The following is a 102,464-nucleotide window of genomic DNA, read 5'->3' on the forward strand; positions in this document are numbered from 1 at the left end:
TTTATTTAATAATGAAATAAAAAATGGAATAATTCAAATATATTGGTGTATGGTGTGTTATACACAGTTGTGGTGTACAAACCTGCAAAACGCAATCCATGATGGGCATGAAAGAAAAAAAATAGTTGCTACAAAATGTAGGTTGTGTTTTATAAAGAGGGACGACAAAATATTGAAACGTGTCTCCTGTCACCCTGCATGCAGACCAGACCTGTAGATTGACTGCATTGAGAGATATCAAACGTGACTTGCGTTTGGCAGGTTCGTGTAGCAAAGCGTAATCTGTGTTTGGCAGGGAGATAGCTTGTATGTAGGACACGCGTATGTGAAGGAGTGGTAAGAGGTCTTTATAACGTATTTTGCGTTGTGCTTGGAAGACAACTTCAACTCGTTTTTGCATTTTGCTTCCAAGAAAAAAGAAGATTAGGAAGAAGGTTGAGCGAGTGAGGTAAAAAAATACAACACAAAACATAGTTCGTAATTTTACATTACCACAAGAACATATTATTTAATATTTGGATCATTCTCAATAGATAAATATTTTTTAAAATTTTAATTATGAATAAATTTATTTATTTATGTTGTTATTAAAATTATTAGTAGATTTTTGGTATATAAGTTAACTATTATTATTATTATTATTATTATTATTATTAATTAATTAATTAATTAATTAATTAATTAATTAATTAATTAATTAATAGAATGTGATTATTCTTAATCACGAGTTACTGTTGTTAATATTTTTTATAATTATTAATTATTAATATATTCATAAACATGAGTTATTATTCTTAACATATCATTATTAATATTAGCATATTATAAATAATATATAATTAATATATTTACTACTACCATTATTATTATTATTATTATTATTATTATTATTATTATTATTATTATTATTATTATTATTATTATTATATAAGTAAGATATTGTTGTTCTGAATAATATATTAATAATAATAATAATATGTCGTTATTATGTTATGATTATTATGATTTTTAATATATTATTAATTATTATTATTATCGTTACTGTTAATATTATTAATTGTTATTATTGATGCTAATTAGAATTATTATTATTAATATATTATTATGATGAATAGCTGAATAATTGCACGACTGTTACTATTATTATTATTATTATTATTATTATTATTATTATTATTAGGACAATTTACATAAATAAAATGATTGGAAAAAACTGTTACACAAATATAACATTCTGAAAAATCAAACGCAAATACAACGTAATTGTATATAATCCGCGATACCCTAACGCGGAAACTAAATACACGTAATCCGCTTCATCCTGTCGCGGATTACGTTGAGAAGTTAAATACTTATAAACCGCTATATTTATGATCATATGGGCCCGAAGCCTATTCCGCTATACCCTCTAGTGAATTACGAAGAGAGTGGAAGCTTGGGAACATATTCATGAATACTAGTCTAATAGTAACAACCCGTGATGCAAAATGTACGAAGTTATACAAATATACTCGTCATAAGCCAAAAGTCGTAGAAATATAATAGCCACTAATCATTAACACTAACACAGAATAAATTACTACATAAGTCATACAAATGTAATAGTCACAAATGATTAACACTTAAAAGAAATAAAAATGTCATAAGTCATACAAATAGGTCGGAACTAACACTAACACTAACAAACCAAAGGCACTAACACTAACACCCAAAAACGTAAATCGCTACATGAGAAAATAAAATTAAAAAACTAGAAGCACAAACACTACAAGTTCTACGAACTACCAGCAATGATGGAGTCTCTCTGGAGGCAAGATCTACGCGTGTGCCCAGGCTGTCTATAGAGCCCGCATCGCTTTGGTCGGTTAGGGTCGGCCTCATCCATGTTGTTCCGGATCCTGGTAGGAGAGCAATGTGGAATAGGCTACAGGATGTAGCGAAATATGCTTCGGACCCATATGATCATAAACCGCTACAGGGTGTAGCGGATTACGTGTATTTAGTTTTCGCGTTAGGATGTCGCAGATTACATACAATTGCATTTGTTGCATTTGCGTCTGGTTTTTCAGAATATTATATTTGCGTAACAGTTTCTTCCAATTATTCTATTTATGTAAATTGCCCTTATTATTATTGTTACTGTCATTAGGGTTATTAATTATTATTATTATTATGATTCTTGTTACGGTTATTATTATTAATTATTATTATTATAAATATATTATTCATTTTTATTATGTATTATTAATATTATTATTATATTATTATTAATTCTATAGTATTAGTTTAATACTATTAATATAATAGTATTATTATATTTTTTTATAGGGTATCAAAAATTTGTTGTCCAGAAAACTTTATCCACCAAAAAGTTATAACGAGCTAGCTGCAGCGGGCTTAGCATCAACTAAGTTCCACCACGTTTTGTGAATAAGCAAAATGAGAGGATATTCTACACTAGTGAGTGCTTTGTTGGAGCGATAGAGGCCAAAAACTCACACTTTTCACCTTCCAGTCGGCGAAGTGACAGTGACAGTAGAAAACGTCACATATCCTCGGCCTCCCGGTTAATGGGGAGCCCGTGACAGGCAGAACGGATAACAGTCACGAGTTCTTGGTGGAGAATTGCTTAGCTTGTTTTGGTAGGCCACCCAGTCCGAACAATCACGTATTGGAGAAGGTAAACTTTGCATGGGTTCGGCGATGCAGAGGCATTGAATTGTTAGACACACAGGAGTTGATAGAGCGGTATATTTGGGCTCACATTTTGTTTGCTTACAGTCGTATTTCCAGACAAATCGACAAATGCTGTAAACTCGAAGTTTTTACCTCTTCTTCGAGATTTTCACCGTATTCAACTCTACAATTGGAGGCAGCTAGTCTGGCACATCTATACAGCTCATTGTGTCGTGAATCGTGATATAACTGTAAAGAAATGGATGACCCCTTATTCTGCTTTTTATTTGGGCATGAAACTGTATACCATTTTTAGTATCTATTCCTCGCAATGAGCTCGCCGTTATTGGTGTTTTATTTTCGCGACGGTAATGATTATCGTCATTATTATTTTTACTATTGTTAATATTATTATTATTGTCATTGTTATTATGTTGATTATAACCATTATAAATTTATTTAGGTGGAGTCATTGGTGCCGGCTAAATAGATATATGCGAAGGTCTACAAAACTCTTTAGGTAACAACTAGATGGCATGGGAGTGAACAACATACGTTTTAACAATTTCTGTTAACAAGTTTATTATGTCTAATAATTTAACTTACTATCCTCGTGCTTATTGATGTCCAATTTATATGGCAGCCATATATGGGAGTGGTTGTTCCTAAAGACCTATCCTTACATTTGATGTTGTGCTCCACAAAGTCTCAGTTAGTGTCATTTGAGTGTATAGAGTGGCATTCAGCAGATTGAGTAAGACGCCGATTCGAACTTAAACAACATCACCTGGAGGAGCCATTCCAGATTGGTGATGCTCATTGTAGGTGGTTGACCGGCACACAGAATCTTGACGGGAGCGAAAGGAATAGAGTTTGAGTTAACATGTGGGATTCTGACTACTATAATAAATTGTAATTAGGAAACGAGATTGTCAATTTTCATCCTCTCTCGGTGTACTACGAGAGGTAACACAGCAGTACAAAAATCACATACAGTTATCAGAAAGAGTTGCAGGTACAGAAGCCGAGGTGAATGAACCACAAGTGCAATCCCCACCACCACTTGGACCTCAGTAACCAAATACCCCATATGAGCAATAGTTTCATGACCTAGGATGGGAGCAACAATTTTAGGTACTGGCTTATGGCCAATAGTTTCAAGTACCAGCTTATGACCAACAGCGTCAATTTCTAGGCTATAAGCAACAAATTCTGCTTCCAGCTTATCAGCAACAACAATACATACCAAAGCAGGAGCCTGAGATGAAAGCGGAACCGGAACCACAACCACAACCGCTAGCAGAGCCATGCACACTACAGATGGTAATTCCAATTGAAGGACATTTCAGTCTGTTGGTTGGATTTGATGACATCAGTTTGTCTCAGAATTTAGATTTTCTAAATTTTAAATTTTCACTTTAAAAGATAAAGTGTGATCTTTTATCCTTGAATGGTTTCTCTCTCATATTTTCTCTCCTGCCTTTGATTATCAATTCTTGTTGTATGGTTGATTGTATATTTAGACGTTTCTGCTTGTTCTCTTCTTTATTCTTGTAAGTTTGGCTATATTTTATTTTAACCTATACATAAATAAAAAGCACATCATGCTTAAATAGGTAAAAAAGTTACATATGATGATGCACATGATTAAATATGTATGGAAGTTACATACCTCCCTAAAATGCATAAACACATAAAAAAAGTAGGATAAGAAAGTGAAAAATACACGATCAAGATTACCCCTATTGACCTTCGGCAAAGCTTGGACTTGCGTGCTGAGGACATCGGGTACAACTATGTCCCTCCTGTCCACATATATTACATCGGCAAGGACAACGCATATCCCGCGAATCCATCTCATTCAAGTAGTGGGTTAACTTCGGTCGTCCTTTAGTCGCGCGCCTCAATGTCCAATTGGCGATCACCTTTGCTCCTTCATATCTATCCCACGTAGATGGGTCTGTGATGTGTGAGCATCTTTCCTATCTTTTCCTAGTGAATTTGCATTTAATTTGTTGAGTTTAACCAAGAATTAATTATCTTTTAGCCACTATGGATGCTACTTTGAGTCGTGTGCAATTCTGTATTTTAGGTAGCAATTGGTTGGATTTGATGGAGCTTCCGCAGAAAAAGAGAAGAAGGCTATATAGGGCAGGAATGGCTTAGAGGATGGAGAGCAAGCTTGCACAAATGGAATCAGCACAAGAATTAAAGGAGATGACCAGCGAAGAGCGACGCGTGCGCGTACCTGACATGTGCGCGTGATTTGGAGATTTGCTCAGCGACGCGTGCGCGTGACACGCGAAGAAGACCATCGATGCGTACGCGTGACATGCGCCAAGTGCAGAAAACGCTGATTATTTAATTAATTCTGATTTAAATTTTATTTTTATTTTAAAATAGTAAAAGATATTATTTTAGTTTTAGAAAATAGATTTTAAATTAATTAGGATTGATATAAAAGAAAAAAGAAACTTCTCTTTTGAGGGATTCCACTTTTCATTCCACCTCATCCCAATTTACAGTTTACCAGAATCCTAGTTTTCACTATTTTCCATGAACAACTAAACCTCCACTGTTAATGTTAGGAGCTCTGTCTATTATATGTATTGATACTATTATTTTTCTATTTTAATTCATATACTGATTTATAATTTAAGAATTGTTTTCGTTCTTTATCTTATGAATTTGGGTGGAATGGAAGTATGACCCTTGTTCTAATTGAGTTCTTGTATAACTTGGAAAAGCTCTTTACTTGAACAACAGCTTGAAAACAATTTCTCCTAAACTTCTAATTATCTAGACTTAACCGGATACGTGACATATAATCCTTTTATATTTGGGTAATTAAAATTTTTGTGGCATAATAACTAGAATTAAACTTCACCCCCTAATTGGAATTAATTGACCAAGGAATTGGCGGTTGATGAAAGTTAGAGGAGACTAGAAAGGTCTAAGTAATTAGAGTCTAGTCACATATAGTTTGCCATGAATTAAATCTTGCATGATTAAAATAGTTAGTAAGAAAAGTCAATCCGAAAAATAGATAACTCTGAAGCCTTAACTGTTTTCTCATATATTATTCACTTCAATTTACTGCTTGCTTTCTGATATTCTGAATTTATTGTTAATGCTTTTGAACCTTCAACACTATTTTCTGTTTGTCTAACTAAGTAAATCACTTAACCATTGTTGCTTAGTCCATCAATCCTCGTGGGATCGACCCTCACTCACCTGAAGTATTACTTGGTATGACCCGGTACACTTGCCGATTAGTTTGTAGATTGTAAATTCCGCACCAGTCACCCATCGGAACAAACTCGCCTCTGTAGATCTTGCAAATTTCAGACATCTTGTACAGGTCGTGTATATACTTGACAATCAAGATGCTGGTTAACGCAGCATGCAAGAACGTGGCGACATGAGAGTTGCTCAACCTGGAAATGGCCTCAATCACAATGTTGTTGCACAAGATTAACAGTATAAATAGAACCGTCTCAAATTTAACGAACCTCAGACATCTCTTTGCGCCTATCGAACCGTTGACAACTGTATTTCCTGTACGTCGAAAACTTTCTTCAACTCTTTTAGTGGCAAATTTCGAATACATGAATCCGTTGCGAACACGCTCATGAGCCTTGACACTCTTCTAAGTAAACAATTCATTAAGCCGATAGAAAGTAGACCTGAAAATGACAGTTACAAGTAGGTTGCACGTATCCTTAAGGACAGAATTTATGCACTCTACCAAATTCGTCATCATATGACCTCTTTCAAATGTCAACACTCATTTCTCAACCCCGATCTCATCGCACCATCGAGTATATGCGTCACCCAACTCTTTAAGTCTTTCGTAGTTTTTGTTGTGCTCTTACTCCGTCCTAGAATAGCCTATAAAAGAAACCATGTTATCATAAACAAATACCACAAGTTTACCTATGTTCACCACAAGTTTATGCAAGTACGGAGCCTTGAACTCCCTTAAAAAGTTGAATCCAATGTGTCTGATGTTGAACATGTGTCACACTCTTGGCGGTGCCCATGCACCGTTACTATGGGCCACTGCTGGCTCGATCAAGATATGGCGGTCAGAAATAATGGCCACGCCATCTCGGGTAACAATGTATCTTCACAAATTAATCAGGAAAAACTCCCATGCATCTGCCGTCTCACCCTCGACGAACGCAAATGTAATTGGCACAATTTTTTGGTTTCTATATTGTGCAACTGCAATTAAAAGTGCACCTTTATATTTTCTATAAAGGTGTGTCATCCACCTGCACCAATGGCTTGTAGTGTCGAAATACTGCAATATACAGATAGAAGCTCCAAAACACCGAATGGAGAACTCTTACACCGATTACCTCCTCACTCCTACGATACACAAGCAGAATTTTTATTTGAACACGAGACCTTGGCATGTACGCAGTCATTGCTTTTAACCACACTGCAGTGTCTGGTAAGAAACTTCCCAATCACCAAAAATTTTTGCGATAGCCTTTCATTTTGCCAACCAAGTCTTGCGGTAACTTACAATATAGTTGAATCTGGATTGAACTTCTACAATAATAGATTTCACCTTGACTGATGGGTCTACTTCAATCAACAGCCTAATAGCGTTTGCAATTGTGTTTGAGTCCAACTTGACATGATCTTGTCAGATCATCCCCATGGTGCACATGTGCTTGCCATTTTATCTCCTGATCTCCCAATAACCTTTCTTTCGAATCAAGTTCGCTCGGATAAGCCAATCGCATCTTGTACCATACCCCTTACATTTTGCGTAAAATGTCTGCGGCTGCGATTCATACACAAGGTAATCAACTCCCCTAGCAATAGTGTAGCTTCTGACTGTAGAGATTACCGACTCTCTAGAACCAAATTCCATTCCGACCCTAAACTCACCATCTTCTGCCACATCATTCTCTTCACCTATCAAATGCGAACCTCTGTTAGTCGGTCAAGGATAAATGACGAAATTGTAATATTAACTTTAATTAATAAACATAACATACTGGTATTCGCATACTCATGAAACTCTGGAGCATGCATGCCTGCGGGATCCAGAGTTTGCATAAAAGACGAAACACCGAAGGAGTGCTAGTTGACAGCTGCTTCATTTTACACCCCCAGATTGCTTGCCTCGTCTTGGTCATCGTTTTCATCATCGACTTCATGGCTGGCCTCAAATTCGTCTTCACTATCGTTATTTTTTTCCAAATCTATATCCCCAAGTTCATCGATATTCACTTCCTCGCCAACCTCATCCACCCCCAAATGTTGTTCAAACTCAACGTACAACTCTATCATCGGCACTTGAAATCTAGTTTGTTGATGAATACGGAACATCTGTTGCATGCATGCGTCGTCAATAATGGACATTATTTGAAACTGTATTCGCCTACCAAAAATTTGTACATGATTACTGTATAAAATATTGCTCACCCTCTTTGAAATGTAACTTTGTATATTTTTCACAAAGGCTATTTCACAACTCTACAAAACTGATGGTGTATGGAATAGCAAAAGAAAACAGACATTGACAAATAAATATCACTCCTTCGCTTGTGTTTGATATGATCTCACCGTTATAATACACTCGTAAATTTATAATACATTCCATAACCTCAACCTCACATCACCCAAAATTTGTTGACACTGCTAATTGTGAAAAAAAAAAGCACAAATACGATTGAGTTATGAATAATAATGGCTTTTATAAACAAGGCTCTCATATTAAAATATTTTATTTAAACAAAATACATCTTATACTTTATCAAAATGTATGCAGGTTTCATTTTAAAAATTTCCGAAAATACAAAACACAATCTGCATTTTACATTATTCGAAACAAAAAAAAAAGCCAAAATGCAAAATGCAGCAAGTTTTATTTCAAAATTTTTTTGTTGTGTTTTATATTTTTCAAAAAAAAAAGGGTAAAAAAGCAAAATGCAACATATAATTTACTCTGACATCATAGCAATGTAAATACTGTATAAACATCTATTTTATTATGTACCATTAATTTCTTTTTCATATGTAAAAAATTCAGCTAATTTTATACAAATATATATAAGTTTTTTAAAAAAGTATTTTTTATTTTAATATTAAAAAACAATATTTTATAATATTATTGAAATTTGATGTATTTAACTAAAGTCTAGAGGACACAAATCAAATCAACAAATTTATACTAATTTCATTTTTAAATTTGTGTACTTGAAATTTTAAAAATTTTATAATATACAAATTTGACCTTTTAGATTTGTATACTTCACCTAAATCAAATACTCAAATTTCATTCGCCTCTTCTCCTCTAAATAAATTTAACCATCTAATTTGTTTAATAACAATTTAAAAAAAATTAACTCTATATTTAAAAAAAAAACTAATCTTCTAATAAAAATATAGTACACACTACTTCTATCCATATAAAAAAAACCAAAAATTTCCACCAATTAAATTAAATTACCTAAAGTTTACATATGTACAAACTTAAGTAATCTCTAAAATGTAGTTTTTATCCATCTAAAGCCACACCAAAAATCACGCTAACGCAACATCACAGCAGCAGCATCCAACATGGAATTGCCCTATTTCGTTGGCACACTTGGCAGCACCAACGGTGTGGTGTGGCCGACATTTGGCAAATTTGGTTTGCTGTATACCAAACGTGGTTTTGGCCGCATACTAACAACTAACCAACAGCCAAACACCGCCTTTCCCAATTCGTGAAATCTACACAATATTACCCAAGCTCGACCCATCGAGGGTCCTGATCATCCGATCCGTCCCCATCCAACGGCTCAGATTTCACATCTGACCCGCGTTCAGGTTCCTGTGATGACTGTGTTTGCCTTTGTGTTTGCGTTTGATTGTGATCTTCTCTTTCAATTTCAGCCTCGCTTTCGGTTCTAGAACGTTTCATCCCAATGGAAACCCCAAACAACTTGGGAACCTCCGCTTCGGCGGTGTCAACAGCACATGGAACCCCCTTCTCAGGCAAAAGCTCCAACGCCACTTTCCCTTCAACTACCGCGGCGGCGACGCCACTTGCAGAGGAGTCTAGTAATTGCGCTGAAGAACGAGAAGCATAGTTTGACATCAACGCCAGTATTTTATTACACAAACCTCTCAATTGACTCAACTCGTTTTTCATTTGACCATTCTCTTTCCTAAGCCTCTCGTTCTCTTCTAATAGCTCGGGTCCACTGGTGCAACTGGTAGTGCGGTGCACTGTATTTTTACTATTATTGTTGTGTTGCGCAGCAGCAGGAGGAGCAATCGGAGATGAGTTCGAGGATAGTACCTGTTCGTCGCCGGAATTCGTCGGCGTAGGCGACACCACTCTCCCCGGTGCTGCCATGGCAACCGTCACCACGTTATTGTCACCAGCTGCCGGCGATATTTTACGCCTCTGTATGTCGCGAAGCAAACCTTTCTCCCCTCGCCGGAAACATTCATTAGCGAATTCCCAGCGGTCAGGTACGACCTTGCGAAATCCCTGCACAAGTAAAGGTAATATAAGATAAGAAAAGCTGTTTGGCTGTGAAGAAAATCCATGAAGAAGGAAAGAAATAATGATTACGTAGGTGTTGAGCTGGCGAACGAAGCTGGAGAAGTTGTTGTGCTTGAAATACTTGGGAAGCAAATCTCGAGCGAATTCAGCTGGTCGCCAAACAATAAAGGTGGTGCCATCTTCGTTCCATGAAATTAGGTCATCAGCAGACGGATCGTCCACCAGCTGGTACGTCTTCGTCAGAAACGGCGTCGGAATGGATCTCTGTGACTCCGTCGCCCCTGATTCGCCCGTCTGCTCCACCGGCAATGGCGTCATATGCTCTTTGGTTTCAGATCTGCAAACTTAACCTCTAGCTACCTGCTCGCCATTTATGCTCCTCCGAGTTTCGTAAAAACGACGAAGTTAATTGCTCTAACTGTTTGAATTTGATGTTTCGCCGCTGCAACAAATTGAATGACATAAGCTTAGCTAAGCACGGTTCCTATTTTTTTTTTTAATTATTATTATTGCTATTATTATTATTATTCTAGAAGCATATACTAAAAAGAAAATAATACCACTGGTTATGTTGTATTATATTGATTGAGGATGAAGATTAGTTACCTTGGTTTATATGAATTAGGGTCGGAGTCTGTTGAAGCAGATAATCACCAGTTAGGCCGTTGAGAAAGAGGAGGGAGGGAGTTAGGTTATTTGTGGTTTCCAGAAGTTTCGAAGGTGTTAGTGTGATAGAGGATAGAGAAAAGGAGCCTTGGCCTGGTGGCTTCGAGAGAGAAAAAAAAGGAAAAGGTAAAATGAAAAGGGCAATATTTCTGGGGCCCACTCTCATGATATGGGGATAAGGCAGGGGGGCAAATATGGAAAACAAAAGAAGCATAGCCAAGAAGGTGCTAGAAGAAATGTCTTTGTAATGGGACTTGCGACGTGGCGGACCTACGATCGTGCCACTGCTTCCATCCGATGTTGCCTTTGGACCGTTGATTTGATTGTTGCTTGTTCTAAAGGATCGTCTATGCAATGCTAGCTAAATTACACTATTCTTTAAATTTCTTTATTTGTTGCTTATTCTATTTAACTTCATTCTTCCATATTCAAACATGATGTGAATGAGAGCTCGAACATTTAATTTACGTGTGAATTTCTTTTTCTTTTAATTTATTTTATTGGGAATTTGGTCGCTTTGATTATCATTCTATCTGCATATGAGAAATTTAATATCTGAATGGTGTAGATGCTTGAACATTTACTATGATGTTCTTGATGATTATTCTCTAGGGAAATGTTTTGTTGATTTTCTTTTCTGGGTGTTATTGCATGCTATTGCATGCTATGTTGACTGTAAGGTATGACAAAAAAAAAAAAAAAGATTTTTGTATTTTGGTATCGCGTGTCTTAAAGAACACATGTTATAAAATTATAAGTTAAAAATTTTTTTATTAAAAATATCAAAAATTAAAATTTTTAAAATATTTATTTTATATTTATTAAAAAAATTAAAATCTTTTACTATTAATAATTTTATTATATAATTTTAAGATATATGTTAACTAAATTCTAAAATCAATTTTAATTAAGGGTACTAAATAATTAAATATAAAGTGGTCACAAATATTGCCCTCCTAACTATCTAAAGTGAGACACAAATCATTCAAAACTAATCCGCATTTATTAACACTTTGTTTGTATGTTGAAAAGAAAATGAAAGGAAAAAAATAAATGAAACAAAAATAAGAGAAAAGAAAATAAAAAAAAATTGAACTATTTGTGTGTTATTTGAATGAATAGAAAATAGATAGAAAGAAAATAAAAAAAAATTCTTTTGTTTAAAAGGAAAGAAAAGTAAAAAAAAAAGAAAATTATAATAGTATAAAATTATATTAATACCCTTATTATAAAATAAAGTATAAATATTTTTATTTATTCATGTTTTATTACATTTTATAAATATTATAAAATATTATAATTTTATATATTTAATTTAAATTATTTATCTAATACATATAATGTTTAAATATGAATTTTTATTATAATAATATATTAAAACTAAATTTATATTAATAATTGTTAATAATAATATAACTAAGAATAGTATTAGAAATATAAAAATATAGCTTTTTTTTATTTTCTTGCTTGTGATGGAAAGAAAATTTTTTGAATGGAACTCACACAAAAAAAAATTTTTCTTCTTATTTTTTTTTGATAACCAAACAAAAAAAATATATCATTTTTCATTTATTTTTTTTTTATCCATTTTCTTTTCACTCATTTTCTATCAAACTAAACATAGTGTAAATTGTAAAAGAGAAATGTTATTGATCTTTTAAAATATTATTTTTTTAAACAATTTTTAAATTTAATCATTTAATTATAATAATTTTTTAATTATTAATTTTTTTATCTTTTAAAAAATTATATCTATTAAGATTTAGTTTAATTTTTATATCCTTTAATTTTTCAATTTTTTACACTATTAAGTTCTTGTTAGTTATTTTATTTTGGAACGTTAAAAACATATTTTAAAAAATTATTTTAAACTAATTAAACACAGACCACTATCTTTTTATATGCACCTCACTAATATAGAATTCTCATTTAATTTATTTATTTTTTTATTAAGTATTGTTAGGTTTACTGACACTAAAAATTAGTTTGGATTGATTTTTTTTAAGTGAAAAAAGTTTTTTTTAAATAAAATATTTTTATTCAATTTAAAACCTATTTGAATACGCCTTCTAAAAAAATATTTTTATTAAAAAAGGTAAATTATTTACTTTTTTTTAAGTTAAATATACCTTGCTTTAAAAAAAAGACATTTTTACTATTTAATTTGAAAACTCTTTTTAAAATGCATCCCTATCCAAATGTTTAATATTTTTTGTTGTTAAAATTGTTTTTTTAAATAAAAAAATAAGAAATTTTTTTAAAAGCCAGTTCAAACTGACCATAATTCTAATATATAGTCAACAAAGCTTGAAAGGTAAAGACAAAAAACTAAAATAAAATAAAGAAAAAACAGATAATTAATTCTATCACTGTGACATTCATTTTTCAATGATGTTTATTTTAAAAGTAAATAGTTATTTGTAGTTTGTTAGTGGTGTCTTTTTGAAGAAATGATTTGATTTATAATATAATTTTTTAATTATATTCAAGACACATCTAAAATAATAAATAATAAATAAAATATATTAAAACACATCCAAAAATACATATAATATAATTTTTTTTTTGGTAAAAATAAGTAAACACATTTAAAATAATAAATAACAAACTAAATATTTTGTAAACACATCTAAAATTATCAAAAATTATAAAGAGAAAAATGTAAAAATGGCGGTTATTATTTAGCTATGATAACTTTAAAATTATTCTTACAAAAAATGGAGTTTTCTTCCTCAAATACAAACAAGAATATATATTAAAAAGATAGAATCTTTTATTAGAAGAGCACGAAACGGAAAGAGAGCGCGGCGTGACAAAGGAGCACAGCTCGAAGTAGGAGCGTGGGACGGGTGAAGAGCGCAGGAGGAAGGAGCGGCGCAGAGGAGGAGCGCGGGCTGCGCGGCAACAAAGAAGTAATGTGAGGTGCTGCGGACCTAGAATTTACAAATGGGTAAAAGGTTTAATAGAGTAAAATTTGTGTTTTGAGATATTTAAGAGATGTTTTGAAATGTGAGTAAATCCCCAAAGTGGCCCCTAAGATTGACGCCATGCACCAAAATTGTCCCTGAGATTCCAATTGCACCAATTATGTCCCTGAAATTGAAAAAATTGCACCATAGTGGTTCCTGACCCGTTTTCTGTTAACAACGCGATGACGTGGGCATTTGGTGACACGTGTCACCTCATGGTTTGGCCACGTGTAACGGTATGATGATGTGTCGGTCAATGGCACGTGGCATGCTGACATGGATATGTATGCCACGTGTCACAATGCTATTTAGTCACGTGTCAGATTATGCCATGTGTCGCAATGCTATTTGTCCACATGTCATCCACTATATCATCGTTACATGTGCATCAAATTGGTCCCTTATTTTGCATCAAATGACTCATTTTAGTCCCTGAAATTGAATGTCGTGCATCAAATTAGTCCATTCATCAGTTTTTTCTCTTTTTTTTATAAATTTAAAATTTTTAATATTTTTTTATACACTAATTTTAATTATATTTTTTATTATACATATTTTATAATAAATTTTTTAATTAATAATGTTAACTTGTATCATTAGTGTACATGTTAACTAAAACCAAAACTTTATTATTGCCTCTTGTGTTTATTTGTATCTGTTTTAATACTGTTCAAGTCATGGTTATAATAAGTACTTATATTAATTAATAGTGTAATATATGAAAAAGTCGCCTAACAAGTTATAGATAAAATGAATTATTATAATCGACAGTATAAATCTATCTTATTAATTTAGTGAGAAGTTAATTATATGAGAAATCGGACATGCTTAAAATAGATGGGAATAATGAATTTATATTAGTTAATAACTGCCTTATCAAGTACTCCTAAAATATTTATTAAAGTGTTAAATATTAAAAAAATTGTATTAAGGAATATTATTAGGCAACTACTCCCATGAAGATGTCAAAAAATATCTTCTCATGATGATCCTTATTTAAAAAGTGTAATTTATTTATTTAGCAATACTTTAAATAAAGGTAAGACTTTTACTTCAAATAAAATCAAACCCTACAATCTATCATCCAATGGTCAAAATGATGTATCTTCACATGATGATAATCATTAAATCTCATTAGAGTAGCTACTATATTATTATACTCTTAACTTACACTTTTTATTAAATCAATATCAATATGTCACATAATTCTTTTAATAAAATATTGTAGAAAAAAATTGTATAATTAAAACTAATATTTTAAAAATATTTTATAAAAACACTTGTATTTAAATAACTTGTGAAAAGATAAAATTAAAGTTAGTGTATTCAAATATATAATGAGAATTTTAAATTTATAAAAAAATAATAAAAACTTATGAGGGGACTAATTTAGTGCACGACATTCAATTTCAGGGACTAAAATGAATCATTAGATGTAAAGTAAGGGACCAATTTGATGCACATGTAACGATGACATAGTGGATGACACGTGGACAAATAGCATTGCGACACGTGGCATAATCTGATACGTGACAAATAGCATTTTGACACGTGGCATACACATCCACGTCAGCATGTCACGTGTCGTTGACTGACACATCATCATACCGTTACACGTGACCAAACTATAAGGTGACATGTGTCACCAAAAGTCCACGTCATCAAGCCACGTCAGCGCGCCGTTAACGAAAAATGGGTGGACTACTATGATGCAATTTTTCCAATCTCAGAGACGTAATTGGTGCAATTGGAATCTCAGGGACGATTTTGGTGCGCGACATCAATCTCGGAGACCACTATAAAGATTTAGTCTTTGAAATGTCTTAAGATATTAAAAATTTAAAATTGAATTGTTAAATTTTAGTTTTACTTAAACTGTTTTTTAAATTTGTATTTTAAATTAAAAAATATTAAATTTATTTAAATATATTTGTTTTAAATTTAATTATTTTAAATTAGTATAATAAAAAACTGTGTAAAGGATAAATTTAAAGGATACATTGTATTGCTATTAAAATCAAGGTTCTCAAACCGATTGATTATGCATTTCAATTGATAAGCCAAAAACCGTCAATTTAAAAATCACTACTAAATTACTAAATCAGTTTAGAATCGGTTGCTCAAATCGAACCTAAAATCGGTTGGCTTCAAAAGTCTTTTTCTTTTTTTTTGTATGACTCGTGGTAGAGCGGTGAGACGGTGACGTCAATTATTTAACGTTAATTTTATAATAATATTACATTGAAATTAAATAAAATTTTTTAAAATTTAAATAGAACATTTTAAATATTAAAAATTAAAATAAAATTAAACGATGACTTTATAATAATATTATATTAAAATTAAATAAAATTTTTTTAAATTTAAATAGAACACTTTAAATATTAAAAACTAAAATAAAATTAAATCTAAATATAAAAAAATTAATTTAATACTTTATCCTAATATATATTATATTTTATATATTTATTTATAATTTTATAAATTATTCTAATTAAACTACAACTAAATCAATTAAATTTTTAAATTAGTGAATTAATAATTAGAGTGGTACAATAACCGATTCAATCTTTAAAACGTCGATAAAATCAACATTATTAGTCAGTAATTTGGTGCTCACATTTTTTTAATTAAAATCTGAAAGGAAAAGAAAAAAGAGGAATTTGCCAATAATAAGTAAATCTAAATCAATTTTGAAAAATTCAAAAATAAAAGGTTTCCGGGCGTGTTTCTAGTGCATTTGAGGTATTGGAAATTTAATTACGTTTATATTCAATTAAAATTTAGAAAAACATTAAGTGAATAAATTATTTTAATAACCATATTTTACTAAATTTTTCTTCTTCTTCTTATGCCTTTTTTTTTTTATCAATTATAACCTTTTATTATCAATTTTTAAATTATTAAACTAATCTCATTAAACTTAATTACCAAAATAACTTAATCATACAACATCTTAAAATATAGGCTGAGTTTCTTGATGAATACCTTGCATCTTTATTAGACAAATATTTAAAAAATGAAAAAAAAAAAACTACTTTAATGAAGATGTTTAATCTATGACGCACGAATATAGATACAGATACATAACACAATAATAAAACATGCAAATATATAAATTTAAAATTTTAAAAAAATTCGAAAATACGACGTATATATAAAATATAAAGTATTTTTAGATATATTATAATGATATTTTGATATTTTATTAATATTAAAATATAAATTAGTTTTTTAATTATTTTTATGTCTATTTTTGATTATATAAAATATTTAAAATATTTATTTTAATAATTAATAATATATATTATTTTTAAATTTATTTCAAGAATATATATTTAAAATAAGACTCGTTGACACATGATAGTATTTAGGTGCATTTAATTTTTTTTCTATTAAATCACCATTAAACACAAAAAAAAAACATATATATCAAATGAGTGTCAGTAAATATTATGTTTAAAATGTGTCTGATATACATATAACTGATAAAAAAGTATCCATATTTAATAGTTTGTTATTTTGTAATACATAAAATCTAAGGTCCTTGCCTATAAGTAGGGGTGGCAACATATACCTTACTCGCGGATATCTAACCTGACCGTACCCGGCCGAGTAGGGTTGTCAACCCGATCCACAATGCGTAGGTAGGGTGCGGGTAGAGTTTTCGTGCGGGTCGGGTAGGGCACGGGTTGTGTCTCAACCCTATCCGACCAACCCGCACCCTATATAGGTATATGTTATATACTTATATAAAAATATGTTTTAAGTGGATGTTGAACTAAAGACCTCTAACTAAATGTAAAAGATTCTTAATCATTAAAAGAAGACCATTAATTGATAATTTAATATATTTTTTTTACATAAAAGTTAGTTTTATTTTAAATTATCATCAAGTTATATAATAATATTACATTTTTTTTTATAATCCAAAAATAGAATTGAATACCCACAGATTAAGAATGAGTAGGATTAAGGTTAAGATATTCTCAACTTGTAGATAGAATAAAATTGAGTTTATATAAAAATTTCAACCCACTAATAAAATTAGAATTAATTCCAAATCCTACCCTATCCATTGTCGTCTTTACCTGTAAGGCCGGAAGCTAACCTAGGAGGCTAGGACCTTGAATTGGCCACAAACATTTTGAAATATCAATCACTCTTCAACTGCGCATCATTGGTTGACCAAAATACACTTGTACCAATTATACTATTGTTATGCATCCAGTAAATTAAATTAAACTGTTATTATCTAACAAATATAATTATATTGTGTTTGTTCAGAAGGATATAATACCATTGTCCATCAACTAAACGAGATAATCTCGTCTTTCAATGGATTGTGCCTTTTGTTTCTTCCATTATTTTCTTTCAAAAAACGTTTCGTTTTGCTTTTTTTAGAGTTCTGTTAAGGAGTCAATAAAATATTTGTACAATGTATATAATAAACTATTTATTTGATTCAATATAAGTTAAAAAATAAACATCACCTATATTATTAAAATAATCATTCAGATACTAAGGATAATAAACATCTCATGTCATAAAATCACTCATCTCAAAATATGAGTTAAATAATGAACATCACACACACTATCAGAATAACCAATTATCGAACTGACTTTTCGGATCTAGAGCTTTAATACTATGTCATAAAACCATTCATCCTAAAAATTAACACTAATGATTATATCTCTAATACTACCTTAAACCTCTATTGTACATATTATACAACTATTTTATTAACTTCCTATACTTCCTCTTTTTAAGTCCTCTTTTTTTTATCATTATTTAAGGGGAAGGCGGCGGAAAAACGTAGCCGGTGATGAGATAGAGAAACAAGAAAATGGCTAAAATGGGACAAGCATAATGGATCATAGCGCGTGTTCTCTCTTTCATATAAGGTGAAGCCCAACAAGAAAAGCTGCGAAGTAAAGCACAAAAGTTTAGGCCCGGATATTGGCAATTCAAGCACGTGCAAGTTTCCTTTGACCAAAGAAAAGGAAGGTAAAAACTAAAACGAAAGGAAGGTTCAACTCTCTATGAACCAAAAAGGGTAACTCGCTTTCGGTAAACCTTGGGAAAGGTTACATTTACATGGCAACATTACAACTTCCAAGCATATTCCATCATTCCATGTATCCTTCTAGAGATTTAGCTATGGCTTTAGTGTTTGGTGTAGTAATAATGGATGGAATAAACTCCCGGCTCAATTTTAAATTTTGTAAAGTAATAACACGTTCGTCTTCAGGAGTTTGGGCACACTCAGCCTTGGTGGGAGTTCGTTTCCTAATAATAGATGGAATATTCTCATAGGTCATCGCTAAGCTTCTTAGTACACGTTCTGGACTTTGTTCAAACATTGTGGGAGTATCTCTGCTGTCATTATTGTCCCCACATCCTATGTCGTTACTCATGTCATCTGCATTATGGCACGTACTGTTGATTTTGTTGTTGCTTCCATTTCCAACTTGGTCTCTCTTAGCATCTGAGGAAGAAACTTTCTGTCGTTTGGGAGATTTACTGGACTTTTGAAGAACCAAGTGTGTTGGGAAGTTGTCAACCCTGTGCTTCGAATCCATTTCATTGAAACTATGGCTATCTACTTTAACTGAAACATGAGCTGGCACTATTGGAGATGTGCGAAAACTGGAAGTAGCAACATTTAGGTCAAAACCAAGATGTGAAGATGCATCCCCTTTCTTTTTCATTGAGCGGTTCCAATGATTTTTAATGGCGTTGTCAGACCTGATTCACCCAAGGACAAAAACAGTGAGAATCCAGGTCTTAAATATTAAGGCATGTTTTGAAAATTGAAGCATGTAATGTCAGAATCCAGGTCAAAAGCTTGCATAATTGTGTCAGGTAAGTAATACCTTCCAGGAAGATACCTTGCAATCATTGCCCACTTACTACCATATATTTGGTGATAGTGAGCAAGTGCCAATTCCTCTTCCTCCGTCCATGCATCTTTCTTTATAGCTGGATCAAGATTATTGTGCCACCTGAAATTAAAGTTGATAACTTGTTAGTTCATCTAATGCATCATATTTTACAGTAACATGCATGCATACAAGGATCTGCCAAATAATTTTTTGCCAATACAAAAAGCTAAGTTATGTAACACATGTATACAACATAATGCAACCAACTCAAAATATCCCCTTAATGAGTCATCTAGAGTTAGACACAAATCACAGAAATCTTACAATTAGGCAGAAGTAAAGTATTACATAAATTAAGAAAAGAGCACAAATCCACAATATGAATAAAAATGGACAAATTATACAACAAATAAGGTCTAATATCGGCTACCTCTCTCGGCATTGCTTCCCAATTCGACCCGGTAAGAATTTTGCAAGTTCGGCCCATCTCTTCAAACCATACTTTCTTACTAGCTCAGTGAGGCGATCATCCTCCTAACAAGTTGAATGTACAAGAAGACCGCAATAACGATCAACATCTCCACTAACAGAAATGAGTACAATTCAAAATTACACCAACAGTAGTAAGTAGTAACATAGAAGTGCACCTCCTTTGTCCAATAACCCTTCACAAGATCAGGATCCAAAACTTTTTGCCAGCGATGTAAGCATTGGACTTCAGTTCGCCCTGGAAGATACGCAGCTGCAAAAGACCAATTTTAAATATTTAACTACCTATGCATTTTAATTTCAAACTGGAGGAGCATATTCCTTTAATATTAAAATCACTTTGACATACCTATTTTCTTCCAATTCCTAGCTTCATGCTTCTTGACTATCTGAATCAAAAGGTTGTCCTGTTTGTCAGAAACAGGCAAATCGTTAAGTATCGGAAGAATACCGAAGAAGAATTGCAGAGACATAGAGTACTTCAAAAATGAGAATAATATAAGGAGTTAAATGAGTCAAGTACCTCTTCCTCTGACCAGCGTCTAGCTTCAGCCTTGCTACTCCTTTTTTTTTTGGGGAAAAAAAAGTAAGCAATTATTTATTTATTGTTATATTGAGATGAACATAGAGGCATAGAGCAAAGTAGCTTACCCTGAAACAGGGGTGGATTTCAGAAGAGTGGCATCACAGTTGCAATTTGAAGAAGAAAGGCATAAATGGACTCCATCTCCTTCAGATGAATCAAATTCAAAACTCAACTCCTCGAGCTCCGTCTCAACCTCCAACATCATATCACACTTTTTTTTGTAAATCACATCCAATCTTCACACACAAACGATTAATACTGAGACAAGTGATAGTCACTAGTGAGAGCAGTGGAATATGAAACGAAACAACTGGGTTGAGTGGTTTTAACTGCCACTCATTTCACTGTTAAGTACGCACAAGCAGCTTGCCTTGGAAGCCAAAGAGTGACACTGAAGACTGAACGGAAGCTTCTTTTCTTTTATTTCTTTAAAAATTTATTATTATTGGAAAATTGGAACGGCTTGCCCCGCACTCTTTGTGGTTTTTTTTCCCCCTAAAGTCAGAGGCTTTCTTCGCAAACCTATTCTGGATATATTATGCTATTTGGGCCTCAGTGTCATTGAGATAATATAAGCCCATTACCATAACCCATCCTCCTTATTATGGGCCTCCATCATATGACCCAAAATATATCTTCCCCGCAAAGTTATGAACTTATGGTGAACACAGTAAATATTCGACGGAAAATAAAACGGAGAGTTTAATTAAATTTTTAATATAATATATGCTAATATTTTAATTATTATAAAATGTTTTTCTATGAATAGTAGCCGAAATTTCTAAATTACACTCAAGGAGAAACTATCGAGGGTGTGCTTAGTAAATGCGTTGGAAAAGATAAAAGTATATTTAAATTTTTTTTATCGTTATTTTTTTGTTTTTGGTAACTTTTTTTTTTTAACGCTAAACGTAGAAGTGATCTTAAAAATAAGTTCGTTCACTTAAAGCAAAAAATTATAATTTCTGTGTTTATGTTTTTTTTTGTTGTGACTAACGTGTATTTACGTTTACTAGTTCCATAAGAATTCAGATTTGTTTCAAATTATTTCGAATATTTTAATTTTTTTATCATTTTTAATACTTTTTTATATTTTTATTTTTATTTTTATTAAATTTTTTATTATAATTTTGTTATAATATGAATTATTAATCTTATTAAAAAGGATAAAATAAATAAAAAACTGATCAAACATATAACAATAGAGTTATAAGTAATAAAATTTTACGATTCAAAATAATACTAAATAAAAAAAACTAAAAATAGTAAAAAATTTATAAAATATTTTTTGTTTGATATTGTAAAATTTATTATTGTAATTTTTGTGCATTATGTATTATTCTAATTTTTTATAATATGTATTATTGTTTCGATTAAAAATGATAAATTAAATAAAAAAATAACCATAAATAATAATAAAAACATAACTAATAAAAAGTTAGTACCCAAAATCGTAATAAAAATAAATTTATTAAAAATACTTAAAAAGAGTACTAAAAATATATTATTTATATATTATTTTAATTTAATAAATAAATATTAATTTTTATTATAAAAGTACTTAAACAGTTGTCAATTTTTATATGTTGTTTTTAATTTAATAAATAAATATTAATTTATATTATAATAATAAAAAATTATAACATACTAAGATAGAGTACTATAAAAAAATATTATATAAAAAATATGTTAAGAGAAGCATAAAAAAATTAAATATATTTAAAAAAATAACATTATAATTTAATATTATATTTTTTAGTAATTAACTAATTGTGTATCTAAAAATGATTTTAATTAATATTATTTAAATAATATTTATTTTATCAAATCAATTTAATATAAAATTGTCAAATATAAATTATGTTGATACAAACTCACTTCTAATTAAAAGTAATTCTATAAAATCACTTTCTTTCAGATTTCAATTGATAAACGCCAATCTAAACACATACTAAATAATCAGAATCCAACATTTCCCGAAACTAGAAGGATCTTCAAAAACCAACCATTCAAGATAGATGAATTACAAGGTTTATAATAAAAATTCAAGACTTTCGCTGTGCACAATTGACTTTAAACAAATGAAATGAGTTATATTCAACATTTGTTTTTCTTCAACTCTTCCTAAGATTAAAAATATGACTTCTGAGTTGTGACTTTGGGTTTTCATTTTTAATTCTTTTTTCTTTTTTCACCGTCTTTCCATAAATTAATTTAATGAAAATGAAAACGACATTGCCTCGCGTCATACCAGACCCTGTCCAACAATTACGTGCTTCGTATGAATTCAACTTTGTTGCGACCTGGTCCAACGTTGAAAAACACAGCAATATTTATCTTTGATATAATTCCTTTAATAGAAATACTATTAGTTCAAATTTGTTTTCTAATTAATTCATGATATAACAGAATATATCCAAAAATTTCATCCCTAAGATTTGATCTCAGCTCCTGTTAGTTGTTGCATCTCTTATTTTAGTATTTTACTGAATGTTAATACGAGGGGTCCGAAACTACTTTCTTATGCAACTTATATACGCGTTTTCTATTGACTCTAATGTTAGTTTATTACGTTAATAAGTTGATCATGCATAGATATAGCAAGTTATCAAAATAATTACATAGATATAGGTTGCTTAAATTGACGCGTTACCATGTGGTCATCGCTCCTAATTCATGTAAGCCTAATGTACATGTCAATGAAAACTCAATAACATATCCGTTTTCTTTTTTAATTTGTTTGCACAATGCAAAATAATATTTATCAATGTCACCTTCTGAGACGGTATAATTGAAATTAATTAACAAAAAAAATACAATAAGAGACATTTTTCAAAATCAAAGGAGAGATGAGAAAAAAAAAAAAAAAAACTCTAATAGTAAGGATTAACTAACCGATTTTCTAACAATAAGACCTAATATAAGCTATAGTTATTTAGATTATTTAAACTTTATGTTCTGAATTCATGCTTAGCATCCTATCTAACAAAAGGTGAACTCGAACGGGGATTAAAGATTAGTTAGCCTCAGGCTAATGAATGCTAAAGAATTTGTACTCTTATTCAGCCAAAGACAAAGTAATCAGTTTTTCCAAAATCACGGCACAAAGCACGTTTTCCATTAATTAACGTGACTGTTTTTGCCAAGTTACCTACAATAGTTATTTTGATCATATAGATTTTCCAAACAGTTGACTTGTCTTCATATCAATGTGTATATCATATATCTACCAAGAATGACATCACCAGAGATCATTGTTTTTTTAAAAAGTCCAACCGTCGGAAGGTTCCTTCTTCAATATAACAAAGCTGAATAATCTCCCATCCACTTCATTTTTATATATATCCAACCCTCAAACAAATCCTTCAATTTTCACCAAACTCAAAAAAAAATGGCACTTGCGAAAAACCTCTCCATTTTCTTTGTGATCGCCCTAACCTGCTTGGCTGCAGCTCAAGCAGCAACACTCAACATCACAAACAGTTGCAATTACACAATTTGGGCAGCTGCGGTGCCCGGCGGAGGCCAAAGACTCGACCCCAATCAAACGTGGACTCTCAACGTGACAAGCGGCACGTCGGGGGCACGTCTTTGGGGCCGAACCAACTGCACCTTCGACAGCGCAGGTAATGGGACGTGTTTAACTGGTGACTGTAAAGGCGTCCTGGAGTGCGATTCATTCGGCACCGCACCCAACACGCTTGTGGAGTACGCGCTTAACCAATATAACAATCTGGACTTCTACGACGTCTCGGTGGTTGACGGTTTCAATATTCCTCTTTCATTCACTCCATTAACAAACAACTGCACGCGATCCGTGAACTGCACTGCGGACATCAACGATGAGTGCCCGTCTCAACTGAAGGCTCCAGGTGGTTGTAACAACCCTTGCACGGTTTTCAAGACCAGCGAGTATTGTTGCATGAACACCACGTGTGGGCCTACTGATTATTCCAAATTCTTCAAGACGAGGTGCCCTGATGTGTTTAGCTACCCTAAGGATGATGTAACCAGTACTTTCACTTGCCCTGGAGGAACCGATTATAGTCTTGTATTTTGTCCTTAGAATTCTTCTTCTTTTTCTTGTGATCTTTTATTTTATTTTATTCTATTGTTTTTATTCTACCATGATTTCTATGTCTAGGTTGCTATATATACCTGCAGCCAAATAACAGGGTTCTTGATTGTAATAAGGTTTATGAGCACATGTGTAGTATGTGCCCTCTTCTTTTTTCCTGAAATAAGCGAGAGATCTCACGCAAATTCTATAGATATCGCTGCTTGTTTATCCATACATGTATACTAAAAAGTAAAAACTCATTATTAAATTGTTTGTTTTTTAAAAATACTATTACACTAAAATTATTCATTAAAATCAATTATTAATATATTTGTGTATAAATTTATATGTGATTTAATTTATTTTTAATATATATTTATATTTTAACATGTATTTTATATATACTGTAACTAATTTTTACGACAGATTTTAGTATACACTTTTTATGTTTAATTAGACCGAGTTTTTTTTGTTAAGATTGATTACGGATCGAAATCTTGGATGCATGTATTCTTGTATTTTTAGGGTTGTCAATCTTCATGACTTTCTTAGCAAAAGAATAAAAAATGTAGGCATGTTTTTCTTATATATTTTTAACTTGATTATTAATTATTAATAATTTGATTATTTAACTGATAATTTTATTTCAAAAATATTAGTTATGTACCAAAATATATATATATATATAATTTATTTTATTTTTAATATAAATTTTATATTTTAATATTATTTTATATTAATAACTTATTTTAATATACATCTAATATAATTATTTTATTTATATTGATAATTTTTTTTGGTGACTATTTATATTGATATTTAATACTATCATTAGAACTTTCTTTTAGGTCATTGTTTATTTAAGCATTAAATTTAGGATTTGGGAAAATAAAAAAGAAACCTTCTGGCCTGTAGGTTGATGTTTGAACTTCAGACATATAGCCTCAGAGACAAATCTTTCGTTCTTATATGTTCTCATCCTCTTATCATCAACTAGAAGTACTCACAGTAAGAAAATAGCTGGACATGGTTAGATTTATTAGCTGATTTATAGAAAAAATTTATTAATAATCTATTTTCAGTTAGATTTAATAATAGAATAAATTTAACGGTATAAATATTAATTACTTATTGACAAATTTTTTTATATGCTACTAATTATCAACATATAGTTTTTTGCGATAATTATTTATCGTCAAATTTATTTTTTAGTAAATCTAATGTAGGAGTATATATTTTTATATTTGTGTTGTTAATTAAAGTAGTTTAATTTATCATATATTATTATATTATGTTATGAGTTAGTTTTATATTATCTAAGTGATGAAGGTTCTCCTTTTTTTTGCTAGTATAAATATGCATATGTACCTTTTTTGTTTACGAAATTGAGTTGATTGAGTTATATATCAAGGGTTTGTTTGGGTGAGTTTTTTTAAAAAAAATAATTTTAGTTATGTTTTTTTAAAAGATCTTATAAAAAAGTAAAAGTAATTTTATGTTTGGATATTTCATGCAAAAAGATCTTTTTATCTATCAATTATGTTTGGGTATAACAATATAAAAATATTTTTTTGTTTATTTATTATATAAAAAACAATTTTTAAAAAAAAAATCATTTAAAAAAAGATGTAAATTGCATCTTCTAAATAAGATGTTTTTTTATTTTTCTAGTGCTTTTAGTTTTACTACTAGAAATTTGTCAAACATGCTAAAAAATAAAAAAGATTTTTTTTTTATTAAAAAATATTTTTTTTATCAAGATAATGACACTCAAACAATCATTAAAGGTTTGTTTGGGTGAGCTTTTAAAAAAAGATTTTTTTTAGTTATCTTTTTTTAAAAGATCTTATGGAAAAGTAAAAATAATTTTATGTTTGGGTATCTCTTGAAAAAAGATCTTTTTATCTATTAATTATGTTTGAGTATAACAATATAAAAATACTTTTTTATTTATTTATTACATGAAAAACATATTTTTTTTAAGAAAAAAGATCTTTAAAAAAAAATGTAAATTACAGCTTTTCAAAAAAGATATTTTTTTTATTTTTCTAGTGTTTTTATTTTTACTACTAGAAATTTGTCAAATACACTAAAAAATAAAAAAAAAAAAGATTTTTTTCATTGAAAAAATATCTTTTTTTTTATCAAAATAATAGCGTCCAAACAAATACTAAATAAACTGTGTTTATTTTTATCTAGGCTCTTTGAGAGTAAGAAATACATTTTTGGCTTAGCCAACCAAGATAGCTTCTTGGTTTTTTTTACCATAATGAGGTTGTTAACTTTGCAAAGATTGATGACCCAAACAACATCTTGGGATCATTTTGGTATTTGCATTTGGTGCCTTTTGGTGATTATCATTAGTAGGGCCTTCCTATATCATTATTATCATTGGTGCATTCCCATTATCATTGTGCATCATCATCATAAAACATCAACATTATTATATAGTAGTAAAAAAACGTATAACTATTCAAGAGATTGAAATGGAGAAATTACGCCGTCAAATTAAGAAATTGCAAGAGCAACTTACAAAATATGAAGATGTTCAAAATGATAAATAAATGTATTGATGCATTAACTGTTGATTTTGTGTTGCTAGAATTTGTACTTGTTATTTAGATTATCGACTTTGTTCTTATACTGTTGTCATGTAGGACATTATGTTAATTATTTAACTTTGTCCTCATGATAAAACTACATTAAAACTAAATAAAACTTTTTTAGATTTAAATAAGACACTTTAAATTTGTAGGACTAAAACAAAATTATGCCCAAATACAAAAAAAATTTCGATGATACTGACAGAAAAAAAAGGCATGCTATGAAGACTATACGTGTCCTATTTAAAGAATGACGCGTGGTTTTTTTTTATCGTCCGTTACGTTTTCAGTAGGGATGGCAAAGCGGGTCGACCGCCCGTCCCGCATAGGCCCGCCCCGCCAACTAAAATAGGTTTAAAATGTTAGCCCGCGTCGCTTTATGGCAGATTGACGGGTCAGCGGGCTAGTCCGCTTGACTTTTTTTTTAAATAAAATTTATTAAAATTAACTAAAAAATAATAAAAAATAAATACAAATAAAAAATAGTCAAATTATAATATAATTTTTTTGACTTTTTTTTAATTTTTAACTTCAATAAAATTGTTCAAAATAATATTTGTCAATAAAACTATCTTTATTTTAAAAAATAAGTCACATAATTCGAACAAATATACGAAATTGTAAAATAAAATAAATAAAGTTAATAACTAAAAGAAGAATAAAAATAAAAACAAAAAAAAGTGTTTGAAAATTCTATAATTATTAATTTTATAATCAGGGACGGATCCAGAAATGTTATTATGGGGGGCCAATAACACATATAATATTAAAATTATGTAAAAAATTATATAATATAATATGTATTATAAAAATATACCGATAGAGAATATATTTTAAAGTAAAAAAAATGTATCTATTTTTTATTAACGAAGTAGTCAATTCTTCGTATCATAAAATTCATTGATAATAGAATTTATGTTAAATTTTTCAATAATTTTCTTTTCAATATAATTAAAAACAATTAGCAAGAAATTCATCTTTTATTTTATTTCTGAGTTATTTTTCACAATATTCATAGTTGAAAAAGATCTTTTAGTTGTAGCAATTGAAACAGAGAAAATTAATACCAAATGAATAAAAAAAGACGGTCACAAGAAGAAAAAAAAATTCACTTTATGAGATTTGAAAATTTTTATTTAATTAAAAAATATTAGTAATAATATCTTTTTCATATTTTTTTAATATTATTACTTATTTTTTAGATGTTAGAAATCATTAATATTTAAATTGGACTGGACTATTATTTGTACTACACTAAATACTAAATAATTTTTTTAATTAAATTATACATAATAACATATTACTATTAATTATTTTAAAAAAAGCTGGGGTCGAGGCCTCCACTCGCCCCCCTTATGTCCGTCCCTGTTTATAATAGTAATAACTCTTTTATTTAATAAAAAAATAAAATAAAATCTTCGACCCGGCCCGTTCCACCAAAACCCGCCAATTTGGCAGTGTGAATTTAGCATATTTTTTTTAAAAATTTGGTGGGCTTCAAATCCTAGCCCAACCCACCCTTTTTAACGAGTTTAGCGGGTTGACCCGACAGGTTCAAACCGTTTTATCACCCATAATTTTCAATTTTCAGAATTGATTTTTTATTTTTCGTTTTTCCACATGAGGTTAATTAATTTAATTATTTATACTGAATTAAACATTTAAACCTTTGGACTTTTTTTTTGTGTATTATTAATTTATTATATGTTTGTGTAAGTTTTTGGTTTAGATTTTATATTTTCTTTTATATAGCCTTCTATCTAACTAAATTGGAATCACAAATTTTATTTATTTTTAATATTTTAACTTATCACAACAATATTTGTTTAGCTTTATTCCAAGAAAATAAAACGTATTACACCAACAATAGATCTATATGTTGTATTAATATTAATATAATTGTAATGGTAAAATAAATAATATAAAACACATTTATTGTTATCGTAATATATTTGGTTTCTTTAAATTATTTAATCATTAATATTAAAAATTAGTGTAAAGTCACGGAATAAAATTTACATTATATGTTTAAGTACACTACTTTGATATAAATACATTGCATCAAATTATAATTTTTAAAACAATAGTTTAATATAAAATATTTATTTTACTCATACTGAAATATCGAAACAAAAATTTGTTAAAAATTATTAGAGAAAATTATTGCTTATCTTAAAAGAAAAATTGTTTATGAAAAGAAGAAAACAAAATATTATTTTTTATAATTATCATTTATGACTAATAGAAGAAAACAATATATGTTTTTTTATGATTGTATTGATAGTTTAAAAACATGAATATTGGAACGAATAAGAATGGATTAATAATCGTAGTTATAGTTGGGATAATCTCCAAAATTTTGTTAGCTTGTAAAAATTAAAAGGTATAAAAATAATATAATATATTTACCAAGTGAATAAAAATTTTAAATAAAAATTATAATTTGATATCCAATTAACCACGAAGAAAACTTAGTAGTATTTTGTGCATGGATGAAAAAAATGAGAAAAAACTATTAAAAAGGGAAAGTTTTTCAATAATGCTGGTGTAATACATTTTATTTTCTTGGAATAAAAAGCTAAATAAATGTTGTTATGATAAATTAAAATATTAAAAATAAATAAAATTTGTGAATACAATTACTAAAAATTTTAATTAAATAAAAATCTACAAAAAATAGTCCAAACTCCAAAGTCTAAACCAAAATCTTATACAAAAGTATAATAAATTAATAATACATTAAAAAAAAGACCCAATTCTTCTGACGTTCAATGCAAATAGTCAAGTTAATTAGCTTTACAATTATCCTCGTTTTTTTTTTTGTGACTACAATTATCTTCGTTTAATTTTACATAGGTGATAGGTCCTCACAAAAAAAAAAAAAAAAAACCCTCATATATGAGAAGGAGAACAGAAACAGAAAATTAATTAAAAAATTGTGACAGAAACAATAAAAGAAGAACGCGTCATTTTTTAAACAAATTTTCTAATACAAAAAATCAAATTAATACTTTACCATCATTATTATTATTAGATAACCGAAATATATCACCTGGCAGCTTTATTTTTTTCGCTCAAATTTTCCCTTTAAAATATGTGCGATGTTGCTTATATTCTTACACTATCTATATACTCTCTTCTTTGTTTTACGGCCTTCTCTTTTTCTTGATGTAATTATAATTCACATGTACTAGATGTTTCTAAAAAAAATAAAAATAAATAAAATAAAATAGTTTAAATAAATTTATAAAATTATAAAAAATATGTATTAAATTTATCAAAAAATATATAAAAAAAGATTTTGTAATAGTATTCAATTAATTATTAATAAAATATTAAACTATTTCACATAATAATAAATTAAATAAGTCAATAATTAAACAAGTCAATAAAATTTTTATAAAAAATAATAACTAGATAGTTTATCATTTGATTTTTTTTTTCTTGATCTACGAAAACTTTTGACTCCACAACAAAGTAAAGAAAATTTGAAATTTTTCTTTGCCGTAATACACAAAATCAGAACCAAACCGGGAGACATAATTTAAAAAGTTTTATGAGTAATATTATTTTAGAAAAAAATGTTAGTATACTACTTATTTTGAGGTGTTGCTTGAAATTAAGGTGGATTTGTGTTTAGACATTAGGTTCAAATGTCTTTAGGTGTGGGTTTGGGATTCTTGTCTCAAGTTAACAAGAATTTTAACAAATTTAAGTGAGATTGAATTTTTAAAAAGTATCTATATGATGAGATATTTATATATGGAAAAGTATAGGGTATCAATATATTATCTGCTAATTTATTGTCAATAATAATTAATTATTATTTTTTAAATACATGTATAAAGAAATACATCTAGAAAATACATCTATAAAGACACTTCAATTAAACACAGTCATACAAAAAGATATTTTTATTAGACATATCTATAAAGACATTTCTATTAAACACAATCATAAACAAGAGTTGACAGAAGTTGACAGAAATACTATTGATAATATAACAGGATTGTTTATATATTTATAGAGTAAAAATGTTAGACTTACCTGTAGAGTGAAGAGTTAACCCCACGTTTAGAGTAATTATCGCAGAGGGACGATAACCAAAGTAATGAGGGAAGTGTTCAACTTGCTCCCCAAGTTGGATCGAATTCGAGTTCTAGGGGACCCAAGGAAAAATAGAGAAATGAGCATTATCGAACATTATCGAACAGAGAACGCCGCCTCTACTTTTTAAAATTTAACCAACTTAGATCGAATATATTGTGCTTACATTTTCATATCACAACAACAAATTAATAATAGTTTTTACAAATAACAATTGTTTTTCGTTGTTTTTTTGTGCAGTGGTTTTAAAATATTCAAATCTCATTTTGTAATTTAGTCATACAAAAGCACATGTACTATACAATTATTGAACGTTGAAACTATTAAGGTAGATGATTTTACAATATGATAAATAATTATTTAATATATGTTATTCAAATCTCAGTCTTTATCTCAAAAGTTATACTATCTTAATATATAATTATTGAAAATCAACGGAAAAAAAAATCCATGAATTAACACTGAATAGCTTAATAGCTTTTCATGCAAAAGTCTTTGTCAGGGATCGGATATGGCCTATATGGAAAGCTAGAGATTTTTCTATATCAGTGTTGATTTTTCTATATAGGAACTAGTTTACAATATATAAAATATATCTATAAATTTCATTCAAGGTGTATACTTATTTATTTATATAATTCTCCTATTTTATTTTATATAAAAACGTCTAATCCAAAAATCTAAAATGGTAAATAGATTCAAGTTGTAGATTCAGAAATTTATACATTTATCAAGTTAAACTATTTATGACACTACATTTTTAGGTACGATTCTGCTCTAAACGTTGCATAACATGAAATATTTCTGCACCAAATTGCTGTTCATAGTAGCTCCCATTTAAGTTTAAATGTATTTTCCTTAAATTTGCCCTAAATTTACTTCTGCTAAGTTAACCTTTATTAGGTTTATTAACAACTTTCTCTAAATCCATTACAAGTATATCCATCCAATTATATATAAAAGTCTAAAGAGTTAGACTTTTGTCTGTTTATCCTAATAGCCGCCCCTTCATTTCATTATTGAATCTTAGCTAACGCCTTCATGCATTATTAAATTAGCATGATAGAATCCACTCAATAATATAGTCTATAAAACCCCTTCAAATATAGCACTCTTCTACTCACTCACTCACACACACACACTTACAATCAATTAACCCCTCACAACAAAGGCAAAATGGGTTACTCACTCAGCCTCTCACTCTGCTCCATCGTCATCTTTGCCTCTTTTCTCACCTTAGCAAATGCAGCAAACTTTGAGATCGTCAACAATTGTCCCTACACTGTCTGGGCCGCTGCTAGTCCAGGCGGAGGTGTGCGCTTGGACCGAGGCCAGACATGGAACCTTTGGGTGGCACCTGGCACTACCATGGGCCGCATTTGGGGTCGCACCGGATGCAACTTTGATGGCAATGGTCAAGGCCATTGCCAGACTGGAGATTGCACCGGTGGACTCCAATGCCAAGGCTGGGGTGTCCCACCCAACACCTTAGCAGAATTCGCATTGAACCAATATGCTAACCAAGATTTCTATGACATCTCAGTTATAGATGGATTCAACATCCCCATGGACTTCTACCCTCTAAATGGTGGGTGTCACAAGATCAGCTGCACAGCCGACATTGTCGGACAGTGTCCTAACGAGTTGCGAGTACAAGGAGGGTGTAACAACGCTTGCCCGGTGTTCCACAGCAATGAGTATTGCTGCACCGATCCGCAAGCTAGCTGTGGACCCACATATTACTCGAGATTCTTCAAAGATAGGTGCCCTGATGCTTATAGCTACCCTAAAGATGACCCAACCAGCCTTTTCACTTGCCCTGCAGGTTCTAACTACAGGGTTGTGTTCTGTCCTTTGGGGTCATCTAAATTTCCTCTTTTGATGCCTGGAACTAGGAGCATTCAGTAGAGAATGTGAGAACAGATGCTGCCGTGGCCTATTATTGGCTTAGAATAAAAGATGAAGTTTCTTTGTTGAAAACTTCATTCTGTGATGATAATAAGCTCTGAATATGTTGGTTGTGTTTGTTTTTCTTGGTGGGTAATAGAGTACCTATGTTGAGCTAATGAGCTATGCATCCCTTTTTGTGTCGAAAATTATGACCTACGGATAGCTTCCATTTTTCTTTATTTGTTTTGCAACTTTTTGCCTAACAAATATATCTCTGGCAGATTCAGTGAGGTGGACTCCGTACTTGAAAATTGAAAAATGCCTAACTATATGAATATGATGAACACAAGTTGATGCATAAATTAATTATCAGTAATCACTAATCTTTTTACATTGACACTTGACATGAAAGCTTCTTTGGATAAGTATTCTGATGGACGAAAAGTACCTTAGGAACTAGTATGAGTCTCGAAGTGTAAGTTCAAGGACAAAATTGGATAACTATTAATTTCAAAGACCACTTTGAGACTCGAGTACAACTTCAAAAACCACTTTGAAGCTTAATTCTATCAAGCAATCACAAAGAGTACATTGTCAAACAGTACCTGCTGCATAGGGACAAACTAGACCTATTTATGGGAGAGTTCCAAATTGAATGATCAACATTACACCAGAAAAAATACGTTATCTAATTTTTATAATTTACAATTTTAAATAAGAATAAGATTCATAATTAGAAAATAAATATTTTCTTAATAATGGAGGAAATCCATGAAACATGTATTTTGAAAAAAAAAACTATGTTTGAGAAATGTGAATTATTATCTTTAATATTCGAATAAATGAATTTTCGATAGTTAATATTTGAATATTTCAACTAAAAAGTAATTTTAAGATAAAAATTGTAAAAAGGTGATTGCATTTTGTTAAGAGATAATTAATACACAATTTTATGCTATTTTTTGATAGGGTCACACTCGGACCTCAACCCTTTCTTTTTCTTTTTATCTATACCAGTTTAGAAATAAAAATTTTATAAGAAACAAAATTTGTAAACTTTTTTTGCCATATCATCCAACATTTCTTGGCCGCTAAGGAAGACTTGCGTGTTGCTCAATGCTCGGTCCTAGACATAATATTGCAACTTCTATGATTTTAACCTTGGAGGCCTTATCATCGCCCCAAAAGTTGATGCTATTTTTTTTTTGGTGACTAAAAAAGTTGATGCTATAATCACCTGGATGTTATCCGCAGATTGCAGACAATAGTACAATACAATACATCATGTCTAAGTTCATTTTTCAGAAGGTATTCACAAACCTCGACCAGAAATATTAATACAAACATTGGTCTTGTTGTCTACAACAATAGAGTCAGACATTACCAATCATAATTAGCTACTTAAGCTCATGTTTTGCGAGTGTTTACCTTCTTTGAAAATTAATGTTGTACTGAGAATAATGCCTCTGCGCATCGGCTCCTGTGTGCTGCTGGCTTGATTTTTCTTCGGGGAAGATTGAAGAGTTCATCGTTGACTGTGGTGATGAGTGTTGTGTCGGGGGGAAGAACGAAGGGCTCATTGATGGCGGTTGTGCCGGCATGGGTTTATCTGCTATGTGACTTAGGGAGAGGAAGGGCTGGCTCATTGATGGCGGTTGTGCCGGCATGGGTTTATCTGCTATGTGACTTAGAGAGAGGAAGGAAGGGCTCATTGATGGCGGTTGTGTCGGCACAGATTTCTCTGCCATGTGACTTCGGGAGAGGAAGGAAGGGCTCAATGATGGTGGTTGTGTCGGCACAGATTTCTCTGCCATGTGACTTCCGGAGAGGAAGGAAGGGCTCATTGATGGTGGTTGTGGCGGCACGGATTTCTCTGCCATGTGACTTCCGGAGAGGAAGGAAGGGCTCATTGATGGTGGTTGTGGCGGCACGGATTTCTCGGCCATGTGACTTCCGGAGAGGAAGGAAGGGCTCATTGATGGTGGTTGTGGCGGAACGGATTTCTCTGCCATGTGACTTCGGGAGAGGAACGAAGGGCTCATTGATGGTGGTTGTGGCGGCACGGATTTCTCTGCCATGTGACTTTGGGAGAGGAACGAATGGCTCAATGATGGTGGTTGTGGCGGCATGGATTTCTCTGCCATGTGACTTTGGGACAGGAAGGAATGGCTCAATGATGGTTGTGGCAGCACGGATTTCTCTGCTATGTGACTTCGGGATAGGAACGAAGGGCTCATTGATGGTGGTTGTGGCGGCATGGATTTCTCTGCCATGTGACTTCGGGAGATGCTGGAAGATCCGATTTCCGGTAATGCCGAGCCACCATTTCTCTGGTCATGTCGGTTCGCATGTTCCGGGAAACATCCTTGCTCTGCCATATTTTCCTCAACTTGGATATCTCCCGTGAGTGTCTTAAATGCAAATTCTAAGCATGGGTCTGACCAAGTATCCATGAAGGAAACACAAAACTCTCTTTCAGAGTTATCACGGTTCGTAGCTTCTGTTCCAGGCTGTGCTTGTTCTGCAATAGAATTATCCTCAAGAATCTGTTCATCTTCTGTGAATGGGTCGTCAAAAAAGAGTGTGTTTATATCAATTTGCGTCATATTCCCAGCTTCAACATGTAGAGATTGTCCCCCATCAGAGTTCCTTGTTATTTTGCCTTCATCACCGCAAGACACACTACTTGCAAATGCAGGATCACTTTGATAGGATGTAGGGTTGGATCTCAACTCAGGTTGCCCTTGCCCTAAGCATTGTTCCGATGGCCGGCAAACTGGTGCATTAAGCACTTCCTTGATCTGGCAATGATTGTTGTTATCGGCAGCAGCATTACTGCTCTTCTGCACTGCATTCTCCGACAATTCCTCATTTGGTGGGTCATTGACATCAAGTGTCACAACAGGCACATTGGCAGTATCAACAGTCACCGAACCAGTGAGAGTCTTAACTGCAAATTCTACACATGGATCCGACCAGTTGTCCCCAAACTGTACAGGGAACTGTGGCTCTGATCTCTCATTAATACTTTCAGCTTCAGGCCCCCGTTGTTGTTCATTGGGAACAGGTTGTGATTTTTGCAACTCATCACCATTCGATGATTCACCACATTTGCTAGTTTTCAACATGTCAGATGCATGAACAATAAGGTTGGATGATTCTTCCCCAGCATGAAGCTTCCCGGATGCTCCATTAGTTAAAATCTCATTTGCATCTGGTTTAATCTTACCTGATTTTCTAGTGGAATATTCAGGTGCTGTTTCAGTAGGAAGTACCTCAGGATCATGGCCAGAAAGTCGCTTAGACAATCGCGTAGGCACTTTAGGCTCTTTCTTCTTCTTGGATTTACTTGAATTTACCTTGGGTTTTTTGTCACTGTTGCTTCCTGTAACATTCTTAAACACATCATTTTCAGGCAACTTATCTGTTTCAGAAATCACTATAGGTCTGTTGGCAACTGAATCCTCTGCAGGTAATGTGCCAGTGAGGGTCTTAATTGCAAACTCCAAACTTGGGTCAGACCAAGAATAATGGAATGCAAGAGATTGCTGAAGTTCTGATTTCTCATCATTCATTTCCTCATTTTTACGTTTATCCAGTTTATCTTTGGTTACAGGCAAGGTTTGGGGGTGTTTCCTCCCTCTGGTGGATGACAATCCATTCATTGATCCATGTTCTACAAGCTTCAACCCTGCCTCACCATCACATGAAAGCAAGTTTGTATTGATCCCACTTTTAGACTTTTTGCTTTTATTATATTCCGGAGCTGTTTCATAGGAGAGGGAGTTGCTCATCAGCTCAGGCTCAGATCCAGCAAGTCTTTTTGATGCTCGCCGAGGAACCGAAGGCTCTTTCTTGTTGCTGGATTTGTTCAAGTCAGGACAAATTTCTCCACTTTTAGCAATCTCACTTGCAAGCAATTTGGATTCTTTCAAAAAGTGATCGTCAGCGGCCAAACCCTGACTACCTCTTCTCAAGTTTCTTCTTGGAACTTCAAGGCACTGTTCACTGGTCAGGCTGTTAGTCAATTGGTCAGGTTCTGCTGCAGCAAGTCTCGGCGAAGACCGGTGAGCCACACTGAACCCCCTGTTTTTTGATACAGTAGGGTTACTGTGATTCTTCTTACTAGCATTTTCAACCACATTGACAACATCATTCTTATTTTGCACATCATCTGCACAATTTAAGTGGAACTCTAGAATCAGCAGGGAACTTTTTTACTCTTTTGAAGATTTTTCCCATTTTTCTGAAGATTCAATTTGAACAAAATACCAATATACCTGGATCAGACATTTTCTTTGTTTTGCGAGGGTATGCAACTCCATTCTTTAACGATTGAATTTGGCCAATAGATTCCCCTGTAGGTACAAAAGGAGCCATCATTCCAGAAGACACCTCCACATGTTGCCTTTTTTCTGAGCTGTTAGCATCTGGCAATTCTAAGCTGCTTTCATCGGATATTTCTTTGCCTGCAGTAACAAGTTTGCAGTTGGAAATTTTAGATGTAAATGGAATATACTTTTATCATTATGATTTGAATCAACTTGTGGCAAAAGTCATAAGCTGATTCTAAATATAATCATCAAAGATTTCTTACCAGCAAAAAGTTGTCGGTTAATTCCAGACTGCTTTATTTTCTGCTTTTTGACTGTAGAGGCCGGCTAATTTGAACAAAAAGAAAATTCACAGAATTACTTTCACCTTCATTTCTCACATTGAAAAATGGAACTTCAGATTTGTTAAGAGGAAACAAAATACAACATGCTAATAGGACCCTTTATAAGAGGATACTATGCAAGTAGGCAAATTCTAATGATGGAAACTTATCACTTGCTAAAACTAAGTGGGAGTCACAGTTCATGAAAGATAATCTCTCGAACTGCTTGAATTAGATAATTTAAAAACTACCAGATTCCAAGTAGACACTTTTAAGTTTTAACAGGGCAGCACAAAGATAACTGAAATAATTATGTGCATGTAATTATCTTCTGTAAGATTATCTATCTTTATCAAGGCAGAAACTGTTTTCAAAACAAATCTCAAGTCTTATAAGATGACAAAAATTTCTTCCTTCCTTTAATCTTTAAATGTCATGCAGTTTGGACAACTAGAAATTAGGCGTACTCAGAGACAGCTAGGATTGTAGAGTAGCACAAGTTGAGAAAGCAAGCCTTACAGATAATTTATCTTCATCTTGAATTTCCCGTTTAAATGGTTTAATCGCACACGAACTTATATCTCCAGACTCGAGATACCGCAGTGCATCCTTCTTGGAACGGAATACATATCCACTCTCTGGATCTATATATAACTGTCAGGATATAACCCAGTCAAAATCTATATAAGCACTAAGCATTTGAGAGAACTGTTAATTCAGTGTATTACACAATAATTAATATAATAACCAATGTCCAGTTCCATGAAGGGGAGAGTGAGGGGGAAGAAGAGAATGAGTAATTCTAGATTTGGTGGGAAAAAGCAATACTACAAAAATGTCCACCACCACTTCCATATTTAAAAAATAAGAGTTGCACTTTGCAGTGGAGCTGGGAAGCAAAGCATGAATCTCTATCAGGCATCAAATGAAAATTCATACCAAATCTTTTCTATTGGTTTTGCTGTTCTTCCTTTCTTTGACTTCTATTATCCAGCCAGGTGGTAAATCCTCAGCTGTGGACTTCTCCGCCCTGGGCTTCTCAACTGTGGACTTCTCAGCCCCAGGCTTCTCAGCTGTGGACTTCTCAGACCTGGGCTTCCCAGTTGTGGACTTCTCACCCCTGGGCTTCCCAGCCTTGGGCTTCCCAGCCGTGGGCTTCCCAGCCGTGGACTTCTCAGCCACGGAATTCTCAGTCCTGGATGTCTCAACCATGGGCTTCTCAAGTGCATCCTAAAATAAAACAATCAACACACCAAACATTGAAAAGCTACATATGGGAAAACTATTCATCTAAGATAATTTGCATCTTCTAAATTCTAACAATATTCAATAGGCTAAATAGAGGCTCACAAAGATAATGAAGTTCACAAATAAAAACTTGAAGAAGAAAAAGAAAACTAGAGATACAAACATTGTTTGGAGAATGGATGGTATTGGATTCCTCCTTTCTGGAATTGCAGTTGTTGCCCTTTATAGTTTCAAGATACCGTAACACTTCTAATTTGGAGTAGAATTTCTTTCCATGCGGATTAATGTAACACTGCAACAATAAACATGGATACAATACAGTGGGCAACTAAAACAAAACAACACCTTGATACTTCAACTGAAGAGTAGAAGAAAACAAAATGCACTGGATACAGAATTACGTGGTCACATCAAGTGGAGATTGTAGCTTTTGTCAATGAACCATTACAAGTAATTTGTGAGTGGTCTCAAATATGTCCCAAACTCAGTTCATACCAATTAAGGACAACTGATGAAAAGCCAGGCACATAGAACAAAATTACAGTTCAACCAAATGCTGAAGTTATGATTGTAATTAAGAATGAAGTGCATATTTTAAGCATATGTCTGGGTGATCGCCTGATGTTCCTGCCATGAACAATGCAAAAACTGAGCAGTTTAAATAATGAAATTATGAGTGTATAGAATCTGTGTTTCAAGGCTAGATATCTGAAGTGTGAGCAGGTTATGACTTGCAGAATCAATGATGCATCTGCGGGAATGTTAAGATGCCAACGACCAGCAATGAGACATTTAGGAATCATAAGAGGGTTAATACAGCGATAATAAAGAAATAACATGATAGAAGATGGTCAAAATGAAGTTGCCATTTTCTAATTGGCTGCAAAAAAAATATCCAAAACATAACTTAAAAAAAAAAAACTTTAACTACCACCTTATATCCCTGTCCCATAGCTGAACCACTTTTTCGAGTTTTGAAATCCACATTCCAGCCATCAGGTAGCCACTCAGGACGCTCAAATGTTTTCTCTACAATCTGAAATTGTCAAATATCAACAAATGGTAAGCGATAAGTACATGGCAAATGTGGGGAAAACAATCAGAAAAGAAGAATGGAGAAAGGAACATTGACTAACCAGTTTAGAATTGGACTTTGTGTTACTGCTGATCTGTCTATTAGTTGCTTCAGACTCTTCAAGTTGGGTTTCTCCCATTTTAATTAAGGCAGGTGATGTCTATGGGAAAATATAAGAAATTTTTTTTTTCTCCACTAAAATTTGGAACAGTTTTCAGGGCTCAAAATATCTTCCTCGTTTCCATTATTCATTATTTATAATCCTTCCTGCTTGGTTTATTGCCACAAGAAGGAAACATGAGGCATATAACAGAAGCTGAGACTTGACCTCCTCCAAGATAGTGGTTGGGCAAACCTCCAGTATAACATTACCTGAGGCAGAAAATTGCTCCTCAATTAGAGAAAAAATACACTAAAAAATAATGAATGAACATCAAAACAAAGATGCACATTAAATAGATAATACTACCTACTTATAGTGAACAATTATGATATAAAGACCTTGATAGGATGAGTTATGACTGCCCCCTACTATTTTGGCTGGAAAGTAATTCACAGATAGTACAAAGAGCAATTTTGAAACAGATGTCCCAGCAAATTAAAAAAAAAACCTTTTCTTTTCAAGGGAGACAAAAAAGGCCTGGATGACCATGATCTTAGCCTCTGCCCTTTGGTTTGGTTGGGAAAAAATTATAATGAAAGAGGAGATGAGGCATATAATAGATAATGAATCCAGCAACAAACACAACAATACAAATAAAATTTGGTTCAGCTCCAAACTTTATCTCCTATACCAATTCTACAAACAATCAAAGTACACATTTGTTTTTCATGTCAGCTCAGGGAATGTGCACTTTGTCCATATAACAGCTTCAAACAATCAAAGTACAGAGTCACAACTTCATAGATTTTCGTTTGACCGTTATTTTGGCTATTCAATTCAACTTAGGGAAACCGAAACACCATTTTGGGTCAATTAATTCATTGCAATTATTTTCCCTTACCAAAAACAGCAAAGAAATAAAGAAATTAGATTTGAAATCTAGGGTTTTGGATTACAACGTTTAAACAAAAAAATGAGCTGACCAGCTTCTCTTATTCTAATACCCAAGCTAGTTTCTGTTTTTCTTTGCCAGTTAACACATATAGTGAAGAAGAATTTCGCCATGGATGCATCAATTTCAGCGGAACAAGTGGGCTTAATAGTCAGAGTCCAGAGAGCAAAATCGAAATAAAGAGTGGTGAATATTTGACTCACCGTAGAAGAAAGTTACAGATCGGAGGAGGAAAGCTCCGATGACGGTGGTGTTGGGAGAATCGGCATTGAACTATTTGAGCTTCGGACTTTTCGGGACTGAGAAGGTTGCTGTAATTGATACCGTAATATCTGCATCGAAGATGCTTTGTATTTGTCTTTGTTTATAGTGTTTTTTTCTTACTTTATTTCTTTTCTTTTTCTTTTTCTTTTTCTTTTTTTCCTTTTATTAGCAGAATTCACGAATTACCTTGGCAGCCACGTGTCGTGTTGAAACCCACTTGCTGGTTAGCACCTTCACTCTGTGTTTGGGTTTGTGCCGGCGAAATTGCATTTGGTTCTGTGTACTTTAATTTCAACTAAGGCAACTAAAATGATACCCATTAATTATATTATATAATATATTTTAATATTATTTATAAATAGATTAGATAATATGCATTTAATGTATTTTATATTAAAAATATGTTATAAATATTTATTTAATAATTTGTATATGAAAAAAATCTATCAGACCAGCAATTTTATTAAAATTTAACCCACACTTAATCAGCAAAAAGAAAATAAACAATTCTATACTATTAGATACAATCTCACATCATTAAAAAATATTAATGATGGCTAATTAATCGCTACAAATTACAAAACTTGTTGATCCCTAGACCCTAGCACTCCTCTATGTATATAATATAATTATTTAATAAAAATATAATACAAATTAAATTATAGATTATTATTTTTTGGAATTTAAATTCATTTATTTAAAAAAACATATTTTTATATTAAAATTGTATAAATCTACATTTTTGTTATTTTTATTGTTTGTAAATAATTTAAAAAAGTTAAGAAAAATAAATTCAAATGAAAACATTAAAAATATAATATAAATGTATGAACTAATTTTATAATAATGATATATTTAAATATATTTAGTAAACAAATATATCAAATTTGAATTTAGAGTAGTTTTTAACAATTTATACGAGAAATTAAGAAATGAAGTAATAATAATAAAAATTGTATGTAATGTGATTTACAAATAGATCAAATATTACAGTATTAAGAATTTTATACAATATTATAATATTTTATTTATATATATATTTATTGTATTTAATTAATAACTTATATTTTAGTTAAATAATAGATAAGATTTTTTTAATTTTTTTTTAAAAGATAATTGGTTGATATTTAGAAGTGCCAATGTATCATTATTAAAAAGGCAAAATGACTAAAATTCAAAGTATAAAATTTTGGTAACAATTTTTATAGATTATAAATAGATGGTAATATATTTTTCTAAAGATTTTTTTTCTAAAGGCAAATATATATTTCATAAATAATAGAAAATAAAAAAAATCCAAAATTAAAGAGCAGACATCACAAAGTGATAAAATTAAAAATAGAATAAATAAGAAGTAGGAGTTATATGCCAAAAAGAAACAATAAAGACAAAATTATAAGAAAAAAAAGATAAATTAATTTTTGATTTTTTGATCTGTAGACATTTAAATTTTTGAAGATTTGAAAATATATTTAAATTTTCGACCTTCTTAAAATCTGGACACATCGATTATTGAGTTTAATTTGTCCTATTTTAAAACTCTTCCGCGTGTGCATCTGTATCGACCAGATTAGTATAACAGTATAAATACTACCGATAACTATGCTATCATCGGATTTTTTTGTCCACCGCCAATTACCTGCGGATATAAACCTTTAATTGCGAAATTCTAAAGCTCGTTACCATCGAATTTTTTTCCCAATAAATCCGAAGGTAATATATTTTTTTTTATCAATAATTAAATTAATAGTTACTGGTGGATTTAATCGACGATAAATATGATGGTAGACTTAAATTTTTGTTTTTTTTCAAAAATTTATTTAAAAATTTAATATATAATTTTAAATATTTAAATCTAATATTTTTTAGTTGAAAGTTTACAAATAAGTTTAAATATCAAAGTTTATTATTAAAATAAAAAAATCAGATTTGAAATATATTAAATCCTCAATTACAAAAAATATGAAAGCACTCACAACACAATATGGCAGCAACTATAAGAAGCAAATATAGCAAGTAAAGCAATAATAATAACACATTGAGATTTTAAGGTGGAAAACCCCCTCAATGTGAGAGGTAAAAACCACGGGTCGTCCAGACCAATGAAATAACTCCACTATAATCAAATGAGGTACAAAAGAGTCTCAAACAAAGCACAAAAACATGCATATAACCAGCCAAAACATCAAAGCACCAAAGCTTATAATGAGAAGCAATAAGATGAAAAATATCCAAAAAAAGCGCTGATGTTCGAAGCCTATTTCTCCCTCTGTAGACCTCTAGTTAAAATCTCTACCGTTCAGAATGAATAACAACATATGAAGAATCTGCAGTCTATATTTCATGTCGATCCAACAGTGAAAGAATGAGAAACTGCTGTTCAAAGAATGCTGCTCTGTGTAAAAATGGGAAACCTATTTTTTCTCTTGTGAAGCCAATTTATCCTATTGAAAAACTCCAATAAACATCTCCACCGACCAGAATGAAGAACAAGATGATTAAAACACGCAACTTAAATTTCAAGCCGATCCAACGGTGAATGAATGAGAAACTGCTATTTAAAATTTACTGCTTTGCATAAAAATAGAAATTCTATTTTTCCTCTTCTCTCTCACTTGGTGGCTATTCTCTCTCTCTCAAAAGACTCAAAAAATATGATTAGGATTGTGACACAATGGGTGCAAAGAGACACCCTCAAAATATTGGGTTTGGGCCTCACAAAGGAGAGAAAAACCCAACAAATCTCCCCCTTCTCGACTAGGTGGAGGCTCTCGCCATTCTGGCAATCAAACAACATGTTTCAAGCTTATCTCTTGACAATGCTTTTGTCATCATATCAGCACCATTGTCATCAGTGTGAACTTTCTCAAGTTCCAATAACTTGGAATCTAACACATCCCCTATCCAGTGATACCTAACATCAATATGTTTAGATCTTGCATGAAAAGTTGAATTCTTGGCAAGATGAATAGCACTTTGGCTATCACATAACAACACATAACGGTCTTGTTTGAAACCAAGTGCTGTAAGAAACTTCTTCATCCACAACAACTCTTTATATGCTTTAGTTGCTATAATAAACTCTGCCTCTATGGTAGAAAGTGCAACACACTTCTGTAGCCTTGACTGTCATGAAATAGCTCACCCTGCAAACTTGACCAAATAACCTGGAGTAGACTTTCGAGAATCAATATCTCCTGCCATGTCTGCATCAGTAAAGCCAACTAGCAAAGGTTTCTCACCACCAAAACTCAAACTCAAGTTAGTTGTACCTTTGAAATATCTCATAATCCATTTAACAGCATTCCAATGTTCTTTACCTGGATTAGAGAGAAAACGACTTACAATACCAACCGCATGAGTAATGTCTGGTCTAGTATACACCATAGCATACATTAAACTTCTAACAGCTGAGGCATAAGGAATTTCATCCATTGCTTGTTTCTCCTTATCAGTGGTTAGACACTGCTTGGTGCTCAACTTAAAATGAGGAGCAAAAGAACTAGCAACACATTTGGCATCATTCATGTCAAACCTTTGAAGCACCTTCTTTATGTACTTCTCCTATGACAAATAAAGCTTCTTGGAATCTCTATAATGAGTAATATTCATGCCCAAAATCTATTTGGCAAGACCCAAGTCCTTCATAGCAAAGAACTTGCTCAACTGTTTCTTCAACTCATTAATCCTCAAAGCATTCTTACCCACAATCAAAATATCATCCACATAAAGCAAAAGAATGATAAAATCACCATCAGAAAATTTTTGCACAAATACAAAATGATCTGAAGTTGTCTTACGGTAACCATGCTCTCCCATAACAGATTCGAATTTTTTGTACCACTATCTTGGAGCTTGCTTCAACCCATAAAGACTATTCTTAAACTTGTACACAAAACCTTCCTTTCCTTTAACAACAAAGCCCTCCAGTTGCTCCATGTAGATCTCCTTATCTAAATCATCATGAAAAAAGTTGTCTTCACATCCATTTGCTCAATCTCCAGATCAAGAGAAGCTGTTAATCCAAGCACATTACGAATGGATGACATCCTCACAACAGGAGAAAAAATCTCCTCATAATCAACACCTTTTCTCTGACTAAAGCCTCTAACAGCCAATCTAGCCTTATATCGAGACTTAGAATTATGTTCTTCATTCTTGATTTTGAATACCTATTTGTTCTTCAAAACTCGCATACCCTTCGATAGCTTCACCAACTCATAGGTATCATTCTTAAGCAAGGACTTCATTTCTTCTTGCATAGCTTCAAGCCATTGAGCTTTACTTTCATCTTCAACAACCTCTCTAAAGCATTCAGGTTCTCCCCCATTAGTCAACAAAACAAACTCTTGTGGAGAATACCTTGACGAAGGCTTCCTCTCTCTTGTAGACCTTCTGAGTGCATTTACAGGAATTTTCAAAGTTGGTTGTTCATCTTGATCATCATCACCAACTTCATCAAGTATCGGATCAACTATTCCATCTTTACCTGCACCTATATCATACTCATTATTTTGAGCTTCAACTCTACCATCTTCTACTATAGGCATAGAGGGAGTAATATCCAAGTCAGAAAAATCATCACTAGACTGAATCATTGGCTTCTCCGCATTATCAACATCCTTCAATGTTTGGTCTTCAACAAAGACAACATCTCTACTCCAAATCACCTTCTTGCTAACTGGATCATAAAACCTGTAACCAAACTCATCCATGCCATAGCCAATAAAAATACACTGCCTAGTCTTTACATCAAGTTTAGATCTCTCATCTTTGAGAATATGAACAAAAGCTTTACATCTAAAGACTTTTAAATGACATAAGAAACATCTTTACCTGACCATACCTTCTCTAGCACTTCAAATTGTAAGGAAACACATGGTGTCTGGTTGAAGACATGAAGAACAGTGCTCAAAGCTTCACCCCAAAAGGATTTTGCCAATCCAGATTGTGATAATAAGTACCTAACTCTTTCAACTAATGTTCTGTTCATCCCTTCAGCCAAGCCATTCAATTGAGGAGTCTTTGGAGGAGTCTTCTGATGTCTTATACCATGCTCTTTACAATAAGCATCAAATGACCTGAGTACTCACCACCATTGTCAGTACGAATGCATTTTAACTTCTTCCCATTTTCTCTTTCAACAGAAGATTGAAATTGCTTGAACACATTCAAAACTTGATCTTTGGTCTTCAAAGTATAAACCCATAGTTTCCTAGAATGATCATCAATAAAGGTTACAAAAAAGATAGACCTTCCAAGTGTTCTTGTCTTCATCGGCCCACATACATCAGAATGCACTAAGTCAAGTATCTTCGGCTTTCTTGAAGGTGGATGACTCTTAAAAGAAACCCTGTTTTGTTTTCCAACAAAGCAATTGTTGCACTTTTGCAAAGTAACCTTACAACCAGATAAAAGATTCCTCTTGGATAACATATTCATACCCTTCTCACTCATATGACATAATCTCTTATGCCATAAATCAGTATCATCAATAAACTCAGCAGCATTAACAACATCTTTCACAATTTTTGCTTGAGTTAAATAAAGAGTAGAATGTCGTGTACCTCTAGCAACAACCATGGAACCCTTGGTGAGCTTCTAACTATCACAAGAGAATGAGCTATCCAAGTCTTCATCACACAACTTACCAACAGAAAGTAAGTTCAACCGAATATCTGGAACATGCTTCACACGCTTCAAAGTCAACTTGGTACCGTTGGAGGTTTTTAAGCAAATTTGTCCAACACCGGCACATTTTGCAACACCTTGATGAGCCATTTTCACATCACCAAAATCATCAGGAGTATAAGATGTAAACAAATCCCTCCTAGATATAACATGAATAGAAGCACCACTATCAATCACCCAACTAGTGCTATTATCAACAAGGTTAATAGATTCAAACTCCTCAACAAGAAAAAAACCATCATGAGTTACATTAACCTTGTTTTCATTTCTACCATCATCTTTATTTGTACTCTTGTCTTTACTTGCCTTGGCTTTCTCCTTCTTTAGCCGCCAACAAAATTTCTTCACATGTCCCTTTTGACCCAATGATGACACTCAATATTCTTATATTTTCCTTGAGACTTGCTTCTGCTTTGATCTCTACTTTTGGGACCTCGACTTTTGTTTCTCCCCCTAAACTCAGAAACAAGAACATCTGAATGCGTAGTTGATGTACCTTGTGACTTTCTTCTCATCTCTTCATTCAAAACACTACTCTTGACAAGATCTATAGAGATTACACCATCAAGAGCAAAATTAGACAATGACATTCTGAGAATTTCCCACGAGTCTGGTAAGGAGCCAAGAAGTAACAATCCTTGAATCTCTTCATCAAATGTGATACCCATGGAAGATAAATGATTCATAATTCTTTGGAAATTATTCAAGTGATCTGTCATTGATGTCTCATCTGTATACTTCAAAGCCAACAACTGCTTGATAAAAAACATCTTGTTATTCCCAGTTTCTCGAGCATACAATTGTTCAAGCTTAATCCAAAGGGTCTGAGCATGTGTCTCTCCAATAATATGGTTCAACACATTATTGTCAACTCACTGCCTAATATATCCACAGACTTGTCTATGCAACAAAGTTTAATCATCATCTGGTTTATCATTAGGCTTCTCTGTACCAAAAATTAGTTGATGAAAATTTTTGACATAAAGCAAATCTTCCATCTTTGACTTCCACAAATCATAATTAAGACCATTAAGAGTGATCATCCTACTAGTATTAATATTAGCTTCTATTGTTCACAAAATCATAAGCCCAGAAAAAATACCAACAAGCTCTGATGCCAGTATGAAAGAGTCTAGCAGTGGAAATGACACAAATTTTCAACACAAGAACAATATGAAAGCACTCATAACACAATATGGCAGCAACTATAACAAGCAAATATAGCAAGTAAAGCAATAACAAGAACATACCGAGATTTTAACGTGGAAAACCCCCTCAATGTGAGAGGTAAAAACCACGGATCGTCCAAATCAATAAAATAGCTCTACTATAATCAAATGAGGTACAAGAGAGTCTTAAACAAAGTACAAAAACGTGCATATAACCAGCTAAAACATCAAAACATCAAAGCACCAAAGCTTATAAATAAGAAGCAAGAAGATGAAAAATACCCAAAAATAGAGCTGTTGTTCGAAGCCTATTTCTCCCTCTGCAGACCTCCATTTAAAATTTTCACCGTTCAGAATGAACAACAAGATGTGAAAAATTTGCAGTCCAAATTTCACATCGATCCAACGGTGAAAGAATGAGAAACTGCTGTTCAAAGAATGCTGCTCTGTGTAAAAATGGAAAACCTATTTTCTCTCTTGCAAAGTCAATTTCTCCCACTGCAAATCTCCAATCAACATCTTCAATGACCAGAATGAAGAACAAGATGAGTGGAACACACAGTTCAAATTTTAAGCCGATCCAACGGTGAATGAATGAGAAACTGCCATTTGAAAATTACTGCTAAGCATAAAAACAGAAATTCTGTTTTCCCTCTTCTCTCTCACTTGGTGGCTATTCTCTCTCTCTCTCTCAAAAGACCTCAAAAAATCTGATTAGGGTTGTGACATAATAGGTGCAAAGAGACACCCTCAAAATATTGGGCTTGAGCCTCACAAAGAAGAGAAAAAATCCAACAAATTGAACAATATTAAATTAGAAATCGAAAAAGCAATACTGATAGGTATTAGAGATTAGGCTATACTAATACTACTACATTACATAAAAATCAACCATACCAAACTATTTATGATATTAATAATTAACTAATTTATCGTGCACAACATCAATCATACATTGTCATAAATTAAGCTAATACAATAGCCAAATCAAACACTAATTAATAACCAATAAAAAATTCATTGTCAACTATTAATTAATATAAATCATCTGAGACAAATCTAAAAATTGAAAAGTAAATAATTTTTTTTAGTTACCTAAAGTTCAGTCCTGATTCTTATATTAAGTTTGATGAAACTTAAAACAAAAAATTTGCATCGTCACTACTAACATTCAGTCACATGTTCACAAACCTCAAACTATATATGAACCAAAATCAAGCAAATACCAAAAGCACCTAAACCATAAAAACTTTGCACATATATTCACCAAATCTAAAATCCAAAACATCAGTCAAATACAACCATATACAAAATCAATCAACCAGCCACATGAGACACTAAGGCTACGTTTGTTTATAGAGACAGGGACACAAAGACATAAAATCGTGTTTGACAGAGGAGACATTGACAGAGATATTGTGTCCAGAGACACTGAATCAGTGTATTTTGTGTCCATCCTGACAGGAAGGACATAGAAACACTAACAAGAGACACAACTTATTTTTTATTTTTTCTTTTATTATTCTTGTTAATTTTTTATAATTATATTTTTCATTATTATATTTTTCGTCTCAAATTTTTTAAATGAAAAAAATGAGAATAAATTGAATTTTCATAATTTATTCTAGTTTATCACCAAATAGAATACAAAAACATAAAATTTTGTGTCTCTGTCCTTTATGTCTTATTCTCAGTGTCTTGTGTTGTCCTGTTCTCATAAACAAACGCAACCTAATTGACATTCAGTCATCATTAATCCAGAAACATAACTTAAATCAATAATTAACTCAGATAATAAACAAGTTAAAATTAACTCTGATAATTAACAACAATCAACTAATTAACTCAAAAAATAATTAACTCGAATAATAATAAACTTAGAATATTAATAACAATAAACAATAAGTTAATAATGAACTCAAAAAATAAATAAGTTAGTATTAACTTAGACAATTAACAACAATCAATTAATTAAGAACAAAAATTAGAAAAATGCAATTGGAAATTTTACATCTGCAGAACAATAAACAGAAATTAAAACAATAAATAGAAATTAGATTAATAAACACAGAATCATTAAAACAAAATTCAAAATCAAAATCATAAACAAAATTTTAAACATCGAATAATCAAAACAAAATTTAAAAAAACTCTAAATCAAAACAAAATTAAAAAACTCTAAATCTAAACTAATACATGAACTAAATCTGAAAAATAGTTAAATCTCTAATACAAACATCCTAATTACAAATTTTCTAATACATAACAAATTAAAATTGGATAAATTAGGGTTATGACTTCTTAAATAAATTAAAAAATTAGTAGGAATAAGGAGAAGGACAACATACCTGGAGGGAGAAAGGAGGCAGCTTCGTGTGACACATGGAGCAGCGGCGATAACAATGGCAGCAGTGGTGGAGCGACAAAAACGATGGCGATAGAGCGACCAACATAATGTAAGGAGTCCACACAATCTTTGAACGTTTTTTGTGGTGGCGGACGGTGGTGAAGGGGTTTCCAGAAGTGGTTTGTTGGGAGAGAGAGGAAGGGGGAGAGAGAGAGAGAGAAAGGAGAAGATTAGAGAGAGAGGGAGTAATTCAGAAATGAGGGGAGAGGGTTCACAATTCGAATTTAGAACAAGATTTCTGTCGAATTTACCGGTGGATAAATCTGACGATAAGGCTTTACAAATGACCAAAATACAGCGTTCCATGAATTCGGATTACTGTCGGATTTATCGACTGGTAAATCCAACGGTAATAATCGCGCCAAATTTTCTTTTTTTCTTCTAATTATTTTCGGTGAATTTACCGTTGGAAAGTAAAATCTGACGGTAATTTTTTTACCCGACGAATTTATTGTCAAATCCACCGATAAATTCGTCGGTAAACCCACTACTAATGTCCGACGCTAAATTCGACGGTATTCAGCGTTTTTGTTGTGGTGATAATATTAGAATTTCTATTGTCTCAATCTTCTAAAAAAAAAAAAGAAATAATTTAAATAATAAAAAATTTCTAAAAAAAATCAAATTCAAATCTAAAAAATATTCTTATGTAAATTGATATATTAAATATATAATAGATATCTAGTTTAAACTTTAAAAATAAATAATTTATAATATTAGCGTTTAAAACACTAAAATAATAATTTATATGCACAAAAAGACTAATTTATCACGAATCTAAATTTTGTTAATTTATTATTGGCCAATAAATTGTTATATGCTTAAGACGATATGTGAATCTTAGACACTTACTAGTATTTTTACCTGTAATAACGTTACGAAAATATAAATATTTTGAAACTTTGGTGGCTTTATCATGATATTATAGAGATGGCAGAAAAAATTTATAGAATCAAAATACTTTTATAAAATATGTCGTATGGGACAAAAGTTCCTATCGGCTAAGAAGATCAGGATCTCCGTAGATAAAAAAATCAAATAATAATCTTTTTAGTTATTATTTTTATAGGAAAGAGTTTAATTTTTAACTAAAAATTAATTTTAACATTCATTATCTAAAACTTGAAAGAATTTAATATTTATATTTTTATATTTGATTAGTTGTTAAGTCTGTTGCCTAAATAAAAATAATTATTTTTTATATTTAATTTAAAAAAATATATTTTTTCTCTCTATATAAAAATATAATTAGATATTAGTATAAAAAAATTATATTAATAATTATAAATTTCACTTAATTTTTTTTAAACAATTGAATCTTGATTCTAATTATTAATCTTGATTCTAATTATTAATTACAGTATTAATATTTTTTTCAAATTATATGTAATAAATATTTGAAAAAAATAGAAATATAAACATTATAAAACTGAAACTAAATATAAAAACTAAAATATATCTCGTGACATAATTTAGTTTGTCAAAATAATAAATTAAAATGTAAATTATAAATTATATATAAAATGAGAAGAATAGAAAAAATAAAAAATAAATAAAAGAATAAAAAAAATTTATTAATTTAAAAAAAAAATATTTTATTTTAATTTTAATAAAAATATTATATAATATATTTTAATTATTAAATTAATAATATAATATATTTAAATTTTAGTTTTAATTAAAAAATGTCATGTTATATATTTTAATTGTTAAATTCGTTTCACCAAAAAAATTTTTGTTGTTAGTTATTGAGAATATATAAGGGAGGTAGAAGTATAAGTACAAGTATTAACGTGTTACCTAGTAGCACCTGTTCATCAATCATAGAGTACGGGAAGAAAAAGGAGGAAACGCGGTGTTTTTGTTTTCCCTGATTTGGCCTCCTATTCTCATTCATTCTTCCCGTCGCCGTCACAAGCAGCAACTCTCTCTATATATTTATCGTTCACGGTTATCTTTCTCTCTTTCTGGCACCCTCGCACGCCTTTGAATCATTTTATTCCCTTTCATCGACCAACTTGCAATGCACAACACTCTAATTTAATTTCTTCACTCCGGTTTGATTTCCTTTTCCGATTCCGATTCCGATTCAAACGAGTGATCGGTCAATCTTCCAAACAAAATTACTAAAAAGGACCATGTAAAGATTAATAAAATTGGAGTCGTGTCTTTCGTTTTGTCCCCAAATTGGTTATGGTTATTTGATTTTGATTTTGATTTTGATCTTGATCTGATTCTCAGATGTCGCTGCAAGGAAAGCTGGACAGCTTCAAGAAGCAGCAGGCGAAGTGCCAGTCGACGCTGTCAAGCATCGCGGCGTCGAAGGCTGCCAATCAAAAACAGAAACAGAATCCTGCTTCGGCAGCAGCTTCTCCGGTGCCGGCAATTAAATTCTCAAATGACACAGAGAGGCTTCAACAGATCAACGGTATCCGCAAAGCCCCCGTTGGGGCTCAGATGAAGCGTGTCATCGAACTCCTCTATGAGGTACATCGATATCCATATCAAAATCACGTTGCTAACTGCATAATTTTTCTCTCAAGTAGTGTTTAGCCCTTTCAAGATTGGTGAATGTTGGAGGTTACTTAGTGATTGTTATGGTTGTGTTTGATTGCAGACAAGGCAGGCTTTTACACCAGAACAGATAAATGAGGCTTGCTATGTGGATATGAGGGCAAACAAAGATGTTTTTGAGAATATGAGGAAAAACCCCAAAGTCAAATTTGATGGGGAACGATTCTCTTACAAGGTATAATTTTGTTCATCCTTGTAATGTTGTATCTAAACCTTAATGTATTATAGGATGATGACAACCATTTCTTACTTTGGATTGTTATGCAATTGGCTTTGCTTCTGGTCTATAGTCGAAGCATGATGTTAAGGACAAAAGTCAGTTGCTTTACCTGATTCGCAAGTTTCCGGAGGGCATTGCTGTTATTGACTTGAAGGATTCCTATCCAGCTGTGATGGAGGACTTGCAGGTACATTGCTCTTTACTAGTTCAAATTTAATTGATGAGAATTTCTTAGCACTCTATTTCAGTCGGATCCGTGAAATACGGATAATTGTTGTATATCTAACCCCCATGTTGCCTTGGCCCTGTTGGGAAACTATCTCTATGTCACATACTTCATTCCTTTTCTCGGCTATGAATTTCTGGCAGAAACATGGGTACCAAAATCACACACCTTGAAAGCTCAAATGTTATGTGCAATAGTAGGGGCAAATATCCTGTATTTTTTTTTTAAAGGACCATTCCCTTTGTTTCTCTGCTGCTTATTTTCTTATTAATTTACATGATATTGAGATGGTAATAGAAGAGGAAACTGCTTTACCAAGCTTTCATTGAAATATGTAGAGAACAAAATAACTATTTGACCAATTTGAATTACAACATGTATAGATGTATTACCCTAAGATGATTTGGTGTGGTGAAGAGTCAAAAGCTAGTTTAAATAATTGGTTTCTCTTGGACTAAGAACTTATACAGCTATCAATCTCTAGGGTTTGAAAGCCGCAGGGCAGATTTGGCTGCTATCCAACTTTGATTCACAAGAAGACATTGCATATCCTAATGATCCCAGGGTACCCATTAAGGTTGATGATGACCTGAAACAGCTTTTTCGGGGGATTGAATTGCCTCGTGATATGCTTGACATAGAGAGGGATCTCCAAAAGAATGGAATGAAGCCTGCTACTAACACTGCAAAGAGGAGGAGTGCGGCGCAAATGCAAGGCATTACTCCCAAGGCCAAGCCCAAGGCTAAGAAGACCGAAATCAGCAAGAGGACTAAGCTCACCAATGCCCATCTTCCAGAGCTTTTCCAGAAATTGAAAGATTCCTGACTTAAATGAACTAATAACAATTGGTTGGTGAATTCTGGCTTGGCGTGAAATGGATCGTGTGTTTTCAACTCGTTCAGATGGTTTTGTCCTTTAAATTCTATTTAAAATACTTCTGGTTTTGGATGTACCCAATTAGTACGAGATAAACAATATTTGAAAGCGGCATGGTGCAAATTCAGGGCATTCCTTCTACAAGATTCCAAAGCAAAAGGGCAAAGGTGGCTAGTCCGATTTCACGATGGTTTCTCCGAACTTGAGGTCAGATCTTTGAGCCAAGGATGGATGGATGGGTTCATGGGGCCGAGAGATAATGTTAAGGAGGTTTCCACTGATCTGCCATGCTCTTAAACAAAATTTTCTTGTTTAAATATTTCAGTTTACTGCCGTAGCTCATCTTTTGGGTTTCACGGCTCACCCTAATGGGATGATGCAATTTATTTCAACTTCGAAACTTTCATATACACACAATTGAATACAAATTACTCTCAAGTTTGGCTCGTATTTCCGACTTACTTTGCTCCTACATGTTAGTTTAGTATTTATTCTAATTAAGTGCTTGTTTGTGTGTCATTAAGTTATTGAAAAAATAATTTTTTTAATAAAAAAAGCTTTTATTATTAATTTTTAGTGTATTTGACAAAATTTTAATAATAAAAGTATTAGCAATATAAAAAAATATTTTTTTAAGTTATAATGTATATTTTTTTAAAAGTTTTTTTTATTTAAAAAATATATCTTTAATATAATAAATAAAATAAAAATATATTTTTATATTATTATATCTAACTATAATTATTAAATAAAAAGATATTTTTATATGAAATATCTAAATATAAAATTATTTTTATTATTTTAATATATTTTTTAAAAATACCTTTTTTTAAAAACACACAAAAACAAACTCTAAATCTGTTTCCTTAATTAGTTTAAGGGTATTGATTGAGAGATTTATTACAAATAGAGAAGCAACTTATGGTAATCCTTGGTTTGCAAATTTGAAGTTGTGTGTCCTCATTGATTGAATAATATAATGTATAAGCTAAGGTGCTTACATGAATTACACAACTGACTACAACCTGCTACAAAAATGAATTAAAGCAAGTGCATGAGATCCAGGCCTACTATCAAGCTTTTGAATGTTGGTTCCTGGCAGCACTTCGTCGTGCACAGCATCCCACAAAGTATATAATTGACTGTCCATTGAACCAAGAAAAAGGTAATTGTAAAGCAGTATCATTTGGAAGGATAATAAACACAAGTATAAATGATCCAAGTTAATGTTGCAAGAGCATTAAAGAAGAAGATGTGAATGTCTTACCAAGACAAGAAATAAAGCAACATTAAAGATTGCAACAACTCTCCACTCAGTTTTCATGTATTGTGCCACGCCAGCCCTGGAAACAAAGTTTTGAGGATAAGAACACACATTAACATATTGGTACATGGAGGCATGGACTAATTACTACTAAGCATGCCATGCTTACTTGCATGAATCACAATCATAGCATTTGATGGCACGAGAATTTTTGTACAGCTTGCAGTCAATGTTGGAGCTAATTGGGTGAAAGGTCAAATCATAGTACGATGCATTTACAGCAGGATATCCACATCTGTGTTAACATAAAAGTCCCACAATATAGTAGGAAAGAAAAAAGATAACAAAAAATCAGTAATATTGAAAAAAAAATGTGAATTTGAATATGCTTAAACAGCAATCTTTGAATGGGTGGAACCTACTCAGAAGGTGGTCCGCAGCAACCAGCTTCAATTGGGGTCAATTTAGCTGATTTATATTGTTTAAGAGTCTGCAAAATATTACGAAATTATAATCAGAGTTATGTAGAAGATAGCTGATAATACAGTTAAACAGCTTGCTATAGACCTTGTATTTCTTGGAAAGTATACTGCAGTCTTCAGATTTGACTAGGCAACCCCTCAAGTGCTCCCAGTTATGAGAATTGTTAATCTAAAAATATAAGAGAAAATATCAATCAAACCCATGTTTTTAAATGCGATCTAATTCATTAGTTCTTTATGCTAATTAGTATCTTACTTGCTTGAGAAACCATGGACTATAATCTTGGAGTTGATATTCCTTATACCTAATCACAAAACAAAACTCTCATTCATGCATAGTCTGATCCACCTCAAGCCAACCACAGCATGTCCACAATAATGTGTACATAAATGAAATGAAATGATTGATTGAATCCCTTACCTCAAGCCAGCCACACTATGACCTGATCCATTATTAGTCACAATGAACCTGTCACAATGCCACATGACAAGGTTGCATAAGAGATAAGATCCACACAAGTACTTAACATTGAAGAAGCCAAATCATCATATATGATCAAAATAATAGAGAAACATTCACAAAAGAAAAAGAGAAAGTCTAACACATGTTGATGTTACAGAGAAGCTGCAATACTGAGGAATTTGTATATCCATTTGAAGAAACAATTTATGACTAAAAATCAAGAAGCCAAACAGAAGATGGTGAATGAATTTTCATACTTACGCCAGCACTGTGAAGATCAGGATTCCCACCAAGATGAAACACAGCATGATTAGATACTGCAAAATAAATGTCAAGGAGGATAACAATTCAAAATTTCTTACTGCTTTGAATTTAAGTAGCCATATTAAGTAGGAATCTGGTAATTGAGGATACAATCCATAACAGTATGGAGCTTCTTTTCAGAGCGCCTATGAAGCCAATCACGGATCTTTGAAAACATAAAAAGATTGCTTCTTAGAGGATTATAGATTAGCAGAAAAAGATTCAAAAAAAGCAAAAGAAAACAAGAAAGAATGCTTAGGTGAGGCTGACATGAAGAAAATGAATGCTCCAAGGCCGATCATAGGAACAGTAAGAGACTTTCTGCATCCATCATGATGATTGCTCATCCACATCCCAAATACTATAACTGCTATTGCCAAAAGCTGCAACAAGGATATTATGATGAAGAGACTCAATCATGGAACCAAAGAAAATGCTTGGATTCTGGATTATAGATTAGCAATTCAATTATCAGCATAAGTCTTGAAATAGCATGTGACATTTTATATTAAGGAGCTGAAATAAATATGGAGGTTTGAACTATCAAAGGGGAACATGCAAGAACAAAGACATAAAAAACATGAGCTCAAGAAGATAAATATGCAACACAAAAAACCGGAAACAACAGATTTGACAAGACATCAAAAGGGCATCATGCTTTTGAAAATGCAGCTTAAAACTGATAAAGAACTTGAAATAGAGAATAGAGAAAAGAGCATTGCATACATACCATGGTGATAAAGTTGATCCATTTGATAATAAAAGTGCTTGTTCCTACTCCCATTTGTCTTCCCTTTTCTCTTCTTTCCCCCTTGAAAATTGGAACTGTTGGAAAATTCTGTTTTGTTTAAGAAGCTTTGTTGTCTTTTCTTATTGCTTAGAAAATAAAGAGAGAGTAAGATAAGGTTAGAAGTTAGAAGGAAGGGTTCCTTGCGAGGCCTCGAAGTGGCACTTGCACTTCAAGAAAGAAGGGAAGGAACACAAGAAGAAAAGAGAAAGAGTGAAGGCATTGGAGGGAGGGGGCAGGGGCATTTTCGTCATAGGAAACAGAAAGAGCACGTGCTGTGGCTTGTGTATCTAATGTTCACGTCCACGTCAGCACTATCTAACACGCCACGACAAACAAAACAAAACATAACGGAACATAAAGCTGTCTTTGAATTTGGTTGTGGAATTCAAAGGTTGGTCTAAGTTGTGCTCACGGATTCCTAGTACAATCTCTTTGCGCATGCCTCCAACCTCTTCTTTTTCTGTGTTTCCTAAAACAAATGTTTAGTGTAAGTTAGATTTGTTTAACTCTAATATCAACTTGTTTATTTGAATAGCCACTTTATTTTCTGTCTCTCTTTTTTGCAACAATTAATATTTTCAACTGTTCCCGCAGAGCATCTTATCCTTTTCAATTGTATCTCTATCAAATCAAATACTTAAGCTAATGCAGAGATGACAATAGCTTATGAATTTATCATGATACTCAAATTGATGCAATTGAAATCAAGATTCTAATTGTTAAAATCACTTTTATCTTCCGACCATGATGATTAATGGAAACTCTACAATTCGTTCTTGTGAACTTAAATGCACTATGAACTATGAAGGCCAGAGAGTAAAGTTATATATATAAAACAAAGCATACATAGTGAAGACAATTGCTTCACTTATTTCTTTGTTCATATCAGTGATATAATAGTATATACACCAAGAGAAAATACAACATTCCAAAGCAAATTTTTAAATGAATATTAACAAGTAATTAATAACCACACCAATGACATTGTGATATTTTTGTAGTTAGCTAAACAGAAAAGCCTCATGCTTTAAAACATGCAAAGAATTTGGCTGGTGTACGACCACTACTACGAAACTTTGCAGCTGTTTCCTCTAACTCGATAAACTCTTCCCTCTTTTGAGCTTCAACCATTGCCCTTTTCTCTTCTGCTGACCTATGAATATCAGCTATCTTATTCTTCATCTTTTCTGCATATTCTGCTTTCTTTCTTTCTAAGTTTTCCTGTTAAAACAATTTTTTTAGTAATGTCATGTGTTAGTTGAACACATACAAGTCCTTAGTGAAATTTAAAAAAGCATAAAGAGGATTAAATTCTCTTTGTAAATGATAATCTATGTATAGTTACAAAAGTTGATGACCTCAATTATCTTGAGTTGTGCCTCCACTGAGGCTTTCTTTTTACTCTCCCACAATCCAACGGCTGAGAGCTTCTTGTATGCCCTGTTTGGTCATTTCACTTTCATCAAGCTCAGTACTCAATAATAGAGAATGGAGTTGGAAATTTGTCTCAATCAAATTTACATGGATAGGTTTGCAAGTGAAGTATATATATATATACTACCTTCAACTAATGGTCCATTTCAACACTTCAAAGTGATGCAAATAGCAATAAGAAAGCTTTCAAGGCAGTAAAACTTCAACAGAGAACCTCATTGCTTTCTTCCAAAATGTATATGAGGATATCAAGTTTTTAAAGCCATTCTTGATGTCAAAATTAAAGGCAGTGTAATTACCAATGGAGCCAAATAATTTCAAACCAATTTTTTCTTGTGAAGTATGTTAGAATAACAAACAAAATGAAGAAAAGCACATAATCTTGGACATTGCTGTGCATCTTGTATCAAGATAATCCAATGATACATGGTTCAAATTGTACAGAAATACAAAGAGAGGATAAAAGTGAAAGGAACTTATGATATGTTGTGGGTCCCACTAAATAAAGGTGTTTAAATTAAAAAGAGTTATTTTTTCTTTGTATTTCTGTACCATTTTATTCTGTATCAGAGTCATCACCTCAAATTTATGTTGCTAAATTATCATAGCACATGATTTACGAAGTTCAATTCAATATGCTTAACACATTGTCCAAATTCTAATTTATGGATGAAATTTAACTGAAAATAACTTCATACATAAAATTATATTTAGCATAACTTTCACTAACAAAGTAGGATGACTCATAAATTGATCTAATAGTATCTTAGATTTGGACTAGCAACAAACAAAGTTATACCAAGGTCAATAAGATCATTCCCAACATTTCTTTTGAATCTACTTACATGAATGGCTTATTGTATTCAAATGCAGTTAGGCATAGGTATAATATAGATTATGAAATGGGCACTTGCCTATTCTCTGCTTTGGTCTTTTCACTTTCTTCCCATGCTTTAATTAAAGCCAATCTTTTCTCCGAAACTACTCTTGCAAGCTCAGCATCTGATTAAACAATATGAAAATGATACCAAGCCATTAAATATTAAAAAAACTATTACAGATATTTAGTTAATAACCTCTGTCAACTGAATCCACTGTACCCTTGTTGCCACCAGAATCTTCAACCTCTGTAAGAAAAAAAAAATGACATGGTTGAAATAAATACTAGTATAGTATATGGCTATATGCAAAGTTGTACACACCTATTTCAAGTAATTTGTCTATTGTGTTCATTGTAAAATTACATGTTGAACTTAATTACATGTTGAACTTAAAATACAAAATAAACTCGTCTATAATAATTAATAAATTTAAGATACAGATATAAACAAAATAATTTTATTCTATGGACAAAATTGGTCTAGTTTAAAAAATTGGTGACAGGGTAAGCGAAGTTAGGAAGAAAAGCATGAAGTTGATTTCATGGAATAAAAACCTTAATGCCTTGGATCATAGACTTACTTTGAACAAGTGGAGCAGTGATGGCATGCTCTTTAGGCTCCTCCAGGCTCTGATGGCTCACAGCACTTGCAGTTGGAGGGTCTGGTTTCTCCAATTCCTTGACTTGAACAGAATCCAGAGAGTGTAGCTGTGATGATTCCATGTTGTTGTTCTTCTGAACTCAAACTCAAAAATTTGGCGGCAACAGAAAAGCTAAGGTTATTATGGGAGCAAAGCAAAGCAATGAATGAATAGAAGGATTGTTGTGTTAGAATACAACTATATAGGAACCAAGTAACAAATGGGATTAATTAAAAGTACAAATTATAACAAGGTGAAATTGAAGAACACAATTAACGTAGGGGAGCAGCGAAATTTCATGTTGGGTCCTGACAAAGATTTGCGGATATTCACGGCCTTCTTTCCTTAATTAATACTATTAGCTTAGTTACTACCTATGAATAAAGCCTCTACCAATATACTATTTATACACTCAACATTATTCTTTATATCTGTATAAAAATATAATTATTATCAGCTAACTGTATATTTTCAGATTGTTTTTAATTTATAAAATAAAAGAATGAGTATTAATTATTAAAAGACATTGATGTCAAAATAATATATATTATAATAAGTGCATGCATAGTGAAATTGAAAATTAATTTATTTTATTAAATAATTATCTTTGAGATTTATTATTATTGTTGTTGTTGTGAACCCCCGGAGACACAGAAGCAGAAGCTTAATATGGTCATGTTGGAAGTAATTGTAATCCAAAGTGTAAGGGTTCAGTTATTGTTAGTTGGTATCACACACGTTACGTTAACAAGAATTAAAAAATGCATATAAATATTAGAACTTTATTTTTTTTATTAATCAAATATAATTGTGCAAGCTTAACAAATAAAAAACAGACACATCCGTGCATAATAAAGACCATATAAGATAAGCTAAATCCCTACAATTTTAATTAATAGGATAATAATTTTTAAATTAAATTCTTTAATTTTTTTTAATAATATATATTAATTCTCATCCTAAACTCTAACAAAATTTATGGACTTATATGCATATTCAAAGATTTTATCGTTTACAAAAATGTATAATTATGTTCTTTTTTCATATGAACTTATAGTAATGATAGAATATCGAAATATTTATCGCATATACTACAATTACTTAGATTATAAGTAATTAGATTGTGAAACTTGTTCTTATGACTGTGTAAATTTTTTGAAGTAAAATATTTTTTATCACATTAGTCACACTCGTATTTTACATCTTAATCAAACATGATGAATAATATTCAATATTCAAATAAAAAAAATATGTAGAATAAAATTGTGAAGCAAATAGTAAGAATGGATTGCGAGAAGAAGTGAGGCCCTAGTTATTCAGCAGCTTGATTCTAGTTTGTTGAGTCTGCATCGAAATTTTGACTTCTAATAGATAGAAAGTAATATGAAATTGAACATTACTCACAATAATACACTCGCTATATAATTATTAAAGAGAAAAAAAAGAAAGAAAATGAATAATTGCTATGGATGTGAATTCCTTTGATTTTTAATTTTTTTAATTGAATATATTTTAATTTCACTCATTTATATAGTTTCCTAACTTCTATAAATAACAAGAGAGCATACTATAAAATAGTTTCCTATAAAAACTCCTTATAAAATAGTTTCCTATAAAAGCTCCTTAACTATCCACCATTTTCTCTCTTCCATCCTTTGTCTGCCTCCCTTTGTTTTCTCTCTGCTTTTCTTTTATTCTCACAATTCTCCACCTCGTTCACAATTTGAAATCTACTCAAATTTTGGACTATCAAAGTGTGGTATTCATATCCGGTTGCATCATTTTTACAATGACTGCCTACGTACCCTTGTTCAGGATCAAACCAATCGTAGTTCCTCTATTTCTCCATGTAATGCCTAACATGAAGTAATATTGAGCAATTCCAAACAGTGTTGGAACTTGTTTCCTGACATTAGTTTAGTCAACATATCAGCAGGGTTTTCATCTGTGTGTACTTTTATAAGAGAAATATTACCTTTCTCTATAACATCGCGCACGAAGTGATATCTTACATCAATATGCTTGGTACGAGCATGATGAACCTAATTTTTAGCTAAATGAATTGCACTTTAACTATCACAACTCAGATTCACGCAATCTTGCTTCAACCCCAAATCATCTAGAAGACCCTTTAGCCACAATGCTTCTTTCACCCCTTCTACTACTGCCATGTACTCATCCTCTGCAGTAGATAGTGCCATTGTAACTTGTAACATCGATCGCTAACTAACTGGAGCACCTTGTATTTTATATACATAACCAGTCGTAGAACGTCTTCTATCTAGATCACCAGCATAATCAGAATCAACAAAGCCGCTGATTTGACATGATTTTTCCACTAAAGCATAAACCTGTGTCAATGGTACCCTTCAAGTATCTTAATATCCACTTGACTGCTTCCCAGTGTGCCTTACCTGGGTTTGCCATGAACCTGCTAACAACACTGATTACTTGTGAAATATCTGGGCATGTACACACCATAGCATACATTAGGCTACCGATTGCACTAGCATAATGTACATTTTCCATGTAAGCCTTATCCTCTGCTATTGTGGGAGATTGTTTACTAGAGAGCCTAAAATGTGGAGCCAACAGCGTTACCACCGATTTAGCATTTTTCATTTCAAACCTTTCAATGACGCGCTCAATATATCCTCTTTGGCTCAAGAACAATTTTTGGCTTGATCTCTCTCTTTTAATTTCCATGCCTAATATTTTCCGTGCAGCACTCAAGTCTTTTGTTTCAAATTCTTTACCAAGTTGAACCTTTAACATATCTATCTATACCTTGCTCTTAGAGGCAATAAGCATGTCATCTACATATAATAGAAGATAGATATAATCACCTCCAGGAAGCTTACGAATGTATACACAACAATCATAATTACTTGTGAAAAAACCTTATTTTAACATAAAGGAGTCAAATCGCTTATACCATTGCCGAGGAGATTGTTTCAATTCATATAGCGATTTCCTCAAACGACATACCTGACTTTTTTTACCCTCAATCTTGAAACCCTCAGGTTGATACATGTAGATTTCTTCCTCTAAGTCACCGTGCAAGAATGCAGTCTTCACGTCTAGTTGTTCCAACTTAAGATCACCATGAGCGACAAGACTTTAAAGCACCTGTATGGAAGTGTGTTTCACCACAGGAGAAAATATCTCATTGTAATCAACACCTTCTTTTTGTGCAAATCCCTTTGCTACTAACCTAGCTTTGAATCTTGTACCATCTGACTTAGTAGGATCTTCTTTTCTTTTATACACCCACTTACAACCAATTGCAGTATTTTCTACGGGCAATGGGACCACATCCCATGTCTTGTTCTTATGAAGAGATTGCATCTCTTCCTCCATAGTGACCAACCAACTCTCTCTATCTTTATCTTTGATAGCATGTTTGAAGGTGACCGGCTCATCATCCTCCACTGAGAGTGCATAATCTACCAAGTTTACCTGCCTATAATGTCTCAAAGGCTTGTCTAACTCGAACTTCTGAACAAATTTATAATTCCTCTTTGGCCTAGTAGATGCCAAAGAATCCTGCTGTTGCTACTGTTGTAATGCATATGCATTTTCTCGCTGAATTTTCTCATGATCAAGTTCATCCTCTACGTCATCTCGAGTAGCATTAGGATGCTCTACCTGAATATTACTAGAGTCTATTTGTTGGTATTTAGACTCTATCTCTACCACTTGAGTATTTAAAGTTTTTCTAACATCACCATCATCTGGTACCATATCTTTAGACAAAGCTACCATAGATCGTTCATCAAAGGTAACATCCCTGCTAATTACAAACTTAGAATCATTTACACTCTAAAGGCGATAGCCTTGAACCCCTCTTGGATACCCCAAAAAGATTGCCTTCTTAGCTCTATCATCAAGCTTATTATCTTTGACATGATAATAGGTTGTGCATCCAAAGACTCTGAGTTTCTCGTAATCTGCATGTTCCCCTGACCACACCTTATAAGGTGTGTCTCCATCTAGAGAAGAATGTGGGGATCGATTCACTATGTAGCAAGCTGTAGCAACCGATTCTGTCCATCATTCTCTGCCTAACCCGGAATTAGAGCGCATACACCTTGCCTTCTTAAGTAGCGTACAATTCAGTCGTTCGGCGACTTCATTCTGTTGTGGTGTTTCTCTAACTGTCCAGTGTCTTGCAATGCCTTCTCGGTCACAGAACTCCTTGAAATCCCCATCCGTGTACTCTATGCCATTATCAGATTGTAGAGTTTTCAGCTTCCTACCTGTTCGGTTTTCAACCATTGCTCTCCACTGCTTAAAAGTATCGAATACCTTATTCTTATGTTTGAGGAAGTAAATCCAAACATACCTGGAATAATCATTAGCAAAATTAACAAAATACCTGGAACCACCATTGGAAGTAACTTTAGCCGGGCCCCAAACATCAGTATGCACATAGTCTAACAATCCTCTGCTTTTATGCTTGCTTGTAGAAAACTTCACTCTATGTGCCTTTCCATACACACAATGCTCACAAAATTTCATTTGTGGTTTCTTCATATTCTTCAGCAAACCTTGTCCACAAAGCAATGATAGACCTTTCTCTGACATATGTCCAAGCCGCATGTGCCATATTCTTGTGCAATTTGTTTGATCTCTACTTCTACCGATTCCAACTGCTAACTCACCTGTGACTGTTGTCCCCAAAAGAGAATAAAGATTACCGTGACGAACTCCCTTCATCACTACCAAAGAACCACGAACAACTTTTAGTACCCCATTTTTCGCAACTATTTTGTAGCCATTTTTCTCCAACAAACCTATGGAGATAAGATTTTTCTACAAGCCTGGAATATGCCTCACATCCTTTAAGGTTCTTACTCCTCCATCATGCATCTTGATTCTTATAGTACCCAACCTCATAGTTTTACAAGCATGATCATTGCCCATTAAAACCGTGTCACCATTTATGCTTTCATAGGTAGTAAACCACTTCCTATTTGGACACATATGGTGAGAGGCTCTTGAATCAAGAATCCACTTATCGAAGATTTCATAAGATTGTTCTGTTACAGAGTAACAATCCTCCTCATCATTTGAGATGTAGCTTGCTTCTTGCTTTTCTTTTGGGTTGTCGTTGTTCTGTTTCTTGAAAGTTATCTTCTTATTTGGACAATTTGCTTTGAAATGTCCAGCCTCACCACATTTAAAGCATGTTCTCTCCATGTGAGGTCTAGATTTTGGCCTAGACTTTCCACGCTTATTACCTTTTTCTCTTTTATTAGTCCTTCCTCTAGTCACGAACAATCCTTGTGCTTGATCATTATACTCTCTTCCATTTGAAGATGACATTACACTTGTAGCAACTTTACGTAGATCATCCGCTAAAAGTGATGCCCTCGCCTCATCCATGGTCAGAGTGTCACCCACCAGCATCAATGTCTGCACCAGATTTTCATAGGACTTCGGTAATGAAAGTAACAATATGAGTGTCTGGTCTTCATCATCAACCTTCACATCTATATCCTTTAAGTTTGATATGATCCTATCAAACTTATTGATATATTCTCGGATTGAGGTGCCTTCTTCCATCTTGCATGTATACAATTTGGATTTTAAGTAGATCATGTTAGTTAGAGTCTTCGTCATGAAGTTACTCTGCTAACTTTGTCCAGACGCCTGCTGCAGTTGTTTCTTCGTTCACCAAGAAAGCAACATCCCTCTCAAGGCATAAGATAATTGCAGCCCGTGCCTCAAGATCTAATTCTTCCCAATCCTCATCTTTCATTCCTTTCGGCTTTTTCTTTTTTCCCGCTAGTGCCTTGTGTAACTTTTGTGATATAAGCAGATTTTTCATCTGCATCCTCCAATAGGAAAAATTATTTTTCCCATTGAACTTATCGATTTCATATTTTCCTACTTTGATATTACTACTAGTAGAAGCCATTATATTCAAAATTGAATTTTACCACTCAAATAATGAATAATATAACGTTGGCTCTTGATACCAATTGTTGAGTCTGCAGTGGAATTTTAACTTCTAATAGATAGAAAGTAATATGAAATTGAACATTACTCACAATAATACACTCGCTATATAATTATTAAAGAGAAAAAAGAAAGAAAATGAATAATTGCTATGGATGTGAATTCCTTTGATTTTTAATTTTTTTTAATTGAATACATTTTGATTTCACTCATTTATATAGTTTCCTAACTTCTATAAATAATAAGAGAGCATACTATAAAATAGTTTCCTATAAAAGCTCCTTATAAAATAATTTCCTATAAAAGCTCCTTAACTATCCACCATTTTCTCTCTTCCATCCTTTGTCTGCCTCCCTTTGTTTTCTATCTGCCTTTCTTTTATTCTTACATAGTTGGAACACAAGTTGAGTTGCAATGATGCCAAGCAAAGGGAGCTCGTCTTCTTCAAATCACTGCGGAAGGAGACACAATGGTGGCTATAATTGCAACGGTTTCAGAGACGATGACATCAGCAGCCTAGGCAAAGTCACAATCACCAACGGACAACACCCAAAATATCTATGCGATTTGTATACAATAATCTCTATTAAAAGGACTTATAAAAATCTGGATAGACTATTTTTTGGATGCCCACTATATAAGGTAAACAATTGTAGGATTTCTAGTAATTTACATTTTGACAGATTTGTGTTGAATAGTGTGTTTGATTGAGTAGGAAAAGTTTTCTCATTACAAGTTCTTTGCATGGGTTGTCAAATTTTTTACATCAACTTGAATGATGATGCTATCGAGAATGTTGCTATGGGTGTAGTAAGATTGTTGCTAATGTTTCAACCATGTATTTTGCTGATGATGCTGGTTTGGAACATAAAGTTATGGAGTTGCAGAGTAGAATTGACTTGTTAGAGATTCAGAAAAATATAGTCCTAAAAGTTGAGGGCAAGGGTAGGTATTTGAATCTAGTGTTTGTTATTATGTTCTTTTCATTGTTAGTGTTGAGTTTGTCATTTGCAATAATTATTTTGTAAGTTATATTTTAGATTCACTCAAAGAGTTGATTGAAACTGAATTTTGTCTGCAAATTTGTTCTCTTTCTTTTCTTGAATTAAATGATTGTGAGATGAAGTAAATTTAAGCAATATATCTCCTAGTAAATTTTGTTCCAAATTTTTATTTTTGGATGACCATTGTAAATTCAAAGTACTTAATAATGTTCCTATGTTAGATTGCAAATTAAATTAAGAAGAGCAAATGAATTAGAAAAAAAATTTGCATCATTAATTATAACGGCAAATATAAAAAAAAGTTTGCACCATTATTTATAACAGTAAATATATTGCCCTAATGTCAAGTGACACTTCAAAACATAGCATGCAAGCTACACATTACACTTAGCAAAAAAAAAAAGTTGTCACAGTAGCAACTTAACAATATTGTAGCCAACTTAAACTAAAAACATAATTTAGGCATACATCAATCCAAAAATGATCCAAAAAAATGAGATTTTTATCAATGACAATCTCCCATTAAACCCTTCATAAAGAGTACTTCAAGGTTAGATCCATGAACTTGAAACATCATAACCAAAATACAAATCAAACTACTACATAAAAAAGCAAAGCATATTCATTTCTTCCTTGGATGCTTGAAACCAAGATTTAGCATAAATTAGAACATCCTTGATGCAGTGTCATTACTTGCTGCTGCAAGTGTTTCTGCTGAGACGATTTCAGTTGTTCTAGGTGGTAGAATAGGAAATAGAGTGCTAGACTGAATTTGTGCAGGACAATATTGTGTAATGATTGGCTGCTTAGCTCTTGCACTAGGTGGAACAGTTCCTCCAAAATTTACTGCACCTTGTGATAAAACTGGTGTGATAGTATTTTGTAATGGATGAACAAAGTCATGTTAGTTTACCTATTAGCACAGTCAGACAAAGAGTAGATCTTTTTGAGGATATATAAAATTCTGTGTCTTGGATTTTGAACTTTTAACCTTTAAGAACAAGGCAACAACCTAACCATTGTATCATGTCTAACTCTTAGGAACTAAAAATGTAATTAAGGAAACTAATTTTTTATCCATGGCTAAACCACTCATTTATGTATGCCATAATTAAAACATTCTAATGCATGTTTTCATCATTTTTGGGGTTATACGACCCATTATGTTAAGAGGCTTGAAAATTCTCTCTCTTTTTTTTTTATATTTCAATCGATATAGGTCTTCTTATTTTCTCTCTGCATTGGAGGGATCATGCACTATTTGAAATATGAACCAGAAACCATGGCCCCTTTTCTTAGAAAAACCAGAAACCAAAAACAAATCTAAACTACCATAAACAAATTAAGAGAATATTCAGAGAATAAGAACATACACCATTCTCACTTTGTTCAATGCGAGTCTTGAATGATCTTCATATCCACTTCAAACACTCTTTTATGCGAATTCAGTGCTTACGGTTTCAAAATGCAGCTTCACCAACAGTAATGGAATGCTGAAATTGATCAATGTTAGTGACGATGGTAATGATGGAAATAATGTGGGAGATGAAATGGGAGATGAGATTCCAATGAAGTAAGGCTTTCTTTGTAAAAAAATTGAAAGAGGGGTGGGGTTTGGGGTTGAGAGATGATTGAAGATATTGCAGCAAATACAAATGGACCTTAGTGCTTAGGAGGAGATTTCAACTCTATTCTTTCTCTTGAGGATTCAGGGGGTTCTTCTAACCTTTCTATAGATACTAGTAGATTCTTAAATTGTATAAATACTTGTGATTTAAATTATTTAAATTTTTTGAGGCCTCCTTTTATTTGGCAACGAAATAATGTTAAAAGAAGGCTGGATCGTTGCCTTAGCAACCTTGAATTTACTGGCCGTTTTAAAGAAGTAGGGGTGAAGCATTTGCCTAAGCTTAAAGTCTGATCATCTCCCTATTTTACTTGACTTTCATATGGCACATCTTGAGGAGGGCAACAAACCTTTTCGTTTTTTTGCTCCCTGGGTTCTTCATGAGGACTACAACAACCTTGTTAAACGAAGTTAGGATAATAGAAATAGCTTCACTCAAAATATTGCCAACATTATACAAAAAGCAAAAAATTTGGAACAGAGAAGTTTTTGGTCATATTTTCAGAAAAAAAGCAGCAAATTCTTTCAAAACTTGAGGGAATTACCAATAACCTATCCTTCAACCCAAACCCCTTCCTAGACAAGCTCCAAAAGGAGCTTTGGCTGGAGTATGAAGGCATTGTGGTGCAGGAGAAAGTTTATTGGCAGTAGATAGCAAGGAGTAACAAACTCAATTTTGATGATAGAAATACCAAATATTTCGATAAGAGAGCCAATGGCAGGAGAAAAATGAACAAAATAACAACCCTTAAGAATGAAGCGGGAGAATGGATTGATGGTGTTGAGTGTTTAAAGAGTTGGGGCATGAGCTATTTCAAGGCCTTATATTCTACGGACTCGAACTATAGTACTTTTCCGTTGTCTGACTATTTTCCAAAGCTCCTTAGGGGGGACTACATGGATATCTCCAGAGAGATTTCTCAGGAAGAGATTAGAGCTGCCATTTTTGATATGGAAAGTTGGAAGGCCCCAGACAGTAATGGCATTCCAGCAAAATTTTTTCAGCAATCCTGGAATATTATTGCTGAATCCGTCATGACCTAGGTGAAGTTCATTTTTCAACAACCCACAAATATTAATGAAGTGAATAAAACTCTCATTGCGATCATCTCCAAAATTTTTGTCCCTGAAAATTTTAGCCACTTTAGACCTATCAGCCTCTGTAATGTTTGCTACAAAGTTGTTACTAAAATTATTGCCTCTAAACTTAAAAAGTATATGTTTGTGGTTATTTCTAACACTCAAGCTAATTTTGTCCCTGGCAGAGTTAGTGCGGATAATATTCTTGTGGTACAAGAGGTTGTTCACACCATGCGTTATTGGAATCAAGGGAAATGGATCATGGTCATAAAGATTGACCTGGAGAAAGCCTACGATAGATTAAACTGGAATTTTGTGGTGGATACTTTGAAAGATGTTAGTATTCCAGAAGAGATCATCAATGTCATTGCCTACTGCATATCCACCCCTACTATGAACCTCCTTTGGAATGGTTTACCATCTGAGGCCTTCTCTCTTACAAGGGAAATAAGACAGGGAGATCTCCTCTCACCTTATCTCTTCGTCCTTTGTATCAAGTGTTTATCTCACCTTATTAATAAATTTGTTGTTGATAAGAAATGGGAACCAATAACTATTTCTAGAAATGGGCCTAAAATATCTCATTTTTACTTTGCAGATGATCTAATTATTTTTGCTAGAGCTACTAGCGAACAAGTGCAATTGATCAAAGATAACTTACATGTGTTTTGTGAAAGCTCAGGACAAAGAATCAATTTCAACAAAATGTCAATCATAATGTCAAACAACATTTAAGCCAGGAGCTTGGGGTGACCCTCACGGTAAATTTGGAAAAGTATTTAAGAATGCCCTTAATAAATGAGAAGTGCAATCAATAACATTTTCAGTTCATCCTTGACCGTATGCAAACCAATCTTTCTAGCTGGAATAAGAAATCTCTATCCCTTGCGGGGAGATACACCCTTATCCAATCGGTGCTATCAACCATATCTAGCTATTGCATGCAAACTATGAAGATTTCTATGGCAATTTGCGCAAAAATCGACAAAATCTATAGGGATTTTCTTTGGAAAAGTAGCGACGAAGAAAGAAAGGTTCACCTCCTAAATTGGAAGAAAATCTGCAAACCAAAAGAGGAGAGTGGTCTAGAAATACGAAGGACGCAGGAGACAAATCAATTATTTCTTATGAAATTAGCCTAGAGGTTAATCCATAAAAGGGATGCCTATGGGTTCAGGTGATGAGAGCAAAATATAGGGAAGGAGACAACACCATTCCCAAAGTCCACAAGAAGGCCAGCAGCTCAAATGCATGGATTGGAATAACTAAGGTCTAGGAGGAATTCCAAAAGAACCTTATTTGGAGGATAGACGATGGGAAGAGCATCTCCTTTTGGGATGATTACTGGATCCCAGGAGTTTGGAAGCTTAGGAATCTAGCCACGTGTAACCTTGACGAGGATAAGCTCGGAGAAAAAGTGAGTGACTATGTTAATATTCAGGGCAATTGGAATTGGGCTAAGTTTAGCTAGGTCCTGTCTGAGGACATCTTAGAACATATAAGTTTTAAAATCCTCCAACCCAGACATTGGTGCAGATACAGTGGAATGAATACCAGCAACAGATGGCAATTTTTCTATTAACTGAGCTTATGAAGTGTATTTCACAAAAAAAAAAAAACAGCAATTTACACAAATTGCTTTGAAAAATCAAATTACCTCAGCATTTAAAAACCTTCAGTTGGCACCTTACACATGAAGTTCTGTTAACCAACAGTAAGAGGAAGCTCAGAACTCTCACGAAAAATGGCAACTGTCCAAGATGCTGCGGAGAAGAGGAGACTTTGCTCCATGTCCTATGTGATTGTCTCTACATCCATACGACATGGATTAGCATAGTAGACAGAGACGTACATGATACTTTTTTCTCTCAATCCTTCTAAGATTGGCTCAGTACTAACATATCCTTAGTCTCTTGAAAGCACTATGAGACCCTGTGGCCCATAATTTTTGTCACAGTTTGCAACATAACTAGGAAGTGCAAGAATAATCTCATCTTCAGCAATGAGACTCTGCCAAATAATCAGCTTCTCCTAATGATAAAAAGATTGATGGAGAATTACAATGCCATAATAAAAATTACGGAAAAGAGAAATAGCTTACTAAACTTTACCAAAGAGGAGCTTATTGGCTGGGAGGAGCCAATTTGGGGTTGGACCAAACTGAATGTGGATGGATCGGTTACCCAACCTGGCAGTAAAAGCGCTTGTGGAGGTCTCATTAGGGATTGGACGGGTCGCACTATTGTCGGATTCTCGATGAACATCGAAATTTGTACCATAACCATGGCTGAGCTATGGGGCATTTATGTTGGGGTTAAACTAGTATCCGGGCTGGGGATTGCGAAGCTGGTGATGGAATCGGACTCAAAGTGCGCTATGACGCTGATTCAGAAGATGTCAACGGAGATTCATGGTAGCTCCTCCCTCATTCGTTCCATCAAGGAGCTTTTGGTGAAGATGAAAAGTGTTGAAGTTAGACACATCTACAGAGAAACGAATTTCTGTATCGATACTCTTGCTAAGCTCGGAGAGGAACATAAACCGAGAATTAAATTTTGGGAGCAGCCACTTCCATGTTTGTTTCATCACTTTTTTACTGGTGCAAGCAATGTGAAGTTCAGCAGAGTTGTAGTGCAATAGGTTTCTTTTTCTTTGGGCCTTGGGTCCATAATTTATAAAAAAAAAACTATAATTTTATTCACTTCTAGTAATAATCTGTCACCATTCTCACCCATCCATTGCCTATTACTTTAAATTTTAAATTCTAAATTTTAAATTCTAAATTTTATATGCTAAGCAGCTAAGTTAGTCTTTTTTTTCACTTTTAAATATTTTTTTATTAGTTGAAATTTTTATGTTTATATTATTTTTAATTTTAGACTATTCTTTTTAATTATCAATTATTGATTACTTTGTTAGTTGACAAGTTTTGACACCAAGACAAGTGGGTGAATATATATACATATGGATGAAAGTTTGTGTTCCAAAAAAAAAAATTAGAACACCACCACCATTTAGGGAATACTACTGTTGGATTGATATAAAACCGCAACAAAACAAAAATAAATATATTATAGATGTCTCTTATAATAAATTTATATTAATATTAATTTTTATATAATAAAAATAGATGTGTCTAACAAGCCACACCTTGGTTCTTTGTTCGTTGTCTATTGCACCTTCTATATTCAAATTTGGTACTATTGGATCCTCGAAAAGCATGCAATGTGAATGAATCTTTTGTTTATTTATATAACTTTATGATTCGGAGTCCCATTAAGCTTTAATTTATTATTCTGATATCTGACTTTTCCTCACCACATTTGACACTTGAGTCTCACTCTTTAAGCTTTTGATTTTCTTGATTGGGAATTTGGGATTGCACCATACACGTTATTATCCTAACAATTCACTTTGCAACCGACTAACTTTGCTCTTTGACTTATATGCCGCTTACAGCATTATTTTTAGTCATTAATAATTAATCATTGAATAACTATTATTTTACTATATCCTTTTTCAAACCACTTTTAGAATAAAAATATAAGATAAGATCGCAAAAAATGTGACAGAAAGTGGAGAAAAGTTGAGAATTATAGATTTTTTTTAAAAAAAATTAGAAAGCAAAAAAAGAGAACGAATAAATTTAAGATAACATAGCTATTAGATAAATGTTTTTATATTTTTAAAATTAAAATTAATGATAAAAATCTAACAAATAAAACACATAAAAAGAAAAAATGGTATTAAAATAAATGTTTTCAGATTAGTTTTTCTTCTTAGACAGTTAGGCTATGAGGTAACTGGGCCTGACTTCAAGGAAAATGTTATGATGAAGATAGGCCAAGATGAAAAGAAAGCTGGGCTTTATTTATTGTACTCTTTCCATATCTCAGTCAAAATAACCCAATTTCGTCAAAGGAAAATGTTCTCCGTACCAAAAAACAAACTAAAGACTAAGCTCATTGAGTTGGCTGTCTCAAAACATAAAGTGCTGCTGCATGAATTTCACATGATCTCTTGCAATCCCGATGTTAAAGAGAAAAGTGAACCAAGCAATAAATGTGATCTTCTTTGTTTACAATTAATCTTTATTAAGTATTACTACACCAAACAAAGCGGGTTGGTGTAGTAATTAACTCACTAATTTGCTTAAACAAGTGTTATAATAAGTTTGAATCTTGCTTAGTGCATGCAGCAACTTTTTGACCAACGACACACTCAAATGAAGTTTTGATTCGCAACGAATTAATCCTTGACTTGTTCGGCAATCGAATAATAGAGTGTAATTACTAATTAGTATTGAGAGTTCTTATATGTCTCAAAATTAATAATCCAAGGATATTACTTCCAATAATATTGATGCTATACCAAAATAACATCAAGAGGGTGTGAGTGGATAGTTTGATGATGATGGATAAGGGGTCAATTCCAGGTTCACGTGAGCACCTTCTGTTGTCTCTCATGTCATCATGTCTGTCCCAATGCAAGCTCATCATTTCAGCACTCTTGTAATCACTTCATCATTGCTTTCAGCACTGTCTTTCTCCAACACAATATATAAAGTTGAAGCCAAAAATATCTAAAAAGTTAATTAACTTGGTCTGTTCTATACCTTAATTTATTAAAGACGTGTATCTTTATTGTTGTATGTAGTCACGTTATTGAATTGAAAGAGATAATTCAGTGATCCAAAATTCCCAAAATTATGCAAAACCGTCAACCATATATATTCACGAGAACATTAACAATAGTAATAAAGAATAATCTCTGATGAGTGACCTACTAACCCTTTTGTCCGTTTTCTTTCTAATTATTAATTATAAAGGGTCGTAGATAAATATTTGTTTGTTTCCCACTTTCCACGTGTAACAATCTTGCTTGTGATTTTTCTAATTTATTTGTAAATAAATCATAATAACTAAATCTATTTATGGGCACGGAATAATTGCTCTAATATTTGTAATTTGTTGAATTCATGTCTACTTCTGGTTGTATATATAGCTCAAGTTGTGACTCAACAATGCTTTTGCGAATTAGAAGTTAAGAACTCTTGATGTGAAAGGAAAGAAGCCAGACAAATTTGTCAATTATTCCTATATTATTTAACAATTGCTTGCTTTTAGACCTGGAAAAAGAAAAAAATCACTAGATATATACATTCAACCGAATATATTATTATAAGGATCAAAAGTGGAAATCATAATGAGAAAAGCGGATTAAGGTTCAATATTGGAATGGGACCAAACTAGCCTGCAATGATGTTTCTATGCAAATAATTAACATCATCATTATTATAAGCTAGCATCAAACATACATCTTTATGGTTACAACTTTTGTGTCTCATAAGTACAAGATGGGCCTGTCTTCAACAACCAATAACAATAAGCTAAGTATCCTATAATTAACATATATATGTTGAATTGTTTGCTTAATCAATCCAATCTTGAGCACAATAATCTTCATTCTTTTCATGATCAGTTGGTGATTAAGGATCAATAATCTGCCGTTTATGAACCCATTCATTGTAAATGGCTGCTTTGGTACTTTTTGAATCATCCCTTTGAAGGTCAATAATGATTGATAACCTAAAATAAGGTCTACTAAAATTTTAACATCAAATATTAGGTCTGTGTTACTTATGTAAACTTAATATGTTGCTTTTTCATTATCATAACATCACATTGCTTTGTTATCTAATTTTACTTTTTATTATGCAATAACATATACTTTGAGTTGCTTATCATTTGCCTCATTATAGCACTGTAGACTAATTTCTATATTTGGATCATTTTATAAGGAGAAACTCAGATCAATAATTTTTAATATTTTTACGCATTATTTAACTAATACAAACATTAAATTATTTTTAATAAATAAATTTTATTAATTTATATATACAAATTCTAAAAAGATGTGGATACAAATTGTATTAATTTATGTGTGTAAAATTTTAGTAAAAATATAAATACAAATTATATATTTTTTATGTGCAAAATTTATATAAATATAAGTACAAATTATTGCTAGACAAATACTGATAAAAAAGACAATATTTTGACAATATAGCATTACTCTTTTATAAAACTAGCGAACTTCAAACACAATTTTTCTTTCCATTCTTTTAAGCAATAATAAATAAGTTATTTGGCACTCTTCAAAATAAAGGCAATATTATGGGGTATTAAAAGCTATTATTACTTTATATGAACACTATTACTTCTAGCATTTGTTATTTATTATGAGTAAATATATTTTCAATTTTTTAAATAAATTTATGGTATGGTATATATATGGTATGGTGTACCTATATCTGTATGCTTTATTTGTAACCGATGCTTGGTGTTGGTGATGAGTATATTCTGTATTCATTGATGAATTGAGTTCTGTTCCAATTCGGTAGCTGCTAGCTAGTGACTGCAAATACACGCATTATGCATTGAAATTGGACCAAATCGAATAATGCACTTTACTCATATATTGACTAACTTATATAGTCTTCCACTCACCACAAATATACACATAATAATAACCAGCTTTAAAGTCAAGTAATAAATTAAAAGCATGATATATACATCGACTTATCTAAGCTTCATTTGAGATCGCCCTCCACGTACGTACCACTGCTTCTGCAAATCTCTGGATGTGTAAGTTTCGTCACCATCGATCCCCATAAATCCATGTTTTTATTGGCGCTCATTTTATTTTCAAGGAAGGGTATAATATGCCTAATGCCTAACAATGTACATGCAACTAACATTGAACGTTACCCTAATGTATTTGTTGCTCCAAATATATATAATGTAATGTGCTTTTTGTTATGAGGAGTGTTAGCGACAGTAATTTTTGTAATTTGTAACTATCAAATAATCATCAATAATATTTTTAATAATGTAAAATTTTATCTAATAATATGAAATTACTCATTTTTTTTTATTAATTCAGAATTTAATAAAGTTGTAGAGTTTTTCATTTTGTTATTATATATCATGTTTAGGTACATCGTGATTTTAGATATTCGTCATTTGTGGGCCCAAAAACGAAACCACCTTTGTCCTCAACTGCAGTCACACAGTACATCCATCAACCTAACGACGAATATATCTTAAATAGTGTGTGTATAAAAATAATCCTCACAATTTAGAATAATAAATTCAATTATATTAGACTAATTGAAATGAAAGCAATTTGGTGATATGAGATATAATAATAGTTATTTATAAATCCATCAACAAGATCCTTTCACGGTAGCATATGGTTTAGGGTGTGATTCATCCATTTCTTTATAAAATATATCTACGAAGTCAATTTTTCATTGATTTTCTGGATCCTTAGATTTGCATCCAACTCATTTTCAATTAGTAATAATTCTTTGAAATTCAACTAAAAAAAACCTTCACCTAAAACTCAAATAATCACTTTTTATTATGAGATCATCGTCGTTTCAAGAAAGTGCACATCATATAACAATTAAGTTATATTAAGTATACACTAAAATCAGTTATTAATATAATATATATTAAAAAAATTAATCAACACATATATTTATAAAATAAATATATAGTGACTAATTTTAGCATACAAATAATATTTTTTTATTATATAATTAGCTTTTAATAAAAGATGGTTTGAGAATGTTAAATTAGTTTATTCACTTTTTAATATTGGCAGGACAAAAAAAAAACTTGGGCATGGGCGTGAGTTACCTATTAATATACAGCATATTTATCTTGATCAATATATAACAGATTCAAATATTTTGTTCGTTATATAACATAAATAATGACTTAGAATCTGACAACAAAAATTTAAGTCCATAAAAAAAATTATATTTTTAATGACTTGTAACTTGCAGCCTAAGATGCCTGCAGCTTAAGATGCCAGTTAGTTTTAGACCTAATAAGCTACTACTATATGTATGTCTTGATTTTATTTGTGTATTATTATTGGTGAATATTTTCATATTCATTTCGAGTATAGACAGAGTCTTTAAGTCAAGACGTTGCCAAAAAACTATAATTTAATAAAGTGATGGATGCTTAGGAAGCAAGGAGGAGGAAGAAGAAGACATAAATTTGGTCGTGTATGTGCTTTGGCACAAAGGCTGGTTATTAGTATATAGCAGGTTCTATTGGCTTTCTCTCAAAGCTATTAATATTGTTGGTGCTCTAATTAGCATGTATTTACATTCGTATAGAAACAGTTTATTAAAGCTATATATTTCCTTTTGTGTAATAATATGTAGCGATGTTCATTTTCTTGTGTTGTTTTTATTAAGGATTATTTTGTCTTTTTGTAAATATCATATCGAAGAATATTAGAAAACTATCAAAATTTATTATTAATTATAAAATTTAAAAATATAAATTAAAATTTATTATAGAATTACTAGACTAAAAAAATTGAGATGATAACTAAAAAATAATGGCCAAAACCAAAAATTCTAACTATCATCTAATATTTCTCTATCATAACATCAAAGGACATATAATTTTCTTTTGTTCACTAGTTGTATAAAAATATTTTTATTTAAAAATAACAATTAAAATATCGACATATATAAGTTTAAAAATTAAACAAACATATGAAACTATTTATTATCTTCGCATATCGTAGTTTTTTTTATTCATAATCGTTGAAATTTAACTGTCGTCAATGTGACCGATTAAATTTTATTTTTAGATGAAAATAATCACTCCCTAAAGGAATCCAATGATACCCTGTCAAATTCTTTTGAATCCATGGATGTATGACAATATCTTTTTATTTATCTTTAGAAAAGAAAGAATCTCAAAAATGAAATGAAAGCAAACAATAAATTCCGTTCAAAGCTTCACATACAGTTGGATAACTATCTCAAGTCTCAACCAATATTAATTCATATCCTTCTACAGGTAGCACACATTTTATTTATGATTACAGATCAAACACTACGGATTGTTACTTCTCCTTTCATATTTAACTAGAATGAGACCCGCACGATACGCGGGACGGTAAATTAATGATAGTATATAATAAGTATTAAAAATTATTATATTTTGTAGAAATAAATTAAATATGTGTAAATTGAAGTTAAATTTAAAAAGTATTTTATTTTAAATAATTTGTAATACAAAAGATTTGGATGTTGGAGTTGTACAAAGTAACATTTTTATTTGGTGGTTTGATTTTTGCATTTGTTTTAGTTGATGGACTTAGTCATCTTATGTGGCGCTCGTCCTCCTTTTTTTTTTGGTTATTAGAGTTGGTGCTTTCTTCTTTTTGTCTTAGATTCCTGTGAAGATATGTTCTTTGTGAATTGTTGAATTTGATGCACTTTTTATTGTGTTATTTGGTTCCATCTTTGTATGTATGTTCTTCTTTCGAATGTGTCTTGAATTTGTATGGTTTTCTTTCTCCTTAATCTCTTGATGGGGTGGTGCTTCAATGTCATTATTTTTCTGAAATGTCATTAGATTTAAAGCAGTTGTGCCCAATAAATTTTTTGCGTCGCCATCAAATAGTACAAAAGTTGTTGTAACACTTTGATCTAAAACCTTTAATTGAATTCTGAACCTAAAATAAATATTGGGCTAACAACTAATAATTTGATAGATGAGATTATGAAAAGTATATAGAGTTACCTTATTGTTAGATATTGTGGTGTTTGATTACATGTGCCACAAATGTAGTTGTTTCTTTTTTTTATATATGCTTTCTTCTGACACTTTATACATTTAACATAGTTCCATCCTAATTTGTCATCAATTTCGTTTATAGTTGCTAAAATTGTGAAGATCTTTTCCTATTCCAATATTCACTTTATGTTATCATTAGGTATATGGTATTTGAGGAAATATGAATGTATGATGCGTGTTGTGATTTTTTTTTGTCATATCTGATCATCACATTCTCATTGCATGACCATTAGATCTAATAGTTCTGCTCTGAAATAATGATGCTCTATTAAGTAAGTTTGAGATGTGCAGTTTAAAAATAAATTTTTTGTGCTAAATTTGATGTTATGTGAAGGAATAGTGATAAGAGACTTATATATGTAGTTTAAATGGTATGGAATTTAAATACTTATAATGCAAAATTTATTATGATTAATAATATTATTATGACATTTGTAATATAGATGTTTATTACCTTTAGTGAGTTATTTATAAAAATTAATAAATTAATTGTTATGGTTATAAATTTATTGTATTGTTTATAACGGTAAGATATAATTGACGTAGTGAATGGCCTAAACTTATGGAGTTGTGGTCAACATAATTATTGTAATAATTATATATTTAGATTTGTAGCCATGCATGATGCATCTTATATGTACAAATATACGCAACAAAAGCTAAAAGTTAAATATTTTTAGTAAAAAAAAATAGTTAATTAGTGTTTTGAGGTAAACATGCATGCATGATGCATCTTATATACTACAAATGTATCTAATATGAAAATGTATGTCTAATATCATATATTTTTTTGTTTCATTTTGATACTCTTTTAATAAATTTGTTTTTTTTTTTTAGTTTTTAAATATTCTTTTCAAAATTTATATTGGTAAAATAAAATAGAATTTGTTTTTAATAATAAGTAAAAACTACAATAATAGTTCTTTGTACCCAGTGTTACTTCTAAAAATTAAAATGATTATTTTTTTTTACCAAAGATACAGAGACTCGAACTCGCGACTAATATGGGAGATTATGCTATTTGAGGTATAACTCATTGGCAAAAATTAAAATGATTATAATAAACATAATTATAATAATAAAATATAATTTTTATTTTTTAAACTTTTAATTTATAAATTAATTGTTGCGGTTATAAATTTATTGTATTGTTTATAACGGTAAGATATAATAAATATAGGAATATGAATTCAATATATTTGGAGGTTACAAATTTATTAGATTCTATTTTTTAGTTTTTTATTTGTATATTTTATTTTTTTGCTGATTTGGAAATAGTAGTGATTTGGCAAGAATTGAGTGGTTGATTCTAAAGTTGTGTCAAGTAAGTAACATTGCTAACATGGTATTAGTAGGAGGAAAAAAATGTCTCAAAAATAATGTGATGCTTGCTTATGTATCTACTTTTATATATTAAGAATAGATTAAAAAGATTTACAAAAAGAAAAAAAACCCTTTGATTCTCATGTATCGTAGAGGCATAGCATGACAAACCTTACTTTGTGAAATGTCCTAACTTCTAGGCCCTAGCTTGCTAAACAGTGTAACTACCTCAGCTTATATATGAACCCTATCTTCTACGATATCATTACTGAACCCTTTTATTTAACTCAAAATTCGAGCCCAACGAACCATCTTTCTTACTTTTCCTTTTTGTCTGGATTCAAAGTTTTCTCACCATCTTAAAAAAACATATCTTAGAAACACCCCCAAAGACTTCAGGACTATGAGAAAAACCCAAACTGTTGACGGTTATATATATAAATATAACTTCCCTTTCAAGGGCAAAACAAAATTTCTTCTCCTATGGATTACTCTAGGTCTCTAACCACTTCCTTTTAGGTTATTTTTTCTATTATTTTTCTAGTTAAACTTAGAAAAGTGGACTGATATATCACATGTAATGTAATGGGTAAGGCTAAGCATGTGAATTCTTGTATTCCAATTTAATACAAAAAGAAAAGGCGTTAATACCTATCCATGTCAAAAAAAGGAGGAGAAGATACGTTATTGTCATGTTCCATAGAAAATACAAGATTGTGAAAATAGCTAAACACAAAACTTTTCTTGATAATAAAAAATAAACATGAATGATTAATTAATTGTTTGTGAAAAGAGAAGCTTCTATTTCAATACAGATTCATGCATAAACCGCCATCTAACTCTTCAGACCAATACAACACAATACATGTATTTCTCAAAACAACTTTAATTTGGTGCCAAACATATATAGCAGCAAAGCAACCAGAAAATTCAGATCTTTGAAAACAACTCATCATTTCTGAGTTGCACTTGTGATATTGTGTGTGGCATTTCCATTCTATGTGGATGAGTGAAGAGTGAGACACAAAAAGAGACATGTTTCGTTCTGCAAGATGGTGGACCGACAGGAACAGAGTCAAAGCTCTTTTCAAGCTCCATTTCCATCTCACACAGGTTTCATTCATTTTCTTAAGGATCAAGGATGAATAATTCAAACTCACCTATTCCTTTTCATTTGAAGTTTGCTTCTTAAATGGTATTAGAATGAAGTTGTTGGGGGATGTAACAATTTTTCAGGTGAATGAATGTGGGGTGGATGCATTGGTGCTGTCAATAGTTCCAGGGGACTTTGGAAAACCAACCACCAGATTGGATCAAGCTACAGTTAGAAATGGAGTTTGTACATGGCATAATCCTGTATATGAAACTGTCAAGTTCATTCAAGACCCAAAGACTGGCAAATTCACTGACAAATTATATCAATTTTTGCTTTCAACGGTATGCATTCATTAACTCACTCTTGTTTGTTTTTGTTTATCAGAATGTGATCTCATTTTTGCTTTAATTTATATGCAGGGTTCATCAAAAGGTAGCCCCATTGGGGAGGCTTCTATAAATATTGCTGACTATGCTGAGGCCACAAAACCATCCTATCTCTCTCTTCCCATCAGGGTTTCTCATTCTGATGCTCTTTTGCATGTTAGTTTTTTTTTTTTTTTATTTAATATCTATTTTTCCATATATAAGGTTGCTTGAAATTTGAGTGCTACCTAATTTAAAGGTTTGAGTGAAACATAAGTCAAGGCAATGGCATTCTCATTAGTTTCTCTTCTGTTGCTTAATAAACAGGTATCCATCCAGAGGATTCAAGAAAATAGTGATCAAAGGTAACTGGGAATTGCCATGATCATTTTCATATTTTAGGTTATAGAATGTCCCATAGTGAAATTTGTTTGATGCCAATAACATTTGCAGAGAAGAAGAGGAATGTGAAGATGCCAAACAAAAATCCCATGATTGGATCATAAGCAACCATTTAAGCAATGCAGACATAGATGAAAGCACTAGAAGCAACTCTTCTGAAGTAAGCCTTGGAATTATATTTTCGTGTCTCTACTTCATATATAATAGTGTCATATAACTTCAACAATGATGTGCTTTTCATGAAAATTCATTCATTTCATGTATTAATTGTACAATTTGTTGTTTTTCACAGGAAGTCACTGCCAAAGCAATGAACAATAGAGAAGAATTGAGTGTTAATTGCAGCACATCTAGTGAATCTGACACTACATTGTCAAGTTCAGATGACAGCTCTGGACTTGATAGTCCTCGAAAACTTGGACTGAAAAGAAAAAAGAACATCCATTCCAGGAAAAATGTGTTTCTTTCAGGTATGAGCCACAATTCAAAATCTCAAAAACTTGTTATAAGTGACTCCACAACACAAATGCATGATGATATGCATCAGAGAATACACTTTGATTGGCCACCAGGCGATTCGACAAACGGCTCCAACCATGACATTCCAAAGGAAGATTCCGAAGAATCACATCCTACAGAAACTGAAAAACTCAAGGCTGAGCTTGCTGCATTGGCTAGGCATGTGGATGTGTCAGACATGGAACTACAGACCCTTAGAAAGCAAATTGTGAAGGAAACCAAAAGAGGGCAAGACCTCTCAAAGGAAATCCTTATCTTGAAAGAGGAAAGAGACGCATTCAAGTTGGAATGTGAGAATCTCAAGTCTTTCCACAAGCGAATGGACGAGGCCAGATTGCGAAGCAGGTCGCAATTGGAAACCAGAGATCTCGGCGCTTTCGTGGAAGAAATCCGGCAGGAATTAAGTTATGAAAAGGACATGAACGCCAATCTCCGGCTACAGTTAAAGAAGATGCAAGAATCAAATGCTGAACTGGTTCTTGCTGTGCAGGACCTTGAAGAAATGCTGGAGCAATCACAGCGTAATAACAAAGACTCCAAGGAGCTAGTAGAAACAGAAATGGAGAAGCTTGTACAGAGACAAAGCAACGGTAATAACGATACAGAAGCACTTGAGAAGAAGATTATAGACCTCTATGGTGAAATAGAGATGTACAGAAGGGACAAAGATGATTTAGAGGTACAACTGGAACAACTTGCATTAGACTATGAGATATTGAAACAGGAGAATCATAGCATTGTGTATAAGCTTGAGCAAAGCCAAGTTCAAGAACAATTGAAAATGCATTATGAATGTTCATCTCCTCCTCCTAATAATAATAATGATCCTGATCTTGAAATGCATATTGAGAATCTAGAGAAGCAACTCAAAGAACAGTCAGAAGATTTCTCGAATTCTCTTGCTACTATTAAGGAACTCGAAACGCATATCAGGAGATTGGAGGAAGAATTCGATAAGAAGAAACATGGATTCGAAGCTGACCTAGAAGCAGTGACGCGCGACAAAGTTGAACAGGAGCAGAGAGCCATCAAAGCAGAGGAAGCTTTGCGGAAGACAAGAATGGCGAATGCTAAAACTGCCGAGAGGCTGCAAGAGGAGTTTAGAAGGCTCTCGTCTCAAATGACCTCCACATTTGACGCCAATGAGAAAGCTGCCATGAAAGCATTGAAAGAAGCGAGCCAACTGCGTTCGCACAAGAGTTTACTAGAAGAAATGCTGCGAAAAGCTAAACAAGAGATTCAGTTGCTTCAATCTGATTATGATTTAAAACTCGATGATCTCTCAAAACAAATGAATACAATGACGGTTCAGATTCAACAGATGAAGCTGGAGATCGAGGACAAGACAAAGCAGCTAGAAGATCAGAAGAAGAACGGGGAACAAGCTGGTAGCGATTTCTCTGAGGAGATTCGAGTGCTTAAGGCAGAGAATGAAGATCTGAACGGAGAGATTTGGCGGTTACGCGAGCAAGTAGAAGGAAATGAAAGTCGTAGAAACGAGTTGGAACTAATGAAGAAATCGATGGAGGAATCCGAGGAGATGTTACAGAGAGGAAGCGCCGAAAGAAATGAACTGGTGAGTACGATTGCATTGTTAAAGAAGGAAGCAGAGCAGTCAGTTAACGAGGCTAGGCGATTGGAGAAGGAGGTGGAAGCAGTTAGAGCTCAATACAGTGAGTTGAAAGGTTCGGTTTCGGAAGAGGCGGCGGAGAAAGAAAAACTTAGGAAGCAAGTTTTGCAGATGAAGAGTGAGATCAAGAAGAAGGAGGATGCGTTAAGCAGCATGGAGAGGAGGCTTAAGGATAGTTTGAAGAACAAGAAAACTGCTTCAGCTCCTCAGAATTCAAAAGACATGGCAAGTCTGAGGGAAAAAATCAAAATGCTTGAGGTAATACTAACTCATTGGAGAATTTCTTAAAGAAAATTTTGAATTCCTGTTTAAGTATTAGGAGTTCCAATCATTATTCTTCTCCTACTTTTTTCTGGCAATTGAGGTGGCCATGTTGATTAAGCAGGGCCTTGTAAAGTCAAAGGAAAAAGCATTGGAGAGTTCATCAAGTTCATTCTTGAATAAGGAGAAGGAACTCCAGACCAAAATTGACGAGTTGGAGAATAAAGTGGAGGAATTCAATCAGATTATTGCTTTGCAGCAGGTATGTATTATATATCAAATTATCAACAGATTAATTATTATTGTTACTGTTATTGTTGTAGTTCAACATTGACGTGCACTTGATCAAACAGGTTTCTCAGGATTTAAGCATTATTTCTTCAAAAGATGTATGTGATGAAAAGGAGATGGTAAGTGAGTTGACGGAAAGAAACAAGTCAATGGAAAGCGAACTAAAAGAGATGCAAGAGAGATACTTAGAAATGAGCCTCAAATTTGCAGAGGTAGAAGGTGAGAGACAACAGCTTGTTATGACTCTGCGCAACCTCAACCTCAACCTCAAGGCTATTAACAAACCCTAATTAGTACTAATTACTTAATACTTCTTCTTCTTTCATCCAAATACATGTGTTATATAATGAATAAATTGCCAAAATTATGTGTATCAATCTTCCCTTTTTATTGGCCTTGATTTTTGCATCCTGATGCTGAATCTGTAATATTAAAGTGTTGTATCTTCTTTACCAATGGCACTCGCTTACATACTATAATGTACAATCACCACTTTTCTTTTATTGTAAGTGTATATTTATGTTTCTTTTGATTGAATTACATACTTGATTAGATTGTGCCGCAGACTAGAGCAAATACAGTGACAAAAGCCATTATAAGAGAGTGATCTATGTCTCCCTCCACATCCAACCTTAGAACATCCTTCCCCAGTAATATCCCTGAACATGTCTGCTTTTGCTTTGCCTGCACACTCAGACAAACAATCAATTAGTTATTATTAAAATCAATACAAAGAAGTAATTTAATACTTACATTTGCGACTATGTGTCCGTTCTTCATATTGAAGATCATAAACCCTGATGTTTTGCTACAGATTCTGTGTATGCAATATTTTTGGGAGCCTATAGTAGTGACTTGGCAACTGGCTACTCTTCCCGTAATCATCATCTTATAACTTGTTTTCACTTCAAACCATGGCTTCTTCTTCGTTTTCTGCTGCTGCCTTGTACAATCGGAATCAGAACCGTTGCATCTATAAACATCCCATCGTCCAAAAGCAAGTAATTTCTGCAACAACAATAATCAAAGATCACTATATATTGCTTCATGCATGCATGAAAGTCACCATTGGTTGATACCTACGTACCTTGTGAATGGAACAGACAAGTGTGCCTCGTAGATCCATAAGGTTAACTTGAGTTGCTCCCTTTTTGTCATAGTTATCAACGCGGTAAACGATGTCACCATTTGAATCATACACAGTGCAGCCGTTAGAGTGGAACACAAGCGATTTCATCCAAACTGTGTATTTTCCAGAACATGAGGCCTCTGCCGCAGGGTAAACCTTCTTCGCCATTGGAACCACATCGGTCATCGGAAGAATAATGTCTTTCTTTATATTATACAAAATAGTGAAAACTCTTTTTCTTGTTTTCATTTGCCCCATTCGTCATTCAAAAAATGAAATATTATATATTTTTTCATATAGCCTTTGGAGGAATCGGAGTCATTATTTTCCATTAAAGCACGTTTTGTGCACTACATTGGGCGTGCTGACAGTACTCCGATCCAACCCAAATATATACTAGTTAGTAGCGGTTATTACTAGTTGCCTAGTACATGCACGAGAACAAGCTCACATTGGATGATATGTTACCATCTCTCTGTCTATCTTTGTTTTAATTTGATCTTTTGCTTTTAGAGAAGCACTCATGTATCAAATATATATGCCATTTAGTGTATGTATTTGTGTGGATTGATGTATTTTATTTTGTCATTCTTAGACACTAAATTCATGCATCATCATACTCACGAAGAAAAACATCTATTAATCACAACCTTTTAATAAGTTATAATTTTTTAATAAGCCATAACTCTATAAAAAATATATAGCATTTTAAATATGATTTTTCATATATTTTAAAAATAGATCTCACATGTATTGGATGAAGACGATTATATATGCTCCACTATAGCGAGTCAACAAAAATGTGCTAATATATGCGTTGCTATCGATTCAGTAATTAAAGTGAGTTCATGTTGATCTATACTAATCGGATCATATAATATGTATAGTTGATCGTTTCGCAAGATTGATTATAGGTGGCATGCATTACTAAGACAACGACTACCCAATAGCGTACCGATGATGCATATATATATACTTATCGTTAGATATAAACCTTTTAACCTTTTGGCACAAAAGGTCTTTAAATGTGAATCCAGAAGAAACTGTATGTATGTCCAGTGATAGTGTAATCACCCCCAGAATATTAATTTTTATGTATCTTTTATATAAGAGAAAGTATGAGGAGCCAATATATTATATTGTACAATATGTATATAATGGAATTAAATTGAAATTAAAATTAAATTATGAATAATTAATTAATTAATTTTAAATAGTTTTTAATTTGAAACAAATTAAGATTAGCATCAGATATAGAATAAAAAAAACTCTTGATCTCTCAATACGGTATGACCTCCTTCTCTCCATTTCTCTTCGAATCTCGTTGGTGCAGCGTCGCCACAGACACCAGCCGCCGTCCGATATAGTGCCGACTCTGTTTCGACTGACGCCGTCGTCCGCACAGGCCACCGCTCAGCACCACGTTCCTATCGTGTGGGTTGAACTTCGCGGCATCGCAGCAACCCGGACGTTCAGCGAGGACAGTGCGCAACCGGTGTGTGTCTTCTTCCCGATGTCGACGTTGTAAGATAAAGGGGTCTCAAGTGTGCTTCCCCTTTCACTCCCATCACTCCGTCGAAGTTCCTTAATGGAGTGCAATGTGGTTAAATCGCTGGGTTGTGTTCCATCTTCCGGCGGTAATGAGAATTCATCAAATCCACATGAAAACGTAGCCGATCATTTTGTCGTCAAGGGTGAGCAATCGAATAAGGTGAGCAACTTACGTTCAAAATATTGATAGATGATTATTTTTCAAATGATTTAGATGTTTACACTCAATGCAAGTGGCGTGTTTAATTTTATGTTTAATGCTTACCCAGATGCATCATAAACATTCATAATTCAACTAAATTTGTGATGGTTTTATATTGATGGTATGCTTATATGTATGAAAAATTTGCATAAATTAAATAATAATGGCATATTGATTTGTCGCGGGATGAAACTAGGTCTTTTTTGGACTATCTTTTATGAATATATGAAGTTATATAACCAAATTTAAATTGCATGTATAAGCATGAGAGTTGACTACATTTGGAGACCTTGCTACTCAATAAGTAATCACCCATGTTCCTCTGCATGATTCCCATAGGTCCCCTGAAATCTTAGTAGTGATGTATATTGAATTTGAGTTACAGCTAATGGTATTATTATTATGAAGAATATATTTGAAAATAAAAATTAAAAAGGCAAGAGTTATCAACTGATGGGATACTTAATCTGCTTCCTGCGTGTTTAGATTAGAATATATGTATATAATTTATACATGATGGACATTGAATGAATAAAAAAAGCAACTTTAGTCATCATTGGCTCTGAAACCGAGAACTGAACTATATATATGGTAGTTGTATGTACTGCATGTTCAGCTATGTGATGTACAGTGTCATTGTGAAAGAGAATAGATAGTAGTTACAATACTTATATAATAGGTAAAATAAAATAATGAGTAAATGCCCTTTCCGGTCCTTAACCATTTGCCCGATGGATTTCCCACCCCCTAAGAAATCTAAACACCTAAATCGGTCCCTATCTACTTTGATATATGTACATTCCAGTCCCTGGTTAGGGACCAGAAAGGACATTTACTCAAAGTAGATAGGGACTGGAACGTACATATATCAAAGTAGATAGGGACCGATTTGGGTGTTTAGATTTCTTAGGGGGTGGAAAGTCCATCAGGCAAATGGTTAAGGACCGAAAATGGCATTTACTCTAAAATAATTAATTCAATTACTATCATTGTCATTTTCATGCATTTGTTTCTAAGCTAAAATGGGTACGATGATTGACTTCATTTCTATTTTTTATCGTATTTTTTGTGCTGGTGGTTAGTGAGGTTTTATGTACATGATATTTACTAAGGATTTATCTTTTTTTTTTTTGCATTTATGCATTTATTTTGGAATTGTAGGCCATGCAACTGTCGGATGTTACTGAGGTTGGAAGTGAAGAGATGGATCTTCGTTACGAGGTTTAGACTCTAGTTTAATTTTGTGTAGTCATGATCCGCATGTTTGATTTGATAATTAATGGCATTGATTTTTTTTATCTGAAACGTAGTTACCGGATCACGGTTGCCTTCAGGAAGACGAACTACCAAGAGTTAGAATGCGGTTTGCGCAGTTGCAAATGGCTCATGAATTCTATGTTACCTATGCAAAGAAAGTAGGATTTGCAACTAAGATAAGGACGATAATATGTGACAAGATCACAAAGGAACCCGTTAACCAATCTATCCACTATAATCGGGACGAGTTTTGCGGGTCTCGTATCAAAGCACTATCGAGAAAAGGAATATATTATGTTACCACATATGCATCGAATTTATCCCGTTCATCATCTTTTGGTACAGAATGCAAACTGTCGATTATCATTAGACGCTTCGCATTCACCTCAAATTCATACACCCACCAATGGCCCCTCCAACAATTAGGAATTAACCACTGCAGCAAATAGTACACAAGATTAAATATGTCTCTTAGAAAAAACAAGTTAACTACCTCGACCATGAAAGAATAAGAACATCTTCGAATCAGATGACAGTCATAACATAATTCTAAAAAACCCAGTTTACTGATCATGAAGACACATGATTCCTTAAGCAACTATTTACTAAGTCTAGGAGACCCACCCAACCCACTATAAACGTAACCACCAACAAAAAAAAGTAGATTCAATCAACGCAATAACATGACACACCTGAAGAGAAATATATACAGATAAAAACAACCATCTTAATAGTATGAAATAGTAACCATACGTTTCATATGAACCATAGAATAAATATTTGATTTCGAAGCCCGCTTTGGGCAATATATACACATATTCTTACCTAAAAAAAAGGACAGGCATAAACTAGCACCTGATTCAAATAGGCTATAAATATTGTAAAATAAAACAGGAGTCTCTAAGAGCCAAACTGACCATCCTAGTCCATGTTAAAGTAAACATCCAGCATGAAGAAAAATCTTGACAAGTTTATTTTGAATACAATAAGAGAGAGTGGTGCTATTTCTGGTAACAAAATAATCACATGCAACACATGAAACATAACCAGGCAAAATAGAACAAGCATGTTCGATATTTTACAAGTTGTCTAATACATGCGGAAATGCAGACTAGTTAAAAAAGATTACAACTGGCCCATTTTCTCTTTGCAGCTTCGACTTTGTCAATAAACCTATTATCCTCACCAAAGCTTGGACCAATCCCCACATACACCGGACTTGCACCGTCAATGAATGATGCCAGATTATCATCTCGTGTGACTGATTCCTGAAAACCCACAACCAGTAAGAATCCTAACATAATCTAAAGCATATTGTAATCAGTAGAGTATAATTACCAATATTCCTATACACACGCAATAGAAATATCGATTGAATCTAGATGATTGGGTATCGTTGAAAATGTAGCACATCCATTGAATGATCTACACGATAGAGTAAGCAAGTACAAACTTAACACCGGTAAAAAGGTAGGGAAATAAAACGCATGATTAAGTTTAGATACTTACCGTGCTGTTGACCCAACTACGGGCTTTCAGCGTCCATAATTCCTTCCTTCGCAGTACTAGATGCTCCCGACCTTCATGGGCTGCCAAATGTTGCTCTTTGTCCAAGGACGAGTTAAGTATCCATGCTCTGATTTGTTTCTCCTTATTCTCTCCCTTCTTTATATTCCTAAGCCTCAGATGAATTGAATGGATCGGGGATGGGGTTGGAGTCTTTACAAGCTGAGTCAAACCTAGTGAAAAGCTGTGATGAGTTTGGAAAACTGTAATTTAAATTTGATGATGAACAAACATTATTGAAATAATTAATTACAAAATTATTAAATTGATTTTCATTTAACATGTGTTAATTAATAATTTTGTGATGCAGGTTTCTCTTATTGAGCCAAATATAAAAGCAGAATTATTGCAAGCCTAATATGCTTAAAACCATTCAGCCTTGTTTAATGTTTCCTATATGAAGTGGCTGAAGCAATTTGTAATTATTTGGGCCAGAATTCAAACATTATCATAAACCCAAAATTGTTTTGCATACTTGGTTCGAAATCAAAAAGGAAATTGGGCCAGAATAAGTTTTATTGCTACAAGCCCATAATTGTTGCTCCAATGCTTGATCCGAAACTTATTATGAAATGAAGCAAAATTGCTCCATGCCTCCAACGGATCTCATTCCTCCCTTTGTGATGGATTTCAAATTTTAATTTGCTAGTATTGGAAACATGAGAGAGATTGTCATTGATATGATTGATGGCATTGAAAGCTACACGCTACTCAGGGAAGTAAAAGCAACTTTTTCAATTAATTTGTTTAATTCATTTAATTGCTTTCCTTCCAAATTGTTTCTTATCTCTCATCTCTTTCTTCCTTCGGTCATTTCCATCAGGAACCATGGAAGCTACATTGAGCTACCGAAAAGAAGGAAAGGCACGCCAAAAGACCATCACAATGATGGCAAGAAAACATAAAAAATGTAGTGGCTAAGATCTGCAACCATGAAAGGAAAGATATGGTGATGAGATCTTGGCTTCTCCATACCAAAAATGGTTGAAGGAGATTCGGCCAGCAAGGAGAAGATCCTAGGAGGAATGGCTTGTCACTGCTTTTGGGTTCACTCATTACAGAAGGTAGCTAGGGTGGCTACGTGAGGGAGGAAGCAAAAGTGGAGCAGAAGAAGCCATCATCATCATGAAGCACCAAGGGCCAGAAATTCATCTTGGAGAGCAAGCCAAGGATGGAGCACTCGGATTGATGAAGAGTGATGACCAAGGAAGGACTAGAGGTAATTGCATGTTGGGTTTTGCATGGGTTATTTCTTCTCTCTCTCTAGCTGAACCGGTTTTGTTCATGGAGAAGAAGAAGTTGGCTTGGTTTTTGGCTTCAAATGTGGAGGCTTCTCTCTTTTATAAAAAGGGAGAACAACCACGGTTTGGAGCAAGGAAAAAGTGTGAGAGTGCAAGGCACAGAGTTCTCAGAGCTACCTGAGCTAACAGATTTCTCTTCTCCTTCAATGTATTCTATTTTATATTTTTCTATTTAATTTTGTCTTGAGTCTCATGGAAAAAGGCAAACAGTGAGGTTTGTATGAAAAAGTCATAGAGCGGAAAAAGGCAGAGAGTGCAAAATTAAAAGAAAAAGCCATAGATGTCCTTAGAGTTCCTTTGTTCATCTATGTTGTGTTTCATGATTCTGTGGAAATCTCCTTGTAAGTTGGGTTAGCACTTTACAGTCTGTAATCAAGAAGATTATAGTGAAATTCCATCATGGTTGTGATGGAGACTGGATGTAGGCTGCACTGCACTTAGCAGCTGAACCCGGATATATCTGGGTGTAATTTTCTCTCTTCTCTACTCCATTTCTGTTTCTACTGCACAGGAGCTAAAACTGAAAAAATATCTCGTGCCAAGTGACAAGACAAAAATAAAAGTCTCGTGGCTAGGAGCGAGACAAAAATAAAAAAGTCTCCTGAAGTTATTTCAAAGACCAGCAAGTGTTACTGAGCAAAAAAGGGGGCTAAGATTTAACCCCCCTTCTCTTAGCCACTGGAAACCATCAATTGGTATCAGAGCTTGATCTCAAAGAGATCAAGCTTTGTAGCTTGGAGAAAAGATCCAGATGGCATAAAGCAGTGGCTCTAATCTGGTGTCCTACAACCTCACAGAAGGACAGTCAAGCAACAGACCGCCTCTTTTTAATGGGAAAAACTATACCTATTCGAAAGAGAGAATGAAGATCTTTGTGCAAGCAGTAGACTACAGACTTTGGAAGATCATCTTGGAAGGTCCTCAATTTCCAACTAACACAAGCGCAGAAGGAATAGTCTCTCTTAAACCAGAAGCAAGCTGGACCGAGGAAGATAGGAAGAAGGTGGAGCTAAATGCCAAGGCTGTCAACTTGCTCAACTGTGCTATCAGCTTCGAGGAATACTGACGGGTATCACGATGCACAACGACAAAGGAAATCTGGGACAAATTGCAAATCACTCATGAAGAAACCACCATTGTAAAGAAGACTCGGACAGATATGTTGAACAGAGAGTATAAAATGTTTGCAATGAAGGAAGGAGAGTCCATTGATGAACTGTTTGAACGATTCAACATCATCATTGTTGGCTTAGATGCTCTGGGAATTACGTATCCTGATTCTGTGCTTGTGAGGAGAGTGTTGAGATGTCTCACAAAAGAGTGGGAAACAAAAGCTTTAATTATTTCTGAGAGCAGTAGCTTAGATTCCATGACATGTGATGATTTGAGAGGAAACCTTCTTACTTTTGAAAACACCTATTTAAAAAAAGATTCAAAAAAGAAAGGAATTATTTTTTCTTCTGTAACTAACCCTCTGGATGATGAATCCAGTGATAACTCTTCTGAAAATGAGTTTGTGTTGTTTGCCAAAAAATTCATAAAAATGGTAAAGCTCAAAGGCAAAGGCAGCAGCTCAAGGAAAATGAAGAAAGATCTTAGCAAAGTAACTTGTTACAACTGCAAGAAAATGGGGCATTTCAAATCTGATTGTCCCAAGTTAAAGAAGGAGGAGAAGCCAAAAAGGAGAAAGAAGAAGGGACTAATGGCTTCATGGAAAGATTTGAAAAATGACTCAGATGATGATGATGAGGAATCCGAGACCAAGTCACAACCATGTCTCATGGCAGATCACATAGATCAGGTAGTCTTTCATAACCCTAACACTGAAGATCTTCATCTTATGATAGACCACGTTTATAAAAAAATAAGATGCTTCCAGAATTCAAACATTATCATAAGCCCAAAATTGTTTTGCATACTTGGTTCGAAATCAAAAAGGAAATTGGGCCAGAATAAGTTTTATTGCTACAAGCCCATAATTGTTGCTCCAATGCTTGATCCGAAACTTATTATGAAATGAAGCAAAATTGCTCCATGCCTCCAACGGATCTCATTCCTCCCTTTGTGATGGATTTCAAATTTTAATTTGCTAGCATTGGAAACATGAGAGAGATTGTCATTGATATGATTGATGGCATTGAAAGCTACACGCTACTCAGGGAAGTAAAAGCAACTTTTTCAATTAATTTGTTTAATTCATTTAATTGCTTTCCTTCTAAATTGTTTCTTCTCTCTCATCTCTTTCTTCCTTCGGTCATTTCCATCAGGAACCATGGAAGCTACATTGAGCTACCGAAAAAAAGGAAAGGCACGCCAAAAGACCATCACAATGATGGCAAGAAAACATAAAAAATGTAGTGGCTAAGATCTGCAACCATGAAAGAAAAGATATGGTGATGAGATCTTGGCTTCTCCATACCAAAAATGGTTGAAGGAGATTCGGCCAGCAAGGAAAAGATCCTAGGAGGAATGGCTTGTCACTGCTTTTGGGTTCACTCATCACAGAAGGTAGCTAGGGTGGCTACGTGAGGGAGGAAGCAAAAGTGGAGCAGAAGAAGCCATCATCATCATGAAGCATCAAGGGCTAGAAATTCATCTTGGAGAGCAAGCCAAGGATGGAGCGCTTGGATTGATGAAGAGTGATGACCAAGGAAGGACTAGAGGTAATTGCATGTTGGGTTTTGCATGGATTATCTCTTCTCTCTCTTTGGCTGAACCGGTTTTGTTCATGGAGAAGAAGAAAGTTGGCTTGGTTTTTGGCTTCAAATGTGGAGGCTTCTCTCTTCTATAAAAAGGGAGAACAGCCACGGTTTGGAGCAAGGAGAAAGTGTGAGAGTGCAAGACACAGAGTTCTCAGAGCTACCTGAGCTAACAGATTTCTCTTCTCCTTCAATGTATTATGTTTTGTATTTTTCTATTTATTTTTGTCATGTCTTGAATCTCATGGAAAAAGGCAAACAGTGAGGTTTGTATGAAAAAGTCATAGAGCGGAAAAAGGCAGAGAGTGCAAAATTAAAAGAAAAAGCCATAGATGTCCTTAGAGTTCCTTTGTTCATCTATGTTGTGTTTCATGATTCTGTGGAAATCTCCTTGTAAGTTGGGTTAGCACTTTACAGTCTGTAATCAAGAAGATTATAGTGAAATTCCATCATGGTTGTGATGGAGACTGGATGTAGGCTGCACTGCACTTAGCAGCTGAACCCGGATATATCTGGGTGTAATTTTCTCTCTTCTCTACTCCATTTCTGTTTCTACTGCACAGGAGCTAAAACTGAAAAAATATCTCGTGCCAAGTGACAAGACAAAAATAAAAGTCTCGTGCCAAGTGACGAGACAAAAATAAAAGTCTCGTGGCTAGGAACGAGACAAAAATCAAAAAGTCTCCTGAAGTTATTTCAAAGACCAGCAAGTGTTACTGAGCGAAAAAGGGGGCTAAGATTCAACCCCCTTCTCTTAGCCACTGAAAACCATCAAGCTGGGTTTTCCTGGACTCGGTGTATGGTAGCATGATTTCTTTGGCATCACCGTTTGCAGGGGCTGCATGCTTATAGGCCTTGTGTGCCGCCCTTGTTCAACATTTGCCAGCACTTGTTCAAATTCAGGACACTGTACGATGGAGACGTCAAATTCACTGCAAACGAATGCCCTATGACGTTAGCTAAAACGACCAGTTATGTTTACCAGGACCGCTAATCACCACACGGGGAAAAAAAAAGAAAAAGAGACAGCAAAGTAAGCCACAAACAACTTACCGTCAAAATCGTACTCGGTAAGCTGGACAAGTGCTATAAACAGCGTACATGGAGATGCTTCCTTGTGGCCAGAGTGATCTTCTTAAGCACCTTCATGATCGTCCGTGACCACGGGCTCTGCTTGATGGACATCCTGTGGTGGAGGCTCTTGTTAGAATAATCGTTGCCTTCTTCTAGCAAGTGGCACGTTATCTTCATCATCAGAGTCTGGGACAACCAAAGGTGTCCCCTTGCTTTTTGGGACAGGCTCTGCTGGACATGCTATTTTTATGCCGCTGCCTGATCGGCTTCTGCGAATGGGCAACTTTCTCCTCGTACTAGGCCTGCATTCCTGTGGTGTAGACATTGAATGGATTAAGAGATATAAGCAACACAGCAATATATGAAAAACAACATATATAAAACACTTTATCATGCTGGAGAGGAAAGGAATAATATTTATAACTACAGTCGCAGCTATATTCCCAGATATCATCATATGCATGATAAATACTCAAACCAATCGCATACTTACTAAAATAAACATCCATGATAATAACTGAAGGTTGTAGAAGGCTTAGAGAAGGGGGGGTTGAATCTATGGCCTTCTTTTACTTTAATGAAATAACCCTTTAATTATAAACTTTCAATCTGAATCTGTTTGAACTCAGCAGTGGAAAATTTGTGAGACAATTTTATTTTGTCTCATGAATATCAAAAAACAGAACAGAGAAGGAAAAAGAGAAGCTGCCACCATCATGTATCCTGGTTCAGTTGCCTTGTGCAATACAACCTACATCCAGTCTCCACTACAACAGTGGTGAAATTTCCACTACAGTTAAAGTATTACATATACCAATTCCAAAGGATTGACACAATTCTTTCCCTCTCAAGTTCTAACCTAACTTGAATTGGTTATGCTAATACCTAACTCTTCACTCTAAGTGCTAACCCAACTTAGAAAGGGGTACCTTAAAGGTACAAGACACGTGACATTTGAAACAACCAAAAAAAAATCTGAAATTACTCTAGGCTTTTTACTCAAGTGTATCTCTCAGCTTTTTGTCACTCTTTGAATTTTTCTTAAGCTCTCTCCTTCAGCCTTTTACCTCTCAAGAAATTACAGAAAGATATACATTAAAAAATAAAATTACAATCTGTAAAACATGAAGGAGATTAATGCTTCAACAACCTCTATTGCCATAAGATGAACCGGATTGAGCTAACACTAATCGAGTTCTTCATCTTGGCGGAATGCTTCTTTCTCTAGAACGCACTGTCCAAAACATTGAACTTTCTCAAGAAGCTCTCTATGAAACTCAAACTCTGGTTCTTTCTCCTTGTCTTCTAAAGGACAAAAAATTTTCTTTTGTACTTCTTTCAATGTTGCTGTCTTGGTTGCTTCTGAGTTAACTCCTTGAGTTGTGTGCTTCCCAAGCTTGTCATTTCACTTTCTTCAATTAACCTCCAAATTAGGGATTTCAAAATTGGTCAGTTTGCTTGACCGAAGACATTTGAGTAGCAAAGAGAAATTTGTTCAGTGGTAAACCCAAATCCGAACCATTAATAATGTGCTTTGGCTCCAAGAAACTTTGTGAACCATTGATTTATAGCAGCAGAGATCAAAGACTTCTTTCTTCATTTAACCAAAAATGGTATCATAGAAAGTTGGAGAAGGAGTGAAGAAATTAACATGCATGCAAATGGAAATAAATCACCTTTATCTTCTGACTTAGCTTAATATGGTTTGATTTTGGTGATTAGACATTTGCTTTTTGCTTAACCCTTTTTCTTTCTTTCTTCTCTGGTGAAATACACAAGAGGAACGAAGTTCTCTCTCTCTCTCTCTCTCTCTCTCTCTCTCTCTCTCTCTTTCTGATTCTGACCGAAGCAAGTTTGAGAACAATGGCTTTGGAAAGTTTCAGCTTGGTGAATGCTACTTGGGCTTGAGTTGGATATGTTTCCATTCAGCCCATCTAATTTTTGCAATATTCCTTTGGGCTTTGAGTATTTGAGAGCCCACTGAGAGACTTGTTTATTTTTCTATCTATTTGGGCTGCTGCAACTATTTTATTTCTTTGGCCTGCCACTAATCAAACACAATCAAAACTAATTGGGTGTTTAACCCAATAAGATAATGTTTGTCATCATCAACTTAAACTTAGTTATTTACTTAACTCAACAATAACACAAGTAATTTTAATGAACCGAGATCACCTTCTGCGCATCCATATCTATATGCTAAGATTTGGTTGTGCTCCGGGTAGATGGCACTTGTTCGGAGTCCTTGCACGGCCATTTACTTCCATCGTTAACCTTGCCAGACTGCTGGCATGACCCAAGAATTAACAATTACATGCACATCACAACACGTTGCACACCACACAAGGAGGAATGTACTAACAAAATAATAACTAGTCGCATACATACTACAATAAATATCCATGATAATAATACGAGTAATCTTAATGAAATGAGATCACCTTCTGCGCATTCATATCTCTTTGCTGAAGTTTAGTCCTGCACTGGGTAGATGGTGCTTGTTCGGAGTCCTTGCGGGGCCGTTTACACCCTGCTTGTTCGTTATCTTGTTTACTACTAGCTGCTTCTTTGGGTTTTTTTCCCTTCCTGGGCTTGTCCACGATGCATCCCTGTGTGTTCAATGTGGGACAACGAGATAGCAAAAATCAACTTAAACCACTGATACCATTTGTATTCAATTTGAGTCTAAAAATGGAATTATTACGGATTGTACCTGTGAAATAACATGGTTGGCCTTCTTATCAAGTTCATTAGCGGTCCATTTAGCAATCCAAGACTCGCGTGCTTGATGTGCATGTAACGGACCATGCTTTAAGCGTTGAAAGTACAGAACCTGGACACAAGTAATTCACATGTTAGGATTTATAACTTAAGACGTACATGCAGGAGAAAATTAGGTAAACTATTTGCGATACCAGCAACACGAACATGCACCCACCGTATGTTTCATAGTTCTCAATTTGGAATTTTCTTATTACATCTTGCAACCACTTTAATATCTGATACAGCCAGTGAAATCTTTTGGGGTTTGAGACATCCAAAGTCGAAGGGAGGTGCCATGGGGAGATAGTCTGCTGGCTTGTGGGGTAAAAAAACATCTTTAGAACCACTAGAATAAAGTATCGTCTAAAAGCCATCCTTTGCTGCTCGGTCTCCATTGGACAGCCAAAGACAAAGTCCCGCAGTTGTGTTATTATTTTCTTTTGGAACTGTCTCTTAAGTGCCAGATGGGATGCATTTTTCTTCTGCAGTTCCGGAATTGGTCCCCTACATTAACGAAACATTGTATAATAATCAATCAGTGTTTACAAAGGCAAACCAAAAAACATGCACAGTAAATATTACATCTTACATAACTTCCACTAACCTCTAGAAAGTATGCCGAATCCATTGCCGATCAGTTCAGCGGTAACGCGGATGTCCCCTGCGTTCACCCTGAGAGTGTTTGATTCCACATCATAGGCCCTCGCAAGTTGAAGCATGATGCTCTGCTTCACATGCCACAGTGGTACCCGCCCGCAGGAAATCAAATCCAATAGCCTCAATCTCAGCCAACTTTGCGTCCTCATTATGTGTTTCAAGTGGGAAAACAAGTTGTTGATGTAGCAAGGTGAATATCGCGTCTCGACTAATTTCTGTCGAGCAAAAATTAAGAAAAAAATTATGTCACAATATATAACCAAACATGTTTTTTCAATCACGTAAATAATGTGATACCTTTTTACCCATCTGATTTTGTGTTCGGACGGTATGATAATGGATGGTTGGAACGCTGTGAAAAGTTACTCACGCAATAGGTCATTTGAAATCCAATGAAAGATTCTATTCAATTTATAACCAATTAAGAAAAATTATAATAACATGAGCAAAAAATCTTGTAATCATTCCAGATGCTAATACAAAAAAATTATAAGACCCATGAAGAGAAAAGATGTCCACATCAAGAATTTAAGTGGTCTGAGAGACCGACTCGGCCAATTATAAACACAACAATCAGAAAGGTAAATCAGATTCACACAAAGCAACAACATGGCATACCTAAACAGCAAAGTAATCAGTGTAATTCAACCATCCAGATATTTATTGAAGTAACCATTTGTTCCATGTCGATCCAGGAATGAATATCCGAGTTCGAAGTACGCTCTAGGGACCATGTATACATTTTCTTACTAAAATACAAGACAACCCTCAAACATCACCATACTCAAACAAAATACTAACACAATAAACTTCCCATATATGAAAATCAACCATCCAAATATGGACAAAAACTAATCATATTTACTAGTCATATAACATTGGTCTTTTTAGTATTTAATAAGTCATACATTTAAATAACAAGATATATACATAATTAAAATTAAAGGATATAGATCAGTAGTATTTCTATAAGATTAGTAATTTTTTATCGAAAAATCAAACTTTCTTGGACGATTAGTGAGTAAGGACTTGAATGGAGTGCATCCACACTTCCATGCCTTCATGAAACAGAACATAGCCACTTGAAGATAAAAACAACAAAAAGGCAATAGGAAAGCGGTGACTTTTGTGGTTTTATATGTCTTCAAATGATCTGATTCATACAAATATTATAATATCAACTCCTGAAATACACTACATGGTTGCATCATCAGTTTTATTCATGACTACCGAGAACATCTTAGTGAACAACCGTATGCCCTACTGGACCCATATCTTGTCCTTTCTTCTAGTACACGATTAGAACCCTTCACACCTAACATCTTTTACAAATGTTCTATAGTTAAATAAACTAATTTAACACCGAACATAAGAAAATTAATCTCTTTATGTGATATGTTCATAATAAAATTAAAGTAAATCGTATGTGTGATAGTAAACATCTAACTTGAAAATTTTCAAACTAAATAAACGGTTAATATAATTAGTATCATATATGCATTGTCTTACTTACAAAAAAAAGAGACTCATCAAACAACAACTCGTTCAAACAAGATGATAATGTACTAAGATCAAAATAGCAGTCACCATCATGAAAATCGACCATCCAAATTTTGGTAAATTAACAAACCTATTTGCACTTTAACTCATCATGTGTACATCAAGATATCTGCAAAGTCAAAACAAATCATACTTTTAAAATCAAGGAAACAAAGTTATATTGAACTATGATCAAATAGAAAAAGAATACCCGTTTCTAATTTATTGACTTATGCAATACGAAACGCGACTTGATGAGCATATATACAATTACACTACCTCAGGGAATATTCAATAGTACTCAGATACTAAGA

General features: G+C 33.0%; 10 protein-coding genes across 17 annotated transcripts; 4 read left to right on the forward strand and 6 right to left on the reverse strand.

Annotated features, from left to right (window-relative positions):
- Positions 1-9,051: 9,051 nt before the first annotated feature.
- LOC112749639 (heat stress transcription factor B-2b) lies at positions 9,052-11,067 on the reverse strand. Its single transcript, XM_025797946.3, has 3 exons — positions 10,802-11,067; positions 10,265-10,637; positions 9,052-10,180 (listed from the first exon to the last, which is right to left on the reverse strand). Exons 2-3 carry the CDS (start codon positions 10,511-10,513, stop codon positions 9,425-9,427), a joined length of 1,005 nt encoding a protein of 334 aa, XP_025653731.1. The 5' UTR covers positions 10,514-10,637; positions 10,802-11,067; the 3' UTR covers positions 9,052-9,424.
- A 7,636-nt stretch (positions 11,068-18,703) lies between these two features.
- Positions 18,704-21,190, reverse strand: LOC112749640 (uncharacterized). Of its 2 annotated transcripts, none has more exons than XM_072218657.1 (7): positions 20,859-21,190; positions 20,731-20,770; positions 20,557-20,614; positions 20,366-20,460; positions 20,149-20,252; positions 19,710-19,838; positions 18,704-19,581 (listed from the first exon to the last, which is right to left on the reverse strand). In XM_072218657.1, exons 1-7 carry the CDS (start codon positions 20,996-20,998, stop codon positions 18,963-18,965), a joined length of 1,185 nt encoding a protein of 394 aa, XP_072074758.1. In that variant the 5' UTR covers positions 20,999-21,190; the 3' UTR covers positions 18,704-18,962. The 2 variants fall into 2 exon arrangements, with proteins under 2 accessions (XP_072074758.1, XP_072074759.1); XM_072218658.1 differs by having other exon boundaries at positions 19,725-19,838; positions 20,859-21,183.
- Positions 21,191-24,123: 2,933 nt separating this feature from the next.
- On the forward strand, positions 24,124-25,065 carry LOC112749644 (protein P21). Its single transcript, XM_025797952.2, has one exon. The coding sequence runs from the start codon at positions 24,185-24,187 to the stop codon at positions 24,857-24,859; it is 675 nt and encodes a 224-aa protein (XP_025653737.1). The 5' UTR covers positions 24,124-24,184; the 3' UTR covers positions 24,860-25,065.
- A 7,507-nt stretch (positions 25,066-32,572) lies between these two features.
- On the forward strand, positions 32,573-33,629 carry LOC112749642 (thaumatin-like protein 1). Its single transcript, XM_025797951.3, has one exon. The coding sequence runs from the start codon at positions 32,740-32,742 to the stop codon at positions 33,469-33,471; it is 732 nt and encodes a 243-aa protein (XP_025653736.1). The 5' UTR covers positions 32,573-32,739; the 3' UTR covers positions 33,472-33,629.
- Positions 33,630-34,360: 731 nt separating this feature from the next.
- LOC112749641 (uncharacterized) lies at positions 34,361-41,891 on the reverse strand. 2 transcript variants are annotated; one of them, XM_025797949.3, is made up of 9 exons: positions 41,692-41,891; positions 40,495-40,805; positions 40,293-40,394; positions 39,522-39,650; positions 39,050-39,340; positions 38,630-38,764; positions 38,051-38,114; positions 37,734-37,922; positions 34,361-37,627 (listed from the first exon to the last, which is right to left on the reverse strand). In XM_025797949.3, exons 2-9 carry the CDS (start codon positions 40,570-40,572, stop codon positions 34,878-34,880), a joined length of 3,738 nt encoding a protein of 1,245 aa, XP_025653734.1. In that variant the 5' UTR covers positions 40,573-40,805; positions 41,692-41,891; the 3' UTR covers positions 34,361-34,877. The 2 variants fall into 2 exon arrangements, with proteins under 2 accessions (XP_025653734.1, XP_025653735.1); XM_025797950.2 differs by having other exon boundaries at positions 39,760-40,394; positions 41,692-41,836.
- Positions 41,892-52,801: 10,910 nt separating this feature from the next.
- Positions 52,802-55,366, forward strand: LOC112749645 (transcription initiation factor IIE subunit beta). 2 transcript variants are annotated; one of them, XM_025797953.3, is made up of 5 exons: positions 52,802-52,969; positions 53,261-53,506; positions 53,637-53,768; positions 53,884-54,000; positions 54,524-55,366. In XM_025797953.3, exons 2-5 carry the CDS (start codon positions 53,261-53,263, stop codon positions 54,863-54,865), a joined length of 837 nt encoding a protein of 278 aa, XP_025653738.1. In that variant the 5' UTR covers positions 52,802-52,969; the 3' UTR covers positions 54,866-55,366. The 2 variants fall into 2 exon arrangements, with proteins under 2 accessions (XP_025653738.1, XP_025653739.1); XM_025797954.3 differs by having other exon boundaries at positions 52,805-53,159.
- A 471-nt stretch (positions 55,367-55,837) lies between these two features.
- LOC112749646 (tetraspanin-10) lies at positions 55,838-58,436 on the reverse strand. The gene is made up of 11 exons (XM_025797955.3): positions 58,159-58,436; positions 57,699-57,811; positions 57,540-57,594; positions 57,387-57,442; positions 57,084-57,131; positions 56,919-56,967; positions 56,748-56,831; positions 56,603-56,670; positions 56,350-56,475; positions 56,184-56,259; positions 55,838-56,058 (listed from the first exon to the last, which is right to left on the reverse strand). Exons 1-11 carry the CDS (start codon positions 58,210-58,212, stop codon positions 55,990-55,992), a joined length of 798 nt encoding a protein of 265 aa, XP_025653740.1. The 5' UTR covers positions 58,213-58,436; the 3' UTR covers positions 55,838-55,989.
- A 625-nt stretch (positions 58,437-59,061) lies between these two features.
- Positions 59,062-61,817, reverse strand: LOC112749647 (remorin 1.4). 2 transcript variants are annotated; one of them, XM_025797957.3, is made up of 5 exons: positions 61,114-61,817; positions 60,729-60,779; positions 60,567-60,654; positions 59,577-59,658; positions 59,062-59,439 (listed from the first exon to the last, which is right to left on the reverse strand). In XM_025797957.3, the coding sequence occupies exons 1-5, from the start codon at positions 61,253-61,255 to the stop codon at positions 59,239-59,241; spliced, it is 564 nt and encodes a 187-aa protein (XP_025653742.1). In that variant the 5' UTR covers positions 61,256-61,817; the 3' UTR covers positions 59,062-59,238. The 2 variants fall into 2 exon arrangements, with proteins under 2 accessions (XP_025653742.1, XP_025653743.1); XM_025797958.3 differs by having other exon boundaries at positions 60,753-60,779; positions 61,114-61,496.
- A 20,298-nt stretch (positions 61,818-82,115) lies between these two features.
- LOC112749648 (uncharacterized) lies at positions 82,116-86,915 on the forward strand. Of its 4 annotated transcripts, none has more exons than XM_025797961.3 (9): positions 82,119-82,961; positions 83,085-83,285; positions 83,364-83,486; positions 83,637-83,674; positions 83,763-83,871; positions 84,004-84,181; positions 84,284-86,118; positions 86,243-86,383; positions 86,475-86,915. In XM_025797961.3, the coding sequence occupies exons 1-9, from the start codon at positions 82,884-82,886 to the stop codon at positions 86,700-86,702; spliced, it is 2,931 nt and encodes a 976-aa protein (XP_025653746.1). In that variant the 5' UTR covers positions 82,119-82,883; the 3' UTR covers positions 86,703-86,915. The 4 variants fall into 4 exon arrangements, with proteins under 4 accessions (XP_025653744.1, XP_025653745.1, XP_025653746.1 ...); XM_072218665.1 differs by having other exon boundaries at positions 86,246-86,383; XM_025797959.3 differs by having other exon boundaries at positions 82,116-82,961; positions 84,004-86,118.
- LOC112749650 (protein LURP-one-related 4-like) lies at positions 86,782-87,911 on the reverse strand. The gene is made up of 3 exons (XM_025797962.3): positions 87,500-87,911; positions 87,166-87,420; positions 86,782-87,096 (listed from the first exon to the last, which is right to left on the reverse strand). Exons 1-3 carry the CDS (start codon positions 87,797-87,799, stop codon positions 86,962-86,964), a joined length of 690 nt encoding a protein of 229 aa, XP_025653747.1. The 5' UTR covers positions 87,800-87,911; the 3' UTR covers positions 86,782-86,961.
- Positions 87,912-102,464: the final 14,553 nt, after the last annotated feature.

The sequence above is a fragment of the Arachis hypogaea genome, chromosome 15 (assembly GCF_003086295.3).
Source record: "Arachis hypogaea cultivar Tifrunner chromosome 15, arahy.Tifrunner.gnm2.J5K5, whole genome shotgun sequence".
NCBI lineage: Eukaryota > Viridiplantae > Streptophyta > Magnoliopsida > Fabales > Fabaceae > Arachis > Arachis hypogaea.

Coding starts and splice junctions, on each gene's coding strand:
- LOC112749639 (XM_025797946.3), bottom strand. CDS start 10,513: ATGACGCCATTGCCGGTGGAGCAGACGGGCGAATCAGGGGCGACGGAG. Junction 10,181..10,264: donor TTCGCCAGCTCAACACCTAC/GTAATCATTATT, acceptor TTACTTGTGCAG/GGATTTCGCAAGGTCGTACC.
- LOC112749640 (XM_072218657.1), bottom strand. CDS start 20,998: ATGATGTTGGAGGTTGAGACGGAGCTCGAGGAGTTGAGTTTTGAATTT. Junction 20,461..20,556: donor TAGGAATTGGAAGAAAATAG/GTATGTCAAAGT, acceptor GGTCTTTTGCAG/CTGCGTATCTTCCAGGGCGA. Junction 19,582..19,709: donor GCAAGGTATCTTCCTGGAAG/GTATTACTTACC, acceptor TGGGTGAATCAG/GTCTGACAACGCCATTAAAA.
- LOC112749644 (XM_025797952.2), top strand. CDS start 24,185: ATGGCACTTGCGAAAAACCTCTCCATTTTCTTTGTGATCGCCCTAACC.
- LOC112749642 (XM_025797951.3), top strand. CDS start 32,740: ATGGGTTACTCACTCAGCCTCTCACTCTGCTCCATCGTCATCTTTGCC.
- LOC112749641 (XM_025797949.3), bottom strand. CDS start 40,572: ATGGGAGAAACCCAACTTGAAGAGTCTGAAGCAACTAATAGACAGATC. Junction 38,765..39,049: donor AAACCAATAGAAAAGATTTG/GTATGAATTTTC, acceptor ATATCCTGACAG/TTATATATAGATCCAGAGAG. Junction 37,923..38,050: donor TAACCGACAACTTTTTGCTG/GTAAGAAATCTT, acceptor TTGTTACTGCAG/GCAAAGAAATATCCGATGAA.
- LOC112749645 (XM_025797953.3), top strand. CDS start 53,261: ATGTCGCTGCAAGGAAAGCTGGACAGCTTCAAGAAGCAGCAGGCGAAG. Junction 53,507..53,636: donor TCATCGAACTCCTCTATGAG/GTACATCGATAT, acceptor GTTTGATTGCAG/ACAAGGCAGGCTTTTACACC. Junction 54,001..54,523: donor CTGTGATGGAGGACTTGCAG/GTACATTGCTCT, acceptor ATCAATCTCTAG/GGTTTGAAAGCCGCAGGGCA.
- LOC112749646 (XM_025797955.3), bottom strand. CDS start 58,212: ATGGGAGTAGGAACAAGCACTTTTATTATCAAATGGATCAACTTTATC. Junction 57,595..57,698: donor GGAGCATTCATTTTCTTCAT/GTCAGCCTCACC, acceptor ATGTTTTCAAAG/ATCCGTGATTGGCTTCATAG. Junction 57,132..57,386: donor CTGATCTTCACAGTGCTGGC/GTAAGTATGAAA, acceptor GCATTGTGACAG/GTTCATTGTGACTAATAATG.
- LOC112749647 (XM_025797957.3), bottom strand. CDS start 61,255: ATGGAATCATCACAGCTACACTCTCTGGATTCTGTTCAAGTCAAGGAA. Junction 59,659..60,566: donor AAGACCAAAGCAGAGAATAG/GCAAGTGCCCAT, acceptor ATGACCAAACAG/GGCATACAAGAAGCTCTCAG. Junction 59,440..59,576: donor CACAACTCAAGATAATTGAG/GTCATCAACTTT, acceptor TTGTTTTAACAG/GAAAACTTAGAAAGAAAGAA.
- LOC112749648 (XM_025797959.3), top strand. CDS start 82,884: ATGTTTCGTTCTGCAAGATGGTGGACCGACAGGAACAGAGTCAAAGCT. Junction 83,675..83,762: donor CAAGAAAATAGTGATCAAAG/GTAACTGGGAAT, acceptor TAACATTTGCAG/AGAAGAAGAGGAATGTGAAG. Junction 86,119..86,242: donor AAAAAATCAAAATGCTTGAG/GTAATACTAACT, acceptor ATGTTGATTAAG/CAGGGCCTTGTAAAGTCAAA.
- LOC112749650 (XM_025797962.3), bottom strand. CDS start 87,799: ATGGGGCAAATGAAAACAAGAAAAAGAGTTTTCACTATTTTGTATAAT. Junction 87,421..87,499: donor TTGTCTGTTCCATTCACAAG/GTACGTAGGTAT, acceptor TTGTTGTTGCAG/AAATTACTTGCTTTTGGACG. Junction 87,097..87,165: donor ACGGACACATAGTCGCAAAT/GTAAGTATTAAA, acceptor CTGAGTGTGCAG/GCAAAGCAAAAGCAGACATG.